Source organism: Rhinatrema bivittatum, chromosome 6 (genome assembly GCF_901001135.1).
Source record: "Rhinatrema bivittatum chromosome 6, aRhiBiv1.1, whole genome shotgun sequence".
NCBI classification, from domain to species: domain Eukaryota; kingdom Metazoa; phylum Chordata; class Amphibia; order Gymnophiona; family Rhinatrematidae; genus Rhinatrema; species Rhinatrema bivittatum.
The window spans coordinates 262,295,896-262,430,122 of NC_042620.1; the positions used below are offsets into that span (position 1 = coordinate 262,295,896).

The 134,227-nt window shown below is 45.1% G+C and overlaps 3 protein-coding genes across 11 annotated transcripts; 1 reads left to right on the plus strand and 2 right to left on the minus strand.

The window, feature by feature from the left end:
• Nucleotides 1-8,416: 8,416 nt before the first annotated feature.
• LOC115094211 (sulfotransferase family cytosolic 1B member 1-like) lies at nt 8,417-47,976 on the minus strand. 2 transcript variants are annotated; one of them, XM_029607026.1, is made up of 8 exons: nt 47,894-47,976; nt 32,501-32,650; nt 22,207-22,335; nt 20,995-21,092; nt 18,911-19,037; nt 13,782-13,876; nt 13,378-13,558; nt 8,417-12,684 (listed from the first exon to the last, which is right to left on the minus strand). In XM_029607026.1, exons 2-8 carry the CDS (start codon nt 32,646-32,648, stop codon nt 12,572-12,574), a joined length of 891 nt encoding a protein of 296 aa, XP_029462886.1. In that variant the 5' UTR covers nt 32,649-32,650; nt 47,894-47,976; the 3' UTR covers nt 8,417-12,571. The 2 variants fall into 2 exon arrangements, with proteins under 2 accessions (XP_029462886.1, XP_029462885.1); XM_029607025.1 differs by lacking the exon at nt 47,894-47,976 and adding an exon at nt 41,021-41,155 and having other exon boundaries at nt 8,419-12,684.
• Nucleotides 32,660-60,904, plus strand: LOC115094210 (sulfotransferase 1 family member D1-like). Of its 7 annotated transcripts, XM_029607020.1 has the most exons (9): nt 48,017-48,294; nt 48,893-49,057; nt 49,213-49,367; nt 49,464-49,595; nt 53,048-53,145; nt 54,428-54,554; nt 57,290-57,384; nt 60,351-60,531; nt 60,671-60,904. In XM_029607020.1, the coding sequence occupies exons 3-9, from the start codon at nt 49,214-49,216 to the stop codon at nt 60,781-60,783; spliced, it is 900 nt and encodes a 299-aa protein (XP_029462880.1). In that variant the 5' UTR covers nt 48,017-48,294; nt 48,893-49,057; nt 49,213; the 3' UTR covers nt 60,784-60,904. The 7 variants fall into 7 exon arrangements, with proteins under 7 accessions (XP_029462878.1, XP_029462882.1, XP_029462883.1 ...); XM_029607018.1 differs by lacking the exons at nt 48,017-48,294; nt 48,893-49,057 and adding an exon at nt 32,660-32,749; XM_029607022.1 differs by lacking the exons at nt 48,017-48,294; nt 48,893-49,057 and adding an exon at nt 41,135-41,202.
• Nucleotides 60,905-76,199: 15,295 nt separating this feature from the next.
• LOC115094214 (sulfotransferase 1 family member D1-like) lies at nt 76,200-119,677 on the minus strand. Of its 2 annotated transcripts, none has more exons than XM_029607027.1 (8): nt 119,573-119,677; nt 112,296-112,444; nt 111,441-111,566; nt 95,841-95,938; nt 95,101-95,227; nt 82,416-82,510; nt 82,014-82,194; nt 76,200-76,640 (listed from the first exon to the last, which is right to left on the minus strand). In XM_029607027.1, exons 2-8 carry the CDS (start codon nt 112,441-112,443, stop codon nt 76,528-76,530), a joined length of 888 nt encoding a protein of 295 aa, XP_029462887.1. In that variant the 5' UTR covers nt 112,444; nt 119,573-119,677; the 3' UTR covers nt 76,200-76,527. The 2 variants fall into 2 exon arrangements, with proteins under 2 accessions (XP_029462887.1, XP_029462888.1); XM_029607028.1 differs by lacking the exon at nt 119,573-119,677 and adding an exon at nt 119,318-119,455.
• Nucleotides 119,678-134,227: the final 14,550 nt, after the last annotated feature.

The following is a 134,227-nucleotide window of genomic DNA, read 5'->3' on the forward strand; positions in this document are numbered from 1 at the left end:
GGGGGGGGGGGTGTCACTTTTTGCTGCCTCAGAATTTTGCCATCTGAGGTGGATGCCTTACCCTGCCTATTGATAGAACTGCCTCTGTCTGAAGGGATGTGTGCTCGGCCTTTACCAGCCCTTTGCTGTCTGTAGTCTTTAGGCCACTGTCTCCAAGCTCCACCCCTGTGGAATCTCCTGGGCTTCTCTTCTGGCAGTCTCTGAAGCTTGGCTCCCCCAGATCCTTTACAAGCTTTTCCAATTCCTCTCTGAACAGTAATCTTCCCTTAAAGGGTAGCCTCTCCAGTTCGTCTTAGAATCCGAATCCACCGACCAGTTCTTCATCCATAGAATTCTCCTTGCCATCACCTCCATTGCAGCTTGTTTGGCTGATATCCTTATCAGGTTGTACATTGTGTCTGCCACAAAGGTGGCTGCTGACTCCACTAGCGAGGAGTCAGTGCGGTTGTCATGGCATCTGGAATTTCCCATTCAGCTGCCAGCATATCCTGAGTTGCTGAATGGATTGGGAAGGCCTTGGCTGGCTTCTTGATTCCTGAAATGGGATTACCTCTCATCTTGGGCTCCCTGGTTTGTTCCCCTTTGAGGCTAAGATCCTGTGATACCTGTGCAATGAAAGAGCCCAGCTCCTCGGGCTTAAACAGGTGCACCGCAGAGTCCTTCACATCCCTTTCCTCCTCCCATGTTACTTCATCCTCCTGAGGATCCTTCCTGGTCCTCTTCCAGCCCAGCCTGATCTTCCCCGCCGGGCCTCCACTCCGCCGCTATGAGCCATCTCTTTCCTCCTCCCTCCGGGGTGTACGCGGCGGCGCCTGCCTTCTGACGGGTATGCATGATGCGCAGCCACCACGAAGTCCCAGGAGAACTCCATTTCTCCCTCTTCTTGCAGGGCTGCTGGCTTTCTCCGTTGTTTCATAGGGGCCTGCCCCTCCCTCCCCAACGCCGCAGATGAGCGAGGATAGCGCCCCGACGCCTGCTCAAACACTGCCGGGAGGGATGCACTCAAGGCCCCCGGCACTGCTCGCTGGCTCTGTCCCCATCCCCCTCCTCTGTTGGCTGCTTCCCCCCCCCCCCCCCCCCCCCCCCCCGTTGCAGTTGGGACAAAATGAACCTGCGATGCTAGAGGTCAGCCGGGTTCCACACCTCTCACACCTTCCTCTGGCTGTTTTCACTATCTGCTGAGGGCAGAGACTACTGATTTTTGCTGGGCCAGCCTGTATGCAGGCCGACGTCACAGAGAAACGTCTGCCCCTATCTGCTGGTAGAAGGGAGAATCCCATAGGGTTACTGACCTGGTGGGATGAAGAGGATAGTGCATTTCTATGTGTAAAACCTAATTCTAAGCGTGTAAATTTTATTTATTTATTTTTTTTAAATCAGACCCAGTGTGTTTTTCCTTTCTTTGTGTTGCTGTAGATTTGCCCTGGATGTTTTACTTAAACAAGCAATCTTCCTTGAGATAATTTTGGGCTCGCAGCTGTTTAATTTGAAGAATTTAGTCAGGACTTTGAGGTGTCCATCCCTATCTTTTGGATCAGTGCATATACAGTGATACCATGTGGCTTGCTGTCTTTTTTTGTACGTGAAGGGTGGAAATCTGAAGATAACTGCATCTGTCAGTGGTTTCCTGGATAGAGAGATATGTAGATGGTCATTGTTGATAGAAACCGTGGCATCCAAAAAGTTAACTCTTTTCTGGGGGGGTGCAGTCCATTTTAAATGTGAAGGATGGAGTGCATTTAATGAATTGTGGCATTGTTTGAGAGACTCTTCTCCCTCTTTCCAAACTGTCATCCAGGTACTGGTAATATCTGAACGGTCTAGTCTGATAGTTTTTCAAAAATGTATCTTTCAGTTCTACCATAAAAAGGTTGGCATACTGTGGTGCCATGCCACTCCCAACCCCTGCCACCTCCCTAGCAGTACACACTCACCTCCACCCCACTGCTAGTACTCCCTAACCACACATCCATACCCTCTGCCATCACCCAGCCACTTACACCCACAGCACAGCACACTGTGAAGACATGCAAACATTTGAAGATAAATTGATTTTCACATTATTAAATTGAATCAACCTAAAAATGCGCCTACAGTTTTAATTTGTGCTGTGAAAACAATAAACCCCAATTTTTAGTACCTTCTAAAACACCTTATTGCTTGAAAAATAAGCATCTACATTAGTAATTTATAAATATCTAGCATCAGAAGCCCTAAATATATCATAGATTTTTCCTCACTTCCAGTTTATAGTAGTTTAAGGTTGAGATTGGGATGCAAGATAGCATCAAAAGCTTTTTTAAAGTCAGTAAAACATGTAAATATTCTCCTGTAAGGGTGTTTGTTTTCTTTTTTAAACATGCTTGTAATCAGCGGTTTTCAACCTTTTTTTGTGTGGTGGCACTTCTGGCACAGGGTTCACATTATGGTGGCACACCATCACCTTCCCTCTCTCCCACCTCCCACCTCACTAGTATCATCGCCTTTTGCTTCTCTTCCCCTCTCCTCCCACCCTTTGGAATCTTCACCTTCCCTTCCCTCTGGCATCCTCCCCACCTCTTCCCTTCCCTTCCCTCTCCCCCTAACTCCTAATATCATCACATTCTCTCCTCTCTCTCCCTACAATCATCTTTCCTTCTCCACCCAGCACCATCAGCCTACCTCACGCCCCTTCTCCCTATCTCACCACACTCCCTATTACATTCATCTGTTGTCCCCCCCCCTCCCCACTGGCCTAGAGCTGGCAGATGTTGGCAGATGTTGGCAAGCAGCGCTTACGTGCTGCTGCTGCTGCTTCTCCCTCTGCCGGCTTCTCTCTGCTGTTGCAACTGTACAGGGCTGGCAGATCTCGCAAGACTATGAGGCCCCGCGCAGTTTTGATTGCAGAGGAAAGCTGGCAGATGGGGAAGCTGCAAATAAGAGCTGATTTCTGACTCCTCGGCTGATGTGAGGACGTCCGGCAATCCAGGTGGTGAACAGGGAAAGATAAAATGAGGACTTTGGTGCAGCACCTCATCTCGTCCCGTAGGAGCCAGCTTTTTGAAATTATTGGGGATGCTAAACTCTTATTCCCCTCCCTGCTTATAGTGTTATGGGAGTCTCTGTTTAGTGGACCCTTGGACCGACCTGCTGGAGACTGGGAATAGATGGTCAATGTCTCTGATGAACAGCAGGCCGGGAGGCAGATGTTCAGGCGGGACGTAGACGCTCTTCACCCTGGAAGCTGGTGCTCCCCCGGGAGGAGCCCGTAGGAGCCCAACCGCTGGGACTTAGGTGAGGCTTCACCCTTGGAAGCCGAAGCCCCCCTGGGAGGAGCCCGTAGGGGCCCGGCCGCTGGGACTTAGGCGGGTAGTGGATCAGGACGGGTAACTGGAACCAGACTAGGACAGTAGCAATACTGTAACTGGGTTTGGGTTCTGGAACCAGGCAGGAAATGTAGCAGGAACGGAGCGACGAAACAGGGCAAGTCGCTCCGGGGCACGGAGCAACAGGGAACCAGGAAGCTAACCCGTTGCAAGGCAAAGACTGGATGGCCGCGGCCGGCTTATCAAGGCCACGGTGTCTGACGTCAGGATTTGGGCGGAGTCAGCACTGGCGGGAAACGGCCTAGAAAAGCGCCCAAGTGGCGCGCGCGCAAGCCTAGGAGCAGGGCGTCCACGGGAGAGCTCGCAGCGGCGCAGCCCCAGCGGGGACGCTGCCAAACAGGCCGCAAACCAGGCCTCTGGAAGCGGGAGCAGGACTGGGAGCCCGGAGGCAAGGGCCTGGCCGCGCTGCTCGCGGCCAGAACCGCAGCATAGAGTGAGGAAATTTACTCAATATCGGGGGTGCTGAAGCACCCACTGCACCCACAGAGCTGGCCCCTATGTCTCTTCCTATCAGACTTTGGCTGGCGGGAATAAAGTTTTGTGCACTTCAAGCACAGCACACTGGTTGGGAAACACTGATGTAAGGCAAAGATGTGCTCAGTTCTTCAGTGCTTGGGGCTGGGGGGACCTAATCTGACTTCCGTGCAAACGTTTGCTGTACCATTAAGAACTGTAGAACTCTTTTTGTTGAGGACATTACAGAACAGTTTGCTAATGTTACTGCTGACACAGAGCCCTCTGTAATTACTAGAATTAAATTCTATCCATGCCCTCCTGGGGGACCCAGCTTCACCTGGACTCCTGCTGAGGTCCACGCCCTCCTAGGGTACCCAACTCCATCTCCCGGACTGCCGCTGGGGTCCCCTTGCTCAAGGGGGACCACTTCACCTCCAAATCTGTCCCTGGGGTCCATGTCCTTCTGGGGGACCTGTCTCTGCCTCCCAGACTGCCGTTAGGGTAACCTTGCTCAAGGGGGAACCACTCCACTTCTGGGCCTGCTGCTGTCCTTCAGTTCTTCCCCCTCAGTAGGAAAGCTTTCCCTGACTTGGGTTTACAGCGCCCCTAGGTTTATGGCTGTTTTAGTGTTCAGTGGTTCTGGCCTTCCACACTCTCAGCTTTCAGTGATTTCAGCTCTGCTAAGCTCATGCCTAGTCATGCAGTGTTACCCAGCCTGGTTTTTGCTTTATTCTGTTGCCTGATCCTGTATGGGTTATCTCTCAGCCAAAAGGCCAAGCTCCAGGCAGAGTCACAGAAAGAGACCATGTACATGCCCCTCTATCCTGCCTGACTATCCCCACTGTTGTCTGGAAACTTCGTACGCACTTGTCTGAATACCCTTGTTAGGGTGAAATTCTTTTTGCTTTCTAGGACTGTTTTCCAGTACATTCCTCTCATAAATCCCTTTCCCAGTCATAATTCTGTAATTTAGGAGTTTGAATCCTTTTGATTTTTAGTGATATTTCCTATAAAATTATCAGCAGACTGTGGGATTCTGATATGCAAATCCCCTACCTGAATCTCTGCTTCACCTATTCAATGGTCATTTAAGTGCCTTCACAGTAAGGATCTTTTCAATTTAATTTTGTGTTTCCTGGGCTGGCAGCTCCTTACACAGCTGCATTGTCCTTCTTTTTTTCTCTGCTGCAGTTCACTTAAATGGTAGCATGCTCAAACCTCTGTCTCTTGTGAGGGGGGCATTTCACCCTCCCCCACTTAAATTTCTTCTTGTCCTCAACAAGTCACCACTCTCTTGCATGTACCTCCCCTTTAGACCAAAGTCTCTAGGCATTCCTTCATTACTTTTGGGTAATAGGCAGTCACCTGTTTGTGTGCTACTGTCAGGGGGACATTCACAGGGTTTCTAGGGCTATCATAAGTGAACCTTATTGTGGGCTTCACAGTCCTATCTGTCCTTCTGGGCTCTCGGGGTGGAAGTGGAACCATTTCCTCAGCCTCTGTGGTTTCTGGTTCTCTCTCGGGGTGAATCTCATCTGTAGCACCTCTCGCCCTCTCTTGTTCCAGGTTGTCCATCCCTCTCTTGCCTTCTGTACCATCCTCAGTCCTATCATTACTCTGGAAGGCTGCTTGGATCTCCCTGTCCTGGGCTTCCATTCCTGGGAACTGTCTAAGTCCCCATCATGTGCCTGTTGGTAAGCTGTCTGCAGCACAATATAAGTTCTCAGTATCACCTTCACTCCCATTCCCTGCCTTGTTACACACTGCTGCCACTCCAGTCTCCAGTCTGCCTGGGTGGTGTCATTCTTGTGAGGTCGCCAGGATATTGTATCCGCGTTCCTGTTTGTACTTCCAGGTCAGTATTGCAAACTGAATTTGTAAAGGAATAATGCTGCCAACCACCGGTGCCCAGTTGCATCCAGTTTTGCAGTTGTTAAAACACAAGATAGTGGATTATTGTCTGTTTTCACCTTAAACTCAACCCCATATAGGTAATCTCTGAATTTGTCCACAACTGCCCACTTGAGGGCTAAGAACTCCAGTTTCTGAGCAGGGTAGTTTCTTTCAGTTTTACTCAGACTGTGGCTTGCACAGGCCACAGGTCTTAGTCCTTCTGGATGTGGCTGATTTAAAACTGCCGCTAAGCCCTCCAGGCAAGCATCTGTATGCAGTTCATAGGATTTGCCTGGGTCAGCAAAAGCAAGTACTGGTGCATTACACAGACACTGTATGAGCCTTCTAAAGACAACCTCACATTCTTGAGTCCATCTTATGCCAAATGGCTCTGATACCTTGTAATATTCCCTCTTGTCAGCCATCCTATGCTTCTGCTTCTTGTTCATGGGTGGATAACCATGCATCAGTCCCAACAATGGGCTTACAATCTCTGAATAATCTTTCACAAACCGTCTGTAATAACCATTGTACTCAAGAGAGGAACGTAACTCTCTGAGGCTGGCTGCACGGGGCCAGGTGGTGAGGGCAGCTATCTTATCAGGGTCTATGGCCACTCCCTCCTTAGAAACAACATGCCCAACATACTTGACCTCAGCTTGAAAAAATTTGCATTTTTCCAATGATAATTTTAGACCACACTGAGCCTACCGATCAAGTACCTTGAGTAACCTTTCTTCATGCTCCTCTAGAGTTTTCCCAAAGATTAGCAGGTCATCCAAGTATACTAATAGATTCATGTCCCCCACAGTTTTCTCCATTAGCCTTTGAAATGTAGCTGGAGCACCTGAGACCCCCTGGGAGAGTCGGTTAAATTGGTAGAACCCTAGGGGACATATAAATGCAGTTTTCTTCTTGTCAACCTCACTCATAGGTATTTGGTAATACCCACTGCGTAGGTCCCAGACAGAGAACCATTAACTTCCAATGAGAGAGTCAAGGGCATCCTCAACTCGTGGTGTAGTATACTGGTCAAGTATGTCCTGGAATTTAGGCTACGGTAATCAACACACAGTTGTACCGTCCCATCCTTTTTCCTAACAACTACCATGAGGGAGGCATAAGGACTATGTGATTTAGCGATAATCCCTGCCTGTCTGAGTTCCTCCAGATGTCTTCTCACATCAGCTAAGTCACCTGGGGCCATTCTCCTTGATTTTTCCCGGAATGGGGTGTCATCTGTAAGTAGTACCTGAATGTAATCGACTTTGAAGCGCTGAAAAAAAAAAAGTGCAAAAAGCGGAATATAAATCTAAATAAAAACGTATGTGGTGTTCTACACCCTTTGCACACCCCACATCCCACTCAGACCATGAGAACACGCTAGCACGTTGTGCTAATTTTTTTCTGTAGTCTGGCCTTTCAAAACATTTGGGTCAATAGTCTAGGTACACCTCCCTTTAGCTTCTACTCTCTGCACAGCCTCCACTCGTCTCACTGTGGCCACTCTGATCCCTGGGGGTAACTGGACAGGGTGGTTAGACTCATTCTTCAGCCTAACAAACACTTTCTGTGTCCGTCCCCATCTGGAGTTAGTACACCATTCTGCACCAGTAACTCTGCAGAAAGGTCCTCTGCTGGGGCAGGTAACATAATTTGTCAAGCGGGGTCCACACCCTCCTGGGGGAGTGGACTGCTGCTGGGGTCCACGTCCTCTTGAGGGACCCGACTCCACCTCCTGGTCTGCCGCTGGGGTCCATGCCCTCCTGCGGGACCTGACCACCTCCCAGACTGCTGCTGGGGTCCCCTTGCTCAAAGGGACCACTCCACCTCCCAATCTGCCACTGGGGTCCACTCACTCCTGGGGGACTCCGCCTCCCAGACTGCTGCTAGGGTCTCCTTGCTTCAAGGGAGGCCCACTCCACCTCCGGGCCTGCTGCTGTCCTTCAGTTCTCCTCCCTCGGTAGGAAGGCTTTCCCTGGCTTGGGTTGACAGCTCCATTAGGCTCATGGCTGTTTTAGTTTCAGTGGTTATGCCCCTCCGCAGTTTCAGCTTTCAGTGATTTTAGCTCTGCTAAGCTCATGGCCAGTCAGGCATTGTTACCCAGCCTGGATAAGTCACTTTCTCTCAACCTGCCTTTTGCTTTATCTGTTGTCTGATCCTGTATGGGTCACTTCTCAGCCAAAGGGCCGAGACCCAGGCAGGACCTCAGAATGAGACCATGTGCATGCCCCTCTATTCTGCCTGGCCATCCCCGCTGTTGTCTGGGAACTTCATACCCACGTGTCTGAATACTCTTGTTAGAATGAAAATCTGCTTCCTAGGACTGTTTTCCTCTCATAAATCCCTTTCCCAGTCATAATTCTGTAATTTAGGAGTTTGAATCCTTTTGATCTTTAGTGATATTTCTTACAAAATTATCAGCAGAAGTCCAGGGGGCTGTGACATGCAAATCCCCTACCTGAATCTCTGCCTCACCTATTCAGTTGTCATTTAAGTGCCTCCACAGTAAGGGGGGTCTGACTTCAGTTTCACTTTGTGTTTCCTGGGCTGGCGGCTCATGTTACACAGCTGCATTGCCCTCCTTTTTTTTTCTCTGTTGCAGTTCATTTAAATAGTAGCATGCTCGTCTCTCTTGTGAGGGGGCGTTTCACATATATTTAAGAGACTCTTCTTATTTGTGTTAATTACACTAATCATAGCTGTCACTTTTCCAAGACACTGAAGCAAAGTATCATACCCTCATATAGGTATTTGTTTTCCTGGTTGGAAATAAAATCGAATTCCTTTCTTGGATTTGCATTGGATTTTGGATTTAATTACCTGCTTTAACCAGTGCTCAAGGTAAGCTACAAGTCAGGCACAGTAGGTAGGTTCCTGCCCCAAAGAGGGCTTACAATCTAATAGGGATATGCACCCCTGGACCTTGCCCCAGTCACATGACAGGGGCAAGGTCAAGCGGTGCCAGTTTCAGCGTGTACAGAACCCAATGATTTTTGTATAAATTTGGGGGTCACTATACCCCCAATGAGGTTACTTTACTATTGGGGTGGGGGATGAGAAGGGGGGAGCATGGGTCATGATTTATGTTTTTGGAAAGAGGTGGTGAGGTTGGCACTATTTACTGTCTGAGCACAAGGCTTGGGGGCATGGTTTCTGTCGCAATGTGTGATATGCCATATCATTTTTTTTAAACTTTGGGGTGTCGGAGCAGCCTTAAGCAGCAGCCTCAGGTTGAGCCAGGGGTCAGCCCTGTGCCCCACTCAACCTTTTCTTATTGCGGGCACCTTTTTAAGTAGCCGGCTCTTTAAGGCAATGGTGGTTTCTTGAGGTTGGAGCCGCCATCGCACCTAAAGGGCTCTAGCCACGTTCTTTTGTCCCATGGTATTTGGCCTCAAGGCAAAAAAATGTGCCATAGAGCCACAATGTTTTTTCAGGGGAGGGGATCCATTGACATGGCAACACCCCCTCCCCCTCACGATAATGGGATCCCCGCCTGTGAAAAAAACATTGCAGCTTAGTGGTTCTAAGTGTAAGTTTGTACTTGGGGCAGTGGATGGCAAAGCAATTTGCCCCAAGTCATAAGGAGCAGCAGGGATTTGAACCCTGGCTTCCATGGTTGTCAGACCACTGCTCTAACATGGGGCTATTCCTTCACTCCCTTGCATTTGGGTTCACCATATAGAATGATTTTGCCTTTTATTTGAAGGGTAGATTTTGCCTTTTATTTCAGATTGGATGACTAACATATTCAGGGTCAAAGTAGGGAGACTCAGCTTCTCACCACTAGAGAGACAGAGCTGTAGAGAGCTGAGTGGATAGAGATAGAAAGAGAAACAGGAAGACTCAGAGACAGTAAGTGAGCTAAAGACAGACAGATTGACTGTTGGAGATGAAAAAAATAGAAGACTAGAATGTTGAAAGCAGAAATCAAAATCCCAAATAGAAAGAGAGAATAATAGGAGAACACCAGGTGACCAACCACAAGGCCATCACAGAAGCCCAAAAGCTCTTATTTTTCTAAAACAATCATTCAAGCGAAAAACTTGCCAAGAGAACTCTTCCACACAGTCAACAAGCTCCTGGAAGTCATCACATCCTTACCCCTTTCCTCTAACTACAGATACTGTAATTAACCAGCTGAGTTATTCACCAACAAGATCAACAGCATCAAAGCATAATTAGACATCAACGCCATGGAGCACCCTAAAAAGACACAGTCAAACCCACCATCCCACTTCCTCCTCTTCTTCTGTTCCCTACATGAAGATGTGGACTCCCTTATATCAGATCTCAAATCCATATCATGTCTGCAAACCCTTGCCCCACTTGGCTCATCAAACATGTCAAATCTGGATCACTTAGTCACTTCCGGACCAGCATCAGCTCCTCATTATCAGAGAGCAACTTACCTAAGTGTCTAAACAAATTAGTGATAATACCTGCATGGAAGAAATAAAACCTGGACCCAAATGCCCTTAGCAATTATCAGCCAGTCTTAAACCTTTCTTTCCTCAGCAAAATCAGTGAAAAAGCAATCCTGCTACAAGTATCCAAACTTCTACTACTTGGACTCCTTCCAATCTGGTTTCAGACACCACTACAGAAACTGCACAAATCTGTCTTTTGAACTGTCTAGATTATGGACAATAGGCTCTTCTAAGTGCTCCTGGACATCTCAGCCATATTTGGCAGTATAGACCACAAATTTCTCATCATCAGCCTAATAGGCCCAGCACTCGTTTGGTTTAAATCTTTCCTTCATCGTCACACTCAAATCATCTCCCTTGGACAGATGTCCTCTCACCCACGTCTGCTACTATGTGGTGTGCCATAAGGTGGCAGACTGAAGCCCTCTGCAGCTTATGTTTATGTTGTAGTAGTGGTTTTATTTGGAAATGGTGATAACAACAACAGTTCTTGTCTTAAGTCCCTTTACAATTGGGTAAGGCTTACTTTCAGTCCAGGTCTTTTTACAGTAGCTCTCTTCATTAATAGCACACAACGCGATTGGAGGCAAGACTTGTGCTTTTAGACAAGATACAAGACTTCCAAACTTTAACAGGGCAATATAACAATGCTGGGAGCACTCTCCAGGTGTTCCAGCACTGCTTTTGACTCCCCGTAAGTAAGCAAATATGTTTTCCTCCAGCTCCCTTTGCAATACCTTTTTTTTCCTGACACGGCTCCATTCTATCACCAACTTTATTCAATATCTGCATGGCCCCCCTTAGCGAACCAAGTAGAAAGTTCCAGATTCCTTACCATGCCTGTGCTGATTCTATTCAGCTACTGTGCCCACTAAGCCTGACCTGACCAGGCAATCACACACCTTAAAATGATCTCAAAATTGTTACATTATAACAAACTAAAACTAAATCCCCCCAAAAAAACAGGTGCTGTGGATTGGAAAAAGTGGTCACACTTGCAAGAATAATCCTAGATTGTACATTTCAGTTTCCAAGTCAGAAGCGTAGGCTTCATATTAGACTCCAAACTCACGCCTGAAACTCAAATCCTATCCGTTACAAAATCAGTCTTTCAACTATGCCAACTTCGCTATTTCCACCCTTCGTTTGTTAGCCCTGCCTTTGCAACAGTGGTCCGAGCCTGTGTAATCTCCTGCCTGGACTACTGCAGCTCCCTTTGTATTGGACTGCCAAAGAAACCTAAATCATCACCGGCAGCTTATACAAAAGTCGTCAGTGCGGAACCCGCTAAAGGCCAGCAAATTGGACTGGATCACTCCACTCCTAAAAACCCTACATTGGCTCTCAACATCCTACTGCACCATATTCAAAATCCTGGTCCTGGATTTCAGGGCACTCAAGGGCCTGGCACTACCCTACCTCAACAACTGATTCTCCCTTTACATAACCCTCCCACCCACTTTGCTCACTGCCTCTAACTTGCCTGGTATTTCCAGCCCCTAAGGAAATGTGGCTGTTCAGCATGAGGAAGAGAACCTTTTCAAGATCAGACAACCCCGCCCCCCTCCCCCTAAAGCTCCCTACTTCTGGACATCAGGCTTCTGCCTGACCTCTGCACCTGTAGGAAGTCACTAAAAATCTGGCTTCTTGCGGAAGGCTTTCAAGCCACGGCCTTGATCTCCTGACCATGACTTCCTCAACTTAAATCTCACTACATTTTACGCCAGCCCCGTTATATCTCTTCCCCTCAGCAAAATCCTCATTATACTTTGAAATTGTTCTATCATAACTAGTACCTCCTCTCCTAGCTTCATTTACTTCAAAAGTTAGCCATCTAAATGGCAACATAGGCATATTCAGTCACTTATCCGGTTATAATTTAGCAGGTTTAAAAAAGTGCATTCCAGGAACAGGCTGAGTTATCTGGCTAACTTGGCCAAATAATGCATATATCCAGCTAAAGTTAATCGCTAACTTTACGCTTGCCTATGAGCAATGTTTATCTGGCCTTGTGTGGCCAGGTAATTTTCCACTTAACCAGATATCTCTAAAAGGTATCCAGCTAAGTAGTGCTGCCATAACAAAGCAAAACAAAAGAAAGAAGACAGATAACTTGTCCACTAAATGGCTTACTCAATACTGACCTCGCTTTGTCTATTTACGCTGCTAATCTAAAGACATCCTTTACCATTTCTGATGACATCACGAGCTATGTTTCCATTTTAACACAATACAAAATGGGGGTCCTGACATCCCTAAGCATCTTCCAGTGGAACAAATCTTCCAGGCTGGCAAGAGGATATCTTTTGCTGATGCAGAGCCGTCTGAAGGTGAAGAAGCTCTGTTAGAAAGTTTACAGTGTTTATGATAGGAAAGGACAGGAAGGAAGAAGCTCTGCTATCTGAGAGAATGCAGGTAAACCAATGTTCAGACTTCCGCTCGGAACCGTAGCCCACTTCCCTCCATCTTCCTGGCATAGTCGGCATCGAAAGCTTCGCTTTGGGCCACCGTGAAGTGGTTCTTCCAGTCCCCGACAATCCCTAGTACAGGAAGAAGAAAGAAGGGAGAGGGTCAGCTTTCACCTTTTAAAGACTGCACTCCCCTTCCTCACTGCCAATGATTGATCAGTTCTGACATTTTCTGGGCCATGGTAATGATCAGGGTTGCCAACTTTTGAAGATACTTTTCACTGACAGTCTTCTTTGCCGGCAACCTATTTTACTGATGCCTTACCATCACCCGTTTTTGCACAGCTGGATTTACTACGCCGAGATTCACCCCTTTATCCAGTGATGTCCCCGACTCCCTGAGTACTGCAGCCTCACAGAGCCTGAGCCCACGGCAACAGAATTACAGGCCCATCATTATGTTTTTACTGTCACTAAATTATTTTTATAAACATGACTTTTTTTTTTTACTGTTGGTAAATTTGCTGATAGTTGGCAACTCTGGTTATAATATGATTATTGCACTGGCAACAGCATATACTCCCCCCCCCCATCCCCCACAGGGGATTACAGAAGGTTAAAGTAGGAAGCTCTTTATAGAATGAGCTCAAGAGAGCAAGACACAGATGTATAAAAAAGGGGATCCTCTCAGTCTTGATGGGCGAGAGGGTTAATACGCGGAATGTGAATTTTCCATATCACGACTGGGAAAGCAAAGTTGGAAGTGGTCAGCGAGCAACCCTGGAAAGAAGATCCTGGCAGAGAAAGGGGCGGGGGTCCTCTCACCTTTGCGCATAAACGGTGAAATCTTGTTCACAAAGAAAGAAGTGGCCCGGCTGTTGTAGTTGGTCATGGGATTCTCCTTCATGGCCTGGAAGGAGGTGTGACGGACGATCTTCTCCAAAGCCTCCTCTCCCAAGTCTTTCTCCAGGAAGTGCATCACTGTCTGGATCTCACGAGCAGGGTCCTGCCCAGAGGAAGCGAGAGAGACTGACACTCAGCAGAGAGGAAAAGATAGTCAGTGAGACATGCAGCCACATCTCAGACTGAGACAGAGGGACAGACAGACAGACATAAATATACATATATATATATATATATATTATGTAGTTATCAGAGAGACAAGGAGGAGGCGAGACAAGAAAAGGGTGAATGTCTTCCTTGTGGTCATGATTGCTTTCCCCTCTCACTTCTTTCATATCTTCATAGAACTGGTAGAGGATGCGATGCTCCTGTCTCTTCTCCCACCAGCCTTTCACGTGGTCGTACCAGGAGCCATATCCAACTAAATGTGGAGGGAGAAAGAGATTAAGTCTATATTATTATTATTTTTTTTTTTTTATTGACCTGGCAGTTTTTTTTCCTGCTCAGTCGGAGTCAGTGCGAGGATCTGATTCCATGAGGTTTCATTGCAACTCCCTGGACATTGTTTTCCCTATTTTATGTTTAAACTGTTTTATTAGAAAAAAAAAAGACTAAATTCAAACAAACATGTGCAGCGGGCAGTTGATTCTGTTGCATCCTGCTCTCAAATGCAAATTATACAATTTTAACATTTCCACCCCAATATATATATATATTTATATATATACCTGGAACAGACTAACTGTGAACCACCATCTTCCTGTATCTCCAATCCTTACTCAATTGGATGCTGGGGGGAGGAATTTATTAGCAGAAGTGTATTTCATTACTTCACAAAACGACAAATACGTTTCACACAAAATGATTATAGCAGACTTTTCTCCTCCAACAAAAAAAATATACCATTATGGTTACATCGTATTGAGTATAATAAAACTGTTACATTGATCCTCCTTATCTCATAACCCCTGTCTTCTTACCTTCCTACCCATCCCTCCCCCCCCAAGCATTCCCACCCTCACCTTGCTCTCTGATTTGATTCAGTTCCTCTCTCTACCTCAGGAAAGCAAATACTTCCATAGCCAACAGTCCATCATTGAGAATTTGGCTTCTAAACATTTTGGCAAATAAAGTATATAGGGAAGCCAAGCATCTGACGTTAACGTTCTTCTCTTGGAATGTGAAACTGGACCAGACATTTGCTCCATAAGCAACAGACGATGTATCTTATTTTTCAGAAAAGCGAGCGATGGAGCTGATAGCTGTCTCCAAAAACATAAGATAGACATCTTTGCCAGTAACAATACTTTCCAAATCCATATTCTTTGCGGTACACAGCAAGTCTGATCTGATATCTCCAAACAGAATGATAATACGTCATATACAAGTCTTTGAGATGTCCATACATACTTTTTTCCAAAAAAAAATCTGTGTTTTAGGGCATAACCAGAAAGAATGTCCCATAGTCCCCATCCCTGTGAGGCATTTTATGCATAGATCAGAGGTTGCAACTTTAGCCAAGTATGCTTGTCTCTGTGAAATAAAAGCTCGATTTAAGAACTTAAACTGTGTCTCTCTCATTTGTATATTACCCGTTATTTTTTATATCCCTATAAAGCAGTGGTTCTTCTCAACCTTTTTTCTATCAGGACAAACCTGAGAGATGATGCTCACATGCATGACACACTGAACACACGACCATCATGGGACTCCATATAAGCATATGCTCTGCGTCCACAGAAGTCCCCCGCTTCCTAACAATGGGTGCAGAGCAGAACTAAGGCATTTCCCTGTACAACTCACCATACAAAACAGATATTCTGATTCTGGTGTCATCTCAACAACAGCATCACAAACTCCCTCTACTACCAGGTGCATTGTAAAATAATACAAACAAACCCCACTCTGTACAAGTCTATCAAACCTTCCTTATCTCAGCAGCACTAACTCCAAGAAATGAAACAGCAATAGCCCTACCCAAGAAAAGGCAGCAGTTCAGCACCAGTGCAATATAATATTTAGAAAATACAACACATAAGGCTGATCCAATCCTCTAGTAAAGTTCCTCATCTCAGTCACAGACCTGCCTTCACCAAATATAGAATAAAAGACCACAAATTACAAATGTGGAAACAAAACCTGGAATGGAAACCACAAGACCACCTTCTGCATGCAGTGCAAAACTGGAGTCTAGAAATAAATATATATTTCCTCCTACATTAAGCAAAGTTCAAAGAGAGAAGAAATGCATATTCTCCAAACTGACATAGTATGGCCCTTCTACCCAGTTACTTCTCTCCATGCCCCCATCACCCCTCACTTCTCCCAACTACTCAATCGTCCCTTCACATGCTCATATCCCTGTCCAACATTCCCAACACCTCCAACCCCACATCCTCTTCTCTGTGTTCCCTCTCTCCCCTGCTCAACTCTCCCTGCCCAACCCCTTCTCTACCCAGAATACTTTTGACCACCTCTTTCCTACCCATTCCTGCTCAGCATCCCCCACTACCCTCTACCCCAACCCAGCTGCCCCACACCTCCATCTCTCCACTTCCATCTCTCTTCCCTGATCAGCAGCCCCAACTCCTCCCCTCCTCTGCCTCTCCCTGCCCAGCAACCCCAACCTCCTTTCTCCCATCCCTGACTCCCTATCTCCCCATGCCTACCTGCAGACTCTTGAACTCCTATCTTCCCACGCCTTCCTGCCCAGTACATTTCCCCCCTCCTCCTGGATCCCAGCCAGCAGAAAAGACTTCAGTCCAATCCAGAGTCTCCCTCCCTCTTTATCAGCAGCAGATGAGGGCAAGAAGCATTGAGGAGAGAAAGATCAGGAGGCAGCAGCAGTGGATCTACAGAGCATGCACCTCTCTCCCTCATGCTCCTACTTTCACATCCTGGCCCTATGGGGGGGTGAAGAGAGCATCAGCAGCCTCAGTGCCAGGCCAGGCAGAGGAAGATAAAGTTGGTGTCCTGCCGGGCCTTTATAAAGAGGAGTCGGTGATATTGTGCTTTGATCTGGGTGAAGGAGGAAGGAGCAACCTCCCACTGGCCAGGCAGAGGAGAAGGAAGCAAGAGCAGCTTCCTGTCATACTCCTGCCTAGACTGATGAGGAAGGAGCAGCCTTCTGCTGGCTCTGCGACCCACCTCCCGGGACTTTGTGACACAGTAATGTATCCCAACACACCTGTTGAGAACCACTGCTGTAAAGCATGCTTTAAAAAGGTTCATGGGCAGACCCATCTGTAGCTCCTCCTCCCATTTGTTCTTCAATATAGCAAAATCCTACTCAGAATCAGTATGTAATAGCAATTTATGAAGAGAAGACAACGTATGTCTGCCAGGATCTTCTGTGTCGAACCATTCCTGCAATAGTAACCAACCCTCTTTACTAAACTCTGAGGGACACACAGAGTGGACATAATAACGGGACTGAAAGAAAGAAAAATAGTCTTTTTCTGTCAGATCAAAAGATTCACACAGTTCAGCAGAAGTCATAATATTTCCCTGATCATCCACCAATTGTCCCACCACTTGTATACCAGTAGCCTTCCCTTGCTCAAAGCGTCCTCCCTCCAAACCCAGAAGGAATTAATATGTATTGCTTATGAAAGGTAAGAAAGGTGACCAGGTTCTACTTAGACGTAATTTACCCAGGAGCCACCGCCAAGCCTGACATAGCGGTTCTATCAGTAATGTCGTAAAGTAATTGGCAATTGGCCATGGTGAGATGTTATACATATTGCTTAGAGAAAAAAAGGAAAAACTAATCCAGATTCAAAGCCCATATCTTTCTAGTAGGCAGACGCCTGAAACTAGTTTCCCTCATGCCACAGGTTTGCGGCCATATTATATCTTTTAAGATCAGGAATTCCTAAACCCCCTTTCCCCCATGGTATCAAAGGTTGACTGAACGCTATGCGAGACCTCTTCCCTCTCCATAAGTAAGATCTCATCTTCCTTCTGAACAGAAGCAACAAATGTTTCTTGAAGTATAAATGAATCAATCTAAACACATATAACCACTTGGGAAGAAGAACCGTTTTAAATAGATATATTCTGCCAAGCAGAGATATATTGAGAGAGGTCCAGGCTGCCGAAGTGTTTTTTGTAACTGTAAAAAGCCTCTGAACATTAATTTCCTGAAGTTGGGTCAGATCGCTGAGCAAAAAGGATCCCCGAATATTTTATCTTACCTTCCACCCATCTCAATGGAAACTCCCCCTTACCAACTCTGTGTTGACCAATCCCCCACTGCCAATGCTTCAGATTTGTCAAGGTTTAACTTGAACCCAGCTAACGGTCCCATATACTCCAAACTCCTGCAGTAATCGCTATCAAAGATTTTTCTGGATCCAGCACATGCAGCAGTAGGTTATCCACAAAAGCAGATAGTTTCGTTTCTTACTCAATGCTACTACATGTGCTGCTTCTCTTCTTTAGATATGTGGGAACTACAGATGATACCAGTATGCTCTTCTTCTTCATATTTAAGTATATGGACTCTTACACTCTCACTGAGGTGCGATGTCTCACCGTAATGTGCAGTATGAGGGGGGGGGAGGGGGAAATCAATCTTCAGAAATCGGTATTGGTTACCGTTTACAGTTTTAATTACTTCAGTTGCATGTTATACTGTTTCAGTGCTGGTTTCATGTTATTTGTAACCAAGAAAAATGGTCAAATTAAAAAAAAAGAAAAAGCGGATAGTTTAAATGATCGTAAATGAGTGCCTATACCCTTTCTATTAGGGTTTCTCCACTATACAGCGAAGTAAAGGATCTAATGACAGCAAATAATAAGGGAGAAAGTGGGCAACCTTGACTGGTACCCCCACCAAGGATGAATTCTGAGGGCAGTTCCCCATTCACTAAAGCATTTGCCCTCGAGCTTTTGAGTAACAGATAAATATAGTTTTGAAGTTTTCCCTATTTTATATCCTCTTCCAACTCATGTTTAATCCAGTCATTGCGGCAATGGTCCTGGGCTGGAGGCCATGCATGGTGGTTCCTTCTGACACCCTGAAATCATGGGTCCTGAATCTGGCCACTAGGTGCCATCTTTAGGCACTGGCCATAACTCCCTCCCTTCCGGAAGCTGTGAACACTGCCTCTGCAACATCCCCAGTCCCGATTGATCCAGGGAGCAGAAGACCTGACTTGGGAATTAAACTGGAGACCTTCCGCATGGCAGCGCACAGTTCGAGCCACCGGGCTGGCCCCCATATCATATTCTATTTGTGGTTTATTCTGTGTTGCAGAGTTCTAATTGCCAAATCAGTCCTAGAGAAAACTAGATTTTATGCAGGGCTGTGATGCAATTAATTGACTCAACATAATAATTATTGAGTGTTCTTGTATATAAGCTTTTGAAATCGAGCAGGCCTTTCTTCAGATGTCTCAGGAACCTGAAAGACATCTGCAATTCTGCAGGCACTGTGGCCTTGGAGTTTCACCTTCTCCAGCCATGTACTTCTCCAGGTACTGTGCCCAGGTGCCTGGTTCGGGGTGCAGTTGATTCATCAGGTCAAAGTGATAGTAGGAGACTGCCACATCCTTGGCATTCCTGGCTACGTAGATCACCTGAGAGTGGAGAGACACAGAGACGATGTAAGCATGAAGCCAGATTTAGAACCTCTTTTAAAGCACACAGCAACAGAGGGACACTAAGGCAGGAGTAGGTAACTCCCATCTAGGAGGCAGTACATGCAAATATGCCTCATGCATAGGTAAGAAAGCCTTGGTTTCCTTTACCAAAGAATGTACTAACTAGCTAGGGAGGGTCAGAGAGATTTGGTAAACAGTGGGTTGGATTTCAGTCCCCCATATGGGAGACTGAGATGGTGTATCCTTAGCCTTTTTGACCAGGCATCATCTTAGGGTGTGGAATGTTTAGTTAGATTTCCTGAAGGCAGGAGTACTTTGACTTTTATCTGTTAATTTTGCTAACCTATTTGAAAGGGTATTTGCTGCTTTTGCCCTAGGACGTCAGCCTGACTTATTTTTGCCTAGGTTTACTCTTTTTTTTAACCATTTTGGAGACTTTCGTTGTGAGGCCATTGTATGAACTGTTCACAGAAGATTGGGGTGTCCCTGTGCATGGTTAAATAAGGGTAGGGAAAATTTTGTCAGTGTTCTATCATTCTTTCGGGGGATAGACCTGCCAATGCAGAGGAATTTCACAACCATGAGTTGACTTTCTTCAGTAACTGCTTCCTCATTTTGGAGGTATGAAAGTTTTCCCACCCTTCCTGTTTCCTGTCTCCTGTTTACAAGTCAAAGTCTAATTTTGTTCTACTTGAAACTGAGCGCTCTTACTACTAGGCAATCAGTTTTCAATCTATTGGGAGAAGATGGGCTTTTCACCTAGGAAGAGCTTGAAGAGTAGAGGTTTCATTGAAGGAAAACTGGATTCCTGTCCATTGCCAGAGGGAAGGAGCAGAAGTTCCAGTTGTGTTCACTGCTGACTCAAGTGTGCTACACTTGAGAAGAGAGTGCTCACTGGTACTGCCATAAGGAGATCTAAGCTATTTAAGAAGACTTCAAGAAAAGGGAAGAGAATTGGGGCTTACGTTCTGAGACTTTATTCTAGCCATCCTACAATGGGAAGAAGATGTGTGATAACTTTGGGAGTTGGAAGGAGGATTGAACTATCTTCAGTCTGAATAACGGGAAAAACAAGGTGATCAATTGTTAAGGAATTGGCTTCCAAAGAGAATCAGAGGCTTTACTACAAAAGGGAGGTCACAAATTTATTCATCTTTCTTCTGCCTTAGTGTTCAATGACTTTATTTAAAATTTGATCAGAATGTTGTACATATTCTTCAGTCAAGTTAAATCAACTATCAGTAAAGAAGCTGGAAACCACATTGCCTCTCAGTGTGATTTTTTAATACCGTAGACTGTGGAGATTATCAGTGCTGTAAACAGAGGAGGAAAAAAGGACTTGTACAGTGTTTAATGGAAAAGGGCCTTGAAATTATGCTTCCCCTCCACAGGGAGCCCTGGAACTCGGATGTGTAAAGCTATCTCTAGATAATTGGTTTTAGAGAGAATCCACCTCTCTTTCTATGTGCCCCTAGGTCTAGTCTATGGGAGCCATCCCACCCAAGGACTACACATATTCAATGTGGATATCCTGCAAACCAGACCTGTTTGTGGCACTCCAAGACCAGAGTTGCCTACCCCTGCACTAAGTTATGGTTGACCCCTCAACCAGGTCAGCCCTGAGAGGCTGACCCAGGCCTGGTTTTGCCCCATTGTGTGCATGGAGATGCAGTCTGATTTCCTATGAAAAATAGATCTACATTTCCATGCACACAATGGAGCAAACCTTGGATTAACCTAAGTGAGGTGGCAACTCTACAGAGAGACACCCTCAACCAGACAGAATACATAGATAGTCCAAGAACTAGTCGGGAAAATTCTTGTTCCCTCTTCTTCATACACATCTCCCAGAGGACCCTCCTCTCCACTCAAGTAGCAACAATTCCCCTTTCCTTGTGATTCTCTTCTACCGCAAACTATTTAAAGTTAATACCTTACAGTTTTTCTCCCAGAAGGACTTGGGCAAGAGCTGGACAGGGAGGTGGGTCTTGATTACTCTCGGGGAAGGAGTGGCAGCTAATTTCTTTGTACCTGAGAAAGTGGTAGAAATGTCCATAGTAATTACAGGGTTTAGTAAGGAGAGAAAAAAAAGCAAACTGCTACTGGATACAGGAGGAATTAAGCCTTCATTACAGGAAGCAAATTACATTTAATTAAGGGGTGTTGAATCAGATGGGGATGTAACACAAGGCATTGGCAGGGTCTGCTTATACACAGAAAAACACTTTTGTTGGATTTGGTCTGTCTTTTGAAGGTGCAAGGAATCTACAAGGTGCTGAGCCACCTTTTCCTCTTTCTCATTACTGGATAGAATCCAAGTGGGAGAACTGGCCCATGGGAAGGACAATCTTCCAAGCCATTTATGCAGTTCAGGCGACTGTCTTAAAACTGCTCTCCCTCAGTACAACTAAAAGGGCTCATGCCATTCTATAATGCGCAGACTTTTAGCAGTATTTAGAAGAGGTGTCTCTGCAGGGGAGTTTAAGTCGAGGGGGGGAGAAAAACAGCAAACACAGATTACATTTTCATCTCGATGTGCATTATTTTCCACGAAAAAGTACCTGCAAAAAAGGCAAGTGGAAATGTCTGCGGGTATTAAATTTCAAGGTGAAAAATTTGCGTGCACGTTTGCTTTGAAAACTGGTGCAAAGTCCATTGGTAAAAAAATACCTGCAGGACTTTCTCCCAGTGGGGACAGTTTGAAAATTGCCCCCAAAGAGATTCTACTGTCCCTTACTTGCTGGTGATTCTGCACCATTCCCTGTTAACACCTACTGCTGGGAGATGCTGGGGTTGCAGGAGTTGTGGGCCTTCCCTGCTCTCTATAGTGCCTCCTTCTGGGAGAAACTTGTTTTGCGGGAGTTGTGAGCTTTCTCAGAGTCAGTGCTCTTGCACTATTATTCATTATGGAATTACTATTATTATTGTTATCATTATTATTAAAAAAAATGTATTACCTGCATGTTCCAAAATTTGCAGCGGGTTACATTAAGACTACTGGGAGTTACTGGGAAACCAGGGGCTGTGAGTTTCCTCATAGCCAGTCCTGAGTCCTTTCCTACAGCAACTCTTGCTCGGAGAGGCTACGATGCCAGAAACCATGAGCTCCACTCATGGCACATCTAAACACACCCCTACAGCTTACCTGCTTCAACATAGTTGGGGGCAGAAAATTCCAGCATGGGGACCTTATTGTGAATAAAATCACGTTGGCACTTGTGCACATCACCAGACGCAAGAATCATGTCCACAATCTCACTCATCCAAGTGGTACCTGGGAGGTAAAGAGGGCAAGCCTGTGAGAGGGAGAAACTGGAGATCTAAAACCAAGCAGAACACAGATTTGGGGGGGGCATAGGTGTCGTCATGGGGTGGGCCACTCGGGCCCTGGCCCGACCAACGTTTCCTGCCGCCAAAGATCTTTGGTTTCTCGGCTAGTCCCCAGAACAGGTGATGTCCCTGCTGCACAGCCCTCTAGGAGTTTGAGCCGTGCAGGTGCCTCCACTCTCAAGGAACTGAGACTGGGAGGTCTGTGTGAGAGTGGAGGCACCTGCACGGCTCAAACTCATGGAGAGCCACGCAGGGCCAGTAGAAGCTGTTCCATGGACTGGCCAAGTCATGGAGCATGCCAGCCATGGATGGAAGGGACTGGCTTGCTGGGTGTTGAGGGTGAGGAGGGAGGCAGGCAGGCAAGCAAACTTGCTGGGGATAATGGTGGAGGCAGGCAAGCTTTCTGGAGCAATGGGATGGTTGGAGGCAGGTAGGGTTGCTGGAAAGAGGGAGGGAGGTTTCGAGGCAGGGAGAGACAGACTGGCTGACTGGCTTGCTGCCTGGGAGGAGGAATGAAGACGGGCAAGTTGGCTGGTCTGCTTGAGGGAGGGGATGGCTGGAAGAGTAGAGGAAGACAGGTTGACTGGCATGGCTGGGGTGGAGGAATTGCCTGATTGAGGATGGGTTGAATGTGAGGGGAATGGGTGAGGAGCAATGACTGGTTGTGAGGGCAGGCTGATTGGCTGGGGGGAATGAACGACTAGGATGCAGGCTTTCAGTCTGGCAGGGGCAGGTGGGGGCTGGCTGTGTGAGAGAGAGCGCATGCAGAACTGGGGGATGAGAGAAAGAGACTGGAGAGGAGGTGGGAATGTGAGAAGGAGCAAGACTGGAGTAAGGGTAGGAACGTTTATCTCTTTCCCAAAATCTGGATTTACCCTTTAGAACATAAGAACATAAGAATTACCATACTAGGTCAGACCATCAAAGCCCAGCATCCTGTTTCCAACAGTGGCCAATCCAAGTCACAAATACCCGGCAAGTACCCAAACATTAAATTACCTTATTAATTACCTTAATAGCGGTTTATGGATTTTTTCTCTAGGAACTTATCCAAACATTTTCTAAACACAGTTACACTAACTACTGTAACCGCATCCTCTGGCAATGAATTTCAGAGCTTAACTATGCACTGAGTGAAAAATAATTTTCTTTGATTTGTTTTAAATGAGCCACTTGTCAACTTCATGGAATGCCTCCTAGTCCTATTATCTGAGAGAAGAAATAACCGATTTATTTCAAGTCCTTTCATGATTTTGTAGACCTCTATCATATCCCCCCTCAGTTGTCTCTTCCCCAAACTGAACAGCCCTAACTTCCTTAGCCTAACTTCATAGAGCAGCCGTTCCATGCCCCTTATTTTGGTCGCCTTTCTCTACACTTTCTCCACACTTTCTCAAGTGCAACTATATTTTTTTTGAGATGCGGTTACCAGAACTGCACACAGTAATCAAGATGCGGTCTCACCATGGAGCAATACAGAGGCATTATGACATTTTCCGTTTTATTAACCATTCCCTTCCTAATAATTCCTAACATTCTGTTTGCTTTTTTGACTGCTGCAGCACACTGAGCCGACAATTTCAATGTATTATCCACTATGACGCCTAGATCTTTTTTCTGGGAGGTAACTCTTAAGAGAGAACCTAACATTGTGTAACTACAGCAAAGGTTATTTTTCCCTATATGTATCACTTCGCACTTGTCCATGTTAAATTTCATCTGCCATTTGGAAGCCCAGTCTTCCAGTCTTGCAAGGTCCTCCTGCAATTTATCACAATCCGCTTGAGATTTAACTACTCTGAATAATTTTGTGTCATCCGCAAACTTGATCACCTCACTCATTGTACCCTTTCCAGATCATTTATAAATATATTAAAAAGCTCCAGTCCAAGAACAAGATCCCTGAGGCACTCTGTTTACCTTTTTCCACTGTGAAAAGAGATCATTTAATCCTACTCTTTGTTTCCTGTCTTAACCAGTGTGTAATCCACGAAAGGACATCGCCTCCTATCCAATGGATTTTTAGTTTTCTTAGAAGCCTCTCATGCGGGACTTTGTCGAAAGCCTTCTGAAAATCCAAATACACCCTTGATACTGGATTCTCCCAGATCCTGGAATCTCTCCCCTTTCCTACCTCTTCTCCTCTTCTCCCTTCCCAGATCCCAGATCCTCCATCCTCCCCATCTCCCATCCACCCTCTCTCTCTTCTCCCCATCCCCAATCCTCTCACTCCTTCCCCGATCTCCCCCAATCGATGTTCCTCTCTCCCTCTCTGCTTCCGTATTACTGGTCCTCTTGTGGGGTCAGGGGGAGAGAAAGAGGAGGAAACTGCACTCTGGGCTGGGGGAAACAGAGAGGGTGTCGGGGGATACTGGTGCTGGGCAGAGGATGGGGGGGGCAAAGTAGAGCAAGGGGCGGGATGAAAAGTGTTATGTTGGGGCTGCTGAGCTGCTGTTGTCTGTTAGTGTGTAAGGATTTGCAGCATTCTTGTGCTTTTTTTTTTCCAGTAGGCTGTGTATTGGTGTTTATGGCCTGCTGCAATATTTGTTGCCTTTTCATGGGCAATGTTGTTGCATTTCGAGTCCTGGGAATTAGTGCTGCTACGCCGGTATGGCAAATTTGCTACATATATACTGAGCGTTGGGTTTTTTTTTAAAGATTTCAGGTTATTTCACAGTGTGCCTAGTAGTGGAATGAGTTTGCATTGCTGTTACTGAGATGACACCAGAGTTTGAATTGTTTGGGTTTTATTTTTGTATGCTGAGCTGTATTGGGAAATATCCTAGTTCTTCCCTGCACCCATTGTTGGAGGGGGTTTCTGTGAATGCAGCGCATATATTTATGTAGAGAGCCTACTGGGCCTCCTCTAATGGAGCATACCAATTAATTAAGAGCGTAGATAAAAAGAGTTAGGCTTAGTTGGATTATAGCTCCCTGTGGCACAGCAAGAATGGTCTGTGGCCTTCCTGGAGGACAAATTGCTCTGGACTCCAGCTGTTCCTTGCATAAACTTTATTATTTACAAGCAGTATAACACAACATAAACTGCTTTCCTTGCAGTACTTCCACAGCTGCCTTCTCCTCCTTCCCCTAGAGCTGTAACTCTTAACCATGCTCTCGGGGCCCTGCTCTTAGAGCTACCTGGTTGCCTTACCCTTTTTAAGGTGGACCAGGTCAGATGCCTGGTCCAGCACTGGTTAAGGAGAGATTTCGGGGACACTCCTTCACATAACCCTCCCCCCCCCCCCCCCCCCCAGCTCGGACCTGTCGGGCCAAGCACCTTTATTCCCCCTGGATATCTTCCAGGGAAGTAGGTGCTCTCTCCAGTATGCTACTCCAGTCTGAACTTGGGCTGATCCTTCCCCCACGTCGATGGGCTGGAGCAAAGCAAGTCCTCCTGCATCTAAGGGTCTTTTCAACATTACATGATTTCTACACAGTTCCACGGACCGGGAGGTAAAGGCTACAGGGTCATCCTTTTCTATTTTTGCTAGGGTTACCCTTAAGCAAGCCCCAGTTGCCAAAACCACTCACTGTGCTCTTTGTCCAGCGTCCTCCCGTATCATTTTATATGAACACATAAGAAGCTCCGAGTTCCAGTCCTTCTTTGTCAGACACATTCCTCCTGCAACTCCTTCTGCGAGGAGGACTCTCATGTAGGTTATCAGGTAGGCCAGTTTTCCTTGAAAAACTCTCTGTTCTTCCTCAGGATTTTCCAAGCAAACTAGCACCATTCCTTCTTTCTTATGCTCATTAGCCAGCTGTGGTTCTGCACTGGTCACTAAGATGGTTCTCTTTGCCATCTATCTCCACCTTGTTACCAACAATCTTTTCCATCTCTTTCTCAGTCTTTCTCGCATCCTCTTCAGGTCTCTCCGAAATGCCTCTCTGTTGTTTCTGCCTCTGTTTTATCTTCACTCTGAAGCTGCTCCTTTTCCTGGTTCTTAGGGCCGGTCTGGCTGGTGGGAGAGGGAGAACTCAGTGTTTCTCTTCTGCATTTTGATCTGCTGCCTGTGTCGACGACGCAAGCCCAGCTGTGGTTACTTTTCCTCCTCACGGCTGGATTGTGCCTCTTCAGGGCTGGTCTGCCCTTTCTGCATTTCCAAGGAGCTCCATACGTCAAGACCCTACCATGGGCTTCCTTGAACCTGGGTCACAGTCTCTGCAAAATTATTCTCCAGACATCCATATTCTTTTCCTGCAATTACCCGCGTCTGTTTTTGAAGCTCTGTTTCTGTTTCTCTAGTCTGCTCCAGCATTGTGGTTACTGGCCCCCCTTTGGCTCCCTACCAGGCCTTTCTGTAGTGCTTTCGCCTAAGTCTTGCTGGCCCCCAGAGCTCAACTGCTCAACCTGCAGGGAAAGGAGCTGGTTTAGGTAAAGCCCCAGTCCAGTCTCTCGTCAGCGAAGCTCCACCAGTTGTCAGTGAGGGCCTATAGCGTTAGCTGTGCCAACCTCATCCCAGCAGCAAGGGTTCACCCACATTACAGGTGTGTGACCAATATGCTGCCACCTGGATAATGAAGAAAGGATATTGAACTGGGAAGTAAAAATTACATTCTGCTCATGCAATATGGGGCATTCTGTTGTGTCATATTATCTTCCTGCATCCTCAAGTTTGGGAGGGAGCTTCTAAACGACCTTTACAATTGGCAAGGATCAGGAATGGAAGAAAAGACGCATTAAGTCTTACAAAGTCACAGAGATTTATTGAACAGCTAAACATGTAGTGGATTTGTAAATAGTCATTTTCACTATTCTACCATCAATTGTCAGTAAAGCTGGAAACCACCATCAGCTTTCAGCATGATTGTTACTACCGTATCCAAAGACTTAACAATGCTCAGGGTCTTGGAGGAAAGACTCTCCCCGTCCTCAGGCAGGGAATCCTGGAAAAGAGAGGGTCTTAAAGGGCCTATAGGAATGGATAAGTAGGCTACTGGTTAGCACAGTGGGCTATAACCCAGGAAATCAGAGTTCAGATCCTGCTGTTGCTCCTTTTGACTTTGGGCAAGTCACTTTACCCTTTGCAATCTCCAACGTTAGATTGTAAGCCCCATGGGGATAGGGAAATACCTATAGTACCTGCTTCAATGAACACTTTGCACTGCCAAAAAGCAAAATCTAAATAAATTTAGAAAGTTTGAGCTTTGATATTGAGGGTTGCCCATAGACACCTCAATCCAGGGGTTATATTTACAAAACTGGAGGTGCAGAGTTGATATCATTTTATGCCGTTAATAATAACTTGATGAAAACCGAAAAGAATGCAACTGTATATTGTGAGAAGGTAGCTGATTATTTTGAGGATAAAGTGAAAAGGATATATCTGAATCACTGCCTGCTACTTCTGTAATTGATTCTGTATTAATGGATCTTTGCCCTGTAAAATGGTCCCAGTTTCTGCAAATAATTTCAGGGATTGAAAACGCAATCTCTCAATGGAAAGGACTAGCTCTCCCCTGGACCCTTGTCCTTTTTGGATTATCAAGAGTATGTCTGCGATTTCTTATGTCCATTTTATGAATATTGTTAATGCCTCTTTGAATGAAGGATGTTTTCCAGGTAATTTGAAAACAGTAGTGGCCCACCCAGTTAAAATCCTATTTGGTGAAGTTTCTAATTATCAACCAATTTCTAACTTGCCGACATTAGGGTAAAGTTATAGAAAACGTGTATTATTTCAGCAACAGGAATTTACAGATGTAAATCAGTATGGAAATTTACAGTCAATATGGGTTCTAAAAAGGACTTTACTTGTTTAATTCACAGATTTTGTTTGTGTTAGGGAGAAAAGGTTATTGCTGCTGGTCTTGAACTGGGATGTGCTCAGTTTAGGTCTGAGAGTTTTGTGCATAGAGCTACAAAGAGAAGCTCATGTCAAATGACAGAGAGCCTGCTATATGGCTCCAACCCTGAGGATCCAGCTTGGGCTTCAGGGAATTAAAAAGCAGTGCTGGAAGGTGTTTCACATTTAGACAGCTAGGAGGGCAAAGGAAGGTCTGAGATGCCAGAGGAAGACCAGTGAGTCCTTCATCTGCTATGCATTACTATTATTCTCTGATGTTGTCTTTAAGTAGAAATTTGTGAAATGACCTGGACTGAATACCTGGATTGGAAGTAAGTTTACCTGCAGAAGTCAGGAGTTGTTATTTTGTCACCGATTCTAAATAAACAAGTTTTGGGACACAGTTGTCTGTTTGAGTGTGCTGCAGGGGCCTTCAGCCTAAGACTTTGTAGTACTCGTGATAAGGGCCAGCTGAATTATTGATTTAATTGAATGTATCAGCTGCGTTGATACTATCAAGTCTAAGATACTGTTGTCACATTTGAGATCTGTTGGGCTAGGAGATTTTGTCTAGATTGGGTTTTCTTCTTATCTGCAGACTTGGAAGATGTGGGTAAAGGTTAAGAATAATATTTTAACTTGGAGGACATTACAGGCAGGAGTACCACAGGGTTTGGCTTTATCTGCTAAATTATTTTACTTATATATGCTGCCGCTTGGGAAGATATTGTGGTCTTTTATATAAGCTGTTCAGTTTTGCGTACCCTATAATGCCCTGCTGGTTGCGCTGGAAGTGGATCCTTGGCCTGGTGCAGGATTGGTACGGCCCTCTGGTCAGACCCAGAGAGCGCCTGCCACCAGGAGGCAGAGCACACGAGGAGACAGAGGCTAACTGCAGCTTCACCAATAACAGTCCGGGGTTTCCGCAGGTTGAGCCCTTGGGTACCCGGACCGCCTGAACTTAGGTAGGCCTCAGATGGTCTCCCAGAGAGGTAGCAGAGGGGTGTGCCCACCACGGCTGATGCAGAGAGGATGGACCAGATCTGAACTGGAGACTCCGGAGACCTCAGGGAGGTAGCAGTTCAGGAAGGCTCTCCGGGCGGAACAGGCAGCGCCTGTGGGTCTGGTCAGATGAAGGCTGCGATCAGAGTCCAAGCAGGTCGGTCTGGTGGTCACAGAAGGCAAGAAGAGGGTGTCTGAGTGAAGCGCAAGGGTCAAAGCCAGGGTATCCATCCAGAAGTGGTCAGCCAAAGCAGGGGTCAAATCCAAGGTCAGTCTGAGCGTAGTCAAGGCAAGCGAGGGTCAGTTCCAGGCAGCGGTCAACATGGTCAGGCAGGCAGAGGTCAGTTCCAGGCAGCAGTCAACGTGGTCAGAAGGCAGGCAAAGGTCAGGTCCAGGCAGCGGTCTGTCATAGTCAGGCAAGCAGAGGTCAGTACCAAGAATCAGTCCGAAGGGTCCTACCAGGGAACGAGGAGCAGGAACAGGACAGACATTGGAAGACACGGAGGACCACAAAGACGCTGGAACAAGGAGACGCTGGAACACAGGATCAGGCACAGGAGCAAGGAACAGGCAAACTAGAAACACCGAGGTGTCGACCCAATTGCCAAGGCGAGGTTCTGGGGGACAGAGCCTCGCCTTATATACTGGGGCTGTGTGATGTCATCGGAATGCGTCCGAGCTGGGTTTCCCGCGCTTGGGCCCTTTAAAAGTAGAGACGTCGGCCACACGCACACCTAGGGGCGGAGCCGAGGAGATGGAAGACGCGGAGCCCCTAAGGGGGCTCCGCTGAGAGGCCTGTGGCATGGAAGAGGCCGAGGATGGCTGGGGAGAGCATCGGGGACGTCAGGAGCTGGCGGCTGCGGCAAGGCCGGAACTGGTAGAGGGCAGCGCGAGGAGAGCAGGCCCGACCGCGGCACAAAAGTGGCTGGGACGCGCAGCACTGCTGAGTTTTTGGCTCAGTGTTTTAGTGAGTGAGTGGATGGTTGCTAATAGCCTTAGCTTGAATGTTCAAAAGACAACGGCGGAGGCTGGATTATCTGTAGCTTTAATGATGTCAAAATTCCAGTAGTAGATGGGAGTAGAGATTTAGGAGTACTTTTGAACTTCACATTTCCATGAGAGCTCCCTTCTCCTCCTTCCCAGGGCCTCTCTTCCTTCCCCTAGGGCTGTAACTCTTAACCATGCTCACAGGGCCCTGCCTAAGAGCTACCTGGTTGCCCAACATTTTTTAAGGTGGACCAGGCCAGATGTCTGGTCCAGCACGGGTTAAGGAGGGTTTGATTTCTGAAGTATTTTGTGTTTGCAGTAATGATCTTAGATCAGTGGTGCAGGCTTTTAGTGCTTACTTACATGGCTATTTAAGATGAGAGGCCTCATTGTTTCTCTTCTTTATTAAAACGGTATTTTCCTTCACGTGACCTGCACTCAGAGAGTCAAAACCTAATAGTTATCCCCTCTTAAAAAATATCAATTACAGGAAACGTAAGCTAGGGTTTTCTTCATATGCTGAATCACTGATGTGTAATATATTCTCTGGCGAGTTACAGGGTGATGAGAACAACTTGAGATTTAGCTGGATAACTTGTTCCTGGAAGCATAAGGTGTGGTCAGCTTATGTTTCCAGCACTTTTCTTATCAAGAAATCACTGGAAGTGCTGGGAGCAGATAAGAGATATTGTGGTTCTAGCATCTGTGGGTGGTGGTGGTGGTGGGTATGAGTGATTGAGGTTGTGGTAGGGTAGAAGGTGAGGAAGAGAAGCAGAAGGGAGCATTTGAGAAACATAACCTAAATGGGGAAGGAAGGGGTAGGGGGTGATAGGCAACCCCAGAAATATTTAGATTATATCTTTGATGGGGGTCTGGGGGGAAGGGGCTGCTAGGCCCAATGGGGCCAGCTACAACATATTGGGGAGGGGGGGGGGTGAGAATCTGACTACAGGTCCACTAAGCACTTTTTTTTTCTTTTACAGGGGTACTTAACCGGATATCTTTAAAGATATCCGGTTAAGTAGCACGTTATCTGGTCAAACAAGCAGATAGCCCTAGGGACAGGACTATATCAAGGCCTGATCCAGCCAAAGGCCCCTTTTTTTTTTTAACACATAAATAAGAAAATAGCCCAAAATTTTCTGGTACTTTTGTCTGAGTTTAATTTTCAGTTTTGCATCATATGTGTGAACCTAAAATGGCCTCATTCATTGCATTTTGCCGAGGTAGGCATTAATTTCAGCCAGCACCAGGAGAATGTACAGAAAAGCAGAAAAAATGCTTTTCTGTACACTCTCCGACTTAATATCATAGCGATATTAAGTCAGAGGCCCCCAAAATAAACAAAAATTAAAAATTAAAAAAATAAAAAAATCTGCCCGCAGCCCGCGGGTTGGAAGATGGACGCTCAATTTTGCCGGCGTCCGTTTTCCGAACCCGTGGATGTCAGCGGGTTCGAGAACGGATGCCGGTAAAATTGAGCGTCAGCTGTCAAACCTGCTGACAGCCGCTGCTTCTGTTAAAAAGGAGGTGCTAGGGACGCACTAGTGTCCCTAGTGCCTCCTTTTACCGTGGGCCCTCATTTGCATGCGGCCGATATTGAATTGCGCGCCCAGGACACTGGCCTGTGCGCGTGTCGCTCGCCGGCTCTCCTGCGCTTCTTTCTGTATCGGCCCACTTGTGACTGTGTACAGGAAGCCCCAAGACCAAATGTGACCCCTGCCTTCCAGGATACTAACAGAAAAGGGGCTGCAGGTTATTTACTCTTTCAAAAAATAAAAAGAATAGGGGGGGCACTTCCATGAAGTTATTATGTAGCACATTTAAAACTAATCGGAGGAAAAAATTGTTTTCAATTAATGCACAATTAAGCTGTGGAATTAATTGCCAGCGGATGTGGTAAAGGCAGTTAGCAATAGCATAGCTGGGTTTTAAAAAGCTTTGGATACATTCCTGGAGGAAAAGTCTATAAACTGTTATTAACCAGGTGGTCTTGCGCAAAAGAATTGCATTACCACTGGGTGTAAGCTGTATGGAATCTGTCTTCTATTTGGTATCCTGCCAGGTATTTTTGTCTTGATTGGCCACTGTTGGAAACAAGATACTGGGCCTGATGGGCAAAGAAACTTGTGAGTGAGCTAGTACAAGTGGATCCAGCCCCTAGAACAATGCATTTTTTTTTTATGGCCCTGTTGGTGGCTACCTGCCACCCGAAAACAGGGGTTACACGAACAACAGACAAATAACAAAAGTATGCATAAAATTCAAACACTAAAGTATTAGAAAATACATGTATCCCAAACACGGCTGTCTGTGGATGAAGCAGTGACTCACCAGCCTTGGGGTAGGTTGCTACGATGATGTCCTCTGGCAAGGCCTGGAACCCATCAATTCTCTCCCAGTTTTCTGAGAAGGCACTTATCATTGGGACTCCCCGAATGCATACCCAGTCCTTGCGGAAGTAATTCTCAGCGTTTTCCATTTCTGAAATAGGAAGAAAAAGAAGCGCTTGCAGCTCTCTTACCTGTGTGGAGAAATGAGACCCAAAAGATGGCTGGAACACAAAACTATCTCATGCTTTAAGTAAGTGGGAGAAGGGGAGAATGCTTTCCGCTGGGTAGGCTGGCAGTGATCTACCTATCTGCATAGTCATCAGGTTGAATGAATGTTTAGGGGTGGACATCTGTCTGTCTGCCTTGCCCCACTATGTCTCCTACTCTCTCCCTGACTTTGTTCTTCTTTTTTGTACTCTGTTCTGTCTCCCTGTCTCTCCTTCTCTTCCTAGGCCTGTCTGTCCCTTCCTGCCTCCCTTCTTCTCTTCCTGTTCATGTCTGTCTCCCCGTTGCTGTCCATCTCTCCTGTCAGATTCAGGAAACTTTACTGGCATGACGAGCTGTACTTGTGATGCCAAAGGAAGACATAAACAGGTGAATTTTCAAAGGAGTTATGGTTGTAAATGTAGCCATTTTCAAAAGCCATTTACCCACATAAAATAAACATATGCGGGTAAATCCTATGGAAAATTCAGTGGCATAGGTCAGAGCAAGTTTCAAAAGCGTGTAAGCGCTTTGGAAAATCAGGCCCAGAGGGAGCAAATATAAAACAGCCCTTGTGGCTGCAAATGGTTTTAACTTTATACTTCATCCACATTTTCAAGGGAAGCCATGCGAGTACTTTCCCTTTTGAAAGTCTATGTAAATTGCACAAGTCAGTGTCGCTCACATACTTTGTACCAGCTCTTTTGTGCTGGTGACTGGGAGGGGGTAAAATACAGTGTGTGTGGGTTATTCTCCCCAAACATGCCTCGGGAAACACCTTCTCGCGGTCCAGCTAAAAGTGCGCGCTCCGTGGAAGCCCGGGCATACTTTTCGCTGGGCCGAGGACAGTTTTCAGACGGGACAATATAGGCGTATTATTCTGTTTGAATACGGCTACAGTGCTTTGCAAAGTGCCCTCAAGTAGTTAAAATAAAAGGAAAAAAAAAAAAAGAGTCAAATATTATTACAAAATAGAGAAAGGACAAGAAGCACAGTACCCAGGTTCTGCTCCTAGTCAGTGCTGTCTCTGGTCGGATTGTTTCTGTCCTGGTGACTGGATATTACTTATTTTCTTTCTCCTGTTTCCCCTGGGATTAGATGAAATTTTTCCTGCTCATTCTTTTGTGGGAAATCCCATCCCTGTTGGTCTCTTCGTGTCACCTTTGGTCTCTTCCTATTCATGTCTGTCTCCTGGTCCTCCTCTGTGCAGGGTGGGGGTGGGGAGGGGAGAGGAAGGGGGAACCTCCACATTCCAGTGCCACTCACTGAGAGGAGGGGGAGCAAAGTGCCTGAGAGGAGATCCTGTATGGGGAATCCTGAGTCTTGGCTGCCTGTGTCAACAAGATCCAGAGCAAGAAGCCAGGCAGGAGCGTGCCGCTGTGGCGGGAGAGCCGTAAGACTCAACTCCCAGGGGGAAGACCAGACAAAACAGACGTAGGCACAGCTGGCAGAGACTACCAGAGACAAACAGCAAGATGGGGAAAGTGTACTTTACAGAGTACCCAACATTTTGAAAAGCTTGCTTGAAACTGAGAGCGGATTTTCCAAGTCTGCTTCTCCGACTTAAAATTTTATGTGGTGTGAAATTGAGGCTTTGCTTGTACGCATTTGAGAGAGAGCTTGCAAGTGTGTGCATTTGAATGGGTTGGTGAGAGATGCCATTATCGTTTGTGGGAGTGCGTGGCAGGGCTACCATTTTTTTCAAAGTTCCAAAAAGAGGACATTTCCAGAAAATTAGCTCGTACAACAACTTTTCATACATCCCCACGCCGAAATTTCTTGATGGCATTTTGCTACAGAGCTGGTCTGGTCTACAAAACCAGTGGCAGAGTCAAGGAGAGATGCTGGGAGCAGGGAGGGATCTGGACAGAGGCAATGGGTCTCCTCACAACAACAACATTCTGATTATTGAGGGGATGAGGGTGCCCCGGTTTTAAATACAGCACTGTATCCCCACTCTCCCCTGCCTGCTTTCCCTTCTCAGTCCCTCTTCTTCATCTGACTCCTTCAGGACCCTCTTCGTCAGCCTCAACCACCTTTCGTCAATGCCCCCTAGTCTCAATCATTCAGCCCCCCCCCCCCATGCTGAATCACTAGCCTCAATCACTTCCTGCACAGAGCCCCCCCCTCCCCTGCCCCAGCTTCAGTCATCCTCTCTTACGGGTCGATACTGTAAGGCCGCGGTAGAAACAGTGCGGCAGTGTCAGGCGCACCCTTCCTCCCCGCACGCACAGTTCTCTTGACCTAGCGCCTGATACTCTCTTCTAATTGCATGCAAATGCATGTCGCGGCTGTGAAGCGTTAGGGAAGGGTTATGCCCCGCGCAACCCATTTTACTGTATAGGCGCTTAATACAGCGCCTATACAGTAACCTGGGTGCGCTGGTACCTGTCATTTCAAATGTCATTTCAAATGACATTTGAAATGACAGGCACCAGGAAGTGTAAAAAACAAAATTTTTAAATACCTGTCGGAGGGCCGCGTGGGTCCAGGCGGCCGGCGGCCGGCGGGATCCGGGGGGGCGGGTGGTTGCGTGTTAAATCTAGGCCGCGGGCGGGTGGGCGCCTGTTCCAGGCGGCGGCGGGGGCGAGTGGACGCGCGTTAGTTTCAGACGGCCGGCGGCGGGAGCCGGGGGGCGGGTGGTCGCGTGTTAAATCTAGGCCGGGTCGCACAGACGCGCATTCATCCAGGCGGAGGAGCCGGCGGCGAAAGCAGCCGGCTCCTCCGCCTGGATGAATGCGCGCCTGTGCGACCCCTGCGATTCGGTGCTCAAGGCAGTCACATGCCGTGACGTCGGGCGTCGTGACGTCACGCCTTGAGCGCCGAATCGCAGGGGTCGCACAGGCGCGCATTCATTCACTGCCGGTGGGGGCTGAATGAACTACTATTATACAGTATACAGTATACAGTATAACTACTATTATACAGTATAACTACAGTATAACTACTATATAACTACAAAACCCTAGCAGACATCATAAACTGCTCATTCACCCAGGGTTTCTATCCAGACAACCTCAAACTAGCATCCATCAAACCGCTCCTTAAGAAGCCTAACTTGGACCCCAATGATCCCAACAACTTCCGTCCAATCTCAAATCTGCCTTTCATTGCCAAGGTGATGGAGAAACTAGTCAACACACAACTATCGGACTACATAGAGGAACACGGAATTCTATTCCCTACTCAATTTGGTTTCAGAAAGGCATCAAGCACCGAATCCCTTCTCATTTCACTGACTGACTACATTATATTGGGCCTAGACAAAGGACAGGCCTTCCTTCTGATTTTATTGGACCTATCTGCAGCGTTCGATACTGTCAACCACGCCATATTACTAAAACAACTGGCGAACATCGGTATTGCAGGATCAGCACTAACATGGTTCAAGACATTCTTAGAAAACAGAGGTTTCAAGGTTAAAATTCACAACAAAGAATCCCCCAGATACCCATCTTCGCAAGGAGTTCCTCAGGGTTCCTCCCTCTCACCGACACTTTTCAACTTATACCTTCTCCCGCTTTGCCAATTGCTAAACAAATTGAACCTTAAACACTTCATATTTGCCGACGATGTCCAGATTGTGATCCCCATTAAAGAATCCATCACTAAAGCTCTAGAACTTTGGGAAAATTGTTCTCATGAAATCAATGATCTCTTATCCAGCTTAAATTTAATTCTAAACCAAACAAAAAGCGAATTCATTCTAATCTCTCCAGACAATTGCAAAATCACTACAAACCCTCCAGCCAACTTGCAAACCTCAAAAGTAAGAGATTTAGGAGTTTCCATAGACAACCGGTTAAATTTAAAATCATTTATCAACCAAACAACCAAAGACTGCTTCCACAAACTGCACGTATTAAAAAGAATAAAACCCCTATTTCACTTCCATGACTATAGAACAGTGCTCCAAGCAATAATATTTGCGAAAATTGATTACTGCAACTCGATTCTTCTAGGCCTCCCATCAGCACATACTAAACCTCTCCAATTGATACAGAACACGGCAGCAAGAATACTAACAAACAAAAGGAGAAGAGATCACATTACACCAGTCCTCAAAGACCTTCACTGGTTACCAATCCATTATAGAATAATTCATAAGTCCCTCACCACAATCTACAAGAATATCCATGGACTGGCTCCACTCCATCTTCAAATAGCTCTCAAAAAACACTCCTCCAACAGACCCATCAGAGAAGCTTATAGAGAATATCTACAGGTACCACACAACAATACCACCCAACATATAACATTGAGAGATCGGGCCTTCTCCACAGCAGGTCCCCCACTATGGAACTCAATCCCCTTAGAATTAAGACAGGAACCATGTCTCCTAACCTTCAGAAAGAGACTGAAAACATGGCTGTTCATGAAAGCATTTCCAGACCCATAAGGATTCACTTCCATCAATTGCAGCAAAATCAAATACAGCAATACTGAACATTTTCTATCAAATAAAATATTTATTTAAAAGAACAATTATTTAATTGAACATTCTCTTCTAACTGAATCAGACACTACAAACCAATCACTACAATGTTTTACTTCTTGTTAAACTTGTTTATCTTTCCTTTAACTCTAATCCCAGTTAGAATAACCCCTGTTTTATTGTAACTTTCTCTTCCGTGCACTTGTTTATACTCCTGTAATGTATACTCTTATGTTTTAGTTATGTAGTTATAATGTATTGATCACCCCTTGTTTTATGTAAACCGACATGATACGTACTCCCGTGAATGCCGGTATAGAAAAACACAAATAAATAAATAAATAAATACTATTACAATTATCGGACAGCAACATTCAAACAATTTTCCTATATGAGAGCAAAGTTTGGGGTCCATCATTAAACCAGAACTATACAGAATGAGGCGGAAGCCCGATATTAACTTATGCACCTCCACTTCTATAAACCAGTGGTTCTCAACCTTTTTTTCTGTCTGGACACACCTGATAGATGGTCCTCATATGTGAGACACACTGAACACATGACAGTCACAGGGCTAACCCCACTCCCACCCCTGACCCTCAATAATGGGTATAAAGCAGAACTAGAACATTCTCCATACAACTCACCATACAAAAAAGATATTCTGGTGTTATCTCAATAACAGCAACACAAACTCCCTCTACTACCAGGAGCAATAGTCCTACTTATAAAAAGACAGCAGTTCACCACCAATGCATGTCCAATTGAGAAAACACAACAAATAAAATGAGGTATTTTATGTGCCTAAATGCTAGTTAAATATCTCACGTCGGTCATACACACAAGATCGACCTTCTCCAAATACAGAAAGACCACAAATTACAAGTATGGAGACAAACTGGAATGAAAACCCAAAAAAAGCCACTCCGCATGCAGAGCAAACCTGGAGAAATGGAAGCCGAGATATAGCACCTAGCAAAGTCCCAGGATCTGCAATAATGCACACAAACTAATCCGCACACAGTTACACCTGTATTATGGAATACACTCAAACAGGAGCAACCCTATCTATGAAAAGGCAACACTACAAATATTAAACCAGGCCCTAAACACCAATACACCTCCCATTAGGAAAACAGAAAAAGCCAAGCTGTTATAGATTCCCACACAGAAATAACTAAAACTATATGAAAAAGTGTTTCAAAACAGCTGATGAAAAGAACATCATCTAACAATTAAAAACTCTTAAAATTATTAGAAATTCTTCAAACACCAATAACATACTGCAAAACAGCAGACACATCACATACTACCCAATAATTAAAATGGCAGTCAATCAAGAAAAATGAACTTAAAAAGCCACCTTTACTTACCCTCTCCAGCAGTTCTCCTACTTCTTTCCCTTGCAGGCCACATCAGAAGCAGCAGTAGCTGCTGAAGCTGTCCTCACAGTCCTCTTCCTTAGGGACCACAACCAGTCTCTTCTCTCTCTCTCACACACACACACCAGTCACACCCTCAGGACCAGTTTCTGTCTCTCACACACCAATCATCTCCCCAACCAATCTCTCTCTCTCTCTCACACACACACAAGCATACACATACCGGTCATCTCCCTGATCAGTCTTTCTCACACATACACACATCACCTCTCTGACCAATCTCTCTCAATCACACAATGCTCTTGCTCTCACTTACTTATATGCAGCCTTTCAATCACACACATGCTCTCTCTATTTCACTTACACACAAGCTCTCAATCACACACATGCCCCCTCTCTCTCTCACAGCCACAGCCAGCCAAAAACATGCTCCATCTCTCTCTCGCATACACACACTGACACACACAAGCACCCTCACATACAAGCCACACACACACACAGAAGCACCCTCCCTGTCTCATATACACGCCACACACACACAGAAGCACTCTCCCTGTCTCATATACACGCCACACATACACAGAAGCACTCTCCCTGTCTCATATACACGCCACACATATACACACAGAAGTACCCTCCCTTTCTCACATACCACACACACACACACACAGAAGCACCATTCCTTTCTCACATATTCAACACACACACAGAAGCACCATTCCACATTCCTTTCTCACATATTCACCACACACACACAGAAGCACCATTCCGTTCTCACATACTCACCACACACAGAAGCTCCATTCCTTTCTCACATATTCACCACACACACAGAAGCACCATTCCTTTCTCACATATTCACCACACACAGAAGCACCATTCCGCATTCCTTTCTCACATATTCACCACAACACACAGAAGCGCCATTCCTTTCTCACATATTCACCATACACACAGAAGCACCATTCCTTTCTCACATATTCACCACACACACAGAAGCACCATTCTTTTCTCACATACTCACCATACACACAGAAGCACCATTCCTTTCTCACATATTTACCACACACACCAGAAGCACCATTCCTCTCACATACTCACCACACACACACAGAAGCACTATTCCTTTCTCACATACTCAACACACACAGAGAAGCACTATTCCTTTCTCACATATTCACCACACACTCACACAGAAGCACCATTTCTTTCTCACATATTCACCACAGACACAGAAGCACCATTCCTTTCTCACATATTCACCACACACACACACAGAAGCACCATTTCTTTCTCACATATTCACCACACACACAGAAGCACCAGTCCTTTCTCACATATTCACCAAACATACACACAGAAGCACCATTCCGCATTCCTTTCTCACATATTCACCACACACACACAGAAGCACCATTCCACATTCCTTTCTCACATATTCACCTCACACACAAAAGCACCATTCCTTTCTCACATATTCACCTCACACACAGAAGCACCATTCCTTTCTCACATATTCACCACACATATACACAGAAGCACCATTCCGCATTCCTTTCTCACATATTCACCACACACACACAGAAGCACCATTCCACATTCCTTTCTCACATATTCACCTCACACACAAAAGCACCATTCCTTTCTCACATATTCACCACACAGACACAGAAGCAACATTCCGCATTCCTTTCTCACATATTCACCTCACACACAAAAGCACCATTCCTTTCTCACATATTCACCTCACACACAGAAGCACCATTCCTTTCTCATATATTCACCACACACACACACACAGAAGCACCCTTCCGGTCTCAAATACACACACATAAAGGCCCCCAGCTGAACAGCTTGTCATCAGCCCGCCGGCCTGGGTTCCGGTGGTGGCGGCGCCGGTCTTCCTTTCTTCGGCCCCCGCCGGCTGCGAGTAGCACTCGACACACCTGCCGGTTCGCGGCGACACACTGGTTGAGAATCGCTGCTATAAACAATATCTTGTGTCTACAGACACAGACCTAACAAACAGGTGCAGTGCAGAGAACCCTTCCACTTACAAATCACTATACAAAAAAGGATATCCAAATTATGGTATCATCTCCACTAATAGGTATTACCAGTCACATAAAAACCTCAGCACCTGCGCCGCAAATTTATCACACTTGTAACAGCTTTATTTTTCAGGACTCAAAACTATAACAACATTGCAGTCATGAAACCAGGTGCTAGAAAACCCGAATCACCTCCTCTTAGGGGGTGCAGATTGCAAAACAAATCAAGATAGAGCACAAGTTAGAAATAAAAATGCATGAGCAAAAATTTGAAATGGAAATCCCCCCCCCAAAAAAAAGCCAGAACCCCTTCCGTACAGTATAGAACTAGAGAAACAGAAATGCATTTCATCCAGTACTATGCAAAGTACAAAGATAATGTGTTTATTTGGCAAACATACACAATGAAGAGAGACGGATGACAGCAGGACTAAAATTCCAAATATTACCAGAAAATGTGAATGGAGTAGAAGCTGGGAAAGTTTCCTCTGGCACTGCAAACAAAACTCCACTGCTGCTGGAATGCTGGCATCAGTAGGGGTGGAGAGGGCGGACAGGAAACCGGGACGTGTGCACAATCCAGATCAGAGCTGAAGAGTCCGGGGAAGGACTGCAAGCAGCGATCCTGCAGGTCAGTGAAGTCTGATCATGTGCTTAACCTCTCCAGCTCTGTGGATTTGGGGGCTACTAATTTGCATTTGTCATATGTAACATGGAAGTCTGGGCACCAGTCCAGATAGAACATCTGGGTAATAGATCCCTAACCAAAGAGTTTCCAACTGGAGTCTAAGTCCTGATTTTCCAAAGCATTTACATGCTTAAAACTGGGTTTTACACATGTAAGTGCACTTTACCCATGTAAGTGGGCTTATGAAAATTGCTGCCATATATGCCATCGCATTATCCATAGGATTTACCCAAGTACACGCACTTTAAGTGCATAAATGACTTTTGAAAATTACTATGATAACTCCTTTGAAAATTCATCTGTATGTATAGAGAAAAGGTGAAAAAGCTGATTGAAAATATAATGATGAGAGTTGATGGGAGTAGTGGGATCGTAGGCAAGATCTGTGGGTATTAGATGCTACTACATAGGGAGAATATTCAATTGCAAACTGGGTTGTTAGCTGTCAGAGCTGAGTTATTCATGCTGAAGGTGAGAACTGGTGGCAGTGTTGGCACTGAACACTGAGATTGCAGGTGTTACACCTCTTTTTTTTTTTAGTCACTAACTGGTGAAGGTCTTAAAAGGAGAGTTGGTGGTACAAGTGGAATTGGAAGCTGAATCTGCATGTGTCACCATTCTGCAACTCAAGGCTGACGGCCACACAGTGAGGGTTGGTGGCAGTCATGAGTTTGTAAACTGGGTTTGCAGTTGTCACATTTCTGAGTAACTTGGTGCTGAAAGTCATGCAGTGAGAGAACTGGTGGCAGCGATGGGATCAGACCTTCAGAAGCTGGATCTACAAACATCACAGGTTTCATCTGTGCCACCCTGGAACACTTTTGCTTACACGTTTCATGCAGTGGGTAAAACTAAGAGGAGATATTGTAAGGGCAACAAATCTTTTTTGTTAGGCAAGAAAATAAAGGTAAGAGCAAAAAGAGTCCACTGTGGTTTTCTGAAGAAGTAGCTGAAAGAGTAAGGTAAAATAGTTAAGCATTCCTAAACTACAAGAGATCACAGAAAGAAGAAGGCAGGCAACAATATCTGGAAAAGGCGCAAATGGAAGAACAATTTGCTAATATCGTAAAAAGGGAGACTATTTTTTTAGATATGTTTGTGACAGGAAGACGTGCGAAAGTGGGACTGTAAGAATCACAGGTGAAGGAGGAGAATACGTAGTAGAGGCTGATGAGGAGAAAGAGGAATTGCTAAACAGGAATAGGACCACAGAAGGCTGCCACAGGAAGGAATGGAAGTGAGGTAGGCCTCAAACAGTTTTCAGAAAATTGTGTTCGCTGGGAGCTAGGAAAACTGAAAGTAGATAAAGCATTGGGAATGGGCGGGATACATCTGAGGGTATTAAGGGAACTTAGGGCAGTTCTGGCAGCCACACTGCCTGACCTCTTCAACACTTCTCTAGAGTCAGGAGCAATTCCAAAGGACCGGAGACAGGCACATGTGGTTCCTTGTCAAAAAAGTGGAAGAAAGAGGGAGTCTGAGAACTGCAGGCTGGGAAGTCTGGCCTCGGTGATGGAATCGCTGCTAAAACTGTGCAGATAACATGGTTTTATAGGGATGTGCAGCTGGAAAATGTTTGGGGGATTTTTTTTTTTGTAGTCGTTTAATTTTGTCCTATTCGGTTTTTAGTTTTTTTTCATTTTCAGGAAATTTTCTACTCCATTTAGCGTGCACTAAATCAAAAATAGTGCATGCTAACAGGTGAATTTTAAAAGAGTCGTACACGCCAAAAGGCGCAGATGCGCGTGCATCTAGCACATGCGCGTGTTCACCTGAGTTTATAAATCTGCCACATACGCTCAAAAGTACTTGCATCGAGTAAAAAAGAGATGGAATGAGGGTGGGACATGGGCATTCTGGAGCAGCGCCAAAAGATATGTGCGTATATAGCACAGGGAATGTGGTGCGCATCCGGTTTATTTCAGAGCAAATTTACTTCTGCTATTGATTGGGTGTAAGTCTGATTAAAACTATGTTTAGCCACATATGAAGTGCTTGACAGGTCTGGGTAAAACTGGGGGGAGAGGAGGCTAAAGAACCAGGGGGTCTTGATGACATAAATATAGACTGGGCAAACTGGTCATTTCCTTCACACGTGCATGTTTTAAAATGTACTCCTTTTGCATGTAAATACTGACTGTTCCCAACAATTCACGTCCATGATTAAATTAGTAGCACACATACATGTGCAAGGCCTATTTTATAACATGTGCACACACTTTTGCGCAGGGTATAAGATTTCAGTGCATGTTGCCATGTGCCCTTATACATGTATAAATGGGCGTGCACATGCTCATTTTAAAGTTACCCTCTAATTTTTTAGTTAGCTGGATGAGCCTTACTTAACCAGATATTTCTGAATATCTACCCCTGGAATTTCAGTAAGATATTTGACATGATTCCACATAGGCAACTTATAAACAAACTGAAAATCCTCAGAATAGGCACTAAAATGACTGTTAGAAATTGGTTGAGTGCTAGGCAATAAAGTGTAGTGGTAAACAAAGATCATTCCAAGGAAAGGTGGTTTACCAGTGCTATGCCACAGGGATCAGTTCTCAATTCAGTTCTCTTCAACATTTTGACTTTTAATGAATGATATCAAAATCTGCAACAGGGTAGACATACTGGAAGCTGTGGAAGACATGAGAAGGGTTCTATTGAATGGTCTAGTTTGGCAACTAAGATTTAATGCTAAAAATATGGAGGGTTATGCATTTAGGTTGCAAAACCCCAAGGGGGGCAGTACAGTGAGAGGTGACGTTATGTGCACAAAACAAGAGTCGGATTTGGGGGATGATCTTATCTGATGATGTTAAGATGGCCAGACACATAGATAAGATGCTGGCAAAGACTAGAAGGATGCTTGGGTGCATAGGAAAAGGAATAGCCAGCAGGAAAAAGGAAATGATATTGCCTCTGATAAGTTTCCAGTGAAACTTCATTTGGAGTACTATGCACAGTTTTGGAGACGGAGCAGCTATTGAAATGGTCATTGGTCTTCATAATTGTACACAGTGGCCGAATGGGGGTATATTATGTCATAGAACACGCATAAACAATATTGCAAAAGCAAAGCTTAGTTTACTAAATGTTGCTAATATATGGATAATGAATCAGCAAAGATAAGTAATATAAAAAATGAATTCAATATCACAGTAAGCCTTACATAAATCAATACAGGTAAATAGGATTATATTAATACAGACAAATAAAAATAAGAAATTATACAAAGGACACTTCCCTCATAAGTCTTCCTTCTGCAAGCAGTGTCCTTGAAAACCTGAAAGAGTACAAACCCAGGGACCCCAAAAGAACCAGCTGTTTTGCTCTTTGCTCTTTTTGGCTCATCCAAAGAAAATGGACAAATGCAATTCCTTATATATCTTATTTTTCTGAATTAACTTTAGGTATGAAAGCATTAGGTATTTGTTTGCACCGGCTCATTAAGAAAGTATTTCAGTACTAGTCTTTGATCTTCCCAGTTGTTAAGAGACACCAGATATTTTTTGAAGTTATCTTAACTCTTTATCAGCTCATTGGTGCCAGGGAATCTCAGGAATGAAGGGTGAAACAAAAACAGTGATAGCACCATTACAATCCTTGTACTTAAATTATACGTGTTTTATATATATATATATATATATATATATATATATATATATTTTGAGCCCACAATCATCAGTCACTGGGGCCTGTTCTAATCCATAGTTCTCTTCTCATTACAAAGTCTTCCAGGGATCTAGCTAAGCTGCCTAAAATTTCTCCTCACACTAATAAAGAATATGGGAATAGGTGTAAAGATCGAAACATGTATACCATGGAGGAAAGGAGGGAAAGAGGAGGTATGATAGATACATTAAAATATTTCAAAGGAATAAATGCACAGGGGCAGGTCCCATTCAATGGAAAGGAGGTTCTGGAATGAGGACGGTGATATGATGAGGTTGAAAGGAATGAACTTCATATCAGCATGTTTAAATTATTCTTTCATGTTTGGTTAATTTTTGGTCTTTTTGTGTGCTGTTGTTTGCTGCTGTGCTGTTACTTTTTTGCTCTTTATTTAGATGTCAATCTACTTTTCTGTTCCTCCTGACACAGCCCCTACAGCGAAACAAGGACTTGTCGGGGGACTATTTTACTAGCATGTAGGCATTTGTATCAATCTTATTTGTTGTGTTTTCTCAATAGGATCTGCATTAGTGGTAAATTACTGTCTTTTCATAAGGAAGGCTATTGTGCCTGGTAGTAGAGGGAGTTTGTTTTGCTTTTCCTGAGATGTCATCAGAACCAGAATATCTTTTTTTGTATGGCGAGTTGTACAGGGTATTGCCCTAGTTCTGCTCTGCACCCATTGTTGGGGGTCGAGGGAGTTCCTAAGGATGCAGAGTGCATGTCTACATTTAGCCCATGACGGTCACATGTGTCCTGGCCTAAAAAAAGGTTGAGAACCACTGGATTAGACAGTTACTGGTATTGGTGAATATTAGGTCTAGAATGTGACCTGCTTTATGAGCAGCCTTAGAAACTAATTGGGACCATCCCAATGCTTCCATTGTCTCTAAAAAAAAATTTCCAGGCTACAGTTCTCTGTGATTTATCTACATGGAAGGTTAAAGTCTCTTACACTTAAGATGGAGTCTGGTGATGGAAACATCTTAGCGAATAATTCAGTCAGTGGTGAGCAATCTTTTTGTAGTATACCTGGAGGATAGTAGACCAGTCCTATGTTTAATTAAGGAGATTTTAGAATCACCACATCATGGTGAGGTACTAGCTTAAGTTCTTTTTTTTACTAATTATTAATAAACCCCCGCCTTTTCATTTAGGTCTAGGGAAATGAAATACATTATAGTTAGGAGAAGAAATTTGGTTTAAGATAAACATTATCTTTGTCATTAAGAGATGCAAAAAATAGTTGGATGTAAATCCTCTAACAGCTCATTAATCAGAGGGTTTGTTGGGTGTTCTTTTTGTCAGAGATTGAGCATTTAATAGAAGCAGAGTAAACATTAAGCAAGAAGAGGTAACCGAAGGGTTATTACTTATCATTTGACAGACCAAATTTGTGTTCCTTCTTAGCTTCTCTCTGGGGACTCTTCTTAGATCTCCCCATAACCCTCGGCCTAGAATAGGCTCAATGAGGCACATCTGGTCTATGATTGTTGCAAAGAGGCTCAGGGCATTCCCAGGTAAGCACTTCAGGTCTGCACAAAGGGGCAAGCTCTTTGGTTGTGCTCCTTCGTGCCCGCGCCAAGGGCCTTCGGCGATGCCGCCGCCCTCAAACAGACCCCAGAGTCGTCGGTGAGCGGGCAGTAGGTGGGCTGTAGGCGGAGGCAGCCCTCACGGCACCAGTGTCTCGCTGTTAGGGCCAGGGGGAGCTCACCTACCATGTCGTTGGTGCCGCTGCTGTTTAGCCGCTGCCTGGCTGCTGGAGGAGGCCGCCCGTCTGCTGCTCGGCCAGCGGAGGGCACCTTCAGCATTGCTGCTGCTCTCAAACAAGCCCTGGAGTCGTCTGAAGATATCCAGTTAAGTATAATGTTATCTGGCCATGCAAGGCCGGATAACTTTTAAAACCTAACCGGCTATGTTCAAACATTGCTGATTAGATTTTAAAGCTACCCAGCTCCATGTAGCTGGATAACTTTTAAGCAAGTATATTCAGCTGGACAAATATCCTGCTGAATATACAGGACAAGTTATCTGGCTAACTTTAACTGGATAACTTATCCACTAAATGGCCTCCTGAATATTGGCCTCATTGTGTTTAACTTTGTACCATATGTCACTTGCTTTTCACTAAGACGTCGATATTGAGTGCCACTTAACCGGTTAAATTAGGACTTATCCGGCTAAGTGGCACTGCCAGTTTATGAGTATTTAGCTGCATTCTGGAGCCACCTCTTCCCAGCACTCTCTCCCAAGCCCCCTACCACTACTTTCTCTTCCACTGAGTCCCTCTGCTCCAATCCTTCTCCATTGGTCTCATTCTCCCCCCACCCCCATCTATCTGCCCCTCCTGCCAGCCCCACCCCCATTCTCTCTCTCTTCCCAAGCCCTCCCCACCAGTGGCGCTCAAAAGCCCCTCATCCCTGGTCTCTCTCTCCCAACTGTCTACCCACCAGTCTCTTCCTTTCTCCCACCCAGGCACTCTCCTCTAGTCTCTCAGTCCCAGCCCAGCTCCACTGTCATCTCTTTTCAGCAGCCCCTCATCAATAAACTTTCTCTCTCCACCCTCTCCCCACCAATCCCTCTTTCTCTCCACCCTCTCCCCACCAATCCCTCTTTCTCTCTCTCTGTCTTTCTCTCTCCAGCCTCTCCCTAACAATCTCTTTCTCTCTTCACCATCTCCCTACCACTGTCTCTGTCTCTTAGTCCAGAATGTCCTCACCAATTCTGTTTTCTCTCTCTAGCCTTTTCCTACCAATCCCTCAATATCCCTCCCTGGCCCTTCCCACCATTCTCTCTTCCACCCAGCCCCTCCCCACCAGTCTCTCTCCCTTTTGGCCTCCCCCAGTTAATTTTGTACTCTGTATCCACAAGTCTGCAGGCAAACCTTCAAAGAAAAACTCCCCAAGAGTATTTCCTTTTAAAATTATTGAGCCAGTGGCACACAGGTAATTCAGTATCTTACATATGGGGATTTCACAATGATTCCTGGTAGTTGTCTTCTGCCTTTATCGCTGGCAGCTGTCTCTCCCCTTCTCTGGGCCTCATGATCCCTGGCAGTCATATCCTGCCCTCCTCCTTCCCGAGTTCCCTCCTGCCCATAACCCCTTCCCGGGTGTTCTCCCTCCTCCCCTCTTCTGGCAGCTCCTTCCCAAGTGCTGTCCTCCATAGCCTCTTCCCGAGTACCTTCCCCGAGACCCTTCTTCACCCCCACCCATGACCCCTTCCTGAGCGCTCTCCATCCTGCTTTTCTCCGCAGACCTGCTCTCTCCCCTCACTGTCCTTCCCTGGCTCTCTTTTAAAAACAGAGCAGCAGACAGGCGGCCTCCTCCAGCAGCCAGGCAGCGGCTAAACAGCAGTTCATCTGTATGCAGCTGCGTAATGTATTTTGATAACTTTCTAATACTGTTGTACTTTCTCTTTGTTGTTTTTGTAGCTGGGTTTTTGGGGGTTTTTTTGCATTATTCATGTACTAGAAATGTGCAGCCCCAATATCACCGGTTCGGTTTGTTTTTTCATTTCGGGTTTTATTTTTTCATTTAAATTCAGTTTGTTAATTTATTTTTTTTGGGGGGGGGGGGGGGGGAGGGGGTTTGGTTCATTTGCCAAACCAGAAAAAAAAATTAAACAAAAAAGTACCCAAAACAACAACCCCCCCCAATTGATAAAAAAAAAAAAGCCCTGGCACTGATTGTGCCCCTGTCTTAATAACTGTAACTAGAAGAGAGGGCTACATGCAAAATTGATAAAGTGCATGTTTAAAAAAGGCCTAATAGTGCAGCAAGCTTCATAATGGAACTTTAGTGAATGTTGTTCACTGATACCCTACATACTTGCAAAACCTGCTGCAGAGTTGGCTGCGATGATATGAGGATTGCCCTTTGAATATGGGAGTTATACAATCACTGAAAAGTTATAAAAAGATCTCACTATCTGAGTGACTCAGCAGAATTTGTTTATACAGCTAGAGTTATCTGAGAGTAGACACACCTTACATATGGGTGACAGAACTGAAAAATAAGTAGAGGCAGTCAGGATCCACTTGGTGCAGAGATCTCAGAGGGTGCTTATGCCCTACGTCATCAGCAGAAAATCAGACGCCTGAGAACATCTAATAAACCATAAACAGGTACATGACAATAGGTACAATGATTTGTCTTTGAAAATGAATCACGCAGGAGAACTTTCTGTTATTAGAACTGTAAAATGACACTGGCAACTTGCAAGGGGCCCTGGAATGGAGTATCAGTATCACTGTACTAACCTAGGCTTCTTCACTTCCAGTATGCAAACTATAGAGAATTCCTCTCAGCAGCAGGGAGATCTAGTCCTCATCCACAATGTTCCAATGCTAAAAGCCATTGCCAACAACTGGGCACAAGTGGAGGCGTTCCAGGCCAGGCCAGATGACATTATCATAGCCACATATCCTAAAGCAGGTGAGTCTTCATCTTCCATCCCTTCCTGTCTTCCTAAAGATCCTTCAGCTGCACCTGGCCAGAGCAAGCTCTTCTGCCTCACTTTTATTTTCTCAGGGACCACCTGGGTGAGTGAAATTGTGGACATGGTCTGCAACAACGGGGATGTGGAAAAGTCCTGCCAAGCCCCCATTTACTATCGAGTGCCCTACATGGAGTTTTTTGCACCTGAGGAGTCGGACATACCAGGTACACATCAACAAACGACGAGTATATTGAGGGTGAAGATGATGATGAATTTGTCGATGATTGATGAGAGTGAGGATGGATGGTAATGAGGATTATAGACAATGGATGCTGATACAAATGATGATAATGGACAATGGATGATGATGATGGATTAAAGATAGTGATAAAGGATGGTGATGGATCATGGAATGTTAGGAATGATCCAAAAAGGAATGGAGAATAAAATGAAAAATATCATATTGCCTCTCTATCGATTCATGGTGTAACCACACTTTGAGTATTGTGTGCAACTCTGGTCGCTCCATCTCAAGAAAGAGAGTAGAACTAGAAAAGGTTCAGAGAAGAGCAGCAAAAATGATAAAGGGGATTGATCATCTCTCCTACAATGAGAGGCTATGCAGACTAGGGCTCTTCAGCTTGAAAAGAGACAGCTGAGAGGGGGACATGATTCAAGTTCATAAAATCATGAGTTGGATGGAACAGGTGAAAAAAGAAAGGTTATTTACCCTTTCAAATAATACTAAAACAAGGGGACACTCCATGAAACTAACAACCAGCAGATTCAAGACAAATCAGAGAAAATACTTTTTCACTCAGTGCACAATCAAGCTTTGGAATCTATTCCTAGATGACATGATAAAGGCGACTAACACAGAGGGGTTTAAAAGAAGTTTTGACAAGTTCCAGGAGGAAAAGTCTATAACACATTATTAGTCAGGCAGACTAAAGATAGATATTTATGGGAGTGAGTAAGAAGAATTAGATCTATTTTATGGGATCTGACAAGTACTTGTGACCTGGATTGGCCACTGTCGGAGACAGGATGCTGGAATTAATGGACCTTAGTCTGATCCAGCATGGCATTTCATTTGTTTTTATGGATATTGATGAGAGTATCAGAGATGATGATAGTGATAATGGGATGATAATAGTAGATCAGAGAGGATTGTGATGATGGATCAGAGATGATTATAGTGATAATGGGATGATAATAGTAGATCAGAGATGATTGTGATGATGGATCAGAGATGATGATAGTGATAATGGATGATAATAGTAGATCAGAGATGATTGTGATGATGGATCAGAGATGATGATAGTGATAATGGGATGATAATAGTAGATCAGAGATTATCATGATGGATCAGAGATGATGATAGTGATAATGGGATGATAATAGTAGATCAGAGATGATTGTGATGATGGATCAGAGATGATTATAGTGATAATGGGATGATAATAGTAGATCAGAGATGATTGTGATGATGGATCGGAGATGCTGGTAGTAAAAATGGAATGATAATAGTTGATCAGAGATGATTGTGATGATGGATCAGAGATGATTATAGTAATAATGTGATGATAATAGTAGATCAGAGATGATTGTGATGATGGATCGGAGATGATGATAGTGATAATGGGATGATAATAGTAGATCAGAGATGATTGTGATGATGGATCGGAGATGATGATAGTGATAATGGGATGATAATAGTAGATCAGAGATGATTGTGATGATGGATCAGAGATGACTATAGTGATAATGGGATGATAATAGTAGATCAGAGATGATTGTGATGATGGATCAGAGATGATGATAGTGATAATGGGATGATAATAGTAGATCAGAGATGATTGTGATGATTGATTAGAGATGATGGTAGTGATAATGGGATGATAATAGTAGATCAGAGATTATCATGATGGATCAGAGATGATGATAGTGATAATGGGATGATAATAGTAGATCAGAGATGATTGTGATGATGGATCAGAGTTGATGATAGTGATAATGGGATGATAATAGTAAATCAGAGATGTTTGTGATGATGGATCAGAGATGATGATAGTGATAATGGGATGATAACAGTAGATCAGAAATGATTGTGATGATTGATCAGAGATGATCAATCTGATCATTTCCTATTAAGTAATTTCCTATTACTGATCATTTCCTATTAAACTGAAACAGTCTCTATCTACCAATCATTACAATGTTTTACTTCTCGTTAAACTGTTTATCTTTCCTCTAACTCTAATCCCAGTTAGAATGACCCCGTTTTATTGTAACTTTTTTCTTCCATGCACTTGTTTTACCTTTTAATGTATACTCTTATGTTATTAGTTATTTACGTTATAATGTATTTCTCACCCCTTGTTTTATGTAAACCGACATGATACGAACTCCGTGAATGCCGGTATAGAAAAATACAAATAAATAAATAAATAAATAAATGATGGTAGTGATAATGGGATGATAATAGTAGATCAGAGATTATCATGATGGATCAGAGATGATGATAGTGATAATGGGATGATAATAGTAGATTACAGAGGATTGTGAGGATGAATCAGAGATGATGATAATGATAATGGAATGATAATAGTAGATGATGATAGTGATAATGCGATGATAATAGTAGATCAGAAAGGATTGTGATGATGGATGAGAGATGATGATAGTGATAAATATATCAGAGAGGATTGTGCTGATGGATCAGAGATGATGATAGTGATAATAAGATCAGAGATGATTTTGATGAAGGATCAGAGATGATAGAGATATTGCAATGATAATAGTAGATTAGAGAGGATTGTGATGATGGATCAGAGATGATGATAGTCATAATGGGATGATAGATCAGAGATGATTGTGATGATGAATCAGAGATGATAGTGATATGTAGATCAGAGATGATGATGATGATGGATCAGAGATGATGATAGTGATAATGCGATGATAATAGTAGATCAGAGAAGATTGTGATGATGGATCAGAGATGATGATAGTGATAATGGGATGATAATAGTAGATCATAGAGGATTGTGATGATGGATCAGGAATTAATGTATTGAAGATAATGCTATTTCTGCTGCTATCGCTGTCTTTCTCAGTGATGATGACACTGATGATGGATAATGGTAATGACAAGAGCGTTGATTATGCATCATGAATAGGGATGGGGGATCATAGATAAAGATATTGATGATGATGATGATGATATTCATGATTCTACTGATGATATTGACAGTTTTGATACTGATTATAAATTATAACATTGACAACTTGATTCTGCTGATGACAATGGTATTAAATGTAATTCACTGATGATAATGGATCATAGATTAAATTGGGATCATAGATAATGATGGTTATTATGTTAATGACAGTGATAAATTAATTATGGAACATGGATGAAAGTATTTTTTATTCTACTTGCATATGATCAGAGATTTCATATAAGCAATCGGCTGTTGAATTTGGCAAACCTCAGATAATCTAATTTATCTTTTGTCATACTTATGATACAGTTCATGACTGTGATGATAATGGTATTGATTGTAGATCATGGATAGTGATGGTATTAATAATGATATAATACAGTTCTGTCTGGGCTCGATTCACAATATCATTAATGTTTTCACTTTATTCATATAAACTTTGGTTTCAGGGATAAAATACTTGAATAGCATGGCATCACCTAGATTAATAAAGACCCATCTCCCAGTCCAGCTGCTTCCTAAGTCCGTGTGGGAGAACAACTGTAAGGTAAATAGTACCAGGTGATCTTTCAGAAGAGTGACAGGAATTTGTGGGCTGGAGCATGAGAGGTACATGATTTAACTACTTTTATAGTATTTTGAGAGTGTGGGGAACCTGCAGGCCTGCCCTGGCTCCATTCTTACATGCCTGTTCTCTGAGTTACAATGTAAACCGAGATGATATGTAAATTTTACATGAATCCCGGTATATAAAAATGTTAAATAAATAAATAAATAAATAAATAAATTCCTTTTCCCCATGGGGAAAGGTACCCACACAGTTGACAGCATGTGCACATTTTCCACACACAGAGAGAGGAGACCAATTTTCAGATGGAGTTTACCTGTGGAAATCCCTTTGAAAATTGCCCCGGAAATTACAAAATTCATACTCTTCACTTCTGAGTTCATTTCTGGGGGGGCTCAGTGCACTACATGACACAATACAAAAAAAACTAACATCATCAGTGGCACCAATTAGGACCCAAACTGAAAGTCATATAGGGACAAAAGAGTGAATCAATAAGAGTTATTGAACTCTTGTCTAGCCTTTCAAAGTGGATTTAGAAGGGGGCTCAGACATACTGGTGAGGCAGTACTGTATGTGAGAGAAGCTTGCACTATTTCTGCCTGCGTGGTACCTGTACTGTAATGGGGTAGTATATGTGCCGGAAGTTTGCACTGCTGATACCGGCGGCTGTATGTATTCTGCGGAGGAACGATGTGCATGTAGGATGATTGCATTGCTACTGCCCATGATGTACCCACTCTCTGATGTGGGGCAATGCCTGGAGAAAACCTGCACCACCTCTGCCCATCCTGTGCATGTTCTGTGGCTGAAGGCTGTGCATGGGGGATGATTACACTGCCGCTGCCCATCTTGTACATGTTCTGTGGTTGAAGGCTGTGCATGGGGGATGATTACACTGCCGCTGCCCATCTTGTACATGTTCTGTGGTGGGACACAGCGTATGTGTTGCCGTTGCCCTGTGTTGTGCACGTCCTGTGGTTAGACAGTTCCCTTGGGGGATGGTGGCACTGCCTCCACCCGTGCTGTCCATGTTCTGTGGTGGGGGATGATTGCACTGCTTTGCTCATCTTGTACGTGTTTTGTCATGGGGCAGTACATGAGAGCTGCAAAGAGCAGTCTTAAGATAGAAAGGGTTAGAACGGTGCAAGAAAAAGGGTGAGCACAGCAGAGGCAGCTGTCTGAACTAACCATAACTTACCTTGCCCATTAGTATCTATGGAAAATAGATAAGAATAACTCTTCTTCCTCTCTCCCACAGGTAATATATGTGGCCAGGAACGCCAAGGATGTGGCTGTCTCTTTCTTCCACTTTTACCAGAGTGTACAAATGCTGCAGGATGTTGGTTCTTGGGAGGAGTTCCTGCAGAAATACATTGCTGGGGAAGGTGAGATGGGTGCAGCTTGCAGGGGAAGATATCTAACTACCTTGCGCTCTGAGAGGGAAAGGGGGAGTCATGGCCCTGACCCTGGAACCCTGAGCTCTGATGGCTTTCTGTCTTGTTCCTGCATCCACATGCTCTGGATGGGAAGGGGGGGGGGGAAAAATCTTTCTTCCTGTGCCCTGAGCTCTGTTCTGCCATTTCTGTATCCCTGCGCTCTGAGGAGATCTCAGCCTTATCTGAGAGTGGAGGGGGTCTCTGTACTCTCCCTCAGTTTTAAGCATGGAGGGTGGAAGGGGTCTTTGCCCTATCCCTGAGTTCGGAGTGGATATGGATTCACTCTTCTGTCCTTGTATTCCTGAGTCTGGAGAATGAGGGGCAGGCTAATCCTGTTCTGCATCCCAGCATGCTGAAGGATCTCTGTCCTAATCCTATATCCCTGAACTCTAAGGTTTCAGAAGGTAAAACAGGGTCTTTCAGAGAAGTCTCTTGTAGATATTCAGACTTATCTACCTTTCCTTCTTTCTGATTCTTGTTTCCTGTCATTCTTGCTGACAGAAGGAGGGCTGCAAGTGCTGTGAACAGCCAGCAATACTAAACTGTGTCCTACAGTGCTTGTGAGATACTGGGGACTGCAGGACATGTGATCTCTCTCCATAGCGACCATGCCTTTACTAAGCCCTACAGCACCTCTTACTGAGAGAGGGTGGGGTTGTAAGGCCTTCGAGCGCTTCTCCATTGCTAGCATTCCTGCACTATTCCCAACAGCTCCTAAGAACATAAGAACATAAGAAAATGCCATACTGGGTCAGACCAAGGGTCCATCAAGCCCAGCATCCTGTTTCCAACAGTGGCCAATCCAGGCCACAAGAACCTGGCAAGTACCCAAAAACTAAGTCTATTCCATGTAACCATTGCTAATGGCAGTGGCTATTCTCTAAGTGAACTTAATAGCAGGTAATGGACTTCTCCTCCAAGAACTTATCCAATCCTTTTTTAAACACAGCTATACTAACTGCACGAACCACATTCTCTGGCAACAAATTCCAGAGTTTAATTGTGCGTTGAGTAAAAAAGAACTTTCTCCGATTAGTTTTAAATGTGCCCCATGCTAACTTCATGGAGTGTCCCCTAGTCCTTCTACTATCCGAAAGAGTAAATAACCGATTCACATCTACCCGTTCTAGACCTCTCATGATTTTAAACACCTCTATCATATCCCCCCTCAGTCGTCTCTTCTCCAAGCTGAAAAGTCCTAACCTCTTTAGTCTTTCCTCATAGGGGAGTTGTTCCATTCCCCTTATCATTTTGGTAGCCCTTCTCTGTACCTTCTCCATCGCAATTATATCTTTTTGAGATGCGGCGACCAGAATTGTACACAGTATTCAAGGTGAGGTCTCACCATGGAGCGATACAGAGGCATTATGACATTTTCCGTTTTATTCATCATTCCTTTTCTAATAATTCCCAACATTCTGTTTGCTTTTTTGACTGCCGCAGCACATTGAGCCGACGATTTCAATGTGTTATCCACTATGACACCTAGATCTCTTTCTTGGGTTGTAGCACCTAATATGGAACCCAACATCGTGTAATTATAGCATGGGTTATTTTTCCCTATATGCATCACCTTGCACTTATCCACATTAAATTTCATCTGCCATTTGGATGCCCAATTTTCCAGTCTCACAAGGTCTTCCTGCAATTTATCACAATCTGCTTGTGATTTAACTACTCTGAACAATTTTGTGTCATCTGCAAATTTGATTATCTCACTCGTCGTATTTCTTTCCAGATCATTTATAAATATATTGAACAGTAAGGGTCCCAATACAGATCCCTGAGGCACTCCACTGTCCACTCCCTTCCACTGAGAAAATTGCCCATTTAATCCTACTCTCTGTTTCCTGTCTTTTAGCCAGTTTGCAATCCACGAAAGGACATCGCCACCTATCCCATGACTTTTTACTTTTCCTAGAAGCCTCTCATGAGGAACTTTGTCAAATGCCTTCTGAAAATCCAAGTATACTATATCTACCGGTTCACCTTTATCCACATGTTTATTAACTCCTTCAAAAAAGTGAAGCAGATTTGTGAGGCAAGACTTGCCCTGGGTAAAGCCATGCTGACTTTGTTCCATTAAACCATGTCTTTCTATATGTTCTGTGATTTTGATGTTTAGAACACTTTCCACTATTTTTCCTGGCACTGAAGTCAGGCTAACCGGTCTGTAGTTTCCCGGATCGCCCCTGGAGCCCTTTTTAAATATTGGGGTTACATTTGCTATCCTCCAGTCTTCAGGTACAATGGATGATTTTAATGATAAGTTACAAATTTTTACTAATAGGTCTGAAATTTTCATTTTTTAGTTCCTTCAGAACTCTGGGGTGTATACCATCCGGTCCAGGTGATTTACTACTCTTCAGTTTGTCAATCAGGCCTACCACATCTTCTAGGTTCACCGTGATTTGATTCAGTCCATCTGAATCATTACCCATGAAAACCTTCTCCATTACTGCTGTCAGAGGCAGGGACTGCAGGAGATGTGAATTCTCCCCAGACTCAGAACTCCTTTTCCATTTCCTTATAGCACCCTTCGGAGGGATAGGCTGGAACAGCAGAAGCTGTCACTCCTCTCCCTGCACAATGCATCCCTTTGAATAATGTTCTCTTAACAGGCAATTATGCCAAATTCCTAATTATATTGCTGTCTCTGTCTCCATCTCTCCCTCTTGTTCAAGTGTCCTATGGTTCCTGGTACGACCATGTGAAAGGCTGGTGGGAGAAGAGACAGGAACATCGCATCCTTTACCTATTTTACGAGGACATGAAGGAAGTAAGAGAGGGGCAGAAGTGGCCTCTATGGACCTCTTTTTCCAATAAAACTCAGCTTCTCTTACCATTTCCTTTATTCACTAACTACTACCAAACTTCCCTTGCACTCTTTCTGTTCATCCTGTCTGTCCTGCTCCCTTCTAAAGTATGTCTCTTCATATATCTCTTACTTTTTCACCCGTTTTGATGAATATCAAGGATTGGCATTTGCACAGAGTGGCATCACACACCCAGAATGGAGAGGCTTCATCTTTCATCGCCCACACTGTTGTTTTCCCTCTCCCCAGTGACCCTGAAGCTGTCACCACTGCTGCTGAGTTCCCACTTCCACCATTCCCCCCTCAACCTCCTGTGACCCTGATCCTACCACCAAGCTCCCTTCTTCACTGCAACCTAAGGCCCTGACGGTGCTGCCGCCTGAGCTCCCTTTGCCCTGCACCCAACACCACCCAGTTGCCCTGCCCCTGATGCCCCAGTGAGAACTCTCTTGCACCGCCCTCCCCCATAGCCCTGCTGACAGCGTTAGGGATCCTTTGCTCCCGCTGCTATGGTTCCCTGATGCTAATGTACATAAAGAAGGTGCGCTATATTTTCTCTCACCTTAATCTCAATTATACGCATGGGTAGAGACGTAAGCTGCCTAGATGGCGTCACTTCCGGGCGGGCGAAGTTTCGATGTTATGACTGCTAGATGATGTTGGAGAAAAGAGAAGTCAGCTGGCATTTTTGGATATTCGGTGTTGACAACGGAGATGATTATATAGATGGAAAAGTACTGCCTGTGTGATATAGTCGGTTTGGCTGCGAAATGAGTCTGTGGATTTACATAAACTAGTGAAGCAGGATATGCACACAAACGATACATTTCCCTGAAGAAGCCCTGAGAGGAGAGGGCGAAACAGAGAATTCTTTGTCGGAAGAGATTGGGAGGAGGTTGGGAATGGCAGATGTTGAAAACATGATGGATGACAAGAGAAGTTAGGAAGAGAATTGTAAGAAGTGATATTAGAGGGGACTGATGATTATATTTGTATACTTGACACCTGTATGGTATCATATGATATAAGAAATGGTATGTCATTATTTGAAAGAATATGTATAGAATGTTGACCTGTTTATATTTTTAATGTGTGCGAATGGTTTGATGAATGTGCTAGAAACTTTCAATATATACAGATAGGAGATTTATTATGGTGTAACTATTAAGTAATAGTTAATTATTTAGGATTAGTACAGTCCCTGCTGCTGCAGTTGCCACTGTTGCCAAGCTCTCTTTTTGTCAAGGTGGCTCTCCTTCTCACTCACTCTTCCTTCTTCCCCTCACCTCCAGACCAGCAGGAGAAGCAGGACCAGTCTGGCAGGATAAGCTGAGAGATCTGCACAGCTCATGCAGCCAGAGTGGCCCCGTGCAGGCAGGAGGCAGACACTGCATTAAGTACTGTTCCTCCTGCCAGCTCTGGAGAAGGATCAGGAGGTTAAGCCAGCTGCACTGGGGAAGGGAGAGGAAGAGGGAAGCCTAGGTCAGAAAGTTTTGGGAAGTAGAAGAGGAAGCTTAATGGGAGCCTTGGAGGAGCTGGGGAGGGGGGGGGGAGGAGGAATACAGTAAGAGGTTTGGAGAGGGAATAGGGAGCACGGTGAGAGCTTTCCAGAGGTGGAGGCATGAAGGGGAAAGTCTTCTGGTGCTCATGGGAAGGGAAGGTCCTAGTTGGGATAGGGGAACAGAGCATGAGAGTACAGGGGAGGCAGGAGAGAGGACCCAGGATGGAGGGGAGGGAATCAAGGAGAAAAAGGTACAGAAGATCAGAGACAGAGAGAGCACCCTGGGGAGAGGAGGAAGTTAGGGACTGAGTGAGAGAGGATCAAGGATGAAGGGAGAGATAAGAAATCTGGTTACTGGGTGGCGAGAAAGGACCTATGATGGGAGACAAAAAAAGACAAGGGATAGAAGAAGAAGAGAGAGGACCTAGGATTGGGGGAGACTGGGAATGAATCAAGAAAGTTAATGTAGGAGGAAGGGAATGGGGAACAGTCAGCAGGCAAAAAGAGGAGAGACAAGGAGGAAGAGAAACAAAGGAGAGAAGCGAGAGAGAAAGCAGAAATGGAGAAGGGAGAAAAAGTATTAATATATCTACTCTGAATGGAGCCAGAAAACTGACACAGAAAAAAAGAGAACACTAGAGAAAGAAAACAAAAAGGGAACACAGGTGTAACCAGAAAATGAGGAAAAAAAGACATGCCAAGCCAGAACACCAAGCCAGACGCTCCAAAGGTTAGAAACGTTTTGCCTTACTGAGAATATTAATGAATCATTAGTGCAAAATAGCCTGGTATGCAATTCAGTGCCTCTGACTGGGCCGTGTCTCCCACACAGCATTTACATGTTGATAACTGCTGGATTTTGTTGGCTGATCTGACTATTTTCTGGTGAATAATTAATTCTCTTGAATATAGAACACACTCATCAGCTCTGAGTGGTTTGTGTTGGGTCTGAATTGTCTTGTGAGAACGACACTTAAAGAACGTGCTTTTAGGTATATATTGAGAGTAGAGTTTTGCACCATTTCATGGGGACAGTCCACTGGACAAGCCTTCCTCTCTCCCCTCTTCTTCCCCACCCAAATGAACCGCTGATTTCACTACTAGTAACAAGTGTTTCACACTCACTCGTCATTAACTTTACTCTAATTCTGCTGCAGGGCCTCCTCTAAGTGGTGTTCAGACAGTGCTGAAAAAACCCCCCAAAGAAGCTTGTGAAAGGCTCCTCACGGTGGCCCTGTGAGTGGGGGGAAAGGGGGGGGAGAGCAGCGCCGTAATCATTCTCACAGGGCAGCAAAACAGTAGCGCCGGCCTTGTGCATTTCTCTCTGTATACTTTTCTCTCTCCCTTTCATGTATTTCTCTTGCATTCTGATGGGGTTTGTCCATCTCTCGCCCTCTCTTGTGCATCTCTTTCCATCTGCCGGCACAGGACCCTGCTCGTGAAATTCGGAAAGTGATGCGGTTCCTGGAGAAGGACTTGGGAGAGGAGGTTCAGGAAAAGATCGTCCGTCACACCTCCTTCCAGGCCATGAAGGAGAATCCCATGACCAACTATGAAACGATATCCCACGAGGTGCTGGACCAAACAGTTTCCCCCTTCATGCGCAAGGGTGAGTGGTCTCCTCCCAGTACCCCCATCACTGATAAAATAGGGTGAAAGAATCTGTGGAGGGGGTTTCCAGGGCAAAGCACATGATTTCTTCTGTTCCCTTCAGCTCTGTCTGAAAAGCTTGCTCTCTCCTTTCTCAGGCATCACTGGAGACTGGAAGAACCACTTCACGGTGGCTCAGAGTGAGGTATTTGATGCAGACTATGCCCAAAAGATGGAAGGGAGCGAGCTGCACTTCCGAACAGAAATCTGAGGCACTTCATAATCTATTGCCTCTAGTGATGAAACTCTTGCAATGGCCTTCTCCTTCCTCCCATTGGGAGCTCCAGGCTGCTTGCTGTTACAAAATAAATAATAAAGACATGTTATGTTAAGATGGTCTCTTTGTAGTTCCAGTGCGTTAAAAGTTCCAGGAGATGGTCTATTACAACATGGGGGGCATATAGAACTGGTGCAGTCAGCATAGCACATGAAACTCCAAGTCTAAGCAATGGCAGAGCTTTAAAATGACTTTTGGTGCTCTATCTGGATCATACAAGTTCTGTGAAAAAGGAGGAAAACACCTCGAGCCAGACTAGTCAATAGAAATTAAGAACTTGCTCTACACAATTCAATCATCGGTCATAAAACCTCCAACCTTCCTTTTATTCAAATACAAAAATATTTGTTTGAATTTTTGTTATATGTAAAAACTTATCTCATAATGATGTCCATTTCAGTCCACAAATTATTTGGATATAGTGCCAACATTGGCCAGCATTCTGCTGACAAGGCTTCTTCAGGGCATAAATTACTGTTGAACATCCAGCACCATCTTGCTCCCGGAGCTGAATGCTCTCACTCTGACTTGTTGAGCAAAAAACGTCAATATTAGGTAGAAGTATAATTTGCACATTATTGAGTTTCTCATTGACATCCTCTGGCCTGCTGTATTTAGAGCTTTAAAATGGCCATAAATCTATTAGAGAATTCATTTAGGATGTGCACTGATTTTCTTTTTGTGTCGTTTTTGTTTTGGGTCATTATCTGTCAAATTTCGTTTTTATAATGGTTCGGGAGGCATTTATTTTGTGTTTCCCTCATTTCGGAGTTAGTGTGCTCTAAGTTCTGTTAGTGCGTACTAACCAGTTTTCCTAATTTCGGGCTTAGTGCGCACTAATGGGGTCATTTTCTAAAGGGATACCTAAATCGGGGTGGAGTCGGGGCGGAGTCTGCACCAGAAGGGGAGGAGTCGGGGCGGCATCGGGGTGGACTCTGCGACGACTTCGCTGACGGCGAAAAGGTAGGACCCGTTTTTGCTGCCAGCAGTGCTACCAAATGCACCACCTTTCATGGTGGCGCGAAAAGCCGGCAGCGATAACACCGCGGTGGTGTGATCACTGCTGGCTTTCGCAGGTTCGCCCCCCTTACCGCGGGATTCACAAATCCCTGCGGTGTTAGAAAATCCAGCCCTAAGTCCTGTTAGTGCGCACTAATATGAAATTCTACTAAATTTTATCAATTTTTTTTTGGTTCGGGGCGCTCCTGAAACACTATGAAATAGATAATTTTTGCCATTGTCTATTTCATTTAAAACGAATACACATCCCTATTAATTATTACAACTTTGGCAAATAATCACAACTTGTGTGTATTATGTATTCAGCAGGGGCATTCTAGCTGTAAGGAGTGTTAAAGTTCTGTGCTAGACACTCTCTTGATTCTTGTTCCTGTCTTTTATCTTTTCTGGCTGTGCCACTCTCACCTAGGTGGGTGCGGTGTACATAATAAAAGTTGATTAATGTCTACTAGCTCCTGTAATATTCTGGTGATAAGGATAGGATCATGCTGCTGTAGATATGTATGGACAGCAGAAATGTGCAATTTTTGATGGCTGAATCCAGCACTATCCATCAGGATTCGTAGGGCAGGACCATGCTTAGAAATCAAACAACACATTTATCTGCAGCTGTAGCCACTGTTGGCCACATTCAGGAATTTGATGTGGAACAGCTCAATACCTGGGACTCTTCTGTAGATTGGCATTCTATTTGGATGCAAATAAGATTGAAGAGGAACAGGCTATTCTTTGACTGTGTGGGGGGATTAAACATATGCCATCATCTGTTCACTGGTATTGCCAGCCTTGCTAAACACTAAGACATATGAAGAGATCATCTTCTGGTGATGATGCATTTGAGAGAGGAGATCGGCAGCTAGTGCTCCCAGGTTCACAGAGGCACAAACCTTCTTTTTGATTATGATTTTTCTCCCAGAGTTGTTTATTTATTTACTTATTTTTTTTGCCATATTCTTCTTGCTCCTTGTTCTGCACGGACAATTTTGTTGTTTGAAGCAGCAGGAAATGTCAAATCAGCAAAAGAGAGTAATGACAGAAAAAGCTACCATGAGTCAAAAGAACAAGATGGCGTCAGATGCTACTGCATTGTTGGAAGGCATCTCAGAATCCACACCATGAGATCTTACTCGAACGGTCTCTGCAACAGTCAGCGATGAGCTGCAAAAAAATTCAAATCTTCACTTGAGCTGCACGAGAAGTTTGCTTCACAGGCAAATATTATTGTGGCTCTAGTCCAGGCTGTGACGCAACATACGGAAAGGTTGGATTCTGTTGATTCTTCTGTACAGTATCTCCAGAAGACATGTCAAATTCTTGAAGACAAGGTTGATGACGTTGAAAATAGAAATCGGAGAAATAATGAGCGAATTTTGGGACTGCCAGAATTTTTCAAGGAAAATTTCTGATGCGATGGTGTGAGTCTGACCTCCCAGAGATGTTGGGCTGGACTTTTCTCAGTGCCCTATACACGTGGAGAGAGCTCATTGAGTGTGCCAGGGTCAGACCTAGGCAAGTGCTCATTCGATATTTGAATTTCATGGATAAAGTGAGAGTTTTGTCTGCTTTTAAGAAGAAAGGAACAGTTCAGTATGAATCTGCTAAGTTACTAGTGTTTCCTGATTACTTTGCCAAGGTCATGGCAATGCACAATGAATTGTCCCCCCTATTGTTTGCGATTGTTTCAAAAGAACATAAAATTTCCTCTGCAATATTCCGCTAAATTGAAGGTGTTTCATGGAAGGGGGCCACAAGATTTTTTTGTGAACAAAGAAGAAGTGAAAGCATTCATGGAGCAGCTTTGAGGACTTTCATTACTTTGTTTTTCCTGAAAGTTTCTCTGGAGCTCAGAGTTCAACCGTTTGATTCTTCCTGATTTGGTGGAGCTTAACTTTTCTTCATACTAGGCTTATGTTTCTATGCTGCTGTGCTCAGAGCACCTCCCTGAAGATAGTGCAGCCTCCAACCATCGAGGACTGAAGAGTTTGATTCCCATATTGGACTTGGTATTCACACTCTTTGTGCAGTTTTGGGGCTATTTCTCTGTTAGGGGTTTCTATGGAGGGGGGCAGTGTGTGCGTGCATGTGCACACACTAAGCGAGACTAGGCAGTTGCCTAGGATGGCATGTCACTAGAGCGCTACGGCAGCATTTTAAAAAATGTGAAAGAAGCAGTCACGGAGCACTCACTAGCTTTGCATGATGAGAGAGAAAGAGAAAGAGAGAGAACTGTTTGAGGGTGACCACAACTCTATATATCTACCACTGTCAGAGGGCACATTCAGTTCAGGGTGAGGGTGTGGGGGACTGGTCTGTCGATGGTGCTACAAACCCTTGCACCAGCCCTGTGTTTGTGCAAATCTATTTGATTGATTTTCATTGTGAATTTGTATTTTCTACTACAACACAGAGCCTTACAGCTTCTCACTTGGCTGGGGACCTTCTCCTGGAACTCTTTGATGGGTTTATCTAAGGTGTGCTTTTGGCTAGATGGTATATGGCTAATGTCAATTTGTTTAGTCTCAATATTGACAGTCTTCATTCTCCTATTAAGAGGAAAAAGAATGTTGAATATTTTGCATAAAAATAATGCTAATATAGTTTTATTTTACATGAGATTCATCTCAATGATACTGAGTATCTGAAGTTCCACAGAGAGTGGGTGGGTCATGCTTTTTCTCCTATTTCTCTGATAGATAAAGAGGTGTTGCAATTTTGGACCACAAGAATATTCTGTTTATTCTTGAGCGCCAACTCACAGATGTGCAGGGAAGATTTGTGATTAGCATGGGCTCATTTTGTGTATTCCCTGAATCAATATTCACAAAGTTTTTTTTTTCTAATATTTTTTACAAGATTGCACAATGGGAGGATTACACTGTTTGTTTGAAGGTTGACTTTAATATAACAGATAATTCGCAGTTGATTGTCGACTCTCTAAAAGACCAAAAAAGCAATAAAGTAATCTACTTTTTTTCCCATGTTCATAACATGTACTCCTGTCTAGACTACATTCTTATGTCTGAGTATTTGTTCTCTGCACTAGTGGAGGCTAATATTATCGAGGTCCCGTTCTCTGATCATGCAATGGTATTGGTACAGCTGTGCTTTTTGGGGGGAAGGAAGGGAACCCTGGGTTGGAGGATGTCATCACTTTTGTATGAAGACAAAGATTTTGAGTCTTTCTTACATGGGAAATGGTAGACATAAAAGGCCAGATTTTTAATGGCCTATGCGCGTAAAACACAGGGTTTACGCGCGTGGCCGGGCCTTGCAAGTGCCACGTGCATTTTAAAAGGGGCCCAGCCGTGTGCATGACCCCTGTATCATGCACAAGAGCCGAGTCTCGTCAGTGGGGCGGTCTGGGGGGGCGGGGCTAGAAGTGTTCGGTACAGCGGCCATTTGTCGCTGAGCCGGGGGATCACGCACCAACAGGGTGTGTGATCTTGCTCCTTCTCCTTTGCGCGTGCAACTTGTTCCTTCTCCTTTGCAGGAGCAAAAAAAAAGTTAAAAAAATGAGGGGGGGGGGGGGCTAGGATAGGGAAGGGAGGTTAGGGTAGGGGGGTAGGGAAGTTCCTTCCTAGTCCACTCTTTAATTGGACTGGACTGGGAGGGAACTGGGGAAGCTCGACGATGAATTGCCACGCGAATTCGCTAAATTATACCCCGCCTTGCGCACGTGTGTTATAAAATCACACGTCCATGTGTGCACGCGTGTTCTTTTTAAAAATCTACACCATAGTGAATTAAACTCCAACAGGTCATCCTGTTGGTTTCTGGAATGCGGCGAAAGCAGTATTGTGTGGTCACATTACTTCTTATCAATCTCGTTTGCATACAAAGAGAAATAAAAGGTTTTTGGACCTGTATTCTCTGTTGAACACTCTGTCGTACCCATATTTCAGGTTTCAATGTCATGGCTCGCAGGCAACTCGCTTCAGTACTCACAGAACCTAATACCTTGCTAATTATGTGGGCACAACAAAATGTCTTGTATTATTGATATAAACTATATCAATGGGGTGATAAAAGTGATAAATTGCTTGCCAAATCGATGAAAAACAGTCATCCCAAAACTCTTGTCACCTATATTTAACATGATGATAAGCTTCACTGCACTCCTGACAAGATAACACAAGCTTATTCAGCAGATAGTTTTTAGCCTGATTTATGTGAGGATTTTTGTTTCCACTTTGAATCTTCCCCAATTAATTGAAGAACATAGATTTATGATGGATGCTGCCATTCAGTTAGTAGAGATTCAGAGAGCCATTTCTAAGCTGAAATTGGCTAAGACGCCGGGCCCCCAATGGGTTTGGCCATGAATTTCATTGTATTTTATGTCACTCCATTGCACCATCTTTGATGGATATGTTTCAGCAAACTAGAGGGCAAAGAGCCTTTGATAGTGACCAGAATATTGCCACGTTGTATTAATCCTTAAACCGGGTAAGGTTTAAGGTTTAAAGTTTGTTTATTCTTATACCGTCATCTCGGTAAAGCCATCATAATGGTGAACAATAAATTAAAGCAAGAAAATACAATAATGTAATGATCAATACATAAACAGATAATATAGAATACTTAATAATCAATGAAGCATCAATAATCATAAATACTAAAATAAACATTAAAATTAGTTAAGTTGCAGGAGGATAAAACAATAAGAATACAAAATAACAATGTGCTGTGTTAAAACCAGATTCTTCTGTCACGGATTTAACACATCCAGAGTCTTTTCACCCAATCTCTCTATTAAATCAGAATTTTAAATATCTACAATTTTAGCATCCAGACTTAATCTGATAATCTTTTTTATAGTTGACCATGATCAAACTGGTTTTATAAAGGGGCAGAGTTTCTTATTTGAACATTCTGAGAGCTTTATTAACTTTTGTATCAGGAGGAGTGTCTGATAGACTTTTGTTGGGATTGAATGCTGAAAAAGCGTTTGACAGGTTAATGGGGATTTTCTTACATTAGGTTTTAAGGAAATATAATTTTGAGGAGGGCTTTCTCCAGTGGATCCATTTGCTTTACAATAAACCCTAGAGCCCAAATTAGTTATCGGCTTGTTACTTCATCAATTTGTTGTGGGTCGGGGCACGCATCAAGGCTCTCCACTAACACCTTTACTTTTAGCTCTTTTTTTGGAACCTTTGGCCATCAAGCTAGGATCTTTACATTCTATCCAGGGTATCTCAATAGGTTCTACAACTTCCCAACAAATGAAAATTATTTACTGATGAAATGCTTTTATTTGTTGAAACCTAAGGCGAGTATTCCCACCATCACGCAAGTGATATTGGCTTTTGGGAAATTTTCTGATCTTAAGGTAAAATTATGAGAAATCTGAGGCCTCTCCCTTGGATATAATCTTTGAGGATAGATAGGTTGGTGAGTTTCCTTTTAAATTATTAGAAGATCATTTTATCACGCTCATTTTCGGAGACCTACAATTTAAACATTGTGGCTATGTTAGAACTTATCTGTTCTCTGGTTGATAAGTGGAAAATGTTACCATTGTCTCTTCTGAGGAAGGCGGCACTGGTTAAATTGATTATTTTCCCCAAGATTCTTATTGGATGCAAATGTTACCTTTTTGGGTTAAAGATAGAGAAGTTAGAGCTTTTCGCTCCTTGGTATTGTCTTTTTTTATGGAAAAATAAAATGGCCCGGATATGTTATGCTACTTTGATATTCAACAAAAAAATGTGTGTGTGTGTGGGGGGGGGGGGGGGGGCATTCAGGTTGTATAATAAAGCTGGATTTCTTAGGATTATTCAAGATTGGATCTCTGGGGGCCAAAAATATGATGTTGGAGGTTTTCTTGAAAGATGGGTATTTCCTTAAAAGCTTATAAACATATTATATATTCCCAAATCTAAATGGGCTTTGGGGTTAAGATCTTGGTTTTGGTTGAGGAACATTCAAAGGGCTTGGAAATGGTGGCAATGTCGGTTAAACAGAAGTGATATTGTTTCCCCTTTTATCACATTTTTGGGTAATATAGATTTTCCAGCGGGATTAGGAACATCTATTTTTACATGTTGGGCATCATAAAATCTCACGTGTTTGGGGCAACTTGTTGACACTGAGACAAAGCATTTATATTCTTTTCAAGAGCTCAAAGGAGAATAGGAATTGCCAAACTCTGCCTTTTATGCTTATCTACAAGCTAGGCACTATTGTGCTTTTTATGTGCCAATGATTTTGCTCCTCTGCCTTTCATAGATAAGGAGGAGTCTTTGAAGGATTCTACTCCACAGTGTAATCGGTTGGCTGTATGGCATGTGTCGTGTCATTTCTTGATATTCTGGAAACTCCACATCTAGATAAGCTGGCTACTGCTTGGAACATTAGAACATAAGAACATAAGAAATTGCCATGCTGGGTCAGACCAAGGGTCCATCAAGCCCAGCATTCTGTTTCCAACAGAGGCCAAACCAGGCCATAAGAACCTGGCAATTACCCAAACACTAAGAAGATCCCATGCTACTGATGCAATTAATAGCAGTGGCTATTCCCTAAGTAAACTTGATTAATAGCCGTTAATGGACTTCTCCTCCAAGAACTTATCCAAACCTTTTTTGAACCCAGCTACACTAACTGCACTAACAATATCCTCTGGCAACAAATTCCAGAGCTTTATTGTGCGTTGAGTGAAAAAGAATTTTCGCCGAATAGTCTTAAATGTGCTACTTGCTAACTTTATGGAATGCCCCCTAGTCCTTCTATTATCCGAAAGTGTAAATAACCAAGTCACATCTACTCATTCAAGACCTCTCATGATCTTAAAGACCTCTATCATATCCCCCCTCAGCCGTCTCTTCTCCAAGCTGAACAGCCCTGATCTGGAGTACTGATCTGGAGTACTGATCTGCCTTGAACTTTAGATGCCTTTCACATTCATATGGCAATTACTGATGTTTACTGAATTTTTCCTTCAGCAGCTATGAGAGAGATGCAGTTTAAAGTTATACATCGTATTTATGTTACTAGGGAGAAAGGGATCAAGATGAAGCTGATTCTGTGCCAAAAATGTAATGTTTCAGTGGAGTCATATTTTTCTTTTTCTGGAAATACTTTTAAAATGCAAAGTGGATCAGTCATTTATATTGTTTCTCTTACATCTCTTTTCTATCTATTTGCTCTTCCTTCGGGAGGGAAGAAGTTTATTTGTATGTTTATAGTACTTGCCAAAACATTAATTTTATTGAAGTGGAAAGGGGATGAATTGCCAGCTTTTAGGCAATGAAAACTAGAGATGAGGAACTTAGCTACCATGGAATTGTTGTGAAAAAGGAACTTCTTCATTGCAGGAGAAAATATTTCACAATATCAATATTTTGGCTATTAGGATACTGTTCAAACCATATTGAAATGAGATCATTAGATTATATTGTGGTGTTGCTTGTGTTATGTATAGGTTCACATGGTACTTACAGTGGTGTGTGTGTTGGTATCTGAGTGGGGGATTTAAGAAAAGAGAAATTGAGGGAATAGTGTCAGCAGTCAGTCATGTTAGGTGACAGGATCTATTTGCTGTTTATTCCCTGATTTGGTTTTTGGTCATGGTTCTTGGCTTGTTTTTGTATTAACCTATGCTGACCTAATAAAGGTATGTAAAAAAAAAAAAAAATAGACATATGAGGAGATCATGGGGTGGCTGAAGGCCTTTTCTCACCTTCTTCTTTCATCATAGTGCAAAAGTAGCAGCTACAAGTGCAATCCAAGTTCTAATGAGAGTATTGCCACCTATTTTATGTTTAGAGGACAGTTCTCCTTTTTAGGTTTTGTTTTTTAGTTTGTCCTGTATAATTTATTATGTCTTTCTTCATGAAGAGGGTGGTGAATGCCTGGAATGCCCATCTGGAAGAGGCGGTGAGGACAAAAAACAATAAACAAATTCTAAAGAGCATGGGATAAACACTGCAGATCCCTAAAGGCTGGAGGTTGAAAATGAAGAGAAGGGTGCCCGGAGCAGTAGTTGCTACCCTTAACAGAGGGCACGAGGATTACTACCTTTAACCAGTTAGCCTTGATGTGTTTTTTTTTTCTTTTTCTTTTTCCTGTCTACCTGGTAGATAGTATAATTTAGAAATAACAGGTACCATTTTTTCTGAATAAGCCAATATATTAATAAAGTAACTCTTTATCAGTTCTTTCAATGGCATCCATTTTGTTCTCGGGAAGTTTAATATTCTGAGGTTATTTCTTCTCATTAAATTTTCCATAACATCCATCTTCCTTTCAACAAAGGATTCTGATTTTATGAGATTAGTTTGTACTTCTTTAATCTGTTTAATTTCTTTTACATTTTCTACCAGGGATTTTTCAACAGTAAAATTTTTTCCTCCAAAGAATTAGTCTTTCCCATGTTTTCTTTAACAACATTTGTCAAGTCAATTATAGCCATATTCATTGTGGTCAGGGTTTTCCAAATTTCTTCAATCGTTATTTTTTCAGGCACTCTTAAGGGATAATTCAACGTTACTTGTATACTTTTCCCCTTATCTCCTTTGTCTAGAAGGCCTTTAATGCCCGGTTCATCCAGCTCCGATTCTGCTGCTCCCTCCCTGGAGTCTGAATTAACAGAACTCACCGAAGTAGGCCTGGATTCCATACCTCTTCTCTGGGGGTCTTCTGATTTTTCTACCAGCAGTATCGGCATCTCCTGCATCTGATGTTCCACCCCCCCTTCATTTGGGGGTCTGCCGGGCATAGAAGGAGTTGTTGGCTCACCAGGGCTGAGTGATATTTGCTCGGCTAGGGTGAAGGGCAGCCGCTCTCTGCTTTCTTCACCAGCGGCCCTGCTTTCCGGCACAGACTGCACTGCTTGGAACGCTTCCTCAATTCGCGTCTGGCGGTAGGATGTCTCTGGCGTAGAAGCAAGGACCTCAAGGATCCTTGCTTTCCGTTTTGTATGTGGCATGGAAAAATATTCAAGAAGAAAAACAAATTTTAAGAAAACTTGAGGTATATCTTTAAGAGACGCGGAGCTCAGTCGCGTCCGTGCTCACATCGCGGCAGCCATCTTGGATCTCCCCGCCTTGATGTGTTTTTGACGCAACTGTAACATTGCTCTCCGCTTTGACGGTTGGGGGGGGGGGAATGGAAATTGGATCCAGACAACAGCCGATGCTGGGCCCCGACTTTTACAGTCCAGGGTACTGATACGCAGACATTAGGGGGAAAACACAGGACTGCTTCTATGGCTTAAGTCCAAAAGCAAAGCACGTTCATGCTGCGGCATGGGGAGGCCAGCACTACTCCTTCTTGCTTGAGGGGTGGGAGGAGGCTGATGTTCCTCCAGGCCCTGTGGCTCCTCACTGCCGGTGCAGGAAGAGGGAGGATGAGATTCATGCTTTTCACAGCCCCGCGGACCACACTGCTCTCCACTATTGGGGCAGGATGTCGGGAGCAGGCTGATGCTTTCCGTGGCCCTCTGGACCCTGCTGCTGTTCACTATCAGGGTCAATGGGGAGATTGGGAGGAGGAGGAGCAGAGGAAGTCCTAAACGTTTTGTGGGGCTCTTCACTGCTGAAGGCGGGGGGGGGGGAGTGGGGGGGGAAGGAGGAGGCTGATGCTTTTCACTGCCCTCAGGGCCGCACTGCTGTTCACTACTGGGGCAAGAAAAGGGAAAAGGAAGTTGATGGTTTTTTTGCAGCCCCCAAGGGCCGCATTGCTGTTCTCTACCAAGGCCAGAGAGGAGGCTGATGGCTTTTGCACGACGGTGCCCCTGATTGATGGCGCCTGCGGCTGAGGCCATATCGTCCATGAGCTAGCCATGGCTCTGGGTATGCTAAAACCTTAACCAGGATTGGGACTGAGGTATGATTTACGAGGAATTTGAGAATTCAGACCAACGATTATGGTTGTTCCAAGAAGAGTAATTGTGTGCAGAAAGGGAGATGGAGATGAAGGAATGTAAATACGTTCTAGGCTTATTTCTGATATATGTGATTCTCCGACTGAGGAAGCCCATGAAATGCTGATGTATCCAATAATTACAATTGCAGCCTGCTTCACATCCATGTAAATCGTTGCTGACTGGTTCATCCAGAAACTAAACCTAATGGTTTGGAAGTTATTTGGCTAGCACTGGGACGAGGCATGGGCTCAGAGTTCATGGAGGGGAGTCGATGGGTATCCCTCCTGTCCAGTCAGTCACAGAAGGAGCTTGGAGTCACACATGACTCCGTTTGTTACTATTAAGGTCCACTTCACTATCTGCATCACCAAACTTCAGAACCCACCCATCAAATTTGGAAGGGATGACCCTTAAACAATGGGGAACCCTCCTTGCATCATTGTATGTACCCTATCAGGAGGTTACACTCTTTTTGTTCATCTCCTTATTAAACAGATGGGGGATGGAGTCCTTAATAGCTGAAATATTGATGGAGGGATTAGCTACAGGGGAACAGACAGCTGGGGATGCCCTGAACGTTTTCAAGTGGTAGAGGACAACCACAGGAAGAATTCCTAGTCCTGCAGAGGATAGGAAAAAGGTAAATGCAGTGACTATTAATGAAGGGAGGCTCTAGGGTGTCTGTTTCCTGTATGGAAAAATGGGGCACTAGGCAAGTTCCTAATAATATTAAGAAAAACAGTCATTCTAAGAAAACTGTCTATTCGTGATTTCTAGGTGAACGAGACCGCACAGGTGGATTCACAGATTCAGGATTTACATCATCACAGTAATGAACCTCAGTTGTGAATCAGTGTTTGCTGGGTATGACGCCTCTGTAAATTGCAAACTCCTCATTCTGTGGTTGCATCGGCAAGGCACCCTCTCTTCTTCACATGGTCAGGCATGATGGGCCCTACCGGTCTTTTTTTTGCTATCTTATCTCTGTGATACCAAAGTTCACAAGAAGACAGAATAATGAGTGTGTGCTTTATTGTTAGGAACTTAGAAACTGCAGCAAATATTTACAAAAGGAAAGGCAAGATAAGAGAAATGGAAAAAGAAGGCAAATAATAACCCCCCCCCCTAAAATAAACTGCTGTCTTCTTTGTATGTCATTCTGAGAGCAGGGGTGGAGCATCCATAGTGCGCAGAGGTGCACAGGCACCAACATCTTTAAAAAGGGGTGTGCCGTGCACTACTAGCTTTAGATGTTGTCATTCCCTCCCCCCCCAGCACACACACACACACACACACACACACACCAATCCCCACCTCCTGGTTTCCTCTGTGTTTCTTCCAAGTCCCCTTGCTCCAACCAGCACCTGTATGTCATTGCCCTTTAGCTCAAATAAAGGCACCCCCTCCCTCCTGCAGCCCCAGGGTGAAAAGTCCCATGCTTGAGCTGCGAGGCTCTGTGTGTATGAAGCTCTGCCCGGTTCAAACCGTGTGGCCCTGCTCATTCCTAACAGCAGATGTTTGAACCATGTGGGGCTCCGAGGATACAGGAGGAGGCACCCGTGTTTAAGCTGCAGCCCCAGTGGTTTAGAGGTGCCGTTTGGGGCAGAGGGAGAGAAGGGACAGCGTAGGAGAGAAGGGGACTGAGCGGGACAGCAGGGATTGGTGGAGGTGGGGGGGGGGCAACAGAAGAAGAATGGAATCAAGGACTAGAGGGGTACTACAGAGGAAGAATGGGAGGCAGGGACTGAGAGGATAGGGGGTAGGGGTATCAGCCTGGCAAGAATGGAGTTTGTGGCCTGGGGGAGCTCATGGGTGTGTGGACTGAGAGAGCAGGTACTGGAGTAGACAGCAGGGGGAAGAACAGGACATGGGGCAGGCAGGGTCTTGTGTATTGGGGGCAGAGTTAAGAGCTGGAACTCTGATAAGAGTTGGGGAGAAGAGCAGGGGACTCGTGAATGGTGGAGAGCCAGGGCTTGATGGGACAATGGGGCTTGGCAATTGGGGTTGTTATATTGGCTGGGGGAGTATGATTGAGGGTATAAGCTGGTAAGAGGAAGAGGCTGAAGGGTGGAGATGGAATGAGAGGTGGTGCGAGTGGGCTGGAGGACTGGAGAGAGGGTAAAAGGCAGTGGAAAAGGATTGGGGGGGGGGGGGCTTTGGAGGGATGGATCTATGAAGAGGGTGCTAGATGGTGGGAATGGGGCTGGGGATGTGGTGAAAGAGGAGGAATAGGAAGCCGGTAGGGGTTAAGAGACAGAATGGGTTGGAGGTCAAGGAAGAAATGAGTGACAGGGAAGGAGCAGGGGCTGGTGAGAGGATGAGAGGCACAGGAAGGTAGATGAGGATAGGGTGAGTCCATGGGTGGTGGAAATGGGGGACTAGGGAATGGGTGAAAGACAGAGGGGGAACTGGAGGCTGGAAAAGGAATGAGAAACTGGGAATGGGAGGGCTAGAGGGGGGTTGAGGTAGGAGATGGAAACTGGTAGATAGGTGAGAGGTGAAAAGAGGGAGACTGAGAACTGGAGGGTTAGAGAGAGAGGAGAAGAGGGGTGAAATTTAATTATGAATGGATAGATAGGCAAAGAATAGATAAATGGAGAAAAAGATGGAAGGGAAGGATCAATGTCTGAGAGAGATGTATGGAAGGACGGGAAGAAGACAGAAGAAATGGAAAGTGGAATGGAGAAGACTGAAAAGAGACCAGGGCCAACTCAATCACAAAAGTAAAAAGCCCAGTGGAATATGTCAGCCTTGGGAATGTGCATTTCTTATTTCTTCACATTTTGCTTAGTTCGGAAGGAAATGCATTTCTGATTCTTTTGCTCTGGTGTTGCACTGCATGCAGAGTTGGGCTTCTTGGGGTTTCCATTTCAGTTTTTGTCTGCATTTTCCTGTTTTTAATTTGTGGTCCCTTATTTTGTATTAGGTAAGGATCAGTTTGTGTTCTATGCGTGTGACTGAAGTGAGGGATTTTTCTGGCATGTAGTGTCTGCCTTTCTGTTTTTTCCAGAAGGTGTATTGGTATTCTAGGGCCTATAATAATATTTGCAGAGATGCTTCTTCCCAGGTAGAGTTGCTGCTGTTTGAATTCTGGAAGTTTGTTGAGGTTTGGCAGGTTTTCTATATAGGTTCTGAATGCCTTTTTTGAAGGGTTTTGTGTTACTTCAAAAAGTTTCTGGCAGTGAAAAGCTTTTGTGCGGCTGTTAGTGAGGTGACATTAGAATTAGGATTTTCTTTTTGTTTGGTGAGTTGGTATGGGCTGTCTCTTGGAGAGTGCATCCCTTTTGCATATCTTAGCAGGGGAGACAGCAGGGGGGGAGGGGGGCGGTATCTCATCCTATCTTATCCCTCACCTCAGGCAGCAGATTGCCATGAGCTGTTAACTTCCTAACTGTCAGCAAAGGTTACCGATAAAGTAAATCTCTGCTCCTGCTCTGGGCTGCCAACACGCTGAACTACCTCCCACAGCCTGACATCATCATCAAAGGCCAGCTCAATGTCGCATGTGTTAGCACGTCAAAGGAGACATCTTGGGTCTGGCCTTTATTGATGACGTCAGGCTGGGGAGGCAGCTCAGAGAGTTGGTCACATGGCAGCAGCAAATTTTGTGATGCACCACCAACTTCAGCAGTCACCCTACGCCCCTGACTGAGAGTGATAGTCAAAGGCTTTGCCTAGCTAATCTTTGCAGTTATCTGGACAAAAGCCAAGATTTAAATATTTTCCACCACCAAGTGGATACATTTTGGGCACGCAACTCACTGCACGCACAAAATGAAGCTGGATTAAAAGAGATAGCGGTGGGACTATTCCATGGCTAGAGCCAGACTCTAACTGGTGTGTGCGGCTATTGAGCGTTGTCTGGCTAAAGTTACACGCATATGTCTGGTCGGAAGAATACAAGCCCTATAGTTCCCTGGGTAAAGATATGTGCGTACTTTTATCCAGCTATATTCAGCAACAGGCTTCTCCAGGTAAATCCTATTGAATATCCAGATAAAGTTACATGCATAACGTTACCCAAATAAGTCACCCATTCACTGGCTGTCTGAATACTGACCTTGGTATACACAGGGAGAAATCACAAATTTAACATTTTATTGCCTGCAATAAAGCTACCCACACAATTGCAAATTCCACAGATTCTTTTTACCTGCAGACTCTGCACCAATTTTCCAAGTGAAAAATTTGCTTTTGAAAGTTGCGTAAGGGAAAAGTATCCACATAAATCTGCAGTGCTATTTGTGTAGGTAAAATACACACCTAAATTTTAAATTGCAAATGTATGTGTGTATTTGCAATGTCTGTCTCAACTCCATCCCCAGGGATGGCTCAGGTTGCATTATTTTACTATCTCCTTCTCAAATTTACTGCTAGTGAACTTCTTGATACTTGCGTTGTGCCAAAGAGAGCTTCCTTTTGCTTGTAGGGTGTAATAAATACACATAACATAGAGAGGTTCATTAGGAAGTTCTCTTTAATCAGGCCAGTGGTGCTTAAGACAATTGGTGCTATTTCTGTATATTTCTGACACATTTTCCTGCTCTCTGACTGCATCATTCAGTCCTTGATGATCTTCTGTTCATTCAGGAGCAAGTGCGTGGGACAGTGTACCTAGAGCCCCAGCTGTACTGGCTGGAAAGCAGGAGAACATCTGGCAGGGCAGTGATGCAAGTTGGTGAAGAGCAGTAGGAAAGATCAATTCAGACAAGTGGTGAAAAGAGAGGGAAAAAGCAATGAGAAAGAAAGATGAATCCTGCAGGAGGCAGGCATGAGGAAGCCAGTATTCAAAGCTCAGTTCTGAATCGCAGTCCCGTTCCCGCCATCTTTCTGGTGTAATCAGCATCAAATGCCTTGTTCTGAGCCACAGTAAAGTAATTCTTCCAGTCCCCGGCAATGCCTTCAAGTCAAAGGAGATGGCAGTCAGAAACAAGATTCTCATTTATTAAAAAACAGGCAAGGTTTATCAGCATCTGGTATGAGACAAGTATAGCAAGCAGGCGATAACAGTGCTAGGTATGGGCTATCAGTATCTAGAGTGGGAGAACAGCATCTGACATGAATAACTGTATCATGTGTGGGATATCAGTATTGCGTGTGAAATATATGTACCAGGCATGGTATATCAGTGCCCAGCATTAAATAAATGTATCAAGCATGGAATAACATTGGCAGGCATGCTGTATTAAAATCGCATGTGGGATAACTGTACCAAGTGTGGAATAACAGCATCCAGAATGATATAACTGTACTAGGCATGGGATATCAGCATTCACCATGAGAAAATAGTACCAGGCATGCGACAACAGTGCCAAGAGTTTCAGATGCTATTCCTTTTTAACTAAAAGTTCCAGTGCTCATCTCCCCACTCCACTTCAAAATCTGTCCCACACTCCTCTTCCCCTGACAGCCAGGACCTGAAAAATAAGCCCCCTCTCCCCCTGTGGCTTCATATTCTACCTCCTTTTAGCCCCAGTGGCCTGATCAGGGAAATAATTCCCACCCCAGGACTGGCTCTTCACAGGCCCCTCAATAAGCCCCACAGCCCCCCCAACTCAGTCCATGTTCTCCAACCCCAAGATCAAAATCCCTGGAGGCCTACAGACTCCCAAGGAAAAACTCTGGTGTCCTATGGGAACCCCTCTCCCATATCCATACCTGAAAAAGTGGGTTACTGTTTGGAATGTAGGTGTCATTTCTAGGAACCGTGTGGCCAACATACAGTATGGCTTGAAATGACCACTAAGGCAGAGAGGAGTCATGTGCTACAAGTTCTCAGTTTTAAAATACTGCGTTTGCACAGTGGGGAAGTAACTACATAAGACTCTGGTAGAGTGGGAGGCGGTAGGAGAAGTGGATAAACAGCGGGCTAAGCTGAAAGGTGCTAAAGCGATGGCGACAGATCTTTATGTTAGGAAAGTAAGAGGAAAAGAAAATCTGTACGGTTTATCAAAGAGATGGCTGAAAAAAGTAAGGTCCACAATATTAGCATTGAAAAAGTATAAAGGGTCATAAAAAGAAGAGCACAGGGTACAGAGAGGAACGTCCAGTTAAGCTGGAAAAGAAGTCAGGATGGCCAAAGTGCAAACAGAAAAAACGAGAACAAAAGAAGTAAAATGAGGCAAAACCTTCTTCAGAGGGTTCAGTGAGAGCAGGAAGGCAGACGTGGGATTGTAAACTTGAGAGGAGATGAGGAGAAATGCGTGAAGAGAAATGAGGAGAAAGCAGAATGCTAAACAAATACTTCTGTTCAGTTTTCACTGAAGACGGGAGTGGAGAAGGTCCATTGATAATTGCCAAGGATACATGTGAGAGTGCGGTAGATATGACACCGGTCATGGAGGAGAGTGTCTGAAAGCGGACACAGCCATGGGCAGGTACCTAGGATAGTAAGAGAGCTCAGAGATGTCCTGGTGGGTCTGCTGAAGGATCTGTTCAATAGATCTTTGGAGCCGGACATGGTCCAAGAGGACTGTAGGGCAGCAGATATGGTCCCTCTTCATAAAAAGAGGGAGGTTGGGAACTACAGGTCATTTGCCTTTTTTTCAGTGATAGGAAAATTTATGGAGACTCTTTTGAAGGAAAGGATAGTGGACTATGTACAATCCAGTGGTTTGCAGGATTCAAGGCAGCATGGTTTTACCACGGGCAGATCATGTCAGAAGAATCTCAATGATTTCTTTGACCGAGTGACTAGAAAATTAAATCAAGGACATGCTCTGGATCTATTTTACTTGGACTTCAGCAAGGCTGTTGATACTGCCTCAAATAGGAGGCTCCTTAATAAACTGAAGAGCCTGGGAGTGGGTCCCAGAGAGGCAACCTGAATTAGAAATGGGTTATGTGATAGAAGACAAATGGTAATAGTAAATGGAATTCACTCTGAGGAGAGCGGGATCTTATGTGGAGTACCTCAGGGACCGGTCCTGAGTCCAGATCTGCTCAATATCTTTGTCTGTGATATTGCAGAGGAGTTAGAGGGAAAAGCTTTTCCCAGATGATACTAAGATGTGCAACAGACTGGATACACTTGAAGGAGTAGATAGAATGAAAAATGACCTAAGGAAGTTTGAGGAGTGGTCTAATACTTGGCAGAGCACAGAGTGCAGTTGTGCAGGAATCAATGGGAGTGGTATATAGTGGTGAGGAGTAGATGTGCATCAACCAGGAGAGGGATTTTGCTGTGATAGTGTCAAATGAACTTAAGATAGTGAAAGATAGTGAAAGTGTGATAAGGTGGTGGCTGGAGCTGGGAGGATGCTTGGATGTATAGGGAGAAGCATAACCAGTAAAAGATATAGAAAGGACAGAGACAGTCCAGAGAATGTTTATCAAAATGGTGCGGGGTTTGTATGGGAAGGCCTGTGAGATGAGATTGAAGGAAGTTACTATGTATACCCTGAGCAAAACAGGAGAGATATGATGTAGACATTTAAATACCTGAAAGGTATTAATGCATACGAAGCCACGAATTTCAGTGGAAAGAAAGCTATAGAAGTAGGGGGTCAAAATCTGAAACTCCAAGGGGGGGGGGTGATTCAGGAACAATGTCAGGAGGTATGTTTGCGTGGATAGAGAGGTTGATGCCAGGAATGCGCTCTGTGAGGAGGTAGTGGGAGCAAGAGCAATGGCAGACTTCAAGGATACATGAGATATTGGTAATGAGGGAACCGCACAGCCTTCACTGAGTGACGGTTGCAGCCTAAGGCAGCAGTGATATGGCTGTAGTGTCATTCCTGGATAGCACGGGGAAACCTGCATGGAGCAGAAATTGCAACTCTAAAGGGGACACAAAGGGATTGGGGCTGGTTTCCACGTGGGAATTTGATCTACTTTGGGCAAATGCACAGAAAATCACTGCTGGGCAGACTAGATAGGCTTTTTGTACTTTATCTGCCATCATTTACTATCAGGTCAATCCAGTACCGAGCAGTAGGAAGAGCTGCGTTAGTGCCCGGCGCACCCGCGGTTGCCGCACGCACAGTGCAGCTCACCTACCGCTCGATCCTGTATGTAAATAGCTTGCTAATGCAAGCTGCGTCTTAGAAGCATCCGTGAAGCGTTAGGCCCGCGCAACCCGTTTTACTGTATAGAGCGCGCTCAGGATTGTCAGCCCTCTCTCCCCTCCTCCCGAAGCAACAAAGCGAAAAAAGCGAAAAAATTGAAAAAAAAAAAAAAGTTGCAAGAGAGAGAGGGGAGAGAGGACGGGCAATCCTACGCTCGGGATGGCCAGTCCCTCTCCCCTCCTCCCGAGGCAAGGCGCGAAAAGCAGCCTTGCTCCGGGAGGAGGGGAGAGAGGACTGGCAGTGTGAAGTGACCAAGCTACTTACTTTTTTTGCAGCCCTCCGGAGGAGACGGCCATCAGCAGAAATGGATCGCGGCTCCCCTGCCTCCCGGCGAAGATGGACGCCTGCACGGGGGAAAGCGGCCCCTGTGCGTGCAATTGGCCGCTCAAGACGTGACGTCACGATGTTTGGTGTCACGGCATGTGACGTCACGTCTTGAGCGGCCAATTGCACGCACAGGGGCCGCTTTCCCCCGTGCAGGCGTCCATCTTCGCCGGGAGGCAGGGGAGGGGAACCGCGATCCGTTTCTGCTGATGGCCGCTCAAGACGTGACGTCCATCTTCCTGAGCAGCTGGAGGCAGGAGAGGGGAGCCGCGGTCGTCTTCGCCGATGTCCGGATGGGGGGCTGCAAAAGTAAGTCGCTTTATACTGCCAGTTCCCTCCCCCCTCCTCCCGGAGCAAGGCTGCTTTTCGTGCCCTGCTTCGGGAGGAGGGGAGGGAGGACTGGCAATCCCGTCCTCGTCGATGTCCGGAGTAGGGGCTGCAAAAAGTAAGTCGCTTCGTACTGCCAGTCCCCTCTCCCCTCCTCCCGGAGCAAGGCTGCTTTTCGAGCCTGCCTTGGGAGGAGGGGAGGGAGGACTGGCAATCCCGAAGGTAGGGTTGCCCGTCCCCTCTCTCTCTTGCAACTTTTTTTTTCGTTTTTTTTTTTGGCTTCGGGAGGAGGGGAGAGGACTGGGGCTGCCCCGGGGACCGGCACCCATGGACGTGGCCAGGGCAGGAGAGCGGGGGCTGGGGGAAAGTTTGCCGCCTACCCTTACCCCTGCCTCTAACGCAGGGGTAGGGGTAGGTGGTAAGTTAGCAGGTTAAACGCGGGGTAAAACGGCAGGGTACAATAGCGATAGTCGGGGCGCGCGTTACTGGATGGTAGGGAACAGCTAATTCGCTCGTTTGCATGCAATATACATGCCGCGTGCGGAAGGGGTTGCCCTGGGATTTTAGGACGCGGTAGGAGTAGGTTAAAGGGGGTTGTGGATCGCAGGAAGGGCTATCGCGGCCGGGAAGTGAGTAGAACGCGGGTTAGGAGCGGGGTAAACGCGGCCGCACTTTACTGGATAGACCTTTATGTTACTGGGATTTGTGGGGATCAAAGTATCCCTATAAATCATTAGAGGATAGCTTTTGGGGCAGGGTACTTGCCCAGAGGCAAGTCGAAATCTAATTGGCAGATAGGAGGTTGCCAGTGTAGTGGTATATGCATAATAGCAAACAAGACCCACAATATATAGTGCTTAACAGGACCTCCTACATGACCAGGGGTTAACCCTGAGTAGGTGTTAAGGGTAGAACTAAGGCATTATGTGACTGCCTTGATTTAGGCACATAAGCTTTGTGCATAGTCCTGAAAAGTTGTGCTAAGCACCTACCTTTTTTTCACTGCCCTAAATCTGTCCCTATAGTGGCCACCTTTTAGCGACCTAAATTAGGAACCCAATAAAAATATTCTCCTAAATATAGGCACTCAGCCTTAGCTAATTTTCAAAGGGACTGATATAATTTCCTAACTCCCAAAAGCAGGCACCTAAACTCTGAGAAAATTGACCACTAACGTTTTTCTTTCCCATCCTGCATCAATGGGACAAGATCTTGACGAATCAGACCCATAATGTGGGATAACAGTGCTCAGCGTGGGATAATAACATCTGGTGTGGGATAACAGTATCCAGCCTGAGATAACCGAACCAATTGTGGGCTATCAGCAGCTAGACAAAGCCACCAGGCATGGTATATCTGCAGCCAGTATGCTATACCTCTACCAGTCATGAGATAACAGTAAGCAGTTTCACAGATTTGAATATTTTGAATAGTAATGTGGGTAAAATGTAGCATATGTGAATAAGAAAGTTTTCCATAACTGGTTACATTTCTTATCATCATCACTAGTCTCCCTCTCCCCATCTTGAGCACAGGAGCTCTCAAGAGTCTCTTACCCTTTCGCATGAATGGAGAGATGGAGTGGTCCATTACACACGTTGGTATTGTTTCATAGTTGGCCATAGGGTTCTCCTTCATGACCTGGAAGGAGGTGTGATGGACGATATTCTCCAAAACGTCTTCTCCCAGGTCCTTCTCCAGGAACTTCATCACCTTCCGGATCTCACGCTTTGGATCCTGCAGAAGGAAGAGAGATGCATGTACAGATACCCATAAGAAAAAGAGAAAGACATCCTATAGAGAAAGAGAGACAAAGAGATACAGATAAAAATTGTGAGGGAAAGACACCCATTAGAAAGAAGTTGTAGCTGAGGGAAAATCAAAAAGCACACAATCTGGGGAACTGGTCAAAGATCCTGGGAAGGTGTCTACAGAAATCATGCCAGCCCCGTTCTCACCTCCTTCATGTCTTCATAAAACAGGTAGAGGATACGATACTTCTGTTTCTTCTCCCACCAACCCTTCACGTGATTGTGCCAGGACCCATAACTAACTGGAACAAGAAAGAGGGATAAAAAAATGCTCTTAGATACTATAAGTCTGTCTGAATAGTTAGGAGAGGGTCTTGCTTGAGAGTTGCCTATTCCATCTACCCCAGCCTAAGGGTCAGGAATACATTGATAGAAAGAAGAAACCTCAGAATTCAGGAATACAGCGAGAGGACAGATTACCCTGTCCCACCTTCTTCAGCACCAGAGCTGAAGGATACAGGGACAGGACAGAAACCCCTCTGAGCTCACAGATATAGGGATATACTGGAACTAGAAAAGATAATGAAGGGTAATAAAAATTATAAAGGGGATGAATTGGCTCGCTTATAAAGAAAGGCTAAACAGAATAGTTAAGGCACTTCAGCTTGGAAAAGAGAACACACAGAATACGATAGAAGTTTATAAAATTGTGCGTGGTATGGAACAGGTAAATAGGTGTAATCCGTAAGAGTCACTAGATGGTGCTGTACCTCAGTTTTACTGGAGCTATGTATTTACTGTGAAACGTTAATGATCTATGGGGGTTCAAAAGGTTATCTTATCTTTTTCAATAGGATGGGTTCTGGTTAAAAGAGGTCATCCAAAGTTTATTAGACGAGTTGCTAGTAGAAGACGTGTGGGTAGCCCTCCTATAAGGGTTGTGTATTATGTTTTTTTCTTAAAAGATTATCCTATTTCTCAAAACGGGGAATAGTCTGGAGTGTGGTTCATGGATGGCCTTGGAGATGTGTGCAGTGTGTGGTGAGTGGCAAGTGTGATTGCTAGCCAATGGTTGTATGTGTTGCATTTGTACAACAGGAGGATGTGCACATGTGCCAGGGGCTGCTCATCTGAGGAAGGAGTCAGGACAACATGAGGCTCTGCAGGGTCCATGCCAAGTGGAATAAAGGAGAACAGCAGTGCTTCATCCAGAAGTGATACCAAGGACCTACATTCTAGACCTTTGTTTGTATAAGCGGTATATAAAACTCTTTAAATAAAAATAAAATAAATAAATGAGTTAATAAGGACCTATAGAGTGGGTATGAGATAACAAGGTCCTACAGTGTGGGTATGAGTTAACAAGGACCTACAGAGTGTGTATGAGCTAACATGTTCCTACTGAGTGGGTATGAGTTAACAAGGTGCTACAGAATGGGTATGAGTTTACAAGCTCCTACAGAGTGGGTATGAGCTAACAAGGTCCTACAGAGTGGGTATGAGCTAACAAGGTCCTACAGAGTGGGTGTGAGCTAACAGGGACCTACAGAGTGGGAATGAGTTAACAAGGATCTACAGAGTGTGTATGAGCTAACAAGGACCTACAGAGTGAGTATGAGTTAACAAGGTCCTACAGAGTGGTAGGAGTTAACAAGGACCTACAGAGAGGTAGGAGTTAACAAGGCCCTATGGAATAGGTATGAGATAACAAGGACCCACAGAGTGGTAGGCGTTAACAAGGTCCTACAGAGTGGTAGGAGTTAACAAGATCCTACAGAGTGGGTATGAGTTAAAAAGGACCTACGGAGTGGGTATGAGCTAACAAGGACCTACAGAATGGGTATGAGTTAACAAGGACCTACAGAGTGGTAGGAGTTAACAAGTTCCTACACAGTGGGTATGAGCTAACAAGGTCCTACGGAGTGGGTATGAGTTTACAAGGACCTACAGAGTGGATGTGAATTAACAAGGACCTACAGAGTGGTAGGAGTTAACAAGGTCCTACAAAGTTTGTATGAGCTAACAAGGTCCTACAGAATGAGTATGAGTTAACAAGGATCTACAGAGTGTGTATGAGCTAACAAGGTCCTACAGAGTGAATATGAGTTAACAAGGTCCTACAGAGTGTTAGGAGTTAACAAGGTCCTACAGAGTGAGTATGAGCTAACAAGGTCCTACTGAGTGGGTATGAGTTAACAAGGTGCTACAGAGTGGGTATGGGTTGACAAGCTCCTACAGAGTGGGTATGAGCTAACAAGGTCCTACTGAGTGGGTATGAGTTAACAAGGTGCTACAGAGTGTGTATGAACTAAGAAGGACCTACAGAGTGGGTATGAGCTAACAAGGTCCTACAGAGTGGGTATGAGTTAACAAGGACCTACAGAGTGATAGCAGTTGACAAGATCCTACAGAGTGGGTAAGAGTTAAAAAGGACGTACGGAGTGGGTATAAGTTTACAAGAACCTACAGACTGGGAATTTAAAAAAAGCTCTCAAAACGTATTTATGTTCAACTGCTTTCAATAATCCTTAACCTTCTTAACCCCTCAATCATATTCAATTGGAGCACCCCACTCTCCTACCTCCCCCTTCCTCAATGCTAATATGTATATTACTTGTAAATTGTATCCTGTTTCTTTTTTTTAATTTTAAATTGTACCATGTGTTTCTATTTTCATGTGCTAAAATTGTAAATCGCTTAGTTCACACTTTGTTTGTATAAGCAGTATATAAAAATCTTTAAATAAAAATAAAATAAAATAAATAAGTGAGCTAACAAGGTCCTACAGAGTGGGTATGAGTTAACAAGTTCCTACACAGTGGGAATGAGCTAACAAGGTCCTACTGATTGGGTATGAGTTTACAAGGTCCTACAGAGTGGGTATGAGGTTACAAGCTCCTACAGAGTGGGTATGAGCTAAAAAGATCCTATAGAGTGGGTATGAGTTAACAAGGTTCTACAGAATGGTATGAGTTTACAAGGACCTACAGAGTGGGTATGAGTTAACAAGGTCCAACAGATTGAGTATGAGTTAACAAGGATCTACAGAGTGTGTATGAGCTAACAAGGTCCTACAGAGTGAGTATGAGTTAACAAGGTCCTACAGAGTGTGTATGAGCTAACAGGGACCTACAGAGTAGGTATGAGCTAACAAGGTCCTACAGAGTGTGTGTGAGCTAACAGGGACCTACAGAGTGGGTATGAGCCAACAAGGTCCTACAGAGTGAGTATGAGTTAACAAGGATCTACAGAGTGTGTATGAGTTAACAAGCACCTACAGAGCGGTAGGAGCTAACAAGGTCCTACAGAGTGTGTATGAGCTAACAGGGACCTATAGAGTGGGTAGGAGCTAACAAGGTCCTACAGAGTGTGTATGAGTTAACAAGGACCTACAGAGAGGTAGGAGTTAACAAGTTCCTACACAGTGGGTATGAGCTAACAAGGACCTACAGAGTGGTAGGAGTTAACAAGATCCTATAGAGTGGGTGTGAGTTAACAAGGATCTACAGAGTGAGTATGAGTTAACTAGGTCCTACAGAGTGTTAGGAGTTAACAAGGTCCTACAGAGTGTATGAGCTAACAGGGACCTGTAGAGTGGGTATGAGCTAACAAGGTCCTACAGAGTGAGTATGAGTTAATAAGGATCTACAGAGTGTGTATGAGTTAACAAGGACCTACAGAGAATTAGGAGTTAACAAGATCCTACAGAGTGGGTGTGAGTTAACAAGGATCTACAGAGTGTTTATGAGCTAACAAGGTCCTACAGATTTAGTATGAGTTAACAAGGATCTACCGAGTGTGTATAAGCTAACATGGTCCTACAGATTTAGTATGAGTTAACAAGGTCCTACAGAGTGTGTATGAGCTAACAGGGACCTACAGAGCGGTAGGAGTTAACAAGGTCCTACAGAGTGTGTATGAGCTAACAGGGACCTATAGAGTGGGTGTGAGCTAACAAGGTCCTACAGAGTGTGTATGAGTTAACAAGGACCTACAGAGAGGTAGGAGTTAACAAGATCCTACAGAGTGGGTGTGAGTTAACAAGGATCTACAGAGTGTTTATGAGCTAACAAGGTCCTACAGATTTAGTATGAGTTAACAAGGATCTACAGAGTGTGTATGAGCTAACAAGGTCCTACAGAATGGGTATGAGTTAACAAGGACCTACAGAGTGGTAGCAGTTAACAAGATCTTACAGAGTGGGTAAGAGTTAAAAAGGACCTACGGAGTGGGTATGAGTTTATAAGAACCTACAGACTGGGAATTTAAAAAAAGCTCTCAAAACGTATTTATGTTCAACCGCTTTCAATAATCCTTAACATTCTTAACCCCTCAATCATATTCAATTGGAGCACCCCACTCTCCTACCTCCCCCTTCCTCAATGCTAATATGTTAACAAGGACCTACAGAGTGGGAATGAGCTAACAAGGACCTACAGAATGGGTATGAGTTAACAAGGACCTACAGAGTGGTAGGAATTAACAAGGATCTACAGAGTGGGTATGAGCTAACAAGGACCTACAGAGTGGGTATAAGCTAACAAGGTCCTATAGAGTGGGTATGAGCTTTCCAGACCCCAACTGAACCTTAATTCACCATTAACTGATACTCAGACTTTACCTTAACATGGTAATCAATAACTTTACCTTAAATGGCAATCAATAACTTTGTAAATTCTATAACTTTGTAAACACCATTAATTGGCAAATTTATTCTCTCTGTTAAATTCCTATCACCTTTTCACTGCTCCAAGTTGTGTAATTCCCTGTTTTATTGTAACTGCAACCTTTCTATGAGTATGAGTATGAGTTAACAAGGGCCTATAGAGTGGTCGGAGTTAACAAGGACCTACAGAGTAGGTATGAGTTAACAAGGACCTACAGAGTGGGTATGAGTTAACAAGGACCTACAGAGTGGTAGGAATTAACAAGGACCTACAGAGTGGGTATGAGCTAACAAGATCCTACAGAGTGGTAGGAGTTAACAAGGACCTACAGAGTGGGTATGAGCTAACAATGACCTACAGAGTGGTAGGAGTTAACAAGGACCTACAGAGTGGGTATGATTTAACAAGGACCTACAGAGTGGTAGGAGTTAACAAGGACCTACAGAGTGGGTATGAGCTAACAAGGACCTACAGAGTGGGTGTGAGTTAACAATGGACCAGGTGGAGGTGGGGTGCACTGTATTAAGAGCTGCTTTTGTATGCAGAAGCTGGATTGTGAGCTGATGCTGAATGGAGAATACTGAGAAAAGGAAAGAAGTTTGTGTTTGGACTTACGCTCAGGAACTGTGTTGGAGGGAATGGCTGGATCTTGGGGGCAGGGGGGTACCTCTGGTCATCACATGGCTGAGGACTAACATTATGCCCGAAGGACCGGGGGTGTACAGACTCTGATGCCGCTCCTGGAGTGTGTGCCTAGATATGAGCTGCTTTCTGAAGTGTGAGCAGAGGGGGAATGTCTGTAACAGAGAAATAAATGATCTTCAGGGCCCCTTACTGTCCTAAAGTAAGAGGTTATGTAGAGAGAGCGAGTAATGGGAGATGCTGCCCAGAAGTGCAGTGAAGAAAAGGATTTGGAGCCACAGAGGCTCCGGCATACAAATGATACAGCTGGGAGGAGAAAAGTGGTGAACGCGGAGTTTTCTGATCTGACCAAGATGACAACTACATTAAATAAGCTTCTGAACTGTGATTTGAATTTGAAAACCTTTCTGCTTCTAGCTTTGTGGATTACAATAAACGTTTATCTTTTTGGAGCCCAAGTAAAATGTAGACCTTGGATTTGTGGACAGTGTTAGAAGTGTCTTCAAGCAGTTTGGCCTTATAGTTTATTCTGTCCCCAGACTGGGCTCCCCAGGGCTGGGAAGGGGTTCCCTTGATACAGGGGTTATAGAAGGGAACACTTATTTACCCTTTCAAATAGTACTAATAATATGGGGCAGATTTAAAACAAATTGCCTTGAGTACAAACTTAGAGGATCATTTACTAAACTGTGTTAGGCATTTACTGAGCAGTAAACAATGTTTACCGCATGGTAAATAACTTAATGCAGTAATAAAGCATGGTATTTCAAATACCGTGCATTATCTTCTCCCCGGTAGCACGAGTATGGTAATCAGCTGATTTGCAAGCATGCAAATCAGTTCATTAGTAGTTTATCTAATGCAAATAAAAATATGGCTTACATGAAATTCTCAAGCCACGTTATTTTCAGGAAAGTTGGCTACAGCTCTGCAGTTGTAGCTAACTTTCCCTGGAAGGATCAGAACATTAACGCGTATGGATGTGCAGAGGTAAACATTTTGTTTTGTTTCATTTATTTGTTTTGTAGTTCACCAACATTTGTTTGGCTCATTTTATTCATTCATTTCTTTTTCATTAAAGTCAATGAAGGGAAGCAGAGCAGCTTATTTCGGGCTGCTAAATTGAGGTTTGCTAATCAATTCTAATAAAATTTGTGGGTAGACCTCATCAGAAGGGGGGAAGAGCATTCCAAGGCACCAAACCTGAAAAAGTGGCAACAAAAGTGGCGCAAATAGCCCAAGCCACTGTAAAGGGACAAAATGGTTCCAGTAGTGGCAGGTGTTCTCCAAGGTACTGTGAAAGCAGCAAAGCAGCAGCAAGAGTGGTAAAAACACACCAAGGCCCCAGAAAAGGGGCATAAATCGCCAACATTGGTGGCATGACCACTTCAAGACATCATGAGGGGGCGAAACAGCACCAAGAGTCACATGGACAGCCCAAGGCAAAGGCGGCAGGAAAAACTCCAAGGCTCCAATAGAGGCACCAAAGCATCATGAAAGATGCTAAGTAGACATGCAAAATTCCAAATGAGGGGCAGCGAGCTACAACATCAGTGGCATGAAGACCTCATGCACTGAAAGAGATGGAAAGTTTTATATTTTGTAAGGTTTGGGTGGACCCTTGGACACTGTGGCACCTGACCACGCCCACGGGGGGGAAGTCCCGTGAGGGGCCACAGGTCAGGCTCAGCTCTGGACACACAAACACAGATTATATCTTTATTTAGACAGTTTGTGAAGCCACCAGAGGTGGTGGTAGTGAGTAGAAGATGGAGCCCGGCTGGGCTAGTATTCCTCAGGGCGCTGGAACGGCGGTTCCTCCAGTAGCAGTGCTGTAGTGGAGAGAACTGAGAAAATGAGTTCAATAAGACATTCACAGAGTCCCAAGTATAGAGGAGCCCCGAGATAGGGAGAGCTGGCCCTCGAGGAGCGATTACCAGATCCCTGGGAGCAAAGACTCGTTGGCAAGTACTCACGTAGCAGTTCCACGTAGGAGATGGCACTGGAGCTGGAACGGAGGCAGGCCCTCGAGGAGCGAGTACCTGGTTCCAGGGAAACAGCTCTGAGGAGTAGATGGTAGTAGTACTCACAGATGGTGTCTGTAGCAAATTCTTCCAAGTAGAAGAGGAGATGGACACAGGCAGCGAGTCAGGGAACATGGGCCCTCGAGGAGCGAGTACTGGTTCCTGATAGCGACCTGAAAGAAGCAAAGAGGCCCCCGAGGAGCGTGTACCCTATTAGCAGAAAAGAGTCCAATAGAAGTTGGAGGCAGAGTAGCTGGGTATGGAAAGCGAATCCCATCCATAGGATTACCCCTTGCTAACTCAACGGCTAGCAACAAACTGTAGGCTTAAATATCCCAGCAGCGTGACGTCATCACAGGGGGACACCCCTGAGGATCACGCCATAGAGGAAATAAGAATGAGGCCCGCGCGGCGCGCCCGCCCTAAGGTACCTGAGGAGCATGGCGGGAGGCAGCGCCCAAGCCGGTCCGGGGACGCCGGAGAGGATGGCAGGCGGACGTCGTGGGAGCCAGACGTCCATTAATAGCAGGAGGAATTGCAGAAAAGGAAAGGTAGGCGGAGTGAAGCCGTCGGGCAGTGATGGTTGCAACACAAAGCAGCACCCAGACCTTCTCCCTTTGCCTAGGAGCTCACGTGTAAAAGCCATAGCTGTGGTAGCTTTTTTGAGAGTTACAGACGCAGAAGGAACAGTGGGTGTGGGCTTCATCTTCGGCAAAGCCAAGTTAGCACCACAGCCTAACCACATCATACCGCATCTGGAATTATGTGGATCAGTGCTAAGCAGTGGAAATAGTGGAGTTAATAACAGCCAAAATGGACATGCAAATTGATGCTATCCATCTTTACACGGACAGCAAAGTAGCACTGGGCTACATCTACAAGCAGACAAGAAGGTTCCAAGTATACGCTCAACTCTGGGGTTCAGTCACTCAGATCCACTCCGACTGTGGAACTAACTTCTTAGGAACCGGTAAAGAGTTGAACATTGCATCTGTCAAGGTTGACTATCCTACTGTCAAAAGGTACCTTCGAGATCAGAAATGTACGTGGATATTCAATCCACCCCATTCTTTACACAAGGGAGGATCATGGGAATGAATGATCAGGATGGCATGCCGAATTCTTATCGCCATGCTAACAGAAACCAAGCCAACTCGATTCACCCATGAAGTCTTAACCACACTTCTGGCAAAAGTGGTAGCCATCATAAATGCAAGACCGCTAGTTCCAGTGTCATCCGACCCTGAGTCGCCATTGATCCTAACTCCAGCCATGCTTTTAACGTAAAAGACTATTAACATTCCTGTGCCACATGGAAACTTTGATGGCACAGAGCTTCACAAGTGTCAATGGAAACAAGTCCTTTTGGAGTCGTTGAAAGAAAGAGTACTTGCCGACTCTCCAGTATCGAAGCAACTGGCAATCCGACAAACCCAACATCCGAGAAGGTGACCTCATCCTTTTCAAAAACAGCCAAACCCAATGCAACAGCTGGCCTCTGGGACTCGTCGTCAAGAACTATCCTGGATATGACGGACGTGTTCGCAAGATTGAAGTAAAGACTGTGAACCAAGGTACAGCCAAGATCTTCTACAGGCCCATCAATTAGGTGGTGCTCCTCATGCCTCATGAAGAGACTTGAACTCCGTGGACCGTTGTCCACTCCAGAGACTCTTTCTCTCTTTGTGTTGTTTGTCTCTCGTTTCAGCTTGGTGAAACCCTCTGAAGAAGGCATCGCCTGGATGACTGAGAGACCGAGATGATCGTGAACCTCCCTGAATGTCGAAAGATCCAGTTATAATGAACTTTGCACTGTTGCATAATGATATAAGAACTGATATAGTGGTAACTTGCGATACCAGACAGGGAGTGTTCTGTCCCCAGCAGTGGGTACATGTTTGTATCTGTATATACTGTAGTTTAACTGTGCTTAGTGCGGTCCTCCCTTCTGAGGATTCTTGATACTGAAACATTATTTGTAACCCATGATAAAAGTCAGTGAGCCTTTGCTTTTAGGAGGAGCCTTTGCCCTTAAGAGAAACTCCCTCCCCCCTCCACTTTCTCTGACTATCGGAAGAGCTCGAATGCCCCTCAATCTAACTTGAGTCTTCCTAGGTGCCTTATAGGCTCAAGGGATTGCCCTTCATGCTCCCCCTGTGTCACATGGTTCTTAGGCTCGCTGCCACTGGACATTGCCCCCCTGCCCCAGCTATTGGAGGCGTTTCCTTTAGCAGCTCTCGACGAGAACTCAGTCTTGCCCATGCGGGCTTCTGAGCCAGCAGCGCTCTGTAAAACCCTGTGAAACGATCAAGTTTTTACCTTCTTTTTTACTGCCTTCTTCTGAAGACTAAATCAGCCTCATATCCCTCACGCTTCTCCCTGTCTCCAGTTACCAAAGATCTTTGCCTAGGAGCTCAAGTTTCAAATGCAACAATTATAAGTAGAATCTACCTGTAAAATAAATAATTTCAAACTTAAAGAATCTTTGTCTTGAGGTCTGATTGGAAAGAAAGTTTAGCTGCCTGGATGGCAAACTCGGCAGTCTGCCTGATCCAGAACAGCCCCTTTAACCCCTCGGTCATCTAATGGTCATCTAACCATCTAATGGTCATCTAACCATCCCTTCAGTTAAAACAGCAAGACTAACCCAAGTGAGGGAAAGGGCCTTATCATTAGCAGGACTCACAATTTGGAACACAATGCCTCCAGAGATCAGATTACAAAGTGATCTCAAGGCATTTAAGAAAAGTTTAAAAACATGGCTTTTTAAACAGGCATTTTACAAGGAGACGGGAGAATAGAAATTATTCAGGAATAAGCAGATAAGCACCGACACACAGTACTTAGGACAATACAGTAGAGTAGTCTATGAACCCCACATCACAACTAGCATATTGATAACACTATGTATGACAAATTTACCCGTAAAAGTACTTTTAGTACACTCGGTCATGACCCACTTCTCTAAAAATTATTTTGTCTAATGATATATTGTAACCGAACCTTTGACGGCACCTGTTAGAATGTACTATAGTACACTTTTACCTACATTAAATATGTGCCTACATGTAAACCGTTGCGATGGTATATAACTTAGCAACGGTATAGAAAAGATTTTAAATAAATAAAAATAAATAAATAATGATCCAACCGACTCTCTCACAGGTTTCTTGCTTCGGATATATTTTAAAAAGTTTTTATTATGAGTTTTTGCTTCTATGGCCAACTTCATTTCAAATGATCACTTGAGACCTAGTTTGGATGAAGTTGGAGGTAGGTATTAGCTTTTTGATATAGGGGATGTATATTAGCCTTCATGTTTTATGAAGGAAGGGCGATATGAGGAGTTTCTTTGGTTAGATTCTGAGAATGTTATTTAGATTTGTGGGGTGAGCACGTTCCCCTACAGAAACCCTATTTGGTGAAACAATGGATCTTGTTGGGACGATTGGAATGGGATATTTGGAACGTGTAGAAGATGGAACTGATATGATAATGTGAAATAAAATTGGAATTTCCCACTAGGATTGAATAATTTTGACAGCAGATGTCATTGGTGAAGAGTTGAAGACATTGGGATAGATGTTCTTTATCTCTTTTGAGTGATTTTATTTTAGTTTTTTATTGTGTGAATGGATATGTATGGATGATTATGCATGATGCTTGGTATGTGTGATATGTGAACAAATGAGTGACGTGAATAAGTTGGGGATATTTGTGAACAATAGATATTTGTGAATAATATATTTTTAATCTGTGTACCTATTTACTATACACATTGTCTTGTGATGGCTGTAAGTTTGCTATTAATTATTAAAGTTTGTAATAAATGTTATGTAAACATGTACAAGAATATTGTAATGTAAATTAACTAACCAGCTGTGTATGGTGATATTGTGTAAAAATATGATTGTCCTTGATAGATCCTCCTTCCTGTCTTTTTTCCTACTACTTCTCGCCTTGGCTCCAGTCAAACTATGTCTTCACTGGCATTGCTTGGTTGCTACGTTATCTAAAAGAGAAGGAGGGCAATCTAGCTGTCACTGTTTTACTTGTGCTAATGACGAATGGAAAACATGAACAAATGGAGACTAACATTTTCATTACATCTGTGGGTGCCCTCCACTCATTTCAGGGGACTAGGAACGAAATGAAAATGGTCTAATTCCTTACATTTTACACATTTATTTCAAACGAATGCACATCCTTATTAACACGCGCCCTGATATATCCAGGTCGTCATTTAAAGAGCCTACCAAATGTAACTAACCTTTGTAGAGGTCTCAAAAGAATTCTTGTCCCATCTCCCCACTGGTCCTTGAGGCGGCCAAAGTAGAAAACATTTTTTTAGAAAGTTGGAGACTCTGGTGCAGGTCCTCCCCTTCAACTTTTTGTCAATTCCCCCCTCCCCCGAAACTAACACAGTCCATCCTAGCCACTCCCCTGACCCCTACAGACCTGGTGGTCCAATAGGGCTCAGAGTCCCCTAGGGCTCCAAGCTTAGTGTCCACCATTTTTCAAAATGGCGCTGGGCGATAAAGGTCCAACCTTTGCTCTATTATGTGATGAGGCAAAGATTATACAGTGGCTGACCGGCATCATTTTGCACGTGTCGGCGCCAGCCTGAAAATATTAGAGGACACTTTGAGCTCCATTGGACCCCCAGGAAAAGAGAGATAATGTGGGCTTGGGATGAGCTCCGGAGTTGGTTTTTTTTTTTTACAAAAAGGGAAGGGGTTTGGTGGAGGGGTCCTATGCCCAGATTCCTTAACTTTCTACAACTTTTCATTTTGGTCACCACAAGGGACAGTGGGGGGTGCGGGAAGTGGGAAGGGACTTCTGGGGTGAGTTATCTTCACTTGGGGGGCAATTCCACAGGCAGTTCGGGCCTTTTAAGAAGATAATGGCCTCAGGCTAAGGGGCCACTATTGTTCACTGGGGAAAGTATTTTTTCCAGTGGCGATTTACCAAAGGGAAAAATCCTATGGGCTTCACTAAGCTGTGATACCAATGCATTGTGCGTCCCCCAGTAATTTTCCACCCATGAAAAGTACCGTGGTTTAGTAAATAGAGCCCTTAGAATATAAGCCTTCTGGGAAATGCCTACTGTACCTAAATATAACTCATCTGAGCCACCAATGAAAAGGCATGAGATAAATCTAAATAAATAATGTACTTTTTCATTCAATGTCCAATCAAGTGTTGGGATTTGTTGTCGCAGGACTTAGTCGCGGCATCTGGCATAGCTGGGTTTAAATGGGGTTTGGACAAATTCCTGGAAGAAAAGTCCATAAACAATTATTAGCCAGGTGGGCTATCGCTTATCCCTGGGATCTGCCTGGCACTTCCTATTGACCCAGACTGGCCACTGTCAAAGACAGATTGCTGGGTTTGATGGACCTTTGGTCTGACACAACACGGCACGGGTTATGTTGCTTTGCGCTTAGGGGCACAACCAAAATTATACTCAGAGCTATGGAATAGAACAAAGAACCCCCCCTCAATGCTCAGGGATATTGCGGCAGGACAGAGATCGCTTGCAAACTATAGCCATCTCACCTTCTCCATCCATGTATTTCTGCAAGAACTCCTCCCAGGTTCCAGGTTCCGGGTACACCTTTGCCATCTGGTAGAAGTGATAATAAGATACTGCCACATCCTTGGCATTTCTGGCCACATATATCATCTGCCAGAGGGGAAAGGATGGGAGAGATTAGAAGCCCCTATTTATTCTCTCTGCTGTACCTGTTCAATCTATTCTTATGCAGGCCTCGATCAGTGAAAGATGCAACCACAGGCTGAGACTTTATTATTTTGTAATTTATTTATTTAATTTATTTATTAAAATTTCTATATTGGTATTTGGTGGGAACCGTCATATCTGTTTACAAAATGACATAAAAACAGATAAAATTAACATCAAACATTTACAGTTAATAAAATAACAATACTAATAGGTTATACTTCATACAATTCTTATAATAATTACCTAATAATAAGACCTCTAAATACTAAACATTAACAGAATGACCAGCTCAATGATGTTTCATTTCTGCTATTAGCTCTTTTTTTTTTTTACCCATTGCTATCACCATCATGAAACGCTTGTTGGAAAAGCCACGTTTTAATTTTAATTTTCTGAATTCCAAGGGTATCTCGGGCATTAAAATATCACCAGTATAAACACTGACTGAAAGTTTTCAAAATCACTGCTCCCAGAGAGCACCGAAATAAAGTTAGAAAATAAAATAAAGAATTTCCACTTCACCTCCATTCTCCCTTGGCTTTTGGATAGTTACCTTACAGTTGTTATCCCAGAAGGTCTGAGGAAGCAGTTCGATAGGCAGGTGTGTCTTTATTACCCGAGGTGATGGGAGATCGACTAACTGCTCCGTCCCTGGAAAAATATTAGATGGTTTGAATAGATCCATTAAAAAAGGCCCCGGTGTAATAAAGTGCACTCACACACAGGTTATTACGCAGTCAAGTCTACATTTTGTGCTTTATTCTCAATGTAACAAGGAGTTTAACATGTAAACCCGTGGTGTAGCCAAGGGTGGGCCTGGGTCCAAATTGGGTGGGCAGCTGTCCTCCCAGGCCCACCCTTGGCTACACCACGGGTTTACATGTTAAACTCCTTGTTACATTGAGAATAAAGCACAAAATGTAGACTTGACTGCGTAATAACCTGTGTGGAACCGAAAGTGGAGCACCGGACCGTCAAGGCCATCGCGGGATCCCATCTCCGCACGGTGAAGACGGGGACCCGGGACCGGCGCGCCATTCCGTGCATTTGCATGGCACATGTAGGGAAGGGATCCTGCGGCCGTATGGTCCATCGATCTTCCTATTTTGGGGGGGGGAGGGAGCAAAAGTGCCGCACACAGCGGAAGCTGTGCACAGGCTTGAATGTATATGAGTGGGTGAGAATGGGAGCCTGAATATATGGGTTTGTATGTGTGCGAGAATGGGAGCTTGAATATATGTATGTGTGGGTGAGAATAGAAGCCTGGGTTTGTGTGTGGGTGAGAATGGAAGCTTGAATATGTAGGTGAGAATGGGAGCCTGGGTTTGTGTGTGGGTGAGAATGGGAGCTTGAATGTCTGTATATATGGGTGAGAATGGGAGCCTGGGTTTGTGTGTGGGTGACAATGGGAGCCTGGGTTTCTGTGTGGGTGAGAATGGAAGCTTGAATATATAGGTGAGAATGGGAGCCTGGGTTTGTGTGTGGGTGAGAATGGGAGCTTGAATGTCTTTTTATATGGGTGAGAATGGGAGCCTGGGTTTGTGTGTGGGTGACAATGGGAGCCTGGGTTTGTGTGTGGGTGAGAATGGAAGCTTGAATATATAGGTGAGAATGGGAGCCTGGGTTTGTGTGTGGATGAGAATGGGAGCCTGGGTTTGTGATTGGGTGAGAATGGAAGCTTGAATATGTGGGTAAGAATGGGTGCTTGAATGTGTGTATATGTGGGTGATAATGGGACCTTAAATGTGTGCATGTGTGGGTGAGAATGGGAGTCTGGGTGAGAATGGGAGTCTCGGTTTGTGTGTGTGGGTGAGAAAGCAAGTGTTGCTTACCTGTAACAGGTGTTCTCACAGGACAGCAGGATGTTAGTCCTCACATATGGGTGACATCACAGGATGGAGCCCTGTACGGAAAACTTTTCTGTCAAAGTTTCTACAAAGCTTTGACTGACCCTGGCACACTGAGTGCACTGAGCATGCTCAGCCTGCAATTATCCCTGTGAGCCACAGGTGTCTCCCTCAGTCTTGTCTTATAGCTAAAAGCGCAAGCGAAACTAAAATAAACGTTAAAACGTATACATACCCAACTCCGCGGGGTGGCAGGTGGGTTTTGTGAGGACTAATATCCTGCTGTCCTGTGAGAACACCTGTTACAGGTAAGCTACACTTGCTTTCTCACAGGACAAGCAGCATGGTAGTCCTCACATATGGGTGAGTACCGAGCTGAGGATGCCCGAGAGTGCACCAAATGCACCCAAGACGTGCGAAAGGCACAATGACGGGGCTGGAATTTGGAACGGAGGACATCCTGAAACCCTTAACGGGTTGGTGGAAGGATGCTGGGTAGTGAAACCGAAAAGAATAAGAGTAGACGGACTGGCCAAACATGGAGCATGCAGGCTAGCCGTATCTAAGCAAGAATGGGCTGCGAAGGTATGGAAAGAACTCCAGGTTGCAGCCTGATAAATATGTACAAGCAGCAGCGGCCGAGGGGAAGCTATTAAGGCCGGGACGGATGCAACAGAGTGTGGTTACACACAGTGTTGTAGTGAAATGCCTGCTTGTTGGTAGGAAAAAGAGATACAGGCCGTCATTTAGGAGGAATAGGTCTGTTTGCCCACTGGAACTCGCAGCTTGACTCTTGCCACAGAAGGAAAGAATTAGGTGGAAATTCCTATGGAGTGTAGTGCGATCTAGATAGAATGCAAGTGCACTATTACTGTGCAAGAAGTGGAAAAAACCCTCTCTCTCTGGTGAGAGAGAGGTGTTGGGAAAAATGGGTAGAGTATATTCTGAGTAAGGTGAGATGCAACGTCTGCCTTAAGAAAGATAGGAAGTTGAATACGTAAAAACCACTCGGTCACGGAGGAACGCAGGGTTGGATGAGTATGTAACAAGGTGTGTAACTCACTGACCCTGTTGGCAGAAATGACATTTATGAGGGAAAAAATTTCCCACGTCAAACTGTGAAATGAGAGCAATGGAAATGCTCGAACGGAGAATGTATGAGACTTATAAGGATAAGATATAGGTTCCATTCCGTGACTATTGAAAATAGAGGCGGCTATCAGTGGATAACCCATGGTAAAATGACTCAGAAGGGGTTTACCGTTAATCAGGTATCCCCACTCCCAAACGATATACCGATTGGAACAGAGGTGTACCTATGTGGAGGATGTCTGGGGAGCAGAATCCGAGGGAGCAAGAGAAAAGTGTGGTGTAAAAAAAGAAAAAGGGTAATACCCTTTTGTATGCGCCATGTGGTAAATCATGCCATTTTGAATGGTAGGATTTATGTGTGGAAGATTTTGTGACGTTACCAGTACCTGAGAACATCAGTGAGTCTACGATTTGTGACTGATTGGTGAGAAGGCAAATTGGTTACTGGTATGATAGATTGAGAAGTATGGGAAGCATACTAGTCTCGGTCAGGACGTGGGTATGAGGAACAGTGAACCCCGTCCCAGTTCAGCATTAGAAGAGTGCTGGCTATGAAAGGCAGCCGAAGAGACACATTTAAGAGGCCCTTGATGGAAGAAAGGCGTCTATGGGAACGCATTGGAAACATGTGTAGGGAGTAGAATCTGTGCACTGTATGGTTCGATTTGGACGCAGAGGACAAGTTCGGTTGACCTCAGCGCTAGAAGATTTTTCTCGCCACACATGTAGTCCGAGACCATTCGAGAGGATGGATACCTATATGGAGAAGGTCTGTTAGTGCATTCGGTAAATCTCTTAGATAAGTGGCCCGAGGATGCATAGAGTGAGCAAGAGCCAAGGGTAGAGCTGCGCAGCTTCCTTGCAGAGCAGCTAAGAGGTTGTGCGTGCTTGTGTGTTGGAAAGAACATTGTCCCTATGCTGTCTGTCTGTATGTACAAAGATTTGTGCAGAGGCAGTATTGGAAGGCATAAGGGTATAACTCATGGCTACAAGCTCCAGGAAGTTTATGTGAAACTGCGCCTGGAGTGGAATAGAAGCATATTGGGTTGAGAAGATTTTAGGTCAAACTTACAACCCTGAGGAAATGCGAGCATGAGCAGGATCAGACTAGGTTTTGGTTCTAGATTTGCAATATGGATGAGGGACGAAAGCGGTTGAACAGCTTAGATCCACTGATAATGGAAATTCACTGAATCTAACCCATAGCAGTTTTGGATCTATGAAGAAAGTGCACAGTGAAAAAACCCCATAGCCCAACAATGAAGAATTGAGGGGCTGAGGTTATGGAAAAATGTGCGCAGGGACATGTAAGAATTTATTAGAATGTCTGCGCGTATGCTGGATAGGAAGATCATTGTGACTGTGGTGTCCAGAAGTGTTGTACAAGGGATTTATGGCAGTGACAGTAATCCCAGTTAGTAAATTTATAGTGAGTCATGTAGAAGTTAGAGCTCCTTGCATGGACTGACTGTGGTTATGCAGCTGTCCATGCAAGGAAAGCGTGAATGATGTTGCACTCCGCAGAGAAGCAGTATTCAACGATAGTGATTCAATGAATACCCCAGTAGCCGAAGCTGGTGCAACCGGCAGAGTTTAGGATTGTAATATTGTTGACTCACCATGAAGCACATAGAAAGATTAGAGGTAATGTACTTACTGCAGTATGGAAGCATGGTAACGAGAGATACCATTTTACCTGTGCCTTCTGAAGAAAGTTGGTATTTCTGAGGTCTAGGATGGGCGGAGAGTAACAACTTTCTGTTGAAAGAAAGAATAGTGTAATTAAAACTCCCCAACCCCCCCTTTCCCCCTCTGCGCTTTGTAGCGTCTGGGGGAGTGTACCAGGAACCTTGGTACAAGGTGGGGTGGCCGCTCTGATATCTGGCCAGTTGGGAGACCAGGAAGTGACCAACTGGAGGGGCTGATGTAATCTGGATATCAAGTAACCTCCCACGGGAGTGTGAGCGGTAAAGTCTTACCTGCATTTCTGTGTACTGTACAAGGAGCCATCGAGATCTGTCATCAGGCTTCGAGGTGGACTTGCACTTGAGGCAGTATTTGCTGGATCTCATGTTTAGCAGATCAGCAAATGCACCTGGAACTTTGGTTCTGAAGCAGGAACCAGAAGCCAGAGCATTAATCAGTACAGAGCCTTGTTGCTGAAAAATGGAGGATGCCCTGATGCAATCCCAAAGAAATGAGAGAGAGGTTTTCTTGGTATTGTGGTTGACATAGCTGGCATAGCGATATGTGACACTAATACGGTTCTTGGAAGGTACATGACCTAGAACCTTTCGAACCATGTGGCCCGAATTAGGAACACATCTCAATGGGAATGCCGCAAAAGCGGGTACTTACTACTTACGTGGATCGCCGAAGGATGAACCGGTGAAGATTGCTGGCTCCGTGGATTCGAGGAGTCATCGAGGGAGTAGATGCCCGTCTCAACTCTGATGCCTGGTATGGTGGTGCAGGTATAGAGGAGACAGGCTGAGCATGGCTGGTGCAACCACAGTAGTATTTTGTGGAGGGCCACAATCCCCCACCGATGTTGGTGGGGCACACCTCAGGAATAGGGGAGCTGATTAACGAGCTCGTGAACCCGGCCCTCGTCGCAGCGGCTCGATGCCTCGTGATGCAAGTGCAAAATTCTTTGGAACTTGTTCAGGTGTTTCTGGAGCACCAAGGACTGCCAAAACTGTGCGGAACAGTGCTGATGGCAGTGGTGATGTTGCTCGGCCCAAGCATTGTCCAGCATTGAGAAGGATAGCACCGATGTGCTGGATGGCATCGGTGGCGGACGGTCACCATGTTGGTGACGATGCATGCCACGGTGCTCGGCCCGGTCTTTCCCCAGCGCCAAGATGGATGCCTTCGCTGTCTTGGATGGCGACTGATGACGGACTGTCAGCATGCCTACACTGCTCCTGGCACTATGTAGTGTCGTAGGCTAATACGGGGCTTTAATAAGAACCCAAAGCATGGAGCACTGTGTTTAGGCGAGGGCATTACGTGGCGGTGCTATGTCGGTATTGACGGTGTCGATGGCAGCCGAAGCGGTCTCGAAGGTATCATCAAAAAATATATATGAAAAAAACGTTGATGACTCGGCCAGAGCAATGATGACAGTGATGCAGCACTGACCGCATCGGCGTAGTATCTATGGGAATGATGTGGCATCGAATAATCGAAAAACCATCGTTGGTATTGGAAAAATGATACCGGCATCGACGGAGTCGATGACCGCATCGATAGGAATGTCGAAGATACCGATGGAAACGACGTGGGCGTCGAGGGCATCGATGTATGGAGGCGGGCGCCGACGGCATCGGTGGCATGGCCACGGGCATCGACGGTATGGACGTCGACGGTATCAATTGGATCGACTCGGGCACCAATGGTGTCCATGGCATCCATGTCACGGACATGGGTATCGATGGCACCGACATGGGCACCAATGGAATCGAGGTTGGCATGGATTCCATCGATGGAATTGACATTGGCATCGATGGAATCCACTTTGGCATCGATGGCAGCCATGGAATTGGCATTTGCATCGATGCCACCAAAGGAATTGGCATTGACATCGATACCCATCGATGGATTCGACCTGGCATGGATGCCCATCGATGGAATCGACCTGGGCATCGATGGAAAGGACCTGGGCATTGATGGCATCCATAAAATAAAGGATGGCATTGATGGAAATGACCCTGGCATCGAGGGAAGTGCCCCAGGCATCGGTGGCATCGACCCGAGCATGGATGGCAGCGACGAGACAAGGTGTACGTCGATGGCATCCATCCGGGCAATGATGGCACCGATGAAACCCAAGGAAAAAATCAGTGCCATGGATGAAAAAACATGGCTGGCACTGATAGAAACGATGCAGGGACGATGGCATCAGAGTACCGAGGGGGGAGGGGTACCAATGGCATCTAAGAGTCCAGGATGGTCTGAAGGGGGTACCGACGGTAGCGATAGGGGCATCCACTGTGCGAGGGTACCGAGGAAATCGAAGGACCTGAATCGACAGGGGCCCTGGCGGCAACGGAAACCATGGAAGTCTCACCATCAGGCGCCAGCGAGCGGGGAGGCCACCCTCCATCCTGGGCCCCCGCAAGAAGTGAACACCATCTTAAATAATAAAAAAAGAAACGGAACTATCATCAGGAGGTGAGGGGAAATGGGTGACTACGATGTGTGACCATGCCCCTCCCCCGACGTCACTGTGAGCTCCGGCGGCAGTTGAAAAGCACCTCACCATCAGGCGCCAGCGAGCGGGGAGGCCACCCTCCATCCTGGGCCCCCGCAAGAAGTGAACACCATCTTAAATAATAAAAAAAGAAATGGAACTATCATCAGGAGGTGAGGGGAAATGGGTGACTGCGATGTGTGACCATGCCCCTCCCCCGATGTCACTGTGAGCTCCGGCAGCAGTTGAAAAGCGCCTCACCATCAGGCTTCAGCGAGCGGGGAGGCCACCCTCCATCCTGGGCCCCCGCAAGAAGTGAACACCATCTTAAATAATAAAAAAAGAAACGGAACTATCATCAGGAGGTGAGGGGAAATGGGTGACTGCGATGTGTGACCATGCCCCTCCCCCGACGTCAACTCTTTGTGCTTCATTTACTATTTTTTCTTTTACGTTTTCTGTTAAGTAACCTTTTTTCAAGTTCCTACCTTATGCCTTTGTTAACAATTTTATTATAAATGTTTTCTGTATTTGACTATGGAAATATTTTTTCCTGCTTTTTCTGTTTTATGTAAACCGGTATGATTTGCATTTTAATGTAAGAATGTCGGTATATAAAAATTATAAATAAATAAATAAATAAATAAATAAATAAATAAGTCCCTGTCCCACTAGCGCTAATAACCAGGCAGAGTGTCACAGAGGGACACTCACAGGCTATGTGTGGCTAACTGACAACATAGGGAGAGGGGAAGGCCGCAGTCGGTTGGCAGGCCAGGGAGGTGACAGGAACCAACTGAAAAAACAGGGCATAGTACTCACCAAGCGTCGAATAAATATACGCGAAGGGAGATCCGTGCAGGGAAAAGTGTTTGTGAAGTAAAAGTTTAAGTATTTCCGTGAGGAAAAAGTGTTAGAATTTCTCACAGAGCTCCTAACCGCTATGCTTACTGCAGAGCAGAAAAAAGAAGACTGAGGGAGACAATTGTGGCTCACAGGGATAATTGCAGGCTGAGCATGCTCAGTGCGCCAGTGTCAGTCAAAGCTTTGTAAAAACTTTGACAGAAATGTTTTCTATACAGGGCTTCATCCTGTGATGTCATCCATATGTGAGGACTACCATCCTGCTTGTCCTGTGAGAATGGGTGCATGTGTGAGTGTGAATGGGAACTTGAATATGTGTATTGTGGGTGAGAATAGGAGCATCAGTTTAGGGGTGAGAATGGGAGTCTGGGTTTGAGTGTGTGGGTGAGAATGGGTGCCTGGATGTGCGTCTGCGTGAGCATAAAAATGTAAGCTTGGGGATGGGTGAGAAAGTGAGAGCTTGTATGTGTGTCTGCAGAGAATGTGACCTTGTGTGTGTGTGGGGGAGAGCATATGAGAATGAGAGCTTGAGTGTGTGAGGGAGTCTATGAGAGAAAGTGCGTATGTGTGTGTGTGGAAGGAAAGAAGACAGTAGTAGAAGAAAGACACCGAAAAGGAATGAGCGTCAAGGGAAAAAATAGGAAAAAGAGACCAGAACCAACTGATTAGAAAAATACAAAGATTAGACAACAAAGGTAAAAAAAAAAAGAAATTATTTTGAGATATTATATATGCCATCTTTGGGAATGTGCATTTCTTATATTTTTGTATTTTGCTCTTTCTTCAGTATTCCAATGTTCAGAAACTTTAGTTTCTCAGGCTTTCTATTTTGGTTTTATGTTTCTAATTTGGAGACTCTTATTTCTATATTAGGTAAAGATTGGTCTCTGTTTTGCCTGTGTGTGAACGAAATGCAGTTTTTCTGCTAGTGTGTAGTTTCTCTGTAGTAGTAGTCCAGCTTGTTCTGTTATTCCCGTAGGTGATGTATTAATGTTCTAGGGCCTGGTGTAGCATTTGCATTGCTGCTTTTTCATAAGGTTGCTGTTATTTGAATCCTGAGAGTCAGTGCTGTGACTGTAATGGCAAGGTTCTAGATGCCTCTTTCTTTGCAAGAGTTTGTGTTACTTCACAAAATAGCAGTGGAGGGTTATTTTTTGTTGAGGTGGCACCAGAATTTGAAAATTTTTTTTTCATGTTAGTTGTAATGTGAATTGCCCTAGCTCTGCGCTGCACCTGTTCTGATGATTAATTATATTTTATTGTATTTAAGAAGGTTTCTGGTTTTCTGCAAAGATGGTTCATGAAAGAATACATTCATTTTTGTTTTGTTACATGATTGGATCTGATTATTTTCTATACTTGTGCATTTATAAACTGCAAAAAATATAAAATAAATTCTGATTAATAAGGAATTTTTAATGCTGATAAGTGCTTGAAATAATTGAGGTAAAATGTTTTAAAGTTTCACGCATGATGCATAATGGCTGTTGCAAATTACTTAGAAAGCCATTCTAGGGTGCAGTATATGGCATTATTTATCAATAAGAAAACAATTAGTAGGTCTCAGACCTGCATGCCTACAGCCCATCCATATTAACCTTGTGCCCATCCAAAAAAATAAATTCTGGCTACGCCACTGGCGTAAACTATTTGGGGTACATTTTAAAAGACAGCACGCATGCGTACTTTTGTTTGCGCATCAGGCGCCGAGCCCTGTGCGCACAGCCCGTTCCCTCTGAGGCCGCTCCGAAATTGGAGCGGCCTCGGAGGGAACTTTCCTTCCGCCTCCCCCCACCTTCCCCTCCCTTCCCCTCCCTTCCCCTCCCTAACTCACCCCCCCGGCCCTATCAAAACCCCCCTCTACCTCTGTTTCACAAGTTATGCCTGCTCGAAGCAGGCGTAACTTTGCGCGTGCTGGGCCGGCTGCCGCATGCCATGTTCCGGTCCGGGGGCTGGTCCGGAGGCGGCGGCCATGCCCCCGGAACGTCCCCAGGCCGAAACCACGCCCGCGGCACCGCCCCTGGATGACGCGCCGACTGCGTCACGCCCCCGACACGCCCACGGATGATGTGCCGATCACGTCACGCCCCCCGACACACCCACCCCAAGAAAGCCCCGGGACTTACGCACGTCCCGGGGCTTTGCGCGCACCGGAAACCTATGTAATATAGGCTTGGCGCGCGCAGGGCCGTTTTAGAAGAGTTACGCGCATACCTTATGAGCGTAACCCTTTTAAAATCCGGCCCTATGTGCGCATAAACCTAAGTCTTTTTACACAAATCAGCGCTCCTCCAAGCAAACCCCATGTTAATGAAGGCATTAGCAATTACTGGTATTACTAATGCAGAGAGATGCAGAAGCTTTACTTGTGTTTTAATGCTGGAAATGTAATGCCTGGTCAGAGATGGCGTAAAGTGTCTGGAGCTGGTGTTAGTCTATGTGTTTGAATCTGGAGGTCATGCTGCAGGTTCCTGTTCTCAGGATTTTTCCCCAAAGAAAATGCTTTGTGTACAAATCGTGCTTTGAACCCATAAATCAGATTTGTATGGATACATCATGCACATTTTACAAGTTAGGTTGCATTTTTAAACAGTCAAAGTATTAGCATACCATTAGTTTACTGTACTGGGAGTTCATTATTTTGTTAGCATGTGAATAAAAATAATGTATGCAGAAGTTCAGTGCGCATTTTTTACTCACATCTTATTACATCGGTCCTAAATAGCTTCAGTGTGGATTGTCGACATCAGGGAGATTTTTTGGGGGGGAGGAGACAGGTGCTGAATATGGAGATAGCCGATGTACAGCAGTGCCATGTGTCAGTTATTACACAATTTAAAACTGTACATTAAAATAATGTACATGTAATATACAACCTCCATTTACTTTGGGGAAGGAGAGGCTTTATCTATTCAGCCACAGAGGGGAGACCTTTCCCTGTGCAAGACAGAAAAACCTCTGATCCTGCTCCACTGTATCATCTGCTTGACCATTTTTCCGAACCCACTGGCCAACCAGTGCAAGAACTGGAATTCCCCAGTACCTGGTGTTACTTTACGTATCCTAGCAGGGAGTTACATAAAGATGGCACCCAACATGGGGCTTAGATGGATTTTTAGGCAGCAATAGCCATTTTTTGTTTTGGCAATTTCTGATGTTTTTGGGCATTGATTTACATTTTTGCATGTTTTGAAAATGTTCTCCCATTGTCTTACATTAAGCAAAATGGCCACTGTAGTTTAAAACACATATGGACGAGTTTTCAAACGATGCACGCGTAAAAGATAGCACATATATGGGTATACAATATCTTAAAAGCCTCTACATAGGTGTGTAAAACAGGGACCACCCATACATTTGCTCATGTAAAACAGGGACAGGCCAGGGGATGATCCAGGGAAGGGCCAACATGTAAACACGTAAGTGACTATTTTAAAAGCTGTCAAAGTGACGCGCCAAAAGTCTTTTACTTGCATATATTTACTTCGGCTCAATATCTGCCGTAAGTGATCGGAAACATCTTAAAAATGCAAAATTGACTCCGTGAGGTGTCTGAATGATGGGGTGGAGGGGGACCCTAACCTGAAGGGTCAGGAGAGTGTTCCTGAGCTGCAGAAAGACCAGGCAAACTGGGGGACTAAACTGGTAAAACTGATAATTTCCTTATTGCGCTCACATTACAAAATATGACAATTTATGCATGTAAATGTTATGGGAGTCTCTGTTTAGTGGACCCTTGGGCCGACCTGCTGGAGACTGGGAAAGGTGGTCAATGTCTAATGAATAGCAGGCCAGGAGGCAGATGTTCAGGCGGGACGTAGATGCTCTTCATCCTGGAAGCTGGTGCTCCCCCGGGAGGAGCCCGTAGGGGGCTTCGGGGCCAGAAACGCAATAGTAAAAGCCAACAATTACTAAGAAAAATATGCGAGTTAAAACTTCTCATGTAAATGATTCAAATTAGGAGCACAACTACAGATACATTTTTACTTCTATGGGTAAGAGGCAGCTTCCACTTAGCCAGATAATGAAAAGCCGGTGTGTATGCTAGATTGCCTCTGCGTTTGTTCCTACTCTTGTCTTGTTCCAAGTCTCGTTCCAGGATTCTTCTGCTCCAATCTTGTTCCTGACTTGTTCCTGTATCCTAGTCCCTGCTCATCTTGTTCCTGTGTTCGTCTGTACATCTCCCCAGGTAATACCTCCGGACTGTCTTACTGGTACTGACCTCAGCCTGTTCCTTGACCTGCTCGCCTGTCTGCCGCCTGCCTCAAGACCTCAGCCTGTTCCTTGACCTGCTCGCCTGTCTGCCGCCTGCCTCAAGACCTCAGCCTGTTCCTTGACCTGCTCGCCTGTCTGCCGCCTGTCTCAAGACCTCAGCCTGTTCCTTGACCTGCTCGCCTGTCTGCCGCCTGTCTCAAGACCTCAGCTTGTTCCTTGACCTGCTCGCCTGTCTGTTGCCTGCCTCCCAACTTCGGGCTGCCTGTGACCTCGTCTGACCTCCGGTTTCTGACCTCTGCCTTGTGGACCATCACCAACCCACGGACTGAGCTCTGAACTCTGACCTTGCTCACCTGAATTCTACTCTTCCAGGAGACCCTGTGAGACCCACCTAAGTCCAAGCGGCCCGGGTCCCTACGGGCTCCTCCCGGGGGGACCTCGGGCTTCCAGTGGTGAAGCTCATCCTAACCTCTGTCTCCTCCAGTGCTCCGCCCCCTGGGGGCAGTTGCCTTCTGATCCCTATCAGGAGGTGGTCTCCACTGACCCAGGACAAGGGTCCACCCCTGAGCGCAACATACTCTTTCAAGACCTCTCATGATCTTAAAGACCTCTATCATATCCCCCCTTAGCCATCTCATCTCCAAGCTGAACAGCCCTAACCTCTTCAGCATTTCCTTATAGGGGAGCTGTTCCATCCCCTTTATCATTTTGGTTGCCTTTCTCCATCACAACTATATCTTTTTTGAGATGTGGCGACCAGAATCGTACATAGTATTCAAGGTGCGGTCTCACAATGGAGCGATACAGAGTCATTATGACAAGTCCCGTTTTATTAACCATTCCCTTCCTAATAATTCCTAACATTCTGTTTGCTTTTTTGACTGCCGCAGCACACTGAGCCGATGATTTCAAAGTATTATCCACTACGATGCCTAGATCTTTTTCCTGGGTGGTAGCTCCTAATATGGAACCTAACATCATGTAACTACAGCATGGGTTATTTTTCCCTATATGCAACGCCTTACACTGGTCCACATTAAATTTAATGTGCCATTTGGATGCCCAATCTTCCAGTATCACAAGGTCCTCCTGTAATGTATCACAATCTGCTTGTGATTTAACTACTCTAAATAATTTTGTATCATCTGTAAATTTGATAACTTTCCTTGTCGTATTCCTTTCCAGATTATTTATATATATATTGAAAAGCAGCGGTCCAAGTACAGATCTCTGAGGCAGATTATGCAAGCTCGGGGGGGTGGGGGCAGGAGGGAACAACCTATGCTGGAGAGGCTGTGGTGCGGTTGGACATTTCTTCCACTTATGGTGGGAATGCCCAAGTATAGCCCTACTATGGGATGAGGTGCTTAACTTTGTCTATGAAGTAATACGTATTTGCATACCTAGAGATCCCAAAAGTTGTTTGCTTAATTTACTCCCGTACCAAGAAACCAGATCGGCCATTAGATGGATCCAGCAGGTAGTTTCCTCCGCCAAGTGTGAAATAGTGCTTTGGTGGCGCAAGCAGGGGCCTCCTACATTTGGACCCATCAAGTCTAGGCTAGATAGAATCTATTATATGAGTAAACTCACCGGAACCCGTCAAGATAGAATGGCCCTCCATAGGGACATTTGGTCTTACTATTTAACATGGAAGCTTGGTAATGTGCCTAACTCGGCTGACTGAGAATCAATAAATATCCCATCATATCTTCTCATCATACTTATGTATCGTTTTCAGTATTGATGACCAGGGGTTGGGGGGGGGGGGGTATAACGGGGGAAAAAATCCAGATGAAACCAGTTCACTGGGGACTATGCTATTTGTTTATTGTTCATTACCATTTCAAGCTGCTTGTATCTATTGTTGTTATTCGGTGCCTGTGGTACTGTCAATACATCTTGCTGTTATGTTCATTTGAATAAGTTCAATAAAAACTTCAATTACAAAAAAGAAAAAAAAATATATCCCCAAGTACAAAAATATCAAACTGGGTTCCAACAAATCAGAAAACTTCAACTATAATCCAAAACTCTCAAAAATCTTCAAGTCTCTTGAGTCCTCTTCTCAAAAGCCTCAAAACTTCTATTTACCCTCAATATTACTGGTCATTTGGGAAAGAAGATATTTGATACAACCTTTTGGAATACTACGGGATGCCCTTCCCTCTGGACTGATAAGAACATAAGAACATAAGAAATTGCCATGCTGGGTCAGACCAAGGGTCCATCAAGTCCAGCATCCTGTTTCCAACAGAGGCCAACCAGGCCACAAGAACCTGGCAAGTACCCAAACACTAAAAAGATCCCATGCTACTGATGCCAGTAATAGCAGAGGCCATTCCCTAAGTCAACTTGATTAATAGCAGTTAATAGACTTCTCATCCAAGAAATTATCCAAACCTTTTTTTAAACCCAGCTACACTAACTGCACTAACATCGTCTGGCAACAAATTCCAGAGCTTAATTGTGTGATGGGTGAAAAATAATTTTCTCCTATTAGTCTTAAATGTGCTACATGCTAACTTCATGGAGTGCCCCTAGTCCTTCTATTATCTGAAAGTGTAAATAACCGATTCACATCTACTCGTTCAAGACCTCTCATGATATTAAAGATCTCTATCATATCCCCCCTCAGCTATCTCTTCTTCAAGCTGAACAGCCCTAACAACTTCAGCCTTTCCTCATGGGGGAGCTGTTCCATCTCCTTTTGAGATCAAGCTATCTCAAAAATCTTCTCAAATCTCTTTCCATCTTCTCTAAGTTGCTTGAGATTCAGGACTGATCTCTAGCTTCTGCTCTCCTCCAACTCCCTCTCCAGTCACCTTCCCACTAAAGTCTGAGCATGCTCATGGGGACATTTATATCCCGTACAAGCATTCTGCAAAAAAGTTGGGATTTCTGCAAGGGGAAGAAACCTGAATATCACTGCCCATTGCTGGAAAAATACTGGGAAGCAATATTAGTAACTGGCGAAGCCCTTTTGCTTGTTTTGCATTGCTTTCAGAATGTTTGTATGCAAGAAATGGCCCGCAGCTGTCATGAAAAAGCATTCTACAAAATGGGCCCTGCTATGGAAAATGCTCACTCCCTAGCCTCAGTTAGATGTATCAGTTTAGGAGAAGAAATCTCAAGAAGGCCTTTTCTGGACCAACTCTACTCTGCCTGTATCCTTTAACAGATAAGCCTGCAGAACTGGAAACAATACTCTAGATGAAGCCTCATGAATGATCTGTACATAGGTCCTTTTTTTTCTGGTTATGCCTCTCCCTATGCACACTAGCACTCCTCTGTCTCAACTCGGTATAGTATCACAAAAATATAAAGAAAAATATAATTTAAAATATATTGGTGATACGTGTTTGCATTGAAATAATATTAACTTGTTGTAGTGTCATTATCTTGAGATCATTAGATATGATCACTCTGAGGACTCTCTCTTCCTTGGTGCAGTCAATATGTCACCCCTCCCCCATTACATTCAGCTCCCCTGGATTTCTGCACCCTCGAATATAATGCCGTACAGTACTTTGTTTCATTGAACCTCAGCTGCCAAGCACTTGACCACTCCTTGAATTCCTTAGGTCACCTCTCACTCTGTCTGCTCCTTCAGGGGTGTCCATTCTGTTGTAGATTTTAGTATCATCTGCACAAAGATAAACTTTTCCTACTAACCCTCTGCAATCTCAATCATGAAAATATTGAACAAAACCACCCCTAAAGTAGATAACTGAATCATCCCACTGATCATCTTTCTTTCCTTGATGTGAACTCCAATTTATCACTTCCTTCCATAACAGGTTTTTAATACAGTCATTCACCTTGAGGCTTATCCATCAGCTGCTCAGGTTTCACCATTCCCTAAAACACTGCCTTCTAATTGAAGATAAAACTGCACAAGCTGTGAGCTCTCTGGATCTTTCACTTATTCTCCTTTTACCTTTTAGGACTTCTGGGACTTCAAATTCCAGAAAGGGAACTCGGATGTAGATGGCATCACGTTTGGATTTTTCAGTGTCTCCATTGTTAAGGATTGTGTCCACAATTTCACTCATCCAGGTCGTGCCTGCCAAGAAACAAAGACCCTGATAATACAGCCTCACCTGATACTGTCACCATATCTACAGTAGCAGCCTGTGAGGTGAGGGCTGAGTTCACTCTGTTAAGGGGTCTCAGATTGGGATAGGTCAGATTTCCTGTGCTTCTGAGTTGGCAAAAAATAATCATTCTGTATCAGGAGGTATCTGAGGGATTCTAAATGATTTGGGAAAGGAGGAAGGTCTTTGAGAGGATGACACGGTCTTTCTGGGTTAGAGTCTCTTGAGTAGGGTAGGTGGGAGGTGAGTCAATCTGTTCCTGGGTTAGAGGATCAATGAGGAGGGCAGGTGGCAGATGAGAGGCTTTTACCCTGTGTTAGAGGCTCTTTGAGGTGTGTAGGAAAAGAGTCTCTGGGTTAGGGAGGTAGGTAGGCAGGAGGTGAGTGAGGCTGTCTGAGAATAATGGTCTTTAAGGGTAGGTGTGAGATTAAAGGTTCTCTCTCTGGGTTAACTAAGGTTAGTGAGAGGTGAGGAAGTCTTTTGCTTCTTTAGAGAATCACCTAGGAGGGTGAGTATCTGTAAACTAAAGGGTCTTTATGTTAGAGAGTCTCTGAAGAGAGTTAGTGAGAAGTTTTTAGTTTCTCTCTGGATTAGACAGTCACCAGTTTTGCCTGCTTTGGGTCAGATATGAGTGGGTCTCTGAGCTAGTAGCTGAAGGTTGAGGGGGGTTTCTCTCAGAGGTTAGTAGTCTCTTTTACCTGCTTTTGGGTAGGTGGAAATCAGCAAATCATCCGGCCTGGCCTTGAAGACCTCCACTTGATCCCAGTTCTCAGCAAAATATTTGATTAAGGGGACTCCATGGATGTACTTCAGCTCTGGTCTCTGGGCTGGTCCTTCCTTCTCCATACTGGAAGAGAGAAGGTCAGGAATGGAATTTATTTATAAACATTGGATATTTTGCCTTTTTCCATGCTTGGTCTCAAGGTGGATTGCAATCAAATTAGAATTAAATTACAGATATAAAATAAAAGTGATAATAGTTGCAGGGTCATTAGCACTCACTGTTGAATCAAAGGTCCCCTCTAAATGGCATTATACGTTCTTTCTTCTTATCTGGAGAGCAGACTAGGGGAAAGCCTGACTGAACAAACATGCCTTAGCTTTCTTCCAGAAAGTGATGGAGGGGAAGCAGTACCTCGTTCTAGATGCTAGGTGCATAGCAGTTGAAAGCACAAAATCTTGTGCAAGTCAGTGTGGCAGCAGGCAGAGAAGTGAAGGAGTGGAGGAGTAGCCTAGTGGACCAGGGTTTGAATCCCACTGTCAATGCTTGTGACCTTGAGCAAGTCACTTTACCCTCCAATGCCTCAGGGAAATACCTACAGTACCTGAATGTAATCTTTGACGTGCTGAGAAAAGTGGAATCTAAATCTAAGTATGCAACTACTTTAACATATAGGAGGTCTCTGAAGATCTTGTTGATCATTCACTGGAACACAGCAGGGGTCTTACAAAGTCTGAAAGGCATTAATAGGTATTTGTAATGCCCATCCCTGGTACTGATGTCACCTTCCTACAAATCATCTTGAATCCACAGTTTGGTCCAGCTTCTGCTCTATGCAATTGGATCCTACCCAGGATCACCTTTGCAAGCTATTCTGCACCCAGAGCTCGCCACCATGGGTCCTCTAGCATCTTTCATGCTGTATTCCAAGCCACCAGTATCCAGATTGGAGGATCCTGATTTCCTGTTCTGCTGTACTGCCTCATTGTCAAGCTAAGGACTGCATTTCTATCTTCCAGTGGTTGAGTATGCTTGCAGTACCATGCTGCTGATCTTCCTGAAGAGACATTTACTTCCCTGGATCCAGAGGAACCCTTGTGTTTATCTTCAGTTCATCTCCCCAGGAAGCTTTCCATACAGCTCAACAAAGTCATTGTGTATTCTCCAACTCCGGTGCCTTCCACCAGTGACTCACTTCTGCAAGGACATTCACCATTGTCTGCATTCAACTATCCATCTGTGGAGATTCACTGCATACCAATGGAATTCCCTGCTGTCTTCTAGCCTGTCTCTTGAAGCTCCATCCGTCGTAGTAGCTCCTTGACCCTATCCTAAGGGAACTTCAGCTTCACAGTCATCGGAGCAATCATCCTCAGCAAATAGTCCCTTGCATAAGTACTATAGTGACACCTACTAACCATCAAGTCTGAGAGTGACTTCATCATGTTGTGAGAGCCTGAAGTATTCATGGATTTTCCAACATGCAACATCCTTGTACCCAACCATAAAGACTTTTATTTTCTAGCCATACAATCCTGAGCTTCTTCAGTCTTCGCTGCCTGCTCAGCTTCAGACTTCCGCCTTCCGCAGACCACACCTAAGTCCAAGCGGCTCGGATCCTCAAGGGCTCGGGCTCAAGGGGGATCTCGGGCTTCCAATGGTGAAGATTTTGTGGGTCTCCCGGCTCCGACTTCCTGTTCAACTCATGTCCTCTGGAACTCTCATCGTACACCCGTCCCCAGGTGACCGCTCCTAAGTCCAAGCGGCACGGATCCTCAAGGACTCCTCCCGAGGGGATCTTGGGCTTCCAATGGTGAAGATCCTGTGGGTCTCTTGGTTACGACCTTCACTGAGAGCCTTCTCTCAGTATTGAATTCACCATCTTCTTTAGACAAACGTTGCCTCCAGAATTAACTCTCCATCATCTGAGCTATGTGCATCGGACTTTCGTTGAGTCCCCTGACACCACTGCTATCCAAAAACAGCTAGTGCTAGTAAGTTGTCTACTTACTTTCCTGGAGTTCCATCTTCACAGCTATAAAGTCCAGCTTGAAGGCTGATTTGTTCTTCTCACTGTCATCATGAAGATGACGCTTGTTTACTTGCCACATTTGCTCTGATTACCTTGAACCAAGAATCGGTCCTCATTCCCAGTTACTGCTCGTCTATGCCTTCTATTCATCCTAGACGTCTTGACCTTGAACTCTGCCTCTTTGATCACTAGAACTTGAGATGCAAGCCTGCTGTCCGGCAATCCGGTACCCTGATTGCTTTATGTCTTCAGTGTCTTCTCTACGTCTTGTCTGGATCTTCAACTTTCTGCACCATGTCTTCAGATACAGTATTACCATCACTACAGTTCCTCGCCAAGAATCTTCCAACGTTTGTTCTTGGACGCTTGCTCTTCCCCTGTCAGTATGGACTGATACCTTGTTTCCTCTAAGCTGTTGATACGAGGCTTGAGGAGGGGGTCTTTAAAGGAGGGGGTACTGTTACGATTCCTGCCCGAGGAGCTACTCTCCGCGAGCAGGCCTCTCACCTTTTTCAAGATACTGCCGTGCTGCCGACCTCCAATGCGGCCTAGGGCCGCTGCTGCTGATGCCTTCCAGCTGCTTGTGCTGCCTGGAGCCGGCGGCGGCATGTCTTCGCGGCAGGAGCCGCCACCGAGATCCCCTGCCTTGTGGCAAGAAAGCCGTGCACCTCACTCCTCCGTGAGGCCTAGTGCTGCTGCTGACACCGGGCCCTCCCATGGCAGGGAGTCGCTGCCGGGGTTCTTCCTGAGCGACAGCAGGAGGCCGCTGCTGCTCCAACATCATCTTGCAGCCCGAAGCCTGCCTGCGCCTCCGCGTCAAAGTGCAGGAGAGTGCCGTTGTCCGTGGTACTGCTCCTCTCTGCTTTCAGCCTTCCTTAGGCGCCGGCGCGAGCCTCTTCAGTGTATTTAAAGGGCCAGAGGCAAGAAGTGCTCCTGGCCCCACCAGAACCCAGCTGGTCTTCATTTCCTGGTTCTGCCCTATAAAAGGGCTCCTCTTCAGTCACTCCTGGCCTTTGGATCGGGTTCCACAGTCGTCTGTTCTTCTCTTTGGTCCAGGTCCTCCGTGGTCTTCTCCTGCTTTGACAGCTTCGTCTTCATGTTCCTGATGTCCTTCGTCCTTGCCTCCAGATGTCTTCATGTTCCTGATGCCCTTCATCCGGGCCACCAGATGGCTTCAAGTTCCTGATGTCCTTCGTCCGTGCTTCCAGATGTCTTCATGTTCCTGATGTCCTTCGTTCGTACCTCCTGATGTCCGATGTCCTTCCTGACGCCTTTGCCTTCGCCTCTGCCTCCATGCCTTGGTTCCTTGATGGCCACTTTCCTGGTGTGCCATTGTCGTGGTCCGCGACCAGCCCACGGGCGGGCTGTGTAGGGCGCCTCACGTACAAAGGCCATCTTCATCTCCGCAGTGCTAGCCTTCGGAAGACTTCTGCTTCAGTTCTAAGTCTTGAATACTGAGTTATCTTTGAATCCTAGAGAATCTTGAATCCTGTGCTTGAAACTTGTCCCGGTCTTCGGAGCTCCTTGCATTCACGTCCATCCATGCCAAAGGCTGTTCGAACCTGCTCCGCACCAGCGTGGTCTGCGACCAGTCCCGCGGGTGGACTGTGTAGGGCGCGCTGTGTCGCAGTCTCGACCCAGCGCTTTGATCCTTGATCCTATGTCTGCAGTGCCTTGATCCTTTGTCTACGTCTAAAGTGCCTTAATCCTTTGTCTACATCTACAGTGTCCTCGCTTGAGTCTTCGTCTACAGTGTCTTGATCCTTGCCTTTGTCTACAGTATCCTCGCCTGAGTCTTCGTCCACAGTGTCCTCGCCTGAGTCTTCGTCCACTGTGTCCTCGCCTGAGTCTTCGTCCAAAGTCTTCCATGTTTCAAGGACTCCATCTGCCCTCGTCCTCTGTCCGGCCTGCTGCCTTTTGCCATTACCCAGCGGCAGGTCCAAAAGGGCTTGGAACGGTCAGAGGACTGTTCATTGATCAACATTGCATTGTGGTCATCCTGGGGCGTGCAGGTCCGGTAGAAGGTCAGACCTTTCATCTTGTCTTCGCTTCAGCCTTTTCTTTACCCAGGGCAAGTCTTGCCTCACAAATCTGCTTCACTTTTTTGAAGGAGTTAATAAACATGTGGATAAAGGTGAACCGGTAGATATAGTATACTTGGATTTTCAGAAGGCGTTTGACAAAGTTCCTCATGAGAGGCTTCTAGGAAAAGTAAAAAGTCATGGGATAGGTGGCGATGTCCTTTCGTGGATTGCAAACTGGCTAAAAGACAGGAAACAGAGAGTAGGATTGAATGGGCAATTTTCTCAGTGGAAGGGAGTGGACAGTGGAGTGCCTCAGGGATCTGTATTGGGACCCTTACTGTTCAATATATTTATAAATGATCTGGAAAGAAATACGACGAGTGAGATAATCAAATTTGCAGATGACACAAAATTGTTCAGAGTAGTTAAATCACAAGCAGATTGTGATAAATTGCAGGAAGACCTTGTGAGACTGGAAAATTGGACATCCAAATGGCAGATGAAATTTAATGTGGATAAGTGCAAGGTGATGCATATAGGGAAAAATAACCCATGCTATAATTACACAATGTTGGGTTCCATATTAGGTGCTACAACCCAAGAAAGAGATCTAGGTGTCATAGTGGATAACACACTGAAATCGTCAGTTCAGTGTGCTGCGGCAGTCAAAAAAGCAAACAGAATGGTGGGGATTATTAGAAAAGGAATGATGAATAAAACGGAAAATGTCATAATGCCTCTGTATTGCTCCATGGTGAGACCGCACCTTGAATACTGTGTACAATTCTGGTCGCCGCATCTCAAAAAAGATATAATTGCGATGGAGAAGGTACAGAGAAGGGCTACCAAAATGATAAGGGGAATGGAACAACTCCCCTATGAGGAAAGACTAAAGAGGTTAGGACTTTTCAGCTTGGAGAAGAGACGACTGAGGGGGGATATGATAGAGGTGTTTAAAATCATGAGAGGTCTAGAACGGGTAGATGTGAATCGGTTATTTACTCTTTCGGATAGTAGAAAGACTAGGGGGCACTCCATGAAGTTAGCATGGGGCACATTTAAAACTAATCGGAGAAAGTTCTTTTTTACTCAACGCACAATTAAACTCTGGAATTTATTGCCAGAGAATGTGGTTCGTGCAGTTAGTATAGCTGTGTTTAAAAAAGGATTGGATAAGTTCTTGGAGGAGAAGTCCATTACCTGCTATTAAGTTCACTTAGAGAATAGCCACTGCCATTAGCAATGGTTACATGGAATAGACTTAGTTTTTGGGTACTTGCCAGGTTCTTATGGCCTGGATTGGCCACTGTTGGAAACAGGATGCTGGGCTTGATGGACCCTTGGTCTGACCCAGTATGGCATTTTCTTATGTTCTTATGTCTTGCTCCTTGCTACCTGTGCTCGCACCAGCTCACCTCCCGTGGTGTGTCTTGGGGCTCCTCCCTGCCGTGGTTCTAGGGCTCACAACACCCGTTCCAGAAATGACCGTGCCTCTGCGCTCGTAACAGTATCTGAAGGCCCCAAGCCCTTGGTTTGTAACAGTAGCTGAGGCCGCGCTCATAACAGAATCCGAAAGCCCCAAGCCCTCAGTATGTACAGCTGCCGGAGGCTGCGCTCGTAACAGCTTTGGCCCCTACAAAATTCTGGAGGCAGTGTTCTGCAAGAGTTGGCTCTGTTTTAGGCAGAATTGAGAGGTGAGTTACAATAGTCAGTTCGGGTCATGATTAGTGCATGAATTACTGTAGCTGGAACGTGTTTGTTGAGGTAGTTGTGCAATTGATGAATCTGGCATAAGTACATAGAGAAGGTTTTGAGATGTGGGATTTGATCATGAAGTTTTAATCAAGCTGAACACCAAGAAGGCTTCGTACAAATTTCTTGGAATAAAAACAGAACAAAGTGCTGGGTCTTCTAAAAAAAATCTGGGCAATCGCTCTGAGATCCAACAGCAGCCAGGAGCGGGGATGAGGGAAATGATGACAATGATGAGCCAGTGGAGGTGGCGTTGGCAGAGAGTCACCACATTTATTTATTTATTTATTTAGTGAGTTAGTTATTTTTGTGCCTGAGCTGTAAGGAAAGCTTTGTTGACTCTCCAGCCAAAAGATTTAAGGACTGTGCTCCACATTTTGCTGGGAACAAATTCAGGTACTGGAAACTTTATTGGCATGACAGTCTGTGCATGTGCTGCCAAACTAAAACAAAACGAGTTTAAAAAATAAAAACGATGGAGAAAAAATATATATATCAGTATACTGCTAATAATAACAGTAAAATAAACTTACACTACACAGAAAGGGCAATTCCAAGATTCTGGCTTGATGACAAAATACAACACATTTTGCTGCTAGAATTGCTATTTCTCCAGATTTCTACAAGATTATATGGAGTTATTCCTGCTAATTATTTTTTTTAGGAAGTATTTTATTATCTCTCTCAGTTGTGGGAAATATACAGAGTCTGCCTTCTTGGGGTTTCCAGTTCAGTTTCTGTTACACCAGTTCATTTGATCAGTGCACACTATTTTCTAGTGCATGCTAATTTTTAAGTGCGCACTACAACAGAAACAGAAAAACGAGATAAAAAAACTCCCCCAAACACAAAAAGTGAGATTTTGTTGGCTGCACATCCTACTCTGTAGTCTCCAGCTTCTTAGCCACAACTACTTTCCTATGCTTGGCATCACCTCACCAGCCCCATATCCTTTCCTGTCACTAATCCCTCACCTTTCTCTCTCTTACCTTCTACCCAGCCTCCCACTGCTCCTCTGCCGCTGCTCCCTAGCCCCTCACCACCGTCACAGACCATCCCGCTCTTCTGTCTCTCACTTCTCCACATCAGCTCCGGACCCTCTCTCCAACCCTTCACTTCCCCCAGCCCATCCAACATACTCTTACCCCCCACCCGTGCAATCACCAAGTCTCAGAGTCCCCGATCCCTTACCTTCTCTCTCAACGCAGTCTCCAAGCTCTTGCCCTCTCCCCCTCCTCTCATGCCGGCTCTCCCACCCTTTCCCCGTCCCAGAGCTCCCTGTCGTCTCCCCCTTTCCCGAGTCTTGCGCTTGGTGCTGCTCCCTCCCCTCTGTGCCCCGCCGGCGCCTCTCCTCTCCCTCCCGCGGGTGCCTGAACCCCGCCGGCAGCCGGGACATGGAGGAGGGAGGGGAGAGCGGGGCCCGGGCCCCTGCTGCTTGAGACTGACCCGGTCAGTGGAGCCTCCTCGCCCGCCTGCAGCCGCTCAGCGAAGGGAGGGAGCTGCACTGCGAGGTGATCTATAAGGGAGGGAGGGAGGGAGGCGGGCTGGCGGCTTCCGATTAGTCCCGAGGGAGAGCTGGATGCAGCCGGGGGCAGGCCCCGAGGAGTGGCTGCGCGCCCAGTGCTTTGGCAGGGCCCGGCTGTTTGTGAAAGGCCCTTTCCTGCCCCCCGCAGCAGTAATGCCGGCGTGGGGAGGGTAATTGCCCCCTCTGCCCCACGCAGTCCTTGGGCAGAGACTAGGAAGGGCAGCTGGCAGGGACTATTCAGTAAGGAAAATTCTGCAGAGCTGGACATGGGGAACACATCCCTCCTGCCAGTCAGAGAGATGCAGGTGGTTTAATACTTTGAAATGTCTCTTCTGGGAGCTCTGACAGAGAATCTGATTGGAATGGCCACAGAAAGGCCACAACCAGCTGGATGCAAGAAGAGGAAAACTGCTCCTTGGGAGACTGTAATCCGGAGTATGGAAGGAGGTCTGGGGTTCGTAAACATAAAACCTGCATATAAAGCTACTACAGAAGGCCTCCAGGCGTACTCCATAGCGTCAGTAGATCCAAATGCTCAGAAGATGCTGAACTATGAAAGTAAAAGGCCCCAAACTATTTCTACAATTAATCAATGCAAAGAATAGAAGGAGTGCCTGAGACCCCACAAACACTTGTAAAGAAACAAGCAACAATTTGCAAAATAAGGAAATAAGCTATTTTAAAGGGCTGGAATAGCAAATAAAAAAATGCAAGTGGCAAAAGGAAAAATATAGAAAACCATGCAAAAAGTTATTTCAACAAGCACGGTGGAAAACCTGACATGGGAACGGTCAGAGAGAAATGAACCTAAACCTAAAGATGGGGGATTGATGGTTCACGGCGAGAACAGAGAACAAACTAAGTCAATCAGACAAATGCAGATTCTGTAACACAGAACCGGAGACAACGTCACACCTCATGGCTGATTGCTAGGTCGTGTGTACAGGAGTTTTGCGTTTTGTTTCTTCAACAACAAATACAATTTTTAAAAGGAATAAAAAAAAAAGGAAAAAGTTCCTGAACCCTCCCCCTAATCTCGCCCCCTCCCCCTGCTCCTTCTCAATCCCCACTTGCTATTAAACCAATCCATACAAAATGGCATCAGCCAGACTCAGACCCAGGCCAGCACCACTTTGCACAGAAGAAATCAACAATGGTGCTGGTCTTGGTCTGCCAGCACCACTTGAAATCAGGGCACAGGCGGAGGAGGACTGGCCGGGGATTGCTCCTGCCCTGCAAAGATTCTTCAATTCAGCGAGAAGAGCTCGGAGGGGATTGTAGTGGGGGAGCTGGAAGAGGGTTTTTTCCTCCTTCTCTGATAGAGCTGGTATTAAAAAAAAAAATAAAAGAAGAAAACCAAACACAATTCTGTTTGGTTTTCTTTTGCTTCATTTTAAAAAAAAGTAATTGAAATGAATGCACATTCCTGTTGGCTGTGATGTGCTAATGTCAGTAGGTCTGCATACAGAAAAGCACAGTAAGGAAGCACAGCTCATTCACTGGAAACTAAGCATAGGGGGACAGACGTAAAGATTTACACATGTGTATACCCCAGGCAAGATAGGGGAGATATGATAGAGGCATTTAAATACCTCCATGCACAGGACGCAAGCCTCTTTCAATGGAAAGGAGGGTCTAGAGAAAGGGGTCTTGGGATGAGGGTGAAAGGCGATAGACTCAGGAATATTCTAAGGAAATATTTCTTTACAGAGAGGGTGGATGTGTGGAACGGCCTCCCAGTGGTGGAGACAAGAACAGTATCTGAATTCAAGAAAGCATGGGATAAACGCAAGGGATCTGTTGCGATCCCCCCTGTTGCTGCGCTACAGGAGGTATCTTACCTTCCTCCCGGAGGCCGCTGCGAAGCAAGGGCCTCTCTTGTACACCATCCGGGACTTGCTCCAGGGCCTGGGAGGCCTAGCTGTTCCTGTGGCCTGCCTGTGGCTTGCAAGCCTCTGCGTTTGGACTTCCTGTTTGGCGACGCCCTTCTCCTAGGGGCCGGCCCGCAGCTCTCTACCCCATTTATAGGGCCAGCGGTGGGCGGTCCTGGCAAGCTCCTCCCAGGGAGTTGCCTTCTACCTCCAGTATTTAAGGACTTTCTTGTCAATTGCAACTGGCCTTCGGATTGTGCATTACAGTCGCCTGTAACCTTGCCGATCCAGGTCCTCCATGTATTGATGGCTCCTTGTCCTGTCTCAGTCCGGATATCCACTACCTGATGTGTTCCTGATGTCCTGTTCCAGTTCCGGTTGTTCTGCCCTATGTCCTCGTCTGGTTCCTGGGCCTTCTGTCCTGTTGGGCCCTGGAGTGGCCAACAGGAGGGATTCGTCCCCCGGGCTCTTGAGCTTCCCTGCCTGCCAGCCGAAGGGGCTTCGGATGTCAGTATCCCAGCATCGGAGTTCCTGCTCGTCTGGACCTTTCCTGCACCCTCCTTTCCTCAGCGTGGTCCGCGACCAGCCTTCCTGGGCTGTGTAGGGCGCGTCTGGGACGGGGTGGTCCGTGACTCAGTCCCGTGGGTGGGCTGAGTAGGGCGCCCTGTTGGACAGTGCCATGTCTCCTTCCAGCCCTCCTCTTCAACGTCTTGCTTCAGCCTGTCTTGGATGTCTGCTTCAGCCCCCGTCTGACGTCTTCTGTGTGAAGGACTCTGTCTGCCCTCGCCTCTGTCCGGCCTGCTGCCCATTGCCGTTCCCAGCGGCAGGTCCGAAAGGGCCGGGAACAGTCGGAGGACCGTTCATCAGTCAACTTCCCAGTGTTGGCTACCATGGGCGTGCAGGTCCGGCTGAGGGTCAGACTCCGTGCCTGCTCCCCTGCCGTTGTACCCGCCTGGCCCACCATGCCTGCCCAGCTCACCTACCACGGTGTGGCTTGGGGCTCCTCCTTGAGTCCTGCCGTGGCCCAAGGGCTCACCACCAGCTCGAGACGACCGCGCGCGCTCGTAACAGGATCTCTGAGGGAATGAAAGGAAATGTAAAGCTAAAATTAGCTGGGCAGATTATATAGGCTGTATGGTCTTTTTCAGATGTCATGTTTCTCTTTCTAATACCAGAGAAACACTGGGATCACAACCCTGGCAGAACTGAAGAGAATGAGGAAGTTGTGATTGCCTGGCATATTCCCATTCCAGCCTATAAATAGATCAATGCAAGAAAAGCAAACATAGTGGTGGAGGAGAAAAACACAAGAATGGCATTGCTGATAAGAGTGTCAGTACAAGTGATTATTCTGTAGGGCAAATGGAGGGGCAGAAAATCATTAAGTACCAAGAAATACAATTAGGAGACAAGAAAATGTGGCAGAAAGACACAGAAATAATCTCAATTGTTGTGGTCACCACTAGTCTGGTTGAAAATAAATTCCAAATGCACCTCAGTATGTTGTCTTTATATATTGCACCTTATGGTTTGCTTGTAGTATGTGTTTTTATTATGAATGTTATGATGTAACCCCATGAAAATGGCGCCCCCTGGCCCTGAGACTGTTTGTTTGTTTGTTTATTTATTTATTTATTTGAGGTTTTTCTATACCGACGTTCGTTAGATACATCACATCGGTTTACATTATAACATAAATGGTAGCAAACATTGCTTTTACAAGGAACGTTAGAACTTAATACATAAGGTAGTGGCTATAGGATAAGAGTATATAGGAATGTACAATAGAAACTTCAAAAAAACATATATACATATATACATGACTGTTGACATGGGACATCATTACGACGCCGGTCTCGGGGCCGATCGATGCCATTTTGAAGACTGCACAGATGGGGCAGAAGGCGAGTAGGTATCCTTCCTGCCCTTTTCTCTTTGCTGTTGACTCCAAGGGACGGATGAGTGGGGGCTAGGGTGGATCCCGGGCCCAGTAGCTTTTGAGAAGGTAGAGGGAGGAGTCATAAGAGGCCAAGCCACAGGACATCCCACCTGCCCCTTTTTATTTTGCAATTGACCCCATGGGAGGGCTAAGTGGGGGCCAGGGCGGTCCCCGGCTCCGGCATCATTTCAGGAGTGGGGGGTGAGGGGGCAAGATACCGGGGACTCCCTAGTATTTCTTTTTTCTTCTTTTTTGGAGGTTTTACATGGGGGGGTTTTTTTTTCATAAAGATACCGAAACAAAAACAATAGAAAATATTTTTGAATTAAAAAAATCTACAAACACAACAAAAATAATTTTGAAACTTTTGTATATAAATGATGGAAGTCTAAAAAATAAGGCAGGGGAGTTAGAAAATATAGTATTGAATGAAGAGGTAGATATAATTGGCATCTCAGAGACCTGGTGTAAGGAGCATAACCAATGGGACACCTTCATATCAGGTTACAAATTACATCGCAATGAAAGGATGGATCAAAGTGGTAGAGGGATAGTGCTATATGTTATAAAGGGCATAGAGTCAAACAGGATAAAAGTTCTGCAGGAAACAAAATGCACTGTAGAATCTTATGGATAGCCACTGCTATTACTTGCAACAGTAACATGGAATAGACTTAGTTTTTGGGTACTTGCCAGGTTCTTGTGGCCTGGTTTGGCCTCTGTTGGAAACAGGATGCTGGGCTTGATGGACCCTTGGTCTGACTCAGTATGGCATGTTCTTATGTTCTTATTCCACGTGAGAAGGGGGTATATTACTGTCCACCTGGCCAGACTGAACAGACAGATGATGAAATGCTAACAAAAATCAAGGAAGCTAACAAAATTAACAGCACAGTAGTAATGATTGATTTCAGTTACACAGCAATGACTAGGCAATCACATCAGGACATGTTAAGGACATAAAGTTTCTAGATTAAATAAATGATTGCTTCATGGAGCAGCTGATACAAGAATGGACAAGGGGTGACTATTTTAGACCTAATCCTTAATGGAAAATGTGATTTTGTGTGAGAGGTAACGGTGCTGGGGCCACTTGGCAATAGTGATCATAACATAATCAGATTTGACTTGATGGAAGGAGGAAATCTAAGAAAATCTACTGTGATAGTATTTAACTTTCAAAAGGGAGACTACGATAAAATGAGGAAAATGGTTAGGAAAAAACTGAAAGGAGCAACTGCAAAGGTTAAGAGTTTACATCAGGCGGAGGAGAAGTGAAGGAGAAGGGAGGAGACCCGCTCCTTCCCAGAGAGGTTGTGCCGGTAATTACAACTGAAACTGAGATTGTGTCGCTCCGAAGTGACGTCAGTCGGACATCCCCCCTAACCCCTCTGGCTACAAAACCTGCGGAGGGGTGGTGCCCCGCAGCCGTCGGCGCCATGCCTAAGCCGAAGGGGCACGCGGCTTGGGCCGGCTTAGGTCAGAGAAGGCCGGGAGCCGGCAGGAAAATTTGGTTATTACGTTTTTTTTTTACCAATGGGTAGAAAAAGGAAGGCTCGGATCATGACCTCCTCTGCAAGTCAACAAGAGACCCATGGACCACCACGTGGTAAGAAAGGTGGAATCGTCTAAAGAGGACAGTTTGGGAGCAGTTTCGTTTGCTTCCCTTAGTCCTGGCATAGGCCCAAAGTCGCCCCTACAACCAGCTGGATTAACATCGTTGGAGTCAGCTGGTACCCTGGTAGGAGAGGTTCAAATGGACATTAGCCTGGGAAATTGGAGCGGCTTCGGAGGGAACAGGCAGCGCGCGCTGGGCTCGGCGCACGCTGGTTGCACAAATGTGCACCCCCTTGCGCGAGCCGCCCCCGGATTTTCTAAGATACGCGCGGCTACGCACGTATCTTATAAAATCCAGTGTACTTTTGTTTGGGCCTGGTGTGCGAACAAAAGTACGCGATCGCGTATTATTTAAAGATCTACCCCAAAGTTACGCCTGCTTCCAGCAGGCGTAACTTTGCTGACAAAGGTGGGGGGGGGGGGGGTTAGATAGGGCTGGGGGGGGGGGGTGGGTTAGGTAGGGGAAGGGAAGGGAAGGGAAGGGAAGGTGCGGGGGGTTGGAAGGAAAGTTCCCTCCGAGGCCACTCCGATTTCGGAGCGGCCTCGGAGGGAACGGAGGCAGGCTGTGTGGCTCGGCGCGCACAGGCTGCCGATTTTGGGCAGCCTTGCGCACGCCGACCCCGGATTTTAATGGATACGTGCAGCTACGCGCGTATCTATTAAAATCCTGCGTACTCTTGTTCGCGCCTGGTGCGTGAACAAAAGTATGCGATCGCGCTAATTTATAAAATCCGGCCCCTTATTAATAGCCCTCTGCCTTTTTTCTTTTTTTGTCTTGGTATGTAGTGTAAATCATATTTTGGATGGTAGATTTGGTTTAGTAGTACATTGCCTTTATCAGCCATGCATGTTTCCGTGATGCAAAATAAGGTTGGTTGTTGATCATTCAGCATATCATTAATTAAAGGGATTTTTTAAATATATTGATTGAATATTCAATAATAGTAACATAATCAATAGGCTGGTATTGAAGTTGTGCCCAATATTACTCGTTATGATATGTATAACATTGTTTGTTGTAGTTTGTTTTTTCTACTTTTTATTATTTAAGTGACCATTCATACCCTGTCCAATTACTGGGTTAATAGGGTCTATATGTTCCATGGCTTCAGTTGTGATTTTGTGTACTTCTCTTCGTCTTCCTTCTCTTCTGCTCGGGTTGGCGGCGTGGCAGGCATGGGGTACTCCTTCTTCTCTGCTTCTCAGCTCCCAGGCTCCCGATCTTCCTACACCTCAGCTCAGTGATGGCGGTGCAGGACATCATGGTACGGCAGGGCTTCTCAGCTTATCGTTTTTGGGTTCCCCAACTTCGGGGTCTTCAACTCAGATTGGTGGCGCAGCAAGTCACGACTACAACTGCTTCCCTTCTAAGCTCCCAAGTTCCCAGCTCACCTCACTTTGTATTCTGCTCCCCCGGCTTACTTCACTTCTTGTCCATTATTCACTTTTTGGTACTACCAGGGTAGTCTTTTGTGATGTAAGTAAGTTAGCCAGGTTCTGGTATAATGAAACTGAAGGTGGACCCTTACTCTGAGGTAGAGTTGATGTTACTTAAAGGAGAATAAACTCTCTAGGTCCCTACCGTCGGAAGGTAAGGCCAGGTAAATCAGACATCGAACAATTACTTTGCCACTGGAAGCTCATGGTCCCCCCAGGAGGAGCCCATAGGGACCCGAGCTGCTTGAACTTAGGAGACTTCCTGAAGACTGAAGATAGGTCTGGATGCAGGCGCCTCCTGCAGGTTGTGGGGTCCAGGCCGCTGGCGCCTCCAGTAGGTCGCAATGCAATCTGGAAGTCAAAGCCAAGGAAAGGTCAGTAGCCGGTCCAGTGGTCGAAGCCAGAAGAATCCGTCCAACAAGAGGAGAAGCAGGAACTGGGAACAGAAGGACAAGACCAAAGAAACCAAGAAGCGGAGTCCAGGAACAAGAAACAGGAACTGGGAGCTCAGGAACAAGAAACAGGAACTTGGAGCTCAGGAACACCACCAACCAGGAGCCAGAATACCAAGGCAAGGTCTGAGCAGCAGACCTTGTCTTTAAATAGTGAACCAGCAGGGGAGTTCCCCAGAAGGAGCTTAAACAATATCCGGTAGTGGTCCCTTTAAGAATCCTGCTTAGCCGCGCGCGCGGCTCTAAGCAGGCTCAGTGGGGGAGGAGTCAGCAGCAGAAGAAAGTTGGCTCTATGCTAAGATTGAAAAATGCGTTTTTGAACGAGAATCACTACCCTTCTTGGGGTATATTATCTCCAAACAGGGTTTTCAGATGATCCCTCCAAGTTGAAATGTATCCAAGAATGTCCCCAGCCTAATGGATTACATGTGCTCCAGCGCTTCCTTGGATTCGCAAACTACTATCGTAGTTTTATTCAGAACATTTTAAACTGGCTGCACCTCTCACTGCTCTTACTCGGAAGGGGGTGAACATCAAGGTCTGGCCTATGGAGGCTGAAAAAGCTTTTCAGGCGCTCAAGAACTCCTTCCTACAACAACCTTGCCTCCGGCATCCTGATCCCCAACGTCCATTTATGGTGGAGGTGGATGCATCAGCTGAAGGAGTAGGAGCGGTCTTAAGCCAGATCGACGCATCAGGAACTTCTCATCCTTGCTCTTATTTCTCCAAGAAATTTTCTCTGGTGGAACGAAATTACTCCATTGTGACAAAGAGCTTCTTGCCATTAAACTTGCGTTTGAGGAATGGCGGCAGTGGTTGGAGGGAGCGAAACACTGCATAACAGTTTACATGGACCATAAGAACTTGATATACCTCCAGCAAGCTCAAATTTTGAATCCGCGTCAAGCTCGTTGGGCACTCTTCTTCACACTTTTTAATTTTGAACTTCGTTATCGACCAGCTAACAAGAACATTAAGGCAGATGCCTTATCCTGATCCTTCTCCACTGAAGATATAGAGGAGTCTATACAACATATCATAGACCCAGCTCGCATTATTCTCTCTGCAACATTCACTGTCCCACCTGGAAAAATGGTGGTGCCTAAAAGACTTTGTAATAAAGTATTGGCTTGGGGGTCACGATTCCTGGACGAGCTGGAACTCAAACACTTCTCCAACAATACTATTGGTGGCCTGAGATGTGTAAGGATATACGAGCATATGTTGATTCATGCCCGACTTGCGCTCAACATAAGATTCCTACAGGGAAGACTTGGGGACTTTTACAACCGCTGCCAACTCCCACGAAGCCTTAAAAATTTGATTCAGTGGCAGGCGCAAGATAAGGATTATTGGAAGTTGTGGGCAAAAGGAGGGGCCACTATCCAAAATCAGGAACAAGATCAAATATGATTTGGCCCAACAAGTAGTGGCCCCCAACATATACTGCCCCATATTTTACTTTCTCTTAATCAGGCATCTCATGCAGCTCCTGCAGCATTAATGGTTGTGTTCTTTCACCACTGGTGGGGGATGGTTTCAGCAGTCAGGGCTGTGGCTATTACCATATGTTCTCAGTGTATGCAATGTAATTTGTACAAAGCCTCCAAAGGTTTGATCATCACTCCTGCACACCTAAAGTGCCCCCTGGGTCCTTTCTTGCAAATCCAGGTTGACTTTATCGAATTACCCCAATGCCAAAATTACACATATGTACTAACAATGATTTGCAGCTTCTCAGGATGGGGAGAAGCTTTTCCAGTAGTAAAAGCAGATGCAATCTCTGTAGCTAAGATTTCACTAAGAACATTTATTCCAAGATATGGAATCCCAGAATCAATTGATAATGATCAGGGGACACACTTTGTGAATGACATAGTTATGTCATTAAGTAAGGCATTAGGCATCTCTTTCAGGTTCCACACTCCTTACAGACCTCAAGCCTCTGCCCTTATAGAGAACTTCAGTGGCAGGCTAAAAACTAAGCTGGGCATTATTATGACTGCAACACACTTAATGTGGCTATGAGCTCTCCCTTTAGCTCTAATGGCTTTGTGGGCATCACCCCATTCCAAGACAGGGCTTACCCCATTTGAGATAGTCACTGGAAGACCAATGGCTATTGGTCTAATGCCAAAACCCTCCACTGCTCTCATATTTTCACAAGAGGTATATCTTAACCATTATTTGTTTATGTTGCAGAAAGTTTTGACTTCACACTGGCAGAAAGTACGAGCATCTTTTCCTCCAGTGGACCCTATACCTACTGAGAGTGTGCAACCAGGTGATTTTGTTTTTCTAAAGATTTTCCGACAGAAGAACTCCTTGGCCCCCAGGTGGAGGGAACCCTATCAGGTACTATTAGCCTCACATTCTGCAGTAAAATTAGAAGGACACCCTACCCGGATACACCTTTCTCACTGTAAAGAGGCTTACAGTACTACAAAAGCAGGAAGCTTCGGGACATAGAACTCTCTCACGAGGCTACTGGAACGGACATGACCCTGCTTTTGCTTCTCTGGACAAACTGCACCGATACGATGACCATCATCTACAAAAGGGGTTACTATTGTGTGGTGAAATATCATCTGTCTGTCTGTATGGTGGAGCTTTCTGCATGAATGTTTTGACCATGAACTAAATATGACTGATCACTTGTTTAAGGTGTACAACAAGGTGGTGGCTCTCTCCGGGGCACATCCTTCATACTGCGGGGACTATAAGCATAAATGCCCCAGGTATCCTTCATGCTTTAATAGGACTCTACCTCGTTGTGACCGCAGCAAGAGCAGCCAGTCAGTCTATGCGATTTGCCAGCTGTGCCCTATGGAAGCTGAGAAAAGGATTCAGGGAACCTGCCCTACTGGCTATGGACGCAACCTCAGGTGTACTAGGAACTATACTCGTGATAAGTACACCCCTTCGCCCATGTTTCTGCTTGCCAAGGCTTATATCGAAGCACAAGGCTGCTCTGTGCTGGGCCTGCCTGTTGTAACTAGAGGGAACATATCAAAAATCTACTTCACCACCTCTGAGGTAAAAGTGAATGACAGAAGACTATCAGTTTATAATACCTCAGGAATATGGTTCTTTGCACCGTGGGGAGCAGTAAAGACTATTTCCTTAATATTACTGCTCAGTTTTCCTTTGGATACATTCTACCATTGTTTTCTTTCAACAAACCCCATCAGAATTTATTTGTCCCTAAGAGAAGGCGCAGGTCACCTATTCAATTTCCAGATGGACTGTGATCCTTTCATAGTATTTTGAGGACTGTTTTTCCTGGTTTAAGAGTTTTTGAACTTGAAAGCGCTTTAAAAAATCTTTCTGCCACTGTGAAAGTCACAATGAACAAGACAATAAAGATTATGGGACTAATGCAATTAGAGATCAAAAGAAGTAGTTTTAAATAATCGTATGGCGCTAGACATGTTGCTTGCTGACATAGGAGGAGTTTGTCAATTTATTAAATTCTTCTTGTTATTCCTATATTAATAATGATGGTAGTATTCGAAATCACATGCAAGCTATAGATACTTTGCTGTCACACCTTTCTCACTATACTGACACAGAAAACCCCTCCTGGGATGTTTTTGTATGCACTATGAGTAAAAATATATTAAATATTTAAGACAAGCATTGCCCCTGGACCAAAAGGAGGGACTGTGATAATAAAATTTATTAGGGCCATCTATTTAGTGGAAATTTACCAAAAGGGTTCCAGGAGGCATGCTTGCAATTTGAGGCCTTCTTTTGACCTTTAGATAGCAGAAGAAATAGTGTATCTCTTTGTAGTTCTGGGCCCACAGTAAAGAGTCATGGAATGTGCCTGTCTTCAAGGTTAGTTAAGTTTCCCAGGACTCTTTGGAATGTCAGATGTAAGCAAATGTTTCTTTTCACCTTGTGACCTTTATTCAAAGGAGTGTTGTTTTAATAACTAGGGCAAAACTGTATTTAAGACTAGCAAATGGCATATCTAACCAAGTCAGTCTCTCAAAGGCTTAGGAGCTGACTTCCTTATGCGCATAAGAAATAAAAGCTTTTGTTCATGAGAAATGCATTGTCTGTCTTTCCTGGTGCCCTTGATAAACATTTTTCATTACAACACATATCTCCACAGACTTCATTGTGGAACTCCCACCATCAGAGGGCAACACAGTGATTATGGGTAGTAGTGGATCGCTTTTCCAAAATGGCCCATTTTATCCCGCTACCCTCCCTCTCGTCTGCTCCCGTCTGGCTCAATTATTCATGCTTCGCATCTTCGTCTCCATGGACTAACACTGCACATCACATCAGATTGTGGTTCTCAGTTCACGGCTCGATACTGGCTCAATCTCTGTAAGAAGTTTCGCATTTCTCTGGACTTTACCACCGCATTCCATCCCCAGGCCAATGGTCAGACGGAACGTACGAATCGTACATTGAAACAATTTCTACGGATATATGTCAACTCCTGTCAGGATGATTGGGCGGCACTTCTCTCCTGGGCTGAATTTTCCCACAATTCGCATGCCGGTATCATTTCATCTAACATTACACTAAAGTAATGTGATTACGAACCAGGGAGACCAGGTTTCAAATCCCGCTGCTACGCCTTGTGACCTTGGGCAAGCCACTTTATCCCTCTATTGCCTCAGGTACAAACTTACTGGTCGATTTTAAAAGGTTGCGCAAAAATGCCCATATACGCACGTATGTGGGCCAAGCACGAACAACGCAGATTTTAAATAGCAGCAAAATACACGCGTATGTATCCATGCGTGCATAAGGAATAATGGGGCAGAAAAGGGGTGGAGAGTGGGCATTCTGGGGAAGGGCCAAGTCTCTCGCGGGTAACTCTGAATTTTAAAACCGAAAGCCACAGCGTGCATACACTAGATACCCGCGAACCTTTACTGCTATTCCTGATGACAAGCAAGTCTGCAGATCTCGAGTTTTAGGATTTACAGATCAGGGTGAGGGTTACGGGCATGTACGACAAAGAACCAGAGAAGTCTGAAAGACCTCGCTATTAACTGGACAAACTGGTGGACTAATAGCACTACTGGGAATTTGATCACGCAAGCATGTTTTAAAATCACTGACATATGCGTGTAAAAGCTGACAAAGCCCTATGGAAGGCACGCATGCGCTAGCTGTGCTCGAGTAACCTCAACATTAGGAACGTGCCTATGTGTGATTGGTGCATTTTTAAACATACGTGTGCAAGTGTGCATATAATTTAAAATTCTAGCATGTCCTCACTCACACGCCGATATGTGCACATATGGGCGCATGTGCGCTCGTTTTACAATCGGCCCCTTAGAGTGTAAGCCCTCTGGGGACAGGGAAATACCTACAGTAGCTGAATGTAATCTGCTTTGAAGTGCCAAAAAGGGTAATATAAAGCAAAGAAATATATTTCTTGTGGGATTTCCTCTGGATTCTTGGACATTGTTGCTAGGGCTGAGGTCGGGGGCTGATGTGGAAGAAAAAGGCCAAGGGCATTTTCCATACTTTCAACTACTTGCTGTTGATGGAAATTGCTCTTGGCCTTATCACCAGAGCCGTAACTATCCTATGGCTGAATCGGCCTCGGTCATAGGCGCCATCCACTAGGGGCACCGTTGCGCTCTCACAATATGGCTGAAAAGCCTCACTTCTTCTCTCTAGAGCTCTTGGTCCACAAAACTAGAGCTGGGGTCTGAAGAGCTGCTGTGCCTGCTCCTGGTGTCCAATCTCCCTCAGGCCCACCCTTGGAGGGGCTCAAAGTCAGCCTGCACAGGCACTTCTCCTCACCCTGCCCCACCCCGCCGTTAGAAGCAGCACGGCCCGCTGGCCACAAGACCCATCATCGGCCTTTCCCTTTTCAGTTGGGAGCAGGAAAAGCAGCGAGTAGAGTTGCCAACTGCTTGGTTTTGGACCGGACAGCCAGGTTTTCAGATGTGCTGTACAGTGTCCGGTCAGAAAAAATCTGGTTTTTGGAAGAAGCTCCTCCATCCCACAGCTTCCTGCTCACAGGAAGCTGTGGGATGTTCTGTGTTCTTGCCCACTTGTCTCCTGTGTTTTGATTGGATGGGATGGGGAGAGGTGTGGTAGAGCACAGCTCTCAGTTTCCAGTGGCTCCTCAGATCTCTGCAGCAATGCCCTCTGCGTCCTTTCCCCTCCCTCACTGAGTGCTGAGCCAAGACCCGAGAGAGGGGCTGCGGTGAGTCAGCTGAGGGATACAGGAACAGAGGAGGGGGAGAGACAGTCAGAGTCACAGAGTGAGGAAAGGGGAGAGACAGAGGGGACACAGAGAAAAGAGGAAGGAAAGGAAGATAGACTCATGAGGAGCAAGGGAGGAAAGGGACACAGAGGGGGTATGGAAGGAAGGAAGGTCACAGGGAAGGGGAGAGGCACAACGGGAACATGAGGGAAGGAAGGAGACATAGAGGGGGGAAGGAAGAAACAGAAGAGGCACAAAGGAGACAGGGGGACACTGGAGGAAAGGAGATAGAGAAAGAGGAAGACACTGGGGAAGAGAGGGAGATAGGAGGGAAGAAGGAAGGAGAGAAAGGCAAGAGTTTGGGGAGGGAGGGGACTAGAGACAGAAGGGCAGCACAAGAGAGGAGTGCTCAGAGGAGAGGAAGGGCATATTGAGAGACAAGAGGCACAAGGGAGAGAGAAGAAAGGTTGGGAAGGTTTTAAGGAAAGGGACAGCGAACCTTCCTGTGTCTAAGACAGAGGGCTGTGTGTATGAGAGAGGAGGTTGTGCATTTGGGAGTGTGCATGTGTAGATGAGATAGGAGGATGTGTGTTTGAGAGTATGTGTGTGTGCATGAGAGAGGAGTCTGTGTGTGTCTGTCAGAGGGGACTGTGTGTATGAGAGAAGAGGTTGTGTATTTGGGAGTGTACATGTGTAGATGAGATAGGAAGCTATGTGTTTGGGAGTATATGTGTGTGTGTGTATGAGAGAGGAGTCTGTGTGTGTCTGTCAGAGGGGACTGTGTGTATGAGAGAGGAGGTTGTGCATTTGGGAGTGTGCATATGTAGATGAGATAGGAGGATGTGTATTTGTGAGTGTGTGCGTGAATAAGAGAGGAGGCTGTATGTTTATGGGGAAGTATGGAGGTGGGTATATTTATTTATTTAGGCGATTTATATACCATCGTTCCAAAAGAAGATCACAACAATTTACAAAATCAGTATTCATATTCTGGGTCAACATTCATATTCTAGGTCAACACAACAGCAAATACATATTCTAGGTCAACACATCAACATCAAGTACATGTT

Coding starts and splice junctions, on each gene's coding strand:
- LOC115094210 (XM_029607018.1), top strand. CDS start 32,703: ATGAGACCCAAAAGATGGCTGGAACACAAAACTATCTCATGCTTTAA. Junction 49,368..49,463: donor AGCCACATATCCTAAAGCAG/GTGAGTCTTCAT, acceptor TTATTTTCTCAG/GGACCACCTGGGTGAGTGAA. Junction 60,532..60,670: donor TTCCCCCTTCATGCGCAAGG/GTGAGTGGTCTC, acceptor CTCCTTTCTCAG/GCATCACTGGAGACTGGAAG.
- LOC115094214 (XM_029607027.1), bottom strand. CDS start 112,443: ATGGAGAAGGAAGGACCAGCCCAGAGACCAGAGCTGAAGTACATCCAT. Junction 111,567..112,295: donor TTCCACCTACCCAAAAGCAG/GTAAAAGAGACT, acceptor GTTTCTTGGCAG/GCACGACCTGGATGAGTGAA. Junction 95,228..95,840: donor TCTGGGATAACAACTGTAAG/GTAACTATCCAA, acceptor CCCCTCTGGCAG/ATGATATATGTGGCCAGAAA.
- LOC115094211 (XM_029607026.1), bottom strand. CDS start 32,648: ATGGAAAACGCTGAGAATTACTTCCGCAAGGACTGGGTATGCATTCGG. Junction 22,336..32,500: donor AGCAACCTACCCCAAGGCTG/GTGAGTCACTGC, acceptor TTTACCTCCCAG/GTACCACTTGGATGAGTGAG. Junction 13,559..13,781: donor TCTATGAAGATATGAAAGAA/GTGAGAGGGGAA, acceptor TCCTCTGGGCAG/GACCCTGCTCGTGAGATCCA.